General features: G+C 45.4%; 3 protein-coding genes across 7 annotated transcripts; 2 read left to right on the top strand and 1 right to left on the bottom strand.

Moving 5' to 3' along the window:
- Positions 1 to 4979: 4979 nt before the first annotated feature.
- LOC147097960 (glycerol-3-phosphate acyltransferase 1, mitochondrial-like) lies at positions 4980 to 40812 on the top strand. Of its 5 annotated transcripts, none has more exons than XM_085971063.1 (22): positions 4980 to 5210; positions 15833 to 15924; positions 16751 to 16876; positions 17497 to 17570; positions 18729 to 18836; positions 18958 to 19086; positions 19812 to 19911; positions 21211 to 21347; positions 22318 to 22417; positions 25015 to 25224; positions 26596 to 26703; positions 27141 to 27226; positions 28387 to 28505; positions 30297 to 30367; positions 30877 to 31138; positions 31770 to 31918; positions 32714 to 32791; positions 34616 to 34747; positions 35237 to 35357; positions 38058 to 38117; positions 39381 to 39436; positions 40141 to 40812. In XM_085971063.1, the coding sequence occupies exons 2-22, from the start codon at positions 15847 to 15849 to the stop codon at positions 40252 to 40254; spliced, it is 2418 nt and encodes an 805-aa protein (XP_085827189.1). In that variant the 5' UTR covers positions 4980 to 5210; positions 15833 to 15846; the 3' UTR covers positions 40255 to 40812. The 5 variants fall into 5 exon arrangements, 3 of the variants coding, with proteins under 3 accessions (XP_085827189.1, XP_085827191.1, XP_085827192.1); XM_085971065.1 differs by having other exon boundaries at positions 4980 to 5091; XR_015074249.1 differs by lacking the exons at positions 38058 to 38117; positions 39381 to 39436 and having other exon boundaries at positions 35196 to 35357; positions 40141 to 40291.
- A 20640-nt stretch (positions 40813 to 61452) lies between these two features.
- On the bottom strand, positions 61453 to 81790 carry fahd2a (fumarylacetoacetate hydrolase domain containing 2A). The gene is made up of 9 exons (XM_085971067.1): positions 81750 to 81790; positions 75997 to 76296; positions 73831 to 74047; positions 73247 to 73306; positions 71342 to 71504; positions 66989 to 67097; positions 64947 to 65034; positions 63496 to 63591; positions 61453 to 61553 (listed from the first exon to the last, which is right to left on the bottom strand). Exons 2-8 carry the CDS (start codon positions 76287 to 76289, stop codon positions 63529 to 63531), a joined length of 993 nt encoding a protein of 330 aa, XP_085827193.1. The 5' UTR covers positions 76290 to 76296; positions 81750 to 81790; the 3' UTR covers positions 61453 to 61553; positions 63496 to 63528.
- A 276-nt stretch (positions 81791 to 82066) lies between these two features.
- Positions 82067 to 119699, top strand: LOC147097962 (putative aminopeptidase W07G4.4). Its single transcript, XM_085971069.1, has 17 exons — positions 82067 to 82132; positions 99035 to 99076; positions 100266 to 100362; positions 102995 to 103060; positions 105741 to 105823; positions 106299 to 106407; positions 106907 to 107031; positions 107517 to 107616; positions 108400 to 108475; positions 110423 to 110508; positions 111849 to 111953; positions 112791 to 112866; positions 113345 to 113463; positions 116004 to 116096; positions 117066 to 117123; positions 118312 to 118493; positions 119078 to 119699. Exons 1-17 carry the CDS (start codon positions 82107 to 82109, stop codon positions 119210 to 119212), a joined length of 1578 nt encoding a protein of 525 aa, XP_085827195.1. The 5' UTR covers positions 82067 to 82106; the 3' UTR covers positions 119213 to 119699.
- The last annotated feature ends 24480 nt before the right edge of the window (positions 119700 to 144179 follow it).

Below are 144179 nucleotides of genomic sequence, written 5' to 3' on the forward strand. Positions count from 1 at the left end.
CTTCTGCTAGGGTGGCGGCCAAACGGAGTGGTGTCATGAGCCATGGGCAGAGAGGATAGCCCTTGTCCCCAAGAAGCCAGCCTCGTGGGCGAGCCGGCCCCTCAAAAAGGTCACAAACTGAGGTCTGCCGCAGGATGAAGGCATCGTGGCTGCTCCCTGGGAATTGGGCGTTGACTGCCATGATCATTTGGCGGTGGTCACAGACCAGCTGCACATTGAGGGAGTGGAACCCCTTGCGGTTGCGGAAGTCCTCAGGATTGAGTAATGGCGCCCGCAAAGCCACGTGTGTGCAATCAATCGCCCCCTGCACCATGGGGAAGTCCGCAATAGCAGCGAAGCCCTGCGCGCGCTCCGCCTGCTTCTCCAGGCTCAGAGGGAAGGTGATGAATTGACGCCTTCGTCTATAAAGGGCAGCTGTAACTTGCCGGATGCAACAATGGACTGCAAACTGAGAGATATTCGCAATGTCCCCAGTGGCTGACTGAAAGGATCCGGTGGCATAGAAATTGAGGGCAACAGAGAGGTCCTGCACCGTAGACGCGGCTGCAGATCCTGAGCAAGCAGGTGGCACAGCTCAGTTACAACCTCCTTCCCGAATCGGAGCCTTCGCACACACTGCTCCTCCGACATTGCAAGGTATGAGACCTGCTGCCTGAATACCCTCGCAGTGTACCCTCGGATTGGCTGACCTCCATTGCCCCTCCTCCTTTTGGCCAATCTCGGCCCTCTCTCCCGCCATCTCTCTGCCCCTTCACAGTGTCCGGCCATGAGGACGTTGCCATCCAAAGCAGCTCCCATTCCGATGCCAGTCGGTCAAAACGCTGTTAGGTGTAGCGCTCCAACTGCCCCGGACAGGTTTGAAGGTCCCAAGTATTCTAAGGCTAAATTCCAAAAAATCTGCTCCACAGTAGCTCACCAACTCTCTCCAGCAACGATCACAATGAACAGGCCAAGTGGCTGCAGCTTTTATACTAGAGCTGTCCCCTTTAAATAGCGCCCCCCGACTACGAGAAGGGCCTGGTAACGTTCCATCGAACTGTCACTAACAGCGCTAGGCGCAAAGGTTCTGGGCGCCACCGAATATCCGGTCCGGGGCGCCAAAAAGGCGTTGCACACTGAAATGACATCATGATCTGCCTGCGCCCGCGGGTGCACGCAAAGAGTTAGCGTCGACGCTAAAAGGATAATATGGGAGGTGGCGCTATATTCACTGCGCCCGCCCGAACATTGGGTAACGCCCCAATTCTCGGGCTCTTTAGGCGCTAATCGCTGGCGCTACCAACCGAATTTCTAGGCCTAAGTTTTTAACAACTTTAGATCTTAAGCACACTCCCATCTTCTCGTGGACATTTTGTAACCAATTAGACCTCTTCTAGACCTGGTTTCCATGTTTGTCTCACCCAGCCCCCCCATCCCTTTTGTCATTTAATTATGCCTGCCCTCCACCATATCACAGACCTTTCCCTTTTGTTCTTCTCCTTCCTTGCCTCCCCCCCGCCTGACCCACCACCCGCTCCCCCCCCCCCCCCAACACCTTTTTCCCTGGCGCTGTACTTGCTTATCAGCTGTTCATCTCCAGCATCCTCCAGTTCTGATAAAAGGTCATCGACCGGACACGTTAACTCTGTTTCTCTCTCCACAGATGCTGCCTGACCTGCTTTCATTTCAGATTTCCAGCATCTGCAGTATTTTGCTTTTGCTTCATGGATCCTTCATTGTGATCTCTGAAATTTCATGCTTGTGCCACCAGGTAACTGCCTGCAAAGCAACAATTGAGGGTAACCACACAATAGCCAGTACCCTGAGTGCACCTCATGAACAGATTTTGCACACAGACGTTCTGTAATTTCTTCCGACACCGAGGTTAACCAAATTCGGTCCTCTGAGACCTTTCCAAATCTTTTCCGGTTTTGTTCCCAGGGCAGTTCCACGTGACTCACTCTCTAGATGCTCTGTCTGGTGGACTGGTTGGGTTTTCTGTACCGTTCCATTAATCTTTCATCCTGAGGCTATTCCAGAAAGCACGAATGAAGACAGAGGGGCGATTTTCTCAGTCCTGAGGAGGCAGGTATGGAGGAGGGACTGCCGGGAAAGTGGCAAACCCGCCCCCGTGCCCTCTTGCCAGGAGGCGGGAAGCCGTCCTGCCCCGGGTTCCGTCTCCTTGGCAGCGGGAAGGGATTAAAGCCTATTAACTGCCTGTTAACAGGCAGAAAATAGGATTATCCCCATTTTTCGTCCTGAAGTGCGGGCTTCCTGACCTGGGGGAACCCCGCCAGGGTGTAGGAGGCGAGCAGTGGGTCTGCGGGGTCTGAAAGTGAGATGTAGAAGTGAGTGATGGGTGCAAGTGTGGAATGGTAAGTATGTGAGGTGAGTGTAAAGTGTTAGAAAATGTTAACTTACATTTGTTTCTTCCTACAGTCTTCAGCTGCTGTGGAGCCGGAGTCCCCGACATCTCCTTTGTAGGGATCACAGACTGGCTGCTGCATCCTCCGATCCAACAGCCAGCTGATTTCTGCAAAGTAGAAAGGTTTGATGAGTCCTGAACACAAGGACTCCTCAAACTACACAGATTGTCACTGTTTGACAGCTTCACAGAGCTGTCAAACGACGACATTTCTTTTTTTCAAAAATTCTTGACAGATGACACGTCATACGTTGACGTCCTCTGCCACTGGCTTCGCCCTAATTGGCCTGCTGAACCCGCTGGGCGGGCTTAACAAGGTCAATTGGGAAAGTCCCGCTGGTTGGCCAGAAGCTGATGGAGGCGGGACTGAGACCCGACAAGTGGGAGTCCCGCCTCCAAAAGTTTCCCATTCAGAAAATCACCCCCAGCAAGTCTGGTCAATTTTGCCATGTTTTTGGCTGAGGAAACTCTGGTTTTTAGATGAATTTCAATTCTGCACAACCAACCTGGCACCACCACATCACAGGAGGGAGAATCCCTGGATGGCCAGCTCTGGCATCCCACAGCAGAGAGCTTCCAGTTGGTGACCTAGCTGTTGATTCAGCCATATTTCTAAATGAGCAACACCTGTAGGCATACAACATGACCAGACCACTTCCGTTGGGTACTGTGGTTACGATACTGGACTAATAATCCAAAGAAACCCGAGTTCAAATCCCATCATGGCAGTTTGAATTAAGTTTTAAAAATCTGGAACTAAAAAGTTGGCATCAGTAAAAGTGACCATGAAGCTGTTCTATATGTGACTCCAGTCTTACACCAATGTGGCTGACTCTTAATTGCCCTCTGAAGCGGCCTAGCAAGCTACACAGCTATATCAGAATGCTACAGAGTTCAAGAAGGCCCACCTTCCACGGCAACCAGAGGTGGGTAATATCCCAAGGACGCCCACATCCGGAGAATGAAATAGAAAATTATAGGTACAGTGACCTAGTGATTATGGTACTGGATTAGCAACCCTGTGGGGGTTGTGCATTCAAACCCCACCATAGCAAATTGTGAAATTGAATTCAATTAATCGAGTAGGCTGTGGGCTAGCAATAGGAAAAAGTGACCATGAAAGCTGCCAGATTGTTGTCCAAATCCAACTAATTCACTGTCCTACAGGGAAGAGAACCTCCCACCTCTACCCAGTCTGGCCTACATCTGGCTCCAGTCCCATGGTTGACTCCTAATGCCCCGATGACAACTAAGGATGGGCACTAAATAATACCTTGCCAGTGTCGCCCATATCCCAAGAACAAACAATTTTTTAAAAATTGGAACATTTGTATGGGGCTCTTTGACAGTGGTGTTATACACATTGGCCTGGATCTCATCCAGTGCTTATAGTATTAGCAATACATATTTTTTTAGTCTATGGCGGAATCCGAAACTTTAAAAAAATGTATTTATAAAAATTAGGGATTCCAACGAGCTGTGGTTGAGACTTCAATGGCCGTTAAGATAAGGGAGTAGAGTTTCCGCTTTGGGCGCCCAAAATGCGCTCGAAATTGCACTGGTTAGGTTAGTTTTAAGTTTTCGCTAAAATTCATTTGCATAATCACAAACGTAAAATCTTCCATGAACCAACTCAATCGGGCAGCATAATAGAACACAATCGTTCATTTACCTTTCCATTGAAAAGTATTCCTTGATGTATTTAAGAGTGGTAACCTGGTGCAGTTTAACTAATACAGCTGCAAATGGGTTTATCACCAAAAATAAGCATTTTAAATAAGGGCACCCACTGTTCAGTCCTCCACATGTAAGTAACCTGATTTAAAATACTGAACCTTTAGTAGTTTTATTGGTGTATAATAATCAGTTCCTTAGTAAATTAAATATTTGTTAATGTGAAAAAACTTTTAAAACGTGCCTATGGGCCTAAGAAAATGACGGTGGTGCATTATTTTCCATTGGCCTCTCTGCAGCCACTGGCCCCCGACATGGTCAGCAACACCATTTTCCTTCAGCAGCTCTCCTTCACTGCCCACCTTTGTGGGATTGCCCTTGCTTGTAATGGCGTCATTGTTTCTCATGAATTTGTGTGGCTCGATGGGACGCAAATGAAACATCATTCCAAAAAAAAATTCTGTTGGGGAAATATAAAGCCATGAGCAGCAGGAGTTTGCTCACATTGGATGAGCCGCAACATAATGGTACGTTTGAATAAACCTATAATTTCTGACTTGGCGACAGAAAGCTGAAGACTTCTTTGATTTTTAATCAAATTTACCGGTGACAACCTCTCATCAGATACTGGGTTTGTTGTAAGATGGGTAGGGTGAGAAACTTTAATAGCAAGAAGTATATCACTAATTAAACACACATTAAACACACTCAAGAACTTGCACACTCCCAATGCCAATCCCCAATCTGCCAAACCCAACCAGAAGTATAGGACGAATGTAAAACACACCAAACAGACTAAAGAACATGCACACTGCCAGTGTCAACCACAACCAGAAGTATAGCACGAATGTAAAACACCCATTAAACACATGGAAGAATGTGCACACTCACAGGGCCAACCCCACCCTGCACGGTTCAGGGAGGGTCAATTGCAGCTCAACGCTTTGACCAATGAGGAGGCTGCGCGGGATGGCGCGTGTGTGCAGTGGCCAGTGTCCGGCGGCGCGCGGATGGTGGGTGAGGGAGCTCGAGACCTCCTGGGGCAGCGTGTGGGCCTCATCGGGCGGCTCCTGGAACCTCGATCGCTCGCTCGCGAATCGGTACCGTAGTGGTCAGCGGCTGCACTAGTGGGGTGAGATGAAGGGTCGGCACTGGCCTGGCCTGGGGTGGGGTGAAGAGATGGCACGGGCCTGGCCTGGGGTGGGGTGAAGGGTCGGCACTGACCTGGGGTGGGGTGAGGAGATGGCACGGGCCTGGCCTGGCCTGAGGAGACGGCAAGGGCCTGGCCTGGGGTGGAGTGAAGGGTTGACACTGACCAGGCTTGGGGTGGGGTGAAGGGTCGACACTGACCAGGCCTGGGGTGGGGTGAAGGGTCGACATTGGCCAGGCCTGGGGTGGGGTGAAGGGTCAACACTGGCCAGGCCTGGGGTGGGGTGAAGGGACGGCACTAGCCTGGGGTGGGGTGAGGGGACGGCACTGACCAGGCCTGGGGTGGCGTGAAGGGTCGACACTGGCCAGGCCTGGGGTGGGGTGAGGGGTCGACACTGGCCAGGCCTGGGGTGGGGTGAGGGGACGACACTGGCCAGGCCTGGGGTGGGGTGAGGGGACGGCACTGACCAGGCCTGGGGTGGGGTGAGGGGACGGCACTGACCAGGCCTGGGGTGGGGTGGGGTGAGGGGACGACACTGGCCAGGCCTGGGGTGGGGTGAGGGGACGGCACTGACCAGGCCTGGGGTGGGGTGAGGGGACGGCACTGACCAGGCCTGGGGTGAGGTGACGGCGGTGGGGTGAGGGGATGGCACTAGCCAGGCCTGGGGTGGGGTGAGGGGACGGCGGTGGGGTGAGGGGATGGCACTAGCCAGGCCAGGCCAGGCCTGGGGTGGGGTGAGGGGACGGCACTGACCAGGCCTGGGGTGGGGTGAGGGGACGGCACTGACCAGGCCTGGGGTGGGGTGAGGGGATGGCACTAGCCAGGCCAGGCCTGGGTGGGGTGAGGGGATACTGATTCTCGTGTTTACGCTGCAGTTGCTGAAGATTAGTTATAAACCCTAATTTTTTAAGTAGGTTTACCGACTTCTCCAGTATTATCCTGGATTCACCAGGAATTAAAGATTTAAATCCAGGATGCTGCTGCAAGCAACCCAGGAGAAAAATCGCAGTATGGGCATTAGAAAAATTGTTTTATTTTCATTTTCTTTGAATGCTTTTGATAATTAGTTACAAAAATATTGGAGATGGAAAAAATATTGTTTGTCTGGGCGAATGGTCAGATGATGAAGCTGCCATGAATACATCCAAGAAGAGTTGGTAATCCTAACAACCTGCATCTATGTAGTGCCTTTAAAATGGAAAAACGTCCAAAAGGGCATCATAGAGCCGCCCTAAAATAAGTGAAAAAATTCACTCTTTTTATTTTAAAAACTAGGGTTTTGGTTTGGGATTCATATTTCAGACATTTCTACAGTCCACTCACAACCTGGGTGGCTGGCAGTTCAAGTGACTGCCCAAGGCTCTTGCCCAGCAGTAAGTAAAGAAACCCAGTCAGATGTTGGTTGACGTTTTCCTGATTCACCACTTTGCCTTGTGGAAATTGGGCATTTAAGCTCTGCTAATGGATGTGCTGCTGTCCTCTTGTAAGCGTAAAAATATGAGCACTGCTTTTCAGAAACGGAATTGTTTTTATCAAAAGCATGAATTGACCATAAAAGCTCAGCACTGCAGAAAATCTTGTACTAGCCACAGAGGGCCTGGATTGTGATATCAAGCATAATTAATGTTTCTATAGTTCCACAAAGTACATAAAATTGCTGTAAAATGTATCTGACCTGAAAAGATGTGGAAAAGATGACAATCTATTGCACAAAATGGTCACAAAATCAAAGAAACCACAATTCACAAAGTGCAGTTGACTTGTGTGCTTGATTGCCAAATCTTTCAAGTTTGTTCATGAGAGAAATCCCTTGTTTTAAGAGTCCAAACTGGTTGGTAAGTATGGCATTAAAAAAAAACTATATTACAGCATAAGTAATGTACAAGCACTTGAAGCTTAATCCACCCGTTGATAGCAATTTAGAAGGTTCTGTAATCTTGTGCTGTAGTGAAAGATTGCTCTGGTATGTCCTATCCACAAAAAATTAGTTAAACCTAACCTGGCCAATTACTGCCCCATCAGCCTCCCGATCATGAGTGAAGTAATGGATGCAGTCATTAATAATGTCATTAAGCAACACTACTCAGCAGTAACCTGCTTACTGATGATCAGGTCGTCTTCAGACTTCATCACAGCCTTGACCCAGACGGATTCAAGAACTGAATGCCAGAGATGGGATGAGAGTAGCTGCCAATGGCATCAAGGCTGCATTCAACTGAGAATGACACCAAAGAGCCCGAGCAAAACTGAAGTCACTGGGGTCAAAGGAAAATTCCTCCAGTGGCTGGAGCCACCCTGACGCAAAGGAAAATTGTTGGAATCCAGTCATCACAGGTTCAGGATATCACTGCAGGATATCCTTAGGGAAGCGCCCGTGGCCCAGTCATCTTCAGCTGCTTCATGACCATTCCTCTATCATAAGTCAGGAATGGGGCTGTTTGCTGACGATTACCCTGCTAAGTTCCATTCACCGCTCCTCTGATTATGAAGTAGCCCATGCCAGCCAACAGGAGGACCTGGATAACATCCTGGCTTGGGCTGACAATTGGCAGGTAACATATATGCCACACAAGTGCTAGGTAATGACCATCTTGAACAAGAGAAAGTCCAGCCATCTCCCCATGACCTTCAAATGACTCCATAATAACCGAGTCCTTCAACTTCTTGGGAATCATAGAATGTTTACAGCACGGAAGAAGGCTATTCAGCCTGTCGAGCCCGTGCCGGCTATCTGCAAGAGCACTACAGCTAGTTCTACTCCCCTGCCCTTTCCCCGTAGCCCATCAAATTTCTTTCTTTCAGATACTTATCCAACTCTCTTTTGAAAGCCGTGATTGAATCTGCCTCCACCACCCTTTCAGGCAGTGCATTCCAGATCTTAACCACTCGCTGCGTAAAAAAGTTTTTTCTTGCGTCACCTTTGGTTCTTGCCAATCACCTTAAATCTGTGCCCTCTGGTTCTCGACCCTTCTGCCAATGGGAACCTCTATCTGTTTCCCTCTATCTGTCTGGACCCCTCATGATTTTGAACACCTCTATCAAATCTCCTCTGCTCCAAGGAGAACAAACCCAGCTTCTCCAGTTTAACAACGTAACTGAAGTCCCTCATTCCTGGAATCATTCTCGTAAATCTTTTCTGCACCCTCTCTAAGGCCTTCACAGCCTTCCTAAAGTGTGGTGCCCAGAATTGGACACAGTACAATATAAGTTATTAATATTTATCAAGAAAAGCAGTGGTCCTAGAACCGACCCTTGGGGAACACCACTGTGTACCTTCCTGCAGTCCGAAAAATAACCGTTCACCACTACTGTGTTTCCCATCACTTAGCCAATACTGTATCCATGCTGCCACTGTCCCTTTTATTCCATGGGCTTCAACTTTGCTGGCAAGCCTATTACTGTATGTGGCAATTTGTCGAACGCCTTTTGGAAATCCATGTACACTATGCCAACTGTATTACCCTCATCAACCTTCTCTTCATCAAAGAACTCAATCAAGTTAGTTAAACACGATTGCTTTGTGCATTGAGTGCTGCTGGAGTTTTGCTAAGTGGGAGAAAAATCATTTAAGTGTATTTTGTGAATTTTAGTGTGTTAAGAAGTCAATTATTTGAAGTAAGTTTAATTTTTTAAGGGTTTTTTAAACTCTTGGGCAGTTTAAACAGGAAGTAGAATCCAGGTATAAAAGGGGAGGGGCTAGTGCGGTGCACGGAGTGCTTTGTGCATTGAGTGCTGCTGGAGTTTTGCTAAGTGGGAGAGTTCGGATAAGTGGGAGGTGAGGGTGTGTTTTTTGCTCTGTTTTATTCCCCACTCCCAGGCTTAGACAGCACTGCGGAGGCGGAGTAGCGAGACGAGTCAACCAAACAGGCTCCACAGACAGTATTCAAGGAGGAGGTTGGTGATCAGCTGGTTGGTTGGTTTTCTTCCTTCTCTTCTCTTTCATACCTTTAAGTTGGTAAGTCCTATTGAATAGTGGTGTGATATTATCATATATATCCGGGCAGGGTCTTCATAACTAATAATAAGAAATTTAATTAATTATATAGAATGGAGCAGGTGATGTGTTACTGTTGCGAGATGTGGGAGCCGGTGAACCCCATTGAGGCTAACGGTGATTACATCTGCGACAAGTGTTTGCTGCTAGAGGAACTCAAGTTCCATGTTACGGAGCTTGAGACCGAGCTTCGGACACTGCGACACATCAGGGAGGGGGAGAAGTTCCCGGACTCTATGTTTCAGGAGATGGTCACACCTATGAAGTTAATTACTGCAGATGTAGTCCGTGGTCAGGGACAGGACGGTGTGACTACGAGTGAGGAAGGTACAGGGATCCAGGATGTAGTGTTGAAGGAGACGCAGCCCTTGTTCTTGTCCAGCAGGATCGAGGTTCTTACTCCCTGTGAGGGCAGGAGCGGGGACTGCAGGGAGGATGAGCAACCTGGCCACAGCACCGTGGTACAGGGGGCCATTCAAGTGGAGGGAGTAAAAAGAAATGTTGTAGTGGTAGGGGATAGTATCATTAGGGGGATAGATAGGGTTCTCTGCAGTCAAGAGCGGGAGTCCCGAAGGCTGTGTTGCCTGCCTGGTGCCAGGGTTAAGGACATCTCTTCTGGGCTGGAAAGAAACTTGCAGTGGGAGGGGGGGATCCAGTTGTCGTGGTCCATGTTGGTACAAACGACGTAGATAGGACAAGGAAGACGGTTCTGTTAAAGGAGTATGAGCAGCTAGGGGTCAAATTAAAAAACAGAACCTCAAGGGTAATAATCTCTGGGTTATTACCTGAGCCACGAGCGAATTTGGCTAGGATAAATAAAATTAAAGAGTTAAATGCGTGGCTCAAAGACTGGTGTGGGAGAAATGGGTTTTGCTTCTTGGGACACTGGCACCAGTACTGGGACAGGAGGGAGCTGTTCTGTTGGGACGGACTCCACTTGGCCAGTGCTGGGACTAGAGTCCTGGCGAATCATATAACTAGGGCTGTAGAGAGGGCTTTAAACTAATTAGTGGGGGGGAGGTTTCTAGAGAGCAAATAATAGAAATGACAACAGAGAAGGTCATAGACTTAGGTAGCAGTGGGGGAATTAAAAAACAGAATGTGTCAGGAAGGGACAGAAGGTATGGAGTAAAAAGTAAAGTACTAAAAAGGGAAAAAACAGGAACTAAGTGTTACAAAACATATTTGAAAGTTCTTTATCTGAATGCACGTAGCATTCGTAACAAAATGAATGAGTTAACGGCACAAATAATGACATATGGGTATGATCTTGTGGCCATTACAGAAACATGGCTGCAGGGTGACCATGACTGGGAATTAAACATACCAGGTTATTTAACAATCAGGAAGGACAGGCAGGAAGGGAGAGGAGGTGGGGTGGCTATGTTAATAAAGGAAGGAATCACTATAATACAGAGAAATGATATTGGGTCAAAGGAGCAGGATAGTGAAACAGTTTGGGTGGAGGTAAGGAATAATAAGGGGAAAAAAACACTAGTGGGTGTAGTCTATAGGCCTCCGAACAGTTGCAACTCTGTTGGACGGAGTATTAATCAGGAAATAGTTGAGGCTTGTAATAAGGGAACAGCTATAATTATGGGGGATTTTAATTATCATATTAACTGGACAAATCAAATTGGGCAGAGCAGCCTTGAGGAAGAGTTCATTGAGTGTATTAGGGATGGGTTTCTTGAGCAGTATGTAACTGAACCGACCAGGGGGCAAGCAACCTTAGATTTGGTCCTGTGTAATGAGACAGGATTAATTAAAAATGTCCTAGTAAAGGATCCCCTTGGAATGAGTGACCATAACATGGTTGAGTTCCATATTCAATTAGAGGGTGAGAAGGTTGGATCTCAAACAAGCGTGCTGAGCTTGAATAAAGGAGACTATGAAGGTATGAGAGCGGAATTAATTAGAGTGGACTGGGAAAATAGATTAAAGGGTAAGATGGTACATGACCAGTGGTGTACATTTAAGGAGTTATTTTACAACTTCCAAAAAAAATATATTCCACTGAGGAAAAAAGGGTGTAAAAGAAAAGATAGCCATCCGTGGCTAAGTAAAGTAATTAAGGATAGTATCCGACTAAAAACAAGGGCATATAAGGTAGCCAAATCTAGTGGGAGGATGGAAGATTGGGAAGTCTTTAAAAGACAGCAAAAAATAACAAAAAGATTGATTAAGAAAGGGAAGATAGATTATGAAAGTAAATTAGCAAAAAATGTAAAAACAGACAGTAAAAGTTTCTATAGTTACATAAAAAGAAAAAGGGTGGCTAAAGTAAATGTTGGTCCCTTAGAGGATGAGACCGGGAAATTAATGGTGGGAAACATGGAGATGGCAAAAACACTGAACAATTATTTTGTATCAGTCTTTACAGTAGAGGACACTAAGAATATCCCAACACTGGACAAACAGGGGGCTCTAGGGGGGGAGGAACTAAATACGATTAAAATCACTAAGGAAGTGGTACTTGGTAAAATAATGGGACTCAAGGCGGATAAATCCCCTGGACCTGATGGCTTGCATCCCAGGGTCTTGAGGGAAGTAGCGGTAGGGATTGTGGATGCATTGGTAATAATTTTCCAAAACTCACTGGACTCAGCAAAGGTCCCAGCAGATTGGAAAACTGCTAATGTAACACCCTTATTTAAAAAGGGTAGTAGGCAGAAGGCTGGAAACTATAGACCTGTTAGCCTAACATCTGTGGTTGGTAAAATGTTAGAGTCCATTATTAAGGAGACAGTAACGGGACATTTGGATAAACATAATTTAATAGGGCAAACTCAGCATGGTTTCATGAAGGGGAAGTCATGTTTAACAAATTTGCTTGAGTTTTTTGAGGAAGTAACATACAGGGTGGATAAAGGGGAACCAGTGGACGTAGTGTATTTAGACTTCCAAAAGGCATTTGACAAGGTGCCACACAAAAGATTATTGCTCAAGATAAAAAATCACGGGATTGGGGGTAATATTCTGGCGTGGGTGGAGGATTGGCTCTCTAACAGAAAGCAGAGAGTTGGGATAAATGGTTCGTTCTCAGATTGGCAACCAGTAACTAGTGGTGTTCCGCAGGGGTCAGTGCTGGGTCCCCAACTCTTTACAATCTATATTAACGATTTGGAGGAGGGGACCGAGTGTAACATATCAAAGTTTGCAGATGATACAAAGATGGGAGGGAAAGTAGTGAGTGAGGAGGACATAAAAAACCTGCAAAGGGACATAGACAGGCTAAGTGGGCAGAGATTTGGCAGATGGAATACAATACTGGAAAGTGTGAGGTTATGCACTTTGGCAGGAAAAATCATAGAGCAAGTTATTATCTTAATGGCAAGAAACTGGAAAGTACTGTAGTACAAAGGGATCTGGGGGTCCTGGTGCACGAAACTCAAAAAGTTAGTATGCAGGTGCAGCAAGTGATTAAGAAGGCCAATGGAATGTTGGCTTTTATTGCTAGGGGGTTGGAATATAAAAACAGGGAGGTATTGCTGCAGTTGTACAAGGTATTGGTGAGGCCGCACCTGGAATACTGCATACAGTTTTGGTGTCCATACTTAAGAAAAGACATACTTGCTCTCGAGTCAGTACAAAGAAGGTTCACTCGGTTAATCCCGGGGATGAGGGGGTGGTCATATGAGGAGAGGTTGAGTAGATTGGGACTCTACTCATTGGAGTTCAGAAGAATGAGAGGCGATCTTATTGAAACATATAAGATTGTGAAGGGGCTTGATCGGGTGGATGCGGTGAGGATGTTCCCAATGATGGGTGAAACTAGAACTAGGGGGCATAATCTTAAAATAAGGGGCTGCTCATTCAAAACTGAGATGAGGAGAAACTTCTTCACTCAGAGGGTGGTAGGTTTGTGGAATTTGCTGCCCCAGAAAGCTGTGGAAGCTACATCATTAAATAAATTTAAAACAGAAATAGATAGTTTCCTAGAAGTAAAGGGAATAAAGGGTTACGGGGAGCGGGCAGGAAATTGGACATGAGTCTGGGTTCGGAATGGTCATGGCCCTGTGGGTAGTGGAGCGGGCCCAGGGGCCGTGTAGCCTTGTTCTGCTCCTACTGTGTTCTAATTCTGTTAGATTTCAGGAGATGGTTTTATTCCTGTTCCTGGTTGGGGTGGAGATCGCCTTTACAGAAGGTAAGTACTGTAGAAAATATAGGGACAGAGTGATCTCCTGGAAGAATTTCGATCGCCTAGATGGGTCGGAGAGGAATTTCCCAGATTTTTTTCTCCCAAATTGGCCATTGGGTCTTTATCTGGTTTTTCGCCTCTCCCGGGAGATCACATGGGTTCGGGTGGATGCAGAGTGATAGAAGATTTGAGGTTAGGATCAGATCAGCCATGATCTTATTGAATGGTGGAGCAGGCTCGAGGGGCCGATTGGCCTACTCCTGCTCCTATTTCTTATGTTCTTATGTTCTTATGATTTGCCTTTAACAAATCCGTGCTGGCTTTCCTTAATTAATCCACACTTGTCCAAGTGACTGTTAATTTTGTCCCTGATTACTGTTTCTTAAAGCTTCCCCACTACCGAGGTCAAACTGACTGGCCTGTGGTTGCTGGGTTTATCTTTACACCCTTTTTTGAACAATGGTGTAACAATTGTAATACTCCTGTCCTCTGGCACCACCCTCATATCTAAGGAGGATTGGAATATTCTGGCCAGTACCTCCGCGATTTCCTCCCTCATTTGCCAGAAGCCGAATTGGGATAGCCGTATCAATGCTGTGGCCACGAGCAGGGCAGCGGCTAGGTACTCTGCAGCTCACCTCTTGATCATCTACAGGCTTATTTCAGGAGTGTGATGAAATACTTACCACTCGCCTGGTTGAGTGCAGCTGCAACAACACACGAAGCTCGACACCATCCGAGCAGTTTGCATAATTGGTGCCTCTGCCATTGGACTCGATATCCACCACTGGTGTACTTTCTCTGCAGCATGTACAATCTACAGGGTGCACTGCTACAACTTACCAAGGTTACTTCAACAGAGTGTCCCCACATTGCAATATCCATGACTGAGAAGGACAAGAGCAGCAATGTTATGGGAACACCACTTCCAAGTCTCTCAGCATCCTGACTTGGATGTATACCCTCATCCTTCATTGCTGAGTCAATATTCTAGAATTCCCTACCTCACCATCACCACAAAGACGTTAGCAATTTAAGGAGAAGGCCCACCACCATCTTAGGGCAACTAGAAATGGGCAATAAATGCAGATTTGCCAGCATCAACCAAATTCTGAGACTTTTTTTAAATGGCATAAATTATTCTGCCATTCACATGTAGGAATTGGGCATTGTCCTCCTTCCATCCTCAGATTACTTGTCTTCATTCTGTTTGCTGAATCCAACTCTTAGACAATTAACCTCTCGGAGAACAGTGTTGAGGCATAAGAGGATGGTAAATCCTTTGAGCAGGAACCAAGGTAGCTATTGATGGGACCAGATTCCAATTTGGAAGGTCTCCAACAATATACCCACCATATGAGACTGGCACTAATCCCTGCGCCCCATTGTCATCCCATAATGTGTTAGAAAAGATGTGTAGTCTGGTACTGCCTAGGAATACAATGACATAGGAATCTTCAGGTCTGGAAAAAAACACTTCACTTCATCTGGCCAACTCTAGTGTCTAGAACATACTCTATTTCATGATATCCCTTTGTTAATATGCAATTGAATGGTAATAGTTGTGGAGGAGGATGATTGGTTTCTCAAGCTGTTGTGAAACCTGGAACCTGCTCCACACAGTGGAATGCTGCCAGTTTGAGCCTCCACAAACCCTTGGAAATACTGTAGTTGTCCTGAGGATTCAGTTCTTTTATGGCTGAGGTGCCCCCCCCCCCCCACTCCCCTGTAGACTACGACTTTGTGAAGAACCCTGGAAAGCGTGGAGCCTTTCAAAGCTGCTGTGCAAATCTGTAAATGGAACACAAGCATTTTTAGAATGCAGGTTTGCTTTGAAATCGCTCTTTCATTGAGGCACATGTCCTTCCATGAGCAGCCAGAGTTACTGTAGCATTGTAACTTGTACAGAATTTTTTTTTTTTTTCGCCATCTGTCTCCTTTCTCCTGAAGGCGTTGAATCTTTGCTTGGGTATGTTTGCACAGGTACAGCTTGCTCTTCAGCATCTTGCCATCATTTTGATCTGTTTTTATACAGAATGTGGTCAATTTAATTCAAGGAGACATCACAGCCAAGCCTGATCCTATCCTTGCCCTTTTTCCACATGTGACCTTCCAGCAGGGATTGCTGGATAGTTATGAGGAGAAACAATACCACTTGACATTTCTCTTTGCTGAGCCAATTATTGCCGAGTCCTGTGCTTTCCATTGTTACCCTCTTGGTTGCAGTTGTTAGTTTCTGTTTAGTTGTGTATGGTACTCTTATCCTCTGTTCACATACAGGGACCATACAATAACGTGGGAGAAGACTATCTGTATCAACACCCAGACTTCGAGCCAGTCCCCCCTTGCGTCATCTGGTTTGTAAATTTTCAGCCAAGGGAAACAAAGACTGATGTGGGCATTAACTTACTCATTTGCAAGGAGTATCTATTACTGTAGTAATTGCTATTCTATCAATTTTCCCCTCAGTCTGGACCGATACCATGGCTTTAGAGCACGATAGGGGTGATGAACTTGTTCAGGTCTCGGCTCCGAAAGAATCAACTGAATTCATCAATAAAGTAAGTTCTTTTTCTTGCTTTTATTGTACTACATCAGTTAAAAGAAAGAATTGCCTTTATCCAGCACCTTATTGTAAATGCCTCAACATGTTCCACATGCAATTGATTGCTGTAAAGTGCAGTGGCTGCTGTTATGTAAGCAATCCTGACAGCTAGGTTCCTCTGTTGCCATTTAGAGCTCCTTTAGACACATCGTTTGCTTTATTTGTCCTATTACCACCCCCTTTTGCCTTGCATCATCAACCCTTTTGTCATTTTATCATTCCTGCCTTCCACCCTATCACAGATCTTCTGTTTTGTTCTTTCTTTCCTCCACCCCCCCGCCTCCGTACTTGTTTAAAACTGGTGCATCGCTAACCTTTTCCAGTTCTGACGAAAGGTCATTGACCTGAAACGTTAACCCTGTTTCTCTATCCATAGATGCTGCCTTATCTCCAGTATGTTCTCTCTTTATTGTTGAAAATGCTAATGACAGAAAATGCTCTACCAGAGTAAATCTTGGTCTCAGCAGTTTGAGAGAAGGCACTCTCGTCAGCATTCTTCTGTAACATTCTTTTATTACCTGCTCAACAGTCGATGCAACTGCAGAGTTCTTTATTAGCTAATAATTAAAAATGTATCTTTATATTTTATAACGGTACTTTTTGCCATCATTTCTGAAAGATATGTCTATGCTGCGATACCGTCTCAAACTAGAACAGCTGTGGGGAGTACGTTCCAGTCCTTATCCTTTTTAAGTAGGCACATATTCTAATATTGCTATGTTGTGAATGAGCGCTGACTGTTGTTCCTCAAGGAATAAAACTTGTATTTGTTTTTCTCTTAGGTGGATCACAGTGGCCTGTTACCAACTCTGGCTTTAAGCCCACCATCTGGAGGGGTCAGTCTCCTCTTGGGGAATACTCGACCGTTCGTGGGACGCTGCTGTTACATCTGTGCACCCCAAAGCTGGGTAAGAGGAATGCACGCACTTGGAGGGGAATGGAGCCCTGGATGCTTTGGAGCTGATGAACTTTCAGAAGACTGTGCAGCACTGAGACAATTGTAGCAGGCTGGGGGGGCGGGAGGGGAGGGAGACTCATTTTAACTTAGTGCATCAGAGCCCTGATGAAAGGTCATCGACCTGAAACGTTAACACTGTTGCTCTCTCCACAGATGACCTCCTGAGTATTTCCAGCATTTTCTGTTTTTATTTCAAATTACCAGCATCTGCAGTATTTTGCTTTTGTATTAAAGTTAATGAAGTAACCTTCAGAAAAAAAACAAGTATTTTTGGTGTTAATTGCAAAGTTATTTTCTAAGATATTATAAATTATACAATGTTTGGCATGGTATTCAACATTCTGCATTTTTAAATGGAACTACTCACCCTGGGACAGCACTGTTGCACATTGGATTTTACCTCTGTACAATCTTTTTACATTTAATTTTTATTTTATTCCCTCCAACTTCATGCATCAACATTTCTCCCGTGGTTGTCATGCATATGTCAGCCTCTTAAGCACTTGCAGCTTCTTTACCTTGCTATCATGGATGCAGCTTCCCACAATAAAACTTATCTCTGTGTTTCAGGGCTTGCTTTTCCATAATTACTTAACCTTGCTGGGATTTCGAAATGCTATCCTTGTTACTGAGACACAGACAAGGTACGTTGATAAGATGAGGTTGCAAACAAATTGCTGTTCTTTGGATCAAAAGGATAAAAGATGAAGAGTTTTTTTTACTGTTTTAGGTCTTTTCTCATAATCACCCCCAGAGCTACCAACAATTTCCATGGGAGTTACAGTGCACTAGCTGCATAAATGCTTCCCAAAGTTTGTCTGAGTGCCAGGGTTAGGTTGAGCAAGCTGCAGCTGCCTATATGTCGGGGTGCTCTAGTAGTTCCCACCTGTACACACTGCTATCGGCTGTATGAGACCTTTGGGAACATGGCTCCTGGCTAGCTTCAGAAAATGTGCTAGTCTCAACAGCCTGCACAAATCTGAAAATCCCACAGCGCCGTTCTAGATTAGACCATAGATGCTAGGAATATGACAAATGTTGACATTGTTGTCCTAGTGCGTTACATTGGTCCTGTGTGGTGCACAGTGTCCTCTCGGTTGTGGGATGAAGATGACAAGCTAACTGCTTCATTGAGAGCCTGTACGTGTGCCATTGTACAGTAACTAGGCCGTGATGCAGATTCTGGCAGTTAAAGCTGGGGTTTTGGCGCGTGAGAAACACGTGCGCTAACATTCAACACATGGACTGCAGCAGTTGACGAATGCGGCTCACCACCACCTTCTGGAGGGCAATGAGGGATGGGCAGTAAATGCTGGCCATGCCAGCGACGCCCACACTCCATGAACGAATAAAAAAAATTGTAAACCAGAAGCAGATGTGTAACTTAGAGCTTATTGCTGCCAACATGCTACAGGCTGCTTGAACCATCAAACAGTAAAACGAGGAATTATACTGACTAATATTATTCTCTGTAAAATGCAGGACCTTGCACAATGAATGATGCATTTCTTGCTATATTATGATGATTAAGTGAGCAAAATGAATTGGGACGAAGTTGAGCTCAAGATGTTTGTAATCTAATACCGTCCGTGTCAATAATGAGTGCTTTTCATGTTGCTATTACGTGATGTTATTTTTCTGCCTGTGTTTAACATCAAGCTCCACAGCATACATATAAGTTGCTCATCCACCCTCCCTCTATTCCACACAGTTTTGAGGTTAATGAGCAGTTAGCATATTTAACACTGAGCCGTGTGTGGGTGATGTATGTGAAATCGTCCTTTCCCATCCTGCTTTTACAGGTACAGAGGTTGGCTGGCTCGGCGCCTCTGCTATTTCCTGTTTGTTGATGAGCGCACAGTTTACCCAGATACCCCCTTTCTGGAGCACAAAGTAATCAACAGCGCCAGGTAAGAGATCTAATGGTACAGATGCTAATTCCACGGGACTATTCTCCCACGGCCTGTCTTTCCCTTCCTTTCATCCTTTGAATGAGGTTACTAGTGGTAAAATAACTGATTCTGCTTGTAGAGTGCAGGATGCCGTTAAGGAGAACTTATCCAACACCTCTATATCTGACCAGAAGTCACCTCATAACTTGAGGAACGCGCTGGGAATCTTGCACCAGATCCAAGCTACAATCTCGCCCCTCTTCCTCAGGTATGGGATGGTTTCATGACTGTGTATTTTGCAGAGAGGTAACGAGCTGGTCATTGGAGTTGATGAAACACTGTGCCAACAATGGTGCACTGCTGCTGCAAAACTCGCGCTGGAAGAAATGTTCCTGGCCATACTTGCACAGTTTCCACTAGAAAAAAACCCTGAGCCTTCAAGAAAAGGAAGGTGACCGCTGTTGGTGCCTAGCTTACTAATGGCACCTGGGTGGGTCGACCTGCCACTAGAGTTAGGATTTGTTCCATTTGGTTCTAGATACCCCTGCAAGGCAATTCCCTTTAATGAGTAGGAGAGTCCCAACTGGGGACTCTAGGAAGTATGGAAGCTTCTCTGTGCAGACTTTAGCAGGTTAAACTCCAGCAGAGTGCACTTGAGGGGTCCTCAAGCCTTGGCTGTGCCAATCTGTGCAATGTCTCTTGAATTTGGGCAAGTGGGGTGTGTGTCCTTATGGAGTGAGTGTGTTTACATTCTGTGTTGGGCAGACAAATTGTCTCTGGATTTCTCAGTAGCTTGGTTTGGTGATGGCACTGCTTGTGTGTCGGACACCTGGGTACGAGTCTGCTTTTGGTTCACTACTTGAGGAACCAGAAATAAAATGAAAGGACCATCACATTGTATTAGTGGTAAAAATACCAGATGGCAATCTGGTTGAAGTCAGGGCCATGTGATATGAAACACACTTAGTTTAGTGTCTGTTTTACCCCTCTTAGGTTGACTAGTTGGGTCCTGCTGAAAGTATTTAACTGGGTTTTCGTGAATCTACAAGTGCACCGAGGGCAACTTGAGATGCTGCGGAAAGCGAGGGCAGAGGTGAGGCACTGATCCTTTACCCATTAGGAGAACTGTAGTAGAACAGGTTTATAATCTAAAATGTTGCCGTTTCTGAATGTTTTGAAAGCTGTGTACGACTGGGCTGCATTCATCATACATATAAAAGGAGCACCATCGCCCCTTGGTGGCAGAGTCTAGGTACTGCAGCAGTTCTCAGCATTGGCTTTTGCTCAGTTTTAATGGCCCTGAAATTGCGGTCGGTGGCGTAGCTATGGAGTACAGTGCCGACCTCCGTACGAAATCCGCACTTGCCTCGTGTGAAGCCCCAAGCGGAAACTTGCTTTGAAACGCTGCGGAGTTGTGCGCGGCGTAGTGGCCCATGGATCCCGGGGCGCATCGTTGTGCGTAAGCGTACCTGGGATCACATGGGGCGGTGCTCCTTTCACTAGCCAATCGGGAAACATTTCAACTCAACATTAAAGAACTTGTAAATTAAACGGTGTGATACTAATTATATTTATTTAACAATGACAGTACTTGGCTTTAAAAAGCACAGGGAATACATTGGAGTAAGTACAGTTATTTACTGGAAGTCTCTGCAAGATTTAAAAAAAAATTAAAACGACCTCATTGCTCAAACCGAGCCTTTACAGCTGCATGGTAGGTTCTTTTACATGTTCGTTTTTAATTATTATACACTTTTCTCACCCCACCCCCTTTGCGCTGTGCAAACAGGCTCCTGTGCCTGTTTGCACCAGCTGTAAAAATTTCCAGTGTAATTGATGCGCAGCCCAACTTTTCACCAGCTATGAAGACTTGAAAGTCGCAGCAGATCACCTGTCTATTCAGAACTTGACAGATCACAAGTTTGGGATTTAGCGCATGCAAATCCCGAACTTGTGGTCAGTTTCAAAGGTGGTATGACGACGTATTTTAAGAGTATGCAGTCATACCTACTGCAAATTCAGGGCCATTGTCTGGTAGATGTGTGTAAGTAATTGACCAATGGTTGCATGACCCTGCAGTCAACTGCTGCAGGTGCACACAGCATTGCACTGTTATATGTTTGCAGCCATTTAACTGGAACACCCTGGAGGAAATAACATTGTTGGATTTGTTAGTTTGGTTCTTTTAAGCAAAATTGATTGAAATGTATTGGGAATCAGTTGCTGGCTGTAGAATGTAAGTTATAAAACAATGTTCCAATTAGCCATGTCGATCGGTTGTACTGACTTTACAGTGTATGCTATCACAGTGCGTGGTGATAGTGCAGTGAATATTTATGTACAGAACCATATCTGCAATAAAGGTGAGGGAATATTTTTGTATTTTTGACAGTATGATGGCCCATTCATCTTTCTCCCTGTTCGTAAGTCTCGCCTGGACTACCTGCTGGTTACCTTTGTCCTTTTCTGCCACAGTATCAGAGTCCCGTACATTACCTGTGGGGAAGACTTCCAACTCCCGTTGCTCAGGTAACGTCATTAAGTCCTGGAGCCGCTCTGAGTAAATGAGATGTGTGGAACAGAAAAGTATTTCACTCTTAGAATAAAGAATTTGTCCTTTCTCTCTCTATTGTTGCGGCTGGTACGGAGGTGGTGTTGTCATTGTGCAGCTCCTTGTAATCCTCTTAAGAACATTCAACAGTGATTGTGAGCAGAGGATTTGTTTGTGTGGGTATGTATGTGACCGTCCTAGTACTGTAAGTAACAGAATATGTTGCTCGTGCTGGACCCTTATTCTTTCTTGAATTAATTTGCAGTGGTTAGGATGAAGGAATTCCTACTGTTCAAATGCATCATGACTTTGACAGCTCTGCCACATATTTGTCACTGATTTGAAAGCAGTAGATAACCTCTGCTCTTGTGTGACAAGGGTACTGCTACCTTTCCAGCTCCTAAGTTCCATCCACTCAGCTGGTACTGACGGTTCGGTGGGTGCTGGGATGTCAGAGGTTTGGTAATGTCAAAATAATCATCCCACTCAGTCAACTGGCCAGCAAGGCTGATGCTAGAATGGTTTACTTCCCAACCCCACCCCTCTTATCGTAACGCTCCAGCCATAGTTCAAGTTATAATACATTTATTACATTATAATACAATAAAAGATTTTTCAAAATAGGTACAGAAACTAGCTCACTGCTTCTCCCAACTAGCTGTGTCCTCCTCCGCAATCCCAGACCCCGTCTCTCTATAAAAGGTGAGCTTGCTGCAAGGCAGCAGTGCAGGAACATATTTGAAACACAGCTGGCGAACTTGAATGCCAGGACCCAAGGATCAGAGGTCACAGAGTTGTGATGTGATTGTCAGAAGGTCACGGCTGGATTTGTGCGCAGGTTATGCTTAGCAGCGGCTCTGCTAGAAAGTCTTCAAAATGTCTTTGATGCCACAGTGTGAACTTGACCGTTTGTCTGACGTTCTGTGCCGGTTTCTTTCAACTGGTCAGGGCTCTGCTTCGGAAATTGGGAGGTATCTTCACTCCGCAGATAGTACATGGAACCAGGACCAGCCCCGGGGAACACTTGTACAAGGCTGTCTTAAATTCGGTTAGTTTGAAAAGCGATTTTATTTTTGTATTGATGCACTCATAAAAATCTGAATTTGCAGCATCTGCTCTCGGAGCCAACTTGAGCTCAAACAACACAAGTTTGTCTGATGGATTTGAGCTACATTTTCATTGTCACTTCCAACAGGCACAAAACTAGTCACTGTGGAATTCAAGTGATTGGAACAGAACCCTCCTTGGGGATTGACCAGGCCTCCCCAATATGTAATGTAACTCCATCTCTCCAATCCCTATTGAACATACTCCACATTATACCTACCACAAGTAGAAATTGTTTGCAAAGGTCCTTCACGGTATTTACAATGGCCTTGCTGTGGAGAGAATGTTTAACAAATACTGTGGTGTCCAAGAATGTTAAAATATCAAAATATTTGCCAAGAATTTATATAAAATTTACATTTGGCTCCTCTGATGGTTTTCACTAAGAGTTGGGGTTTGAAGCAGAACAGAAAATGGGGTGGGGCTAAAGTTTGTTTTAGGAAAAAAGGAATTTGGACTTAAGCAGATGAAACCTCATAAATCCGGTTAAAATAAATTCTTCAGCTGGCCTCTGAGTTTAATGTGCAAACATATTTCATTTAAGCACCCAGCCTCACATGGCTAACAATGTAAGCACACCCGGTTGCTGTGAACACTGTGCTATTGAAGTCTAGAAGCTAGACAAGCATTGACTTCCTTCCTCTGAAGTTGAACACATATAGCACAGTTGAGTGCATTGACCCATTCCTGAAATGTTTCAAAACCAGACAGCACCATGTCTCGTAACTGAGGAACACTGAATGAAATCCACCCTTGGAATACAAGCAGAAATAGCTGGGAATCCACAGTAGGCCTGTCAACATCTGAAGAGAAAGGAGATGGGTCTCGACTGAAATGTTAACCTATCACCCATTAATTGCTACGGGTTGACACACATTTTGATCATTTCGAAATTTTTCTTCGGCTGACATATAAAAAAAATAGAAGTGGCCAAAAAAAAATTTGCCCAAAAATAGGATGTTCCTGAGTTAGGGACTGGTGTAGTGAATGGTCAGCAGGGGGCAGAGCCAGGTGCTGCATCGATAAGTTCTGGGGCTGGGTTGTTATATCTCTGTCTCCTGTTACTGCTCCTAATGGATCTTTCACTGTAGCATCGTTAAGACTATGGCCTAGAAATTCAGTCTCGCAGGGGCGCCGGAAGTACTGCCCCGGAAGGAGTCGCGAGCGCCCGCTGGAAATTCAGTTTGAGCGCCCCAAACGGAAGCGCGGCGCTACTCGAGGTGCCCCGCATCCGTCTTGGGGCGCGGCAACTGAAAATCGCAGCGCCACACGCTGCGGCAAGGCGCGCTGCGGTACTGCAGGCCTTCCTCCCCTTCTTAAAGGGGAGGGGCCTGCTGCAGTGCGATCGGCGATCGCGAGTGCTGGCAAAAGAGCCTGGCACCGAGGAAAAGTGCCGGGCTCTTGGGAGGCTGCCGGCACAACGCCGGGGGGGGGGGGGGGGTGGCTCAGGAGGCCAGGGACGGCTGTGCGAAGAGGTGCTGGCAGGTGGCCAGCAAAAAAAATGGCCGCTCAGCGCCTCTACCGCCGCAGGTAGGCCCCCCTGAACCGGTCGCAAATTGCGACCGGCGTTACAGCGGGGGGCGATACCAAATTTGGCGATCGGGGCGGTAGCGGAGCGCTGCGCACACCGATGACGTCATCGGTGGCGGCGCAGCGCTACTGGCTAACGCCGCCATTAGCACCCCGCTAAATTTCGCGGGAGGCATGGCCAGTGGCGCTAAACCCACTAAGTGCCCTCTTTGGGCGCTAACTGGTGGCGCAGCACACCGAATTTCTAGGCCTATAGCTCTTCAGCCTGCCTATATTGCAGATCTTTGGAATGTGGGGAAATTAGCGTTACAAGTCGAGGGTAAAGCCCTCAGTGGCTGGAGTCACACATGACTCAAGATGGTGGTGGTTGGAGGCCAATAATCGCAGCCCCAAGCCATTGTTGTAGGAGTTGCTCAGGGCTGTGTCCTTGGCTCAGTCATGTTTAGCTACTTAATGACCACCCCCACCCCCCCCCCCCCCCCCCCCTCCCCATCATAAGGTCTGGGTGGGGATGTTTACTGACTATTTTAGTGTACAGCTCCATTCACAATTCCTCCAATGATTAAACAACCCATACTAGCTGTCACGTTTTGGGATCTTTAAATCATTTTTTGTTTTCTTAAGTGTGGATTTGGGAATGAGTTATGTTTAAGGGGTGTGCTTTAAAACAAAGTGTTTTGTTTCCCTCTGTTTAAATCTCAACCTGCCATGTATTGTTCTGTGACCGAGAGGGTGATTTGGCAGTCTGCTACCAGGGATCGATCTGTCTGTCTGCATCTAGTCACTGCCACCGCTCCTTCATTGTCATTAAATGTTTGCCCTCCACCTTGTGCTTGAGGAGATCGCACACTTGCATATGGAGAACTGCAAACTCAAAGCCCCATCACAATGCTGCTCTGGTACAGTATGGTCATTGCAGGATACTGTGCCAATAGGCTCCCTGTTAACACGTTTGGCTGCAGGTCTGAAGGAGTTGCTCTGTCTCACTGTCTGTTTCTGATGTTGCAGTATATCGAGGAACTGCTGCACGAGCAGCAGAGTCTGACGGTTTACCTGGAAGATCCTGTTCCACGTTCCGGACGGCCATGTCTCACAGGTTTAGTGTGGTTGGCCTGGGTGTTTGATGCCTTTCATAATCATGCTATACCAGATGCTGTACTGATACCTGTGGGTGTCTCTTATGATCGTATTGTTGAGGGAAGCTGCTTGGAACAGATGGTAAGGGAGTTTCTGCGTGTGCTAGTAGAACAGATGCAAATTACTAAGCCCAGTGGTTGAGTTTTATAGTACAAAACTTGCGTGTGGTTTTTATTCCTGGCTTGGTTTCACCTGAATGTGAGTTGTTAGTACTTTCTCCTTTGCTGAAACCCCATAATTTTAGAAGGAATGGGCTTCTCCGGTTGCCTGAATAGTAAAGAAAGAAAGGTTTTGTATTTAGAATTGCACTTGAAAAGAGATTCCCCAAAACATTCCACAATCAGTGGGTTACTTTTCAAGTACAGTCACTTTCATCGGCAAGCCTGGCAGCCACTTTGCACACAGCAAGGTTCCACAAACAGCAGCAGTGTTGGTCGAGAGAGGAATATTGATCAGGAAACCGGGTGAACTTCCTGCTCTTCAAATAGTGATTTGGGATCTTTTATATCCGCTCTATAAACCCCAACCGACAAATATTTTGTTGACATTTGCAGTCCAGACTGACATGAAAAATGGCCACCTGGGTGAGGTACCTAAAGGTGGCTGGTGCTGTGTGGAACTTTTCCCCAGCAAAAGGTCAATGGCCTTGAATTTCCTCGCTGTCTGCAGTACTTATGCCATCGCTATGCTAAAAAAAAAGATTGAGGAAACTCGCAATTAGCGCATTACGCCACTTATGCACCATTAATGCGCTAGACATGAGATTGCTCAATCTTTTTGTCAGCTTGACAATTCACCTGCCCAACCCTGTGGGGCTCCTTTGCATAGGAGCACTTCGCGACACTATTCCAGGGAATTTCCTTCTTTTAAGCCAGTATTGCACACTTGGAAAGTTAGACCCGTATAAAACAGGTTCAGCTGCTTCCCCCGCCCAGTCAGCTGATTCAGGCAGAATCATGGGCACAGCTGGCCTGTGACTAAAGGTGCGAGATGCCCTGAGCGGATCAAATGAAAAGGGGTCAAAAAATCTCTAAGAGCCTTCCTTTGCTGTCCCCAAGTGAAGTCAGATGTCTTTACAGAAACTGCATTGCTCCAGCACTGAAGTTTTCTGAGGCCTAAGCTGCTCCGCTTTTCGAACTTACACCACTTCATAAGCAAATTAACTACCCAGGCAGCTTGGGTGCTGCTCTCTCTCTCTCACTCGGTGAACGGCGTAACTTTCTGCCTTGCCGGATCTCGAGGAAATTCAGGGCCAGCATCTTCACAAGAAGATGGGAGAAAATTGCAAGGAGAAAACCTCCTAAATGTAGGTTTGTGCCAATGAGGGCCTGTGCTGTCACATGGCCAGAATCTCGCCTCAATCTGACACAGTGACCTTCTGTGGTCCTATGTTCATTACAGGAGTTTCCTAAGTAGAGGTTTCATATGTTGCAAATGTCTTGTATTGTGCAGGGCACTGGAAGGACTACGGTTTTTGCAGCAATTTGTTGGGTGCTCAGATTTCTACAAAAGAAGTACGGCTGCATCCGGGTGGATTTTGGACAACCGTTTTCATTGAAGGTATAGGCTGGATTTGTTAATGTTGGAGCACGTGTTAGTATGCTGTTAACAAGAGGTGTAATCGCCCAGTAACAAGTGGGCAGTGAATTCTACTCTTCATTTGTTTAATCCATTTACATGTGCATCAAATGAAATATAGTTTAGAGCTAAATTCAGTCTAAAGCACATTAGAACTCCGAGCATTTTGTATAGTAATCAAGAGGGAGCTGGGTTAAACTACACACTAGTAGATGTTTTGCTGCAGAAAGTACTTGCAGCTTTTTGGCTGTCCAACATACTGTGCCACAGATAGGCAGAGGCAGGTTTTGGTCTGTGTGATTCTTTGTGAGTGATTTGCAATTTCTGCTATACCATTCAGCTGTTTGGAGTGTGGGGAGGGGGCCTGGTATGTGTCTGTTTGCGGAGTCTGGTTTATATGGTTTTATTCTCTGCTCCAGGATTACGTAGAGAATGAAGGAATCCATATGCGCACTTCTGCAATTCCACTGCAGAAGATCTTGTTGCCGTATGTATTAGGATACAGGTGAGAAATAGAGCGGGTTATTAGTTACTACAGTAAGTGACTCCCAATCCACCCAAGGGTGTCTGTTACATTGTAGGCTCCTCCAACAGGATGGAATAAATGAAAACTCAATTTTATTTTTATAACAATGTTTTTAGTAGAATTAGCTGCCTGTGTCTCAGTGGGTAAATGCACTGCCAGGTGTGGTACTGAGCTACACCAGCCAGCAGCTGCTAAGTTCAGTCCCTGGTCTGCCCTGTGGCAGGTGCAGAGAAATATGAAGCGCAACGTTTCGGGCAAAAGAACAGTTGAGAGGAATTTAATCAGAAAGGCTCAAAAATTGGGGGCTTTTTTTCACTGAAAGAAAGATGGTTGAGAGGGGCCCTAGTGGAGCTTTTTTCAAAGTTATGAAAGTTTTGAGAGAGTGAAAAATTGTTTCTGTTGGTTGGCAGATGAGTAACATAGGGGTGTCGTCTCGGGATTATCATTACAAGAATGAAGAGAGAAGTTAGAAGAAATGTTTTTCAGCGTTATTAGAACATGGAATGCCTAACCACAATTGGCTATTGAGGCAGAGACTACATCATAATTTGAAAAGAAAGAATATAAAATGATCCAAGGAGAGGGCAGGGAAATGAAATTTAGATAGATAGCTCTAGACACAGGTACAATAAGCTTAAATGGCTTCTTTGTTTGCTGTAAATTTTATGATTCAAGACCAGATTTTAATTAAAGTCCATAAAAGATAGAGCAGTAAAAAGAGGGGACATCATTCGACTTGAGAAAATGAGAGCATCTTGATCCAATGTGATTCCCTTAAAATGACTTGACTACACTTGCACCCTCAATCCGATTACTCTTCTGGAACAACTCCAGCACTCTGAAGTGATGCATGATAATATGGACGGGAGCCTGGGCATTAAGTCTAGCACGGATCAATAGGGAAATGCTGTTACCATTGTAGTCCAGTTGTGGTTTGTCCTTTTGACACTTCGAGGGTAAACTATAAGATAACTGCATGTCCGACTGTTTTACTGTATAGGGATAGATTCCCTGCTCATTGATTATGAGGGGAGAAAATCAAACCTTAAGACCTAGCTGTTTAGGACAACTTAAAAGGATGGAGTTAGTTGTCTTTAACTTGTCCTCAGTATCTTGATAAAAAATTCATTGTGTTTCAGCTCCGACTCTGTGTACTGCGAGAAATCTCAGGACTGGCTTCTGAACGACGAAGGTTTGACTCAGCTCAGCCGACATCATCGAGCACTGGTGGCTGATCTGGGGAGACACATGCTTTACAGTAAGATCGAGTGACATTGGTGAACACCTAGACCTGCTGTTGAGGACACTGTCTTTTCCACATGTGTCTTCATCAATACAGCTATTTCACTCAAAATTGTTTAATGTCTTCTTGCAGCTCCACTTGCAGTTTGTGCCAGGCTCGGTTAATTTTACCGTCTGACCTCAGTGTCAACGGCCCAGAAAAAACATGCTGTCCTGGCTGTGAGAAATACTGAAGAGATGTAACCAGTGCTCTGGGATGAGACTGCAGTCAGGCGCAGGACGTGACATCCTTCCTCCTTATCCACACAGCTGGTCGAGGTCTCGTGTGTTGTAAGAGTGTGAGCTGGAGTCACTTGGGAAAACCAGTGTGAAAACAATAGCATCCATTGTGTAAATGCTGAACTCCCAGAGTAAATCCTGGAGTTAGGATATTGGAGTCAGTCCAAGTACCAGTGTGGAATAGATCCAGAAAGTGATCTCTGATCCTGCACAAGGTGTTGCTGTCAGTTTAGGGCGCTGTTTGATCCAGTCACTACATTCTATTGGTCCTGCTGAGCACCATTGAACTGCAATGGCATTGGCTCTGGCTGTGCTTGTCTCTCTCACACTAGAGTCCTGATTATTTACTGTTCGAATGCTTTTTTTCTGTGTAATCTCATCCCATTCTACGTCACTCTGAAAGTCTTAAGCTGGTTTGGGGCAGCCTAAGATTCTTCCCCCCCCCCCCCCCCCCCCTTTCTGGCTCTTTGCAGCTTTAAAGTTGCGGACTTATTTATTGATCATTTCTGGGATCTGATCAGTTTGAAATATTGGATCATTTGAATAAGTACACCTGGTCTGAAGAGTACAGTCCTCGGAGGACAGCCAGTAATTTGTGTGTAAAACCTGCTTTGGTGATTCCTTACTCATGGAGTGGTCAAAATCATCCTGTTCAGGACAAAATTAATGTTAGTTATGTCCTTGTGCACTGAAACTGATATGCTGCAAGAACCTTGAGTTCTCGAGAAGGAAATGTTTTGAGTGCTCATTATTGCCGAAGCTTGAACGGATGAAGCCAGCGACTAGTGGCAGCAGTCTACAGCTTAAACATTTATTGGCTTTGTAAATTGTGAATACAAAAACAAGGAAATCATGCTAAACCTTTTACAAATTTCTAGTTAGGCCTCAGCTGGAGTATTGTGTACAATTCTGGGCACCACGCTTTAGGAAGGATGTTAAAGCCTTGGGAGAGGGTACAGAGGAGGTTTACCAGGATAATAGCAGGGATAAGGGAGTTCAATTATGTGGAGGGATTGGAGAAGCTGGGATTGTTCTCCTTAGAGCAAAGAATGTTAAGGGGAAACCTAATCGAGGTATTCAAAATTGAGGAGTTTTGTTGGAGCAAGTCAGGAGAAACTGTTTCTTCTGGCAAGTGGGTCAGTAACCAGAGGTCATAGATTTAAAATAATTGTCAAAAGAACTAGAAGGGAAATGAAAAATTTCTTCACACACAGGGTTGTTAATATCTGGAACGCATTATCTGAAAGGGTGGTGGAATCAGATTCCATGGGAACTTTCAAAAGGCAACTGGACATGTACTTGAAGAGAACTAATTTTCAGGGTTATGGGAAAAATGCTGGGGTGTGGGACGAATTTAGACAGTTCTTTCAAAGAGCTGGCACAGGTATGACCAGCCGAATGGCATCCTTCTGTGCTGTTTGATACTATGAGTAAGCCTCAGCCCAATTATGAACAGAACAGTTAGTTTTCATTGGTTTCTAAGGACTTTGATTTGCTGTAACTAATGTCCAATCTTTCTGTCTGACAGCTGCTACTTGCTGCTCGGCTGTCATGTCGACCACCATCATGGCCTGCCTCCTCCTCCACAAGCACCGACAGGTAGGTTGTCTCTCTGACCTGGTAACTTCCATCGTATCGCAACAAGCACATTGGGGGCAGTTTTAACCCTACTCGCTCAGCAGAAACCTGGCGGTGGGCAGCGAAAGTCGTCCTGGCTCTTAACCTGTCCGAAAGCCGCCACGATTGCAACATCTGCAATTTTAACCTGCTCTCCTGAGCAGGCAGCAAGGACACGCGCCCGGAGCCAACAGGGGGGTTCTTTACATAGGCATGTTGTGGCCCAATGACATCATTGAGACCCGACTGTAATTTTAACTCGGACCTGAGTGGGGAATCCACCTAGAGTTAATATTGGAGCCATTGATAACTGGAAAAAAAGCACCTCCTGACTAAATCCTTGCAGGTTACTGGGAGATAAGTAGCTCCGATGCTCCTACTTACTGTTATTGAAGTGAGCAATTAACAGAAAGGATGCTTTTATCTTTTTAAGTATATTCTACGTATTGTATAAAGTGGTTACATTTTTTTAACCAAGTGTCTTTCTGCAGGGCATCTTCCTTACCACATTGGCAAAGGATTTCTGCTGGTTAATGAATGAGATTCTTGCCAGGCATTTCGATGTGGGATTTTCGGGGAAGCTACAGGATATCGTGCTGCATGCGCTTTTTTTGCTGAGAGACTGTGTGATGCTGAGCAGCTTTCCACTGGACAATCTCATCGTGATACCAAAGGCGACCAGGAAAGCTGTGGAGGAGCTTAGTTTTTACAGTAATGCTATTCTCCCAGTCTTTATCTGTGAGGCTGTAGCTGGTAAGTGACTCGCGTCACCTGTTTTGTAAAAACAGAAAATGCTGGAAATGCACAGCAGGTCATTCAGCATCTGAAAGAGGATAGAGTAACATTTTGTGTGGGAGTCTTCATTCTAGAGTCCTGACAAAGGGTTGGACCCAGAACATTAACATTTCTCTCTCTCTCTCTCTCTCTCTCTCTCTCTCTCTCTCTAGTGCTAACTAACCTGCTGTGCTATTCCTGTTTTTATTTTGGATTTGCAGTAGTTTGTCTTCTGAAGTCACCTGTTTGAGTCTGTGCTGCTCGTGAATTGACCAGGGAAGTGCTGATGGGTTTTTAGTTTTAAAGTTCAGTCACAACTTTGTCAACTTCAGCTGGGTTTGTTACACCGGTTGTTCATTGGGGTGCTGTGGGTGTGAGGAGTTTTCCCCTTGGAAGGCAGCAAAACTTGACACTATTCATGCATCATTGCATACCCTGTTGCCTGATTACAGAGGAGGATTGATGGCAGTCAAGGACTATTTGAGTGGCAGTGTCAAAGAAGGCCTGAGTTTGCAGTAATGAATGTACCATACCAGTCGCAGGGCAGGAGTGAATGTGTGGTTCATTACTGTGGAGTGTTTCAATGTTAAAATGTTCATTTTTCTTTCAGCCTGTGCTCTAATTCCCCTTTTAAGGGAAGTGGCTAAACGCATGACAGACTGGGACTCCAATGTAGAGGTTGCAATCAGCCAGGAGGAGCTTATCTGTAAAACTGTTCAGCTGTGTCACTTACTGCCCAACGAGATCCTACTTTTACCAGTAAGAGCAGAATCTATTTATGTTCAAAAATGCAAACCGAGCATGTCGTTTGGAAACGAAGAGTTTTGAAGTGAAGGGAATTGACAAAGCTGATCCAGATGTCAATACAAAGAAAAAAGTTAAAATTAGCCAGTGTGGATTTCTAAAGGGCCAATTGTGCTTGACAAACCTCTCAAAATTCTTTTGAGGAGGTAACAAACATGGTAGATGGGGGAAATGCAGTGGATTTAGTGAACATGGACTTTAGGAAGGGCTTTGACCAAATACAACACGGGAGATTACTAGGGAGGATTAAGGACTATGGAATTAGGTGGAAGATAGCAAACTGGATTAAAAATTGGTTAGAAGGGAGAAAAAAGGAGTTAAGACAGTGTTTCGAGTGGTTAGAAGTGGGTAGTGGGTGGCTGTGCCTTCAGCTGTCTAGGCCCTAAATTCTGTAAATTCCCCCCCACCACCAAAACCTCTCCACATCCCTTTTCTCTTTAACGACCCTCCCTATACCCCACTTCTTTGACCGACATTTTAGTCACCCCTCCTAATATCTCTTTCTTTGGCTTGGTATCCATTTCTTGTCATTATGCTTCTATGAAGTGCCTTGGGACCTTTTTCAACATCAATGGGCTATATAAATTCAACTTGTTGTAGGTGGAGCTGTTCTATTGAAAAAATAGTGGGCTTATTGTGCGTAATGATCTTTTCCTGTTTCTAAAAATTCCTGTTTTAAAATATAATTTATTTTCAATTGTTGCCCATTTTATGCCATATTAGTCTGTATTTTGCTTGAATCTCTTGCAGCCCTGCCGATCTGTGTACCAGTTTTCACAGGAAGCAGTGGACAAGCTCACATACTGTGAGATTCTCATCGTGGAGGAGGTGAGAGCATATTTCTGGTGCTTGTGCGGGTGGGAGGATGGATAATGGGAGCAAATGTTTTGTTTGGGGTGATTATAGGAAGTTTGGATCCTTTAATGGTATACAGCAATATAAAGAGGGCTTCCCTGAGGTTATTCAGATAACAAACTTCCGCCCAGGGCACCAATCGGATATTTGTCTGCATAAAATGAGTTGCTGCACTTCAAAAGAACTGGATGTGAATCGCTTGGGACGTTTGAGTGAAATGATAGTCTGTCTTCCATTTTGTAATTCCGTTCTTGTGGATACCTGAGAGAAAGGGATTTCTGAAACTGAAGGGACTTTGTGTGTGGACTCTTGTCCACTGGGAGATGGCTTGACCTTAGGGCTGTAATGCATCCTTAGCGAAGGGGATGTTAATCTTCTCTATCTGGACTGACTTTAAACCCAGATCCTAAATAATATTTAATTTATACGAACGTGTTTAGACGCAGGTAGTTGGTATACAGAGGATCAGGTGATTGAGATGATATTACAGCAGTGGATTCTACAGATGTTTAGAATAATTTGGTGATGGTTGTCTGTCACTGGTAAAGGAAACAATAGTCCAAAACTAGGGACCATAAATATAAGGTAGTCAATAATAAATCCAATAAGGAATTCAGGAGAAACTTCTTTACTCAAAGTGGTTAGAATATGAAACTTGCTACTACAAGGAGTAGTTGAGGTAAATAGCATAGATGCATTTAAGGGAAAGCTAGATTAAACACATGAGGGAGAAAGGAACAGAAGGTTATACTGATAGGATGAGATGAAGTAGGGCGGGAAGAGGCTCATGTGGAGCATAAACAGTGGCATGGACCAGTTGGGCCGAATGGCCTGTTTCTGTGCTGTAAATTCTATGTAATATTAAATAGGCTCATCTGATGGCTTGGTGAGCGAGCATACCGCCCAGTGTGAAATGAGCCATACAGACCAGAAGGTCTGGTGTGTGCTGAGTAGCTGAGCTCAGCTAGAGTGGTGTGGTGCTACACTGACCTCGGCATCCTTGAGGTAAAAATGGCAAAGATCAGGCAGGATTGAGGCTGCTGGAAGCGTATGTGTCAACAGAGGGAAAAGGATGAGGTTTGACTGTGATCGCCCCCCTACTAAGAACATAAGAAATAGGAGCAGGAGTAGGCCAATCGGCCCCTCGAGCCTGCTCCGCCATTCAATAAGATCATGGCTGATCTGATCCTAACCGCCAATCCACTATCACAGAACCATCTCCTGAATCTAACAGAATTAGTCACACGAAATAGGAGCAGGATCAGGCTACACGGCCCCTGGGCCCGCTCCGCTACCCACAGGACCATGACCGATCCGAACCTAGACTCATGTCCAAATTCCTGCCCGCTCCCCGTAACCCTTAATTCCCTTTACTTCTAGGAAACTCTATTTCTGTTTTAAATTTATGTAATGATGTAGCTTCTACAGCTTTTTGGGGCAGCATATTCCATGGACCTACCACCCTCTGAGTGAAGTAGTTCCTCCTCATCTCAGTTTTGAAAGAGCAGCCCCTTATTCTAAGACTATGCCCCCTAGTTCTAGTTTCACCCATCATCGGGAACATCTTCCCCGCATCTGAGGCTCATTATCTGGGCTCACACTTGAATGACCACCTAGGCAAGATGCTGGTAGGCATTCTGCACCCCTGGAACTTTATTCAAACTGACTGTAACAGCTCAGACACTGGAGAGGTTTTGGCTGGTGCACGGTTTAGCCAGCAGTCAGCTGTAGCCTTTCCCTCCGTAATCTCTCTGCATAGAAGTGATTTGAAATTCCTGCTTTGTCTCCTCTTGGTAGAATGAGAACAAACAGCCAGTGTGCGACACATGGCAGAAGCGGTTCGCTGAGGAGCTGACGTGGAAGGTGATGGATGATTTTGATGACTCTGGCAGTGATGGTGATGGAGAGGTCTGGAAGTGTTATTTCAAGGTATACTGACTCTCATTTTGGAATGTGGCTTCTACAGTATAATGTTTTGATATTTTTAGCGCTGAAAAGTTTCACCACAGTGCAGAGTATTGTAATGATGTAGCAAAGAATTCCATTGGGGACTCGCTAGACTAGCAGGACAACACAGAATTACTCGGGTAAATAAGGACTGTTGGAGAAAGGGAAGAGTACCAGTTACGGACCGCTTCAATTAGCCAAAATTGCAGAATGATGTGAATCGTTTGAGATAAGATTGATAGAATTTAGAGCAAGGCTGCTACTTGATGTACAGTGTTACTGAATAAAAGTGCAACAGGAAAAACATGTAAACCTCCATCCAAGTAGATGTTTGTCTTTTGGTCTATTGTACACAATGGGACATTAATAAATCCATGCGTTGTATAGAAATTGCATTTTTAGCCTTTTGTTACAATTCTGTTTATCCCAGTTTGGCAGCAGGTGCCTGACGTGTCGTCATCTCATTTCCAGCTTGGCCGAACCAGCGAGAGCCACACGTTTTTCCTCTTTCTCTGTAGTTTGCTGCAGCCTGTGCTGAAGGCCTATGGGACAGCAGCAGGTCTGCTCCACAAATTTGACTTTCCAACAGAAGGTACAGTTAGTGTGATGGTTGAACTACAGTGATCAATTAATGTACAAAATAAAGGTGGTCAGAGCTTTGGGTGGAATGCTGTACCTTTTGTTCATGGTATTGCCCATTTTATTCTCCGCCATGTACTAGGCTGTGCAGTCCAAGTTTAATAATGAACTCCAGATTGTGGTAAATTGCATACTGGAGTATACGTGGGATGCCCATTGCATTCTTCTGCCACTTCAGAAAGTGGAAAATACCACATTGCCAGACTAATGTGCATATGGATCTAATTTTCCTATAAGGAGCAAAAAGACACAGCAAGATAGTAATAATTACAGGAGCCTAACTTTACACGGTATATCAAATGCTTCTGCAATATTGTGTTCCATTTTGGATGCTGCACCATAGAAAGGATATACTAAAATTGGAGAAGGTCCAGCAACAATTCACCAGGATGATAGTGCGGTGAAAGGAACGAGGTTTGACAGACTGGGTAAACTTGAGCTGTATTACCTAGAGATAAGTCGAGGAGTGGCCTGATTGGGATATTTTAAATAATGAAGCGAATTGACAAGGTAAAAAGATTTGCAATTATTTAGCGTCTTACCACATCTCTGAGGAACATCTCCAAGCACTTCACACAAACTACCTTTGAAATGCAGTCACTGTTATATCGGCAAACAACCAGATCCCCTACGCAGCAATGAAATGGTCATGTTGGTAGAACAATATTGGCCAAGACACTGGGAGAACTCCCTGCTGGTCTTCGAATACTTTCACAAGATCTTAAACATCCACCTGAACAGACAGCTTCTTGGTTTAATTTCTCGTTTGAAGGACAGCACTTGAAGTGTATGTTGTTCAGGTTGTGTCAAAGTCCTGAAGTGATATCCAAACCCATTTGACTCACCTCAGAGGTGAGAGGCTATCAACTGAGCCAGAGTAGATAAGGAACAGCTATTCCCTTTAGTAGGGGGATCTAGAATGAAGGGGCATTAGCTAAACCAAGCTGCATAAATCCAGAAAAATTCTACACACAAAAGGTTGTGGGAATGTGGAATGCATGGCCCCAGAATCAATTGAAAATGGGGCGCAGTACTTATTTGGAAGTATGGTTATTAAGGGATATGGAGAAAGAGCTGGGAATTGAAAGTAAGATAAACAGCTATCCATGGCTAACAAAATGGCAGAGTAGATTAGATAGCCAAATGGCCAACTCCAATTCAGTTAAAACTAGAAATAAGAATTTGAGATCCTGAACAAAAACAGAGAAGGCTGCAAGCATACAGCACTTCAGGCAGCATCTATGGAGAGAACAGAGGAGTTAATGTTTCGGGTGTGGAGCTTTTGTTAAAGCTGAGATCCTCAGTTTTTTTCCCAGTAGCTTCTGAATAACAGTCTCTGAAGGAGGTTACACAGGAAGTGAATCCGCATGGAGTCCAAATTAGCTTCCTTATTTGTAAAGGCATGATGAAGTAGGGAACTAAAGACCCAAGAATATAGGTAAAATTTCAAAGCCATCTATTCCTTTAGTGAAAAGCAGACCCTTTGAAGATTGTCCTTAGAAAATGCACTTCACAGAAAACCATATATTCATGTTCAAGGAAATGAGCATCATCTAAGAATAGCTTCCGAGTATGATGGCTCTTAGCACTCAATAGAAAATGAAACCACTTTGAAACTGACATCACCAGAAGGAATTCACGTAGATTAGCGATGCTGGGGTGGCCCCTGGACATAATGTACAGTATTTTGTGTAACCCAATTCACGTTGCAACAGTAAAGAAAATTTATTTAAAAGGGATTCTGCTGATTCAATGTGGCCCTAAGTCCGATTACATGCAGCCAATTACAGTGTTCCAAGGAAGTGTTTTTACTCTCTAATAGATAATCTGTGAGACAAAAACTCAGTCTTGACGAAGGGTTTTTACCCGAAACGTTGACTCTCTCTCTCCACGGATGTTGCCTGGCCTGCTGAGTTTATCCAGCATTTTCTGCAGTATTTTGCTATCGTAGAAGTGTTTCTTAATTTCACTCCTGAAAGGTCTGGCTCTAATTTTTAGACTATGCTCCCTAGTCCTAGACTCTCCAACCAGCGGAAATAGTTTCTCTCTATCTACCCTATCTGTTCCCTTTAATATCTTGAAAACTTCGATCAAATCGCCCCATAACCGTCTAAATTACAGGGAATACAACCCTAGTTTGTGTAATCTCTCCTTGTAATTTAACCCCTGGGCGCATCATTCTGGTAAACCTACGCTGCACTCCCTCCAAAGCCAATATATCCTTCCTAAGGTGTGGCGCCCAGAACTGCTCACAGTGCTCCAGGTGTGGTCTAACCAGGGCTTTGTATAACTGCAGCATAACTTCTACCCCCTTGTATTCTAGTCCTCTAGTTATAAAGGCCAGCATTCCATTAGCCTTTTTGATTATTTTCTGTACCTGTTAATGACATTTTAATGAATGTGAGGGTCTGAAGCCCATAGCGGCTCAGTGAGTGAACCCAGTCTCTCCGATAGCCCATTTGTTAGACACAACTGTTTCAGGTCTTCCGTAGCATTTCACTTAGTAGTTTCAGAAATAGCATTCTGTGCAGCTCTTAATTCTTAAATTTCTCTAACTCTGAACTGAAATATATGGAGAATGATTTGGCCCTTCTGCCAGGATTGGATGAGAACAGGTTCAAAGCTGATGCATCTTCTGTGCTTTTGCTTTCAGAGCCAGAGTGTGTGTTGAAGATGTTTAAATTTATGCAGGCACAGGTTAAGGAACAGCACGGTGAGTCAATCGATGCAACAAAATGATTTCAATCAGTAAACAGCTCAAATACCACAGTATAATACACGTGAAGGAGTGAATACTAGGAAAGACTTCTTAGCAGACTGTGGATGAGAAGAAATGGAACCGCTCACTCAACTTTGGGTGGAGCTGGAGCTTCCTAATCGTGTGTCTTGGCTATAGTTTCATCTTGTGGAGGCTGGTGGGGTGAAAGGTGAGGACAAGGGGAACCCTATCTTGGTCCCGGGAGGGAGGGAACGGGGTGAGAGCAGAAGTGCGGGAAATAGAACGGACATGGTCCGGTAGATGCAACACCTGCCCTTTTACCTTCCCACTGTCCAGGGCCCCAAACACCCCTTCCAGGTGAAACAGCGATTTACTTGTACTCCTTACAATTTAGTATACTGTATTCGCTGCTCACGATGCGGTCGTCTCTACATTGGGGAGACCAAACGCAGATTGGGTGACTGCTTTGCAGAACACCTCCGTTCAGTCCGTAAGGGTGACCCTGAGCTTCCGGTCGCCTGTCGCTTCAATTCACCACTCCACTCCCACTCTGACCTCTCTGTCCTCGGCCTCTTACACTGTTCCAATGAAGCTCAACGTAAGCTCAAGGAACAGCACCTCATCTTTCGATTAGACACTTTACAGCCTTCTGGACTCAACATTGAGTTCAACAATTTCAGACCATAACCTCTGCCTCTATCTTTTTTTCTCTCTCTCATGGCAGCTGTCGATCATTCTGCCATTTACACTTCATCTAGAACCATCTTTTGTTTCTTAACTTGTCCCATTACCATCTCCTTTTGCGTTGCACCATCATCCCTTTTGTCTCTTAATCTCTCCTGCCTTCCATCCTATCACAGACCTTCCCTTTTGTTCTTTCCTTCCCTCCCCCCTCTCCCTGCCCCTGCACTTGCTTAAAAACCTGTTCCATCTCCAACTTTTTCCAGTTCTGACGCAGGATCATCGACCTGAAACGTTAACTCTGTTTCTCTCTCGACAGATGCTGCCTGACCTGAGTATTTCCAGTATTTTCTGTTTTTTATTACCCACTTAACAACACTGCTCTGAACTGAGATTCAGGATTCCGAATGTGTGTTTAGGAATGTTGTTGCCCCTGGGGTTTAGTACCACTTTTAATTTAGATTTTTCAAACCATATATCATTAACACTGTGGCATATATTTTGTGACTACAAGTTTTGATTTGAATGCATGGGTCAAAAAGGCTTGAGCTTACGTATCTTCTCAACATTTTACAGAAAGTGCCACGCTCTGCCTTGCTAACAGTGCTATACAGACCTTCAGGGAGTTGGGGGTGAGTGTTAAGTTCTTACTATAAGGGACTTTGCTACAGCTTTCTCGATACCAGGTTTATTCACAAATAGCTGAGCCATAGTTTGATCCCCTGTCTCTGCTGAGATAGATTATGTCTGGGCATTGCAATTGGCTCAGTGCCTCTGGGTTAGATAGGGAAATTTCTGCCAGGGGTTCCTGCTCTTGATCATTATACAGTGACTCCTTTTGGTAGTGCATGTGTTTGTTCATCAGTTGAGAATGGGATTGGCGAGCTGTTGTGCTCCATGGGGCTGAACTACCTGTCAATATCAGTGTCTGGGCTCATGTGCAATTAATATAAACATGGGTGAGGTACTGGAGGGTGCCTTGCACGTGAACCATGCTCAGCAGGAGTCAGTGGGGGGTTGAAAACATTGTTATACTCACTGATTTCCCAGGATTGGCACAAATGGGCTGAGATCAGTGCCAGGTGACTTGGAAAGACAGAGGTTTTACCATTTCATTTTTCTTGGACGCAGCATCAGTCATACATAGTTGGACGGAAATTGTTCCAAATTCACTCATTCAAGTGCAAGTATAAAGTTTTACACTGTAGTTGCCTCTCTTGGTGGATTTTCTTACTTTTTTTCAGAATATACTAAGCCTTGATGTGTTATGGAGCAGTGATGTATGTGAGTAAATACAGAGGGAGCAGTAACCCAAACTGTTTCCTTTCTCTTGTAGGTTTTCAAAGAGGAGCCCGGAGAGACAGGGCCCTTGCTGGAACTCAGTGAAACTTTTCGGCAACCTGATAATGGACTGAAGCTCCAGCGGTACATTCAACAATTCTCCTGTTAAAAGCACAAAGTATAAACACTTCTACTTTTTCATTTGATTCAGTGTGACACCAAGTTTATTTCTGGATTTGTGGCATTGAACTACCACCTCTTCAGTTAGCCCTCAGAGAGAGGAGATCTTTAACTTCCATCAGAGTGGACTTTTCCATGCTTTCTAGTCTGGGCTGAATTTGAACCTGGACTGCTCTCCCCTTCCCATTTCATTGATGGACCCATAATTGTAGATGAAGGAGAAGTTAAGACAAATGTGGTTTTTCACCCTGCATCATGGATGGCATCAAAACAAATTACAAGCTGTGAGAGGAACTCTTGCCTCAACTTATCTTTAGGAAGTTCTTGAAGTTTATGTATAACTTGGGCACAAACGGACAGCATTTTGTTTCAGTTTAACTGAAAAAAACAGAACTCATTTTGTTCTGAATTCACTGATTATTTTTGATTTTGTATTGGTTGGGTGTATTTTGTTGCCTTGTACTACTTCAGTGCTTGAATAAAATGAGGTGAGCTATAAGTTGGTAAGACCAGCCCTCAGTGGCTGACCTTAATAGAAATATTGAAATTGAAAGCTCAGCTATGGTGCTTTTCAGTTTGTGCTGAATTTTCAGCTCTTGAGAGTTGTCATTGCTGAATCAAGGTCACAGTGTGCAGCTTGTTAAAGGATAGATGAGGTCAGTGATTTTAGTGTTTCTGCAAACTTTAAAACTGGTTTTATATTCTCTCCCGAAGATAGCAACTTGCGTTGGAGTACATTTTCACAGACGCAGTTCTTGGGTTGCTTGCCCAAGTTGAGCCGCCTTCATATGTGAGCTGAAATGGTGAATGTCAGCAGTCTGTTAGAATGCAGGGGAGGGGACTGCAGGAGGCATTCTAGCCAAGCCCCTCCTGTTCTGACAAAGCCCAAATATCAGCACTTTGCAGCACGTCTCACTTGAACACAAACCCTGGCTTATTTTCTCACACCCATTCCTAGCACTGATGCCGAGATGCTGGAATGAAGTTGGGACCTTCCCAGTCTGTATGGCTCAGTACCACATTTGGTATATTTATCCACCAAGTCATTTTACTTTTAAAAAATTCCAAAATTCTGTTTGCAGGTTAAATACAATAGAATAATAATTAATAAAATAATTAATTAACTAATCAAATAAATAAAGAAGGATAGATAGACATTGCAGGGCAGGTGATGTGCCGTAACTGCAGCATGTGGGAGTTTGTGGAGACCAGCAAGATCCCGAGCAACCACATCTGCGGTAAGTGTCTGCAGCTTGAGGAATTTCGAGCTGGACTACTAGGTGCAGACGTTGCGGGGCATCAGGGAGGGGGAGAATTACTTGAACACTTTGTTCCAGAAGGTAGTCACACCCCTTAGGGTAAGTAGTACTTTGGAGTTCGTCAATGGTCAGGGACAGGAGGGTGTGACTGAGTCAGGAAGGTATGGGGACCCAGGATGTAGTGATGAAGGAGCCTTGGCCCTTGTCTTTGACCAACAGGTATGAGGTACTTGCTACCTGTGTGGATGAGAACAAGGACTGCAGGGTGGATGAGCAAACTGACCATGGCACCATGGTGCAGGAGGCCATTCAAGTCGGGGGGGGGGGGGGGATTGAAAAGGAATGTAGTTGTAGGGGACAGTATAATCAGGGGAATAGATACTGTTCTCTGCAGCCGCGACCGGGAGTTCCAAAGGTTGTGTTGCCTGTCCGGTGCCAGGGTTAAGGATATCTCATCACGGCTGGAGAAGAACTTGGAGCGGGAGGGGGAGGATGCAGTGATCGTGGTCCACGTAGGACACAGGTAGAACTGACACAAATTTTCAGAACCTCTCTGGCCACAGGGGAGGTGCCAGAGGACTGGCGAACAGCTAACGTAGTACCATTGTTCAAGAAGGGTAGTAGGGATAAACCAGGGAATTACAGGCCAGTGAGCCTAACATCAGTGGTAGGAAAATTACTGGAAAAAATCCTGAGGGACAGAATTAGTCTCCACTTGGAGAGGCAGGGATTAATCAGGGATAGTCAGCATGGCTTTGTCAGGGGGAGATCATCAAATCAAAATCAACTTTTATTGTCATTGTTAGTGCACAAGTGCAGTACAACGAAATGTAGGCTTGCGGCTCCCGAGAGTGTACATTTGGATTAAGACATTTAAACATTCAACATACATTTGGCTTGTAGTATATTAACATATAAACATAACCATAATAAAGTGCAATAGCAGATGTGCAGGCTTTATAGTTTGTGGAGTTCAGTAGGATGACAGCCCTGGGAAAGAAGCTGTTCCTAAATCTGGCCGTATGGGTGCGAATGCATCTGTAGCGTCTCCCAGATGGCAGGAGGGCGAACAGACTGTGGCTGGGGTGGGTAGGGTCTTTGATGATGGACCGTGACCTCCGTAGACAGCGTTTCTGGTATATGTGCTCTATGGTCGGTAGCCGGGTGCCGGTAATGCGTTGGGCAGTTTTGACTACCCGCTGCAGGGCTTTCCGGTCATAGTAGCTACAACTGCCATACCATACTGTGATACAGTTTGTCAGGATGCTCTCTATAGTGCAGCGGTAAAAGTTAGAGAGAATCAGGGGTGACAGGTTACATCCCTTCAGCCTCCTTAGGAAATATAGGCGCTGCTGGGCCGCCTTCACCAGAGAGGAGGTATTGAGGGACCAGGAGAGGTCTTCCGTGATGTGGACTCCGAGGAACTTAAAGCTGTCCACCCTTTCCACCACAGCCCCATGGACGTGGATGGGGGGTGTGACTTCCGCCTTTGGACTTCCTGAAGTCCACAATGATTTCTTTGGTTTTCTTGATGTTACGGGCCAGGTTGTTATCGGCGCATCACTTCACGAGATGCTGATCATGTCTGATCAATTTGATTGAATTTTTCGAGGGGGTGACTAGGTGTGTGGATGAGGGTAGTGCAGTTGATGTAGTCTACATGGACTTCAGTAAGGCTTTTGACAAAGTCCCACATGGGAGACTGGTCAAGAAGGTAAGAGCCCATGGGATCCAGGGCAATTTGGCACATTGGATCCAAAATTGGCTTAGTGGCAGGAGGCAGAAGGTGATGGTCGAAGGTTGTTTTTGCGACTGGAAGCCTGTGTCCAATGGTGTACCGCAGGGATCGGTGCTGGGTCCTTTGCTGTTTGTAGAGTACATTAATGATTTAGATATGAATGTAGGAGGTATGATCATTACGTTTGCAGATGACACGAAAATTGGTGGGGTGGTAAATAGCAAGGAGGGAAGCCTCCGGCTACAGGATGATATAGACGGGTTGGTCAGATGGGCAGAACAGTGGTAAAAGGAATTTAACCCTGAAAAGTGTGAGCTGATGCATTTTGGGAGGACTAACAAGGCAAGGAAATACACAATGAATGGTAGGACCCTAGGGAGGATCAGAGGAACCTTGGTGTGCATGTAGATAGATCCCTGAAGGCAGCAGGACTGGTAGATAAGGTGGTTAAAAAGGCATATGGGATACTTGCCTTTATTAGCCGAGGCATAGAAAATAAGAGCAGGGAGGTTATGATGGAGCTGTACAAAACGCTAGTGTGGCTCAAAGAGTAGTATGGGAGGAAGGGGTTTCAATTCATGGGACACTGGCATCAGCACTGGGAAAAGAGGGAGCTGTTCCGTTGGGACGGGCTTCACTTAACTGGGACCAGTGTCCTGGCGAATCGAATAACTAAGGCGGCACATAGGGCTTTAAACTAATGAAGGGGGTGTGGGACGATTTAGGAAAGGGTAAATTCAAAAGCAGTAAGAGAAATGTCAAGGCTGTAGAGCAGAGTAGTGATCTGGGTAAAGATAAGCAGAGTGGATCAGGAAGGGACAGAGAGATTAATAAAGCACCAGTGACTAAAGTGACATCAGGGAAAAATAGAAAAAAGCTAAAGGTACTATATCTGAATGCACTAAGCATTCGCAACAAAATAGATGAATTACAGTAATAGCATAGATAGAAATAAATGGGTTATTTTAATAGCCATCACAGAGACGTGGTTGCAGGGTGACCAAGGTTGAGAACTAAATATTCCAGGATATTTGACTTTTAGAAGAGACAGGCAGAATGGAAAAGGAGGGGGGTAGCCCTGATAATAAAGGAGGGGATAAAGACAGTAGAGAGAAAGGATCTTGGCTCGGAAAAACAAAATGTAGAATCAGTTTGGGTGGAGCTAAGAAACAAGGGGCAGAAAACACGAGTGGGAGTGGTTTATAGGCCCCCCAACAGTAGTTGTAGCGTCAGAGAGTATAAATCGGGAAATTAGAGATGTATGTAACGGGTAATACAGTAATCATGGGGGACTTTTAACTTTCATATAGACTGGGCAAACTACATTTGCAGTAATAGTGCAGATGAAGAGTTCATGCAATGCATTCAAGATAGTTTTCTAGATCAGTATGTCGAGGAACCTAGGAATTGGCTATTTTAGATCTAGTATTGTGCAATGAGACGGGGTTAATTAATAACCTTGTCGTAAAAGAGCCTCTGGGGAGCAGTGATCATAGTATGATAGAATTTTATGTTGCGTTTGAGTGATTTAGTTAAGTCTGAAACTAGAGTCCTAACTCTGAACAAAGCAAACTACGTAGGTATGAGAGGCGAGTTGGCTAAGGTAAGTTGGGAAACTAGGTTAAAAGATATGACAGTAGAAAAGCAATGGCAAACATTTAAAGAAATAATTCATAATTTACAGCGAAGATACATTTCCTTAAGGAATAAAAACACCACGGGAAAAATGGTCCACCTGTGGCTAACGAGAGAAATTAAAGATAGTATTATATTAAAGGAAGAGGCCTATAATGTTGCCAAAAGTAAGCCTGAGGATTGGGAGGATTTTAGAATTCAGCAAAGGAGGACCAAGAAATTGATAAAGGGAAAATAGAATATATCAGTAAACTAGCGAGAGACAAAAACAGACTATAAAAACTTCTATAAGTATGTAAAAAGGAAAAGATTAGCGAAAGTAAACGTGGGTCCCTCAGGCTGAGACAGGAGAAATTAAACAAATACTTTGGCCTCGATTTTAACTCGGCTGCGGGCTCTTGGCGTGTTCCCTGAATTTTGTGTTTCCCACACAAATCTAAATGGATGTGGGAGATTGATGCAATTTTAACTCAATTGGCCAATTGATTTCCAACTTGTGGGAAGCCTTTGCAAATGGGTTTCTCATGACTGAAAGTCCCCTCCAATGACGTCATCATTGCTGCTGCATTTAAGGTCCACAGCAAGCCTTGCTTCTTCTGCAGACTGCCAAGCTTTCTCCATTTGATGGCACAGGAACCTGCAGGAACAATGGCCAGCGGGAGGCCAAGAGCAGCTCCTAAGTTTGACAAGGCAGCACTACAGGCATTGGTGGATGGGGCTAGGGCCCACAGGGAGGTCCTGTTCCCTTCATCAGGGAGGAAGAGGCCTCCCAGTCAGACCAAGGCTGTGTGGATACATGTGGCTGGGGAGGTCAACTCCTTGGGGGGGTCACACGGCGCACCTGGATGCAGTGCAGGAAAAGATTCCATGACCTTCAACGCACTGGAAAAGTAAGTATGAAGTTCCCATCACCCTCAATCTGACCCCCATTGCCTTTCCTCACCAGCACTCAGCTTTAGCAATCTCTTCCTCCATATCCCACTTGACACTCACATCCATGCACCCTTACCCATTCCCCCTCTTTCTCTCTGTTCACATTCACATAACTATTCCACCATGCAGCCCTCACACTCCCCATCACTCTGATGCTTTGAACACAACCGACAACACACAGGGAGGGCCCTTGGTCTTGCAACCTCACTCCATCTTTGTCCCCTTCTAAGTAGCTATGCTATGCAATCTCTACACTCATAGAAACATAGAAACATAGAGATAGGAACAGGAGTAGGCCATTCGGCCCTTCGAGCCTGCTCCGCCATTCAATGAGATCATGGCTGATCTTCATCTGAGATCTTAGCTGATCTTACCAGTTCAGTACCCCGTCCCCGCCTTTTCTCCGTAACCCTTAATCCCCTTAGCCTTCAGAAATATATCCAATTCTCTCTTGAAAATATTTATTGAATTAGCCTTCACAGCCCTCTGTGGCAGGGAATTCCACAGGCTCACCACTCTTTGAGTGAAGAAATTCTTCCTCATCTCTGTTTTAAATGATTTGCCTGCTATTTTTAGACTGTGGCCCCTGGTTCTGTGCTCCCCTGCCATTGGAAACATTCTCTCTGAATTCAGCCTGTCCAGGCCTGCCATAATTTTATATGTTTCGATGAGATCCCCTCTCAATCTTCTAAACTCCAGTGAGTACAAGCCCAAACTATTCAATCTCTCCTCGTAGGTCATTCCCGCCATTCCAGGTATCAGCCTGGTGAATCGCCGCTGCACTCTTTCCATGGCAAGAACATCCTTCCGCAGATGGGGCGACCAAAACTGTACACAATACTCCAGATGCGGTCTCACCAGCACCTTGTACAGCTGTAGTAAGGTATCCCTATTCCTATACTCGAACCCCCTTGATATGAAGGCCAACATACCATTTGCCTTCTTAATCGCCTGTTGCACCTGCATGCTCTCCTTCAGTGACTGGTGCACAAGAACACCCAGGTCCCTCTGCACTTCCCCATCTCCCAATCTATTGCCATTTAGATAATAATCTACCTTCCTGTTTTTACCCCCAAAGTGGATAACCTCGCATTTATCCACATTATAGTGCATCTGCCACGTATCCGCCCATTCCCCCAACCTGTCCAAATCGCACTGTAGCCTCCTGACATCCTCATCAGAGCCCACCCCTCCTCCTAGTTTAGTGTCGTCAGCGAATTTGGAAATATTGCATCCAATTCCCTGATCCAGATCATTTATATATATTGTGAACAGCTGGGGTCCCAGGACAGATCCTTGCGGCACCCCGCTGGTCACTGCCTGCCACTCCGAAAACGAGCCGTTTATTCCAACTCTCTGTTTTCTATCCGCCAGCCAGTTCTCTATCCACGTTAATACTTTGCCCCCAATCCCATGAGCCTTAATTTTGCATGATAATCTTTTGTGTGGAACCTTATCGAAGGCTTTCTGGAAGTCAAGGTACACCACATCCACTGGCTCTCCCCCATCTATTTTACCAGTTACTTCCTCAAAAAATTCCAGCAGATTAGTCAAACACGATTTACCCTTTGTAAATCCATGTTGACTCTGTCCGATCCTTTCCCCATTTGTCAAGTGCTCCGCTATTTTATCCTTAATAATGGACTCTAGCATTTTGCCCACAACCGATGTAAGGCTTACTGGTCTATAATTCCCTGCTTTCTCTCTACCCCCCTTTTTAAATATTGGGGTAACATTAGCTACCCTCCAATCCACGGGTACTGTTCCCGAGTCAATGGAGTTCCGGAAGATGATCCTTAGAGCATCTGCTATCTCCAGGGCCACCTCCTTAAGTACCCTAGGATGTAGTTTATCAGGCCCCGGGGATTTGTCGGCCTTCAGTCCCCTCAACTTACCCAACACCATATCCCTAGAGATACTAATTTCTGTCAGCTCCTCCCTCTCATTAGTCCCTATGTTTGCCGATATTCCTGGGAGGTTATTTGTGTCCTCCTTTGTGAATACAGAACCAAAGTATGAGTTTAATTGGTCTGCCATTTCCTTATTCTCCATTATATATTCTCCCGAATCGGACTGCAAGGGACCGACTTGGGATTTTACCAGTCTTTTCCTCCTGATATACCGATAAAAGCTTTTGCAGTCTGTCTTTATGTTTGCTGCAAGTTTACTTTCGTATTCTATTTTCCCCTTCCTGATTAATCCCTTTGTCCTCTTTTGCTGTATCCTGTACTGCCCCCAATCTTCCGGTCTGGTGCTTTTTTTTGCCAGTTGATATGCCCTTTTTTTTGATTTTATGCTGTCCCTAATTTCCCTCGTTATCCACGGTTGAGTCACCTTTTTAGGTTTATTTTTATGCCAAACCGGTATAAACATGTTCTGGAATTCTTCCATTCTATCTTTGAATGCTTGCCATTGTCTATCCACTGTCAATCCCCCCAGAAACACCACCCAATCAATCTTACCCAATTCCCGTCTCATACCCTCGTAATTCCCTTTATTTAAGTTCTGGACCTTAGTCTCTGATTCAATTTCCTCACTCTCCATCTCGACTGAGAGCTCGATCATATTATGATCGCTCTGACCCAAGGGGCCTCGTACAAGAAGATTGCTGATAAGTCCCTTCTCATTGCACAAAACCCAGTCTAAAATGGCCTGATCTCGAGTCGGCTCCTCGACATATTGGTCCAGATAACCGTCCCGAAAACATTCCAGGAATTCCTCCTCCTCAGAATTTTTACTAATTTGGGTAGTCCAATCAATATGTAAATTAAAGTCACCCATGATGACAGCTGTGCTCTTATCGCACGCTTCTCTAATTTCCCTTTTTATGCCTTCCCTCACCTCCATATTACTATTTGGAGGCCTATATATCACACCCACTAACGTTTTCCTCCCCTTGCTATTTCTCATTTCTACCCATACAGATTCCGTTTCATCCGAGTTAATATCCTTCCTTTCCATTGCATTAATCCCCTCCTTTACCAGCAATGCTACCCCACCTCCCCTACCTTTTTGCCGATCCTTCCTAAATATTGTATATCCCTGGATGTTAAGTTCCCAGCCTTGCCCACCCTGCAGCCACGTTTCTGTAATCCCAATCAAATCATACTTGTTTACCTCTATTTCCACAACTAATTCATCCACCTTGTTCCTAATGCTTCTAGCATTAAGATACAAAGCCTTCAGGCTTGCTTTTTTCACACTCTCATTATGAATTAGTTTGGCCCTTTGTGTTTCCTTTGCTCCACTCACTCCTTCATTCTCACTCAACCTCCACTTGTCTCCCTCATTGCAGGAGAAGAGAGCTCACAATAAAAGGGAAAGAGCCAGGACAGGAGGAGGCCCACCATCATTAGCCCAGCTCACCCCCTGGGAGGAAACTGTCCTGGAAATTGTCAGGGTTGAAAAAGATGCGCACATTGGGGACGGACAAACGGATGCATCACAGCAAGCTGGTGACAGAATAGTTTTCTATCTCATTGACATTGCATGAGTCGCTGATAATGATTCTGAAGCTATAACAGATGGACTGATGATCATCTGCAATATGCAATGTGCATGTAACCTTGACCTCACATCTCTAACTCTCCTTTACTCCCCCACAGGACCATCGAGAGCCCCCGTCCCCACTGTCCAGGAGGAAGAGCCTGAGCTTCCAGACTCCTCAGAGGAATCTGCAACCTCTGAGGGCGCAGCGTCAGCAGAAATAAGTGCACCCAGCACCAGCGCAGACACTCACACCTCGGTGGGACCTTTGGGACATAGAGTAGTGTTGTCACCTGGTGTATCACAGCTCACAAGTGAGCATCAGCAGATTGTGAAGACGGACAGCAGTGGAGAGTCCTTGTCGGAGGGCGCAGGACTCTGCCAGCTTGGCTCAGCTGCATGTCGACCCTCTGCCTCTGGGTCCATCCATAAGATCAGAGGTGATGGAACTCCATGCACAGATGCAGGAGTCTCTGGCAGGTTTTGTCTCTAGGGTCGCTGCGAGTGTGGAGCGAATGGAGGAGTCCATGGCGAACATGAGCAGAGCCTTTGTGGAGTCAGTGGCGCATGAACACGGAAAGGATGGCTACCTACGTGGAAATGATTGCTGCCTCCGTGGTAAGGCTGGCTACGGTAGAGGAGAGGAGGGCTACGGCCATGGAGGAGGTTAGTCGCCAGGGTATGGAAAACATGGTGAGTATTCAGAATAGAATGACATCTCTTGAGGAGCAATGGGCATCTATTGAACAGAGAAACCAGACCTTCGTGGAAGTCCTTCTGAGTAGGACTGCCATTGCAGATACGGGTCCCCATGGCCCCCTGATGTGCAGCAAGGTGCTCTCCAGCCACTTGCAGGCGCGGAGGGGGAGCTGACCCATGAGAGGGAGGTTGGTGGCAGACCTCAAGGAAGTGGGGGTTCCTCTCCAGGCGCGCACACTTCCATGCCACTGCAGAGCCCTACCGGAGTCCACACCCAAGTGAGATAGACGTCTCGACCCCTGCACAGCCGCAGGAGCAGCAGATTGTTGACGAGCGCTCATAGGCACGCCACCCCAGAGGACGCCCGCCAAAGGAGTTGAGACAAGAGCAGCAGGAAAGTGAGCAAGGGGCCTCCACATCTGCTGAAGCCACAGGGGAACCATGACGTAGGAGCACGTGTAAGAGGAAAATAAAGCACAAGTAGTCACTTGGGTGAAATTTTATGTATTTTTAAAAAAAAAGCCATCAGATGAATTCTGTCAATAAAAAGTCTGATGGTTACTGCTGTATTTGTGGCGAGTGTCATTTCGCAAATGGGACTTTCACATTGAGGGCTTAGGATTACTTGCAATTGTCAGTATGCTGGACAAATAGCTAGGAATCTGCAGTGTCTTGGCCATTGTCGATGCTCAGGTAAGAAGCCATCCTCCATCCTCTCTGGAGTTTAGAAGAATGAGAGGTGATCTCATTGAAACATACAAAATTCTTACAGGGCTTGACAGGGTAGATGCAGGGAGGATGTTTCCCCCGGCTGGGGAGTCTAGAACTAGGGGTCACAGTCTCAGAATAAGGGGTCGGCTATTTAGGACTGAGATGAGGAGAAATTTCTTCACTCAGAGGGTGGTGAATCTTTGGAATTCTCTACCCCAGAGGGCTGTGGAGGCTCAGTCGTTGAGTATATTCAAGACAGAGATCGATAGATTTTTGGATATTAAGGGAATCAAGGGATATGGGGATCGTGCAGGAAAGTGGAGTTGAGGTAGATGATCAGCCATGATCTTATTGAATAGCGGAGCAGGCTCGAAGGGCCGAATGGCCTACTCCTGCTCCTATTTCTTATGTTCTTAGAATTCAAATGTACAAAAGCAAAATACTGACGAAAGGTCATTGACCTGAAACGTTAACTGTTTTTATCCATTAATGCTGCCTGACCTGCAGAGTATTTCCAGAATTTTCTGTTTTTGTTTCAGAATTCACGTGTAGCTAGTTGCAACGCTTCAGATTTACATATATTTATAAGGGTAGTTCTCCCATAGCTTACATGGTTGAGGTCTAAAGCATAACTGATGCTTAGCTGCTAACCTAGTTTGTCTCTTTAAGGTCGCTTTTAAAGGACTGCCAGTGGGGACATGGTATAAATCCAGGTCATTGTTGCTTCTAAATCACTGAGATGAATCACAGCAGTTGTACCTGCTTGTAAATTTCAGGCGCCAGTGACTGACTTTCTTTGCCTCTGTAACTGTGTCATGGATACCCATTAGCTGCAAGGTATGTGTGAATATAATATACAGTCGACTGCTCTTCACTGAATGATCTGAAATGGAGAACTTAAGATTGAATAATGTCATGCCACTCCTGTGTGTTTACAATATGACTGAATCGATCCTGAAAATAATAACCTCTCATTTTTCATTCCATTATGGTTCAATTTTCATTCCATTATGCCTGAACCTTTAACGGTTTTAGACTGGGATAATATGAACTGCCCTTTCTGTGTGTATGCTGTTCCCTTGCAGAAGCATCACTTGGGTGAGGTAGTGGAGCACGAGTGGGAATGGTTCAGTTGGTAAATGCAACACTTGGTGTGCTATTGAGGCACACGGACTGGAAATGAGTTGCCACCTTCAAGAGAATATGGGTGCGGTGAGAAAATGATTTCCTACCGTTGGTGTTGGGTGCCACACGGCATCTTCAACTCGGCAAAATATGTATATAGCAAAAGTTTATTAGTGAATTGATAATGTTGCAGTGTTATTTTATGGCCACAGGTGCAGCAAACCTCCTTCTGTGGGCACCATGTGCTCACATCTTTTGCAGTTCACAAGAGGAAAATTATTCAACCAATCTTAGTTCATCCCTACAGAATGACCCTAAAATCCTTCCATTGCAGCATCCAATCATTTCTTAAATAATTCCAGGGTTTCACCTCCACTATTGTAGCTGGATGTTGTTCCTGGTGTTGTATGACGAGCTTCCTGATATCCGTCCTAAATTTGTCTTCTACCAGTTTCAAGATTTGGCGCCCCTCGCAATTTGATTTTTTAGATTTACCTTTTTAGATACCAATCATTCAATCTTGTATACCTCAAAAAGATCACCCCTCAAGATACCTTATTTAAAGTTGTAAAGCCTAGAGATCTCCTGTCTTTTCTCGTAACTCAGACCTTTCACACTATCAGTCCTGTGGCTCTCTGCATTGCCTCCAGTCTTTGAATGTGTCTCCGTGATCAGAACTGGATACAGTACTCAAGCTGCGGTCTGATCAGAGCACTATACACCTTGAGCACTATGCTACTGTTTTGGTTATGCTATGCAATTATTTTCTATTGACTTTGTTAATTGCTGCTCTACATTGGTTGGATATGCTGTCTGCTAGGACTCGTAGGTCTCTTTCAACTCCACCCTTGACTATTTCAACTCCATTCAGTGTGTGTGTTGCCCTTTTTTCTTTCTTATGTGTAGCACTTTATTCTTGCCTGCATTAAATTTCATCTCCATTTGTTTTAGTCAGTTATATATTTTGTCCAACTAATTCCGTGATTAAGTTGTATCCTCTGATTCCACTGCCTCTCCTAGTTTGGTATCATCTACAAATGTGGCCAGTTTGCTTTGGATTTCTGAATCCAAGTCATCGGTGTAAATAAGAAGCCTAAATGCTCGCAACATCACTTTCAGGGGCACGTCACCCATTACTTTCTCCCCACCTTGCTGTAACTCCTCTAACAAGTACCTGTTTTGTATCCTTAAGCTAATTTCTTATTCATACCCAAGATTCATCCTGAAGTCCCAGAGTTTTGAGCTTAACTAATAGCCCTTTGATGCGCTATCAATTACTCATAAAAGACTGAGAGTTAGAAGAGTAACTAAAGGCTTTTATTAACAACAGAATGGAGGTCTGCCTCGAGTGGTCGACCGGTCCAGGATACCAAGGGCTGGGGAGCAGTCACCTTTATACTAGGACCTGTGGGAGGAGTCAGCCGAGGCATGTCCAGGCATGTACACAGTGGAATACAAACAGGACAAACAGGAATACAAACAGTGGTTTACCACATTCACCCCTTGTTTAAAATTGAGTCCGGCGGGGTGAAGTGTATTAAAAGTTAGTGTATTGGAGTCTCTCCGGAGGTCTTGTCTGCTGCTGTGATCGGCGTGGCGACGGCAGGGGTAGTGAAGCTTCCGGCGTCGAGTCCAGCGTAGGCTGTGGCACAGGCGTGTCGTCCTCGTAGATGTCGAGCGGGTCGCGGGGCCCAGGCCTGCCGTCTGCTGGGGCTGGATATCGGATCGTGGGGGGGGGTGGTAGTGGGTAGTGGGTTACTGTGGTCCCCGAGGGTGCAAGGTCTCTTATGGAGACTGTGTCCTCCCTCCCGCCCGTCCGGGTATGCGATGTAAGCATACTGGGGGTTGGCGTGGAGGAGGTCGACCCTCTCGACCAGGGGGTCCGTTTTATGGGTCCTCACGTGTCTTCTCAGTAGGACCGGCCCTGGGGACGTCAGCCATGGCGGTAGCGATGTCCCTGATGTGGACTTCCTTGGGAAGACGAACATTTTCTCATGAGGGGTGGCGTTAGTGGCAGTGCAGAGCAGTGACCGAATAGAGTGGAGCGCATCGGGGAGCACATCCTGCCAGCGGGAGGTTGGAAGGCCCCTAGACTTTAAGGCTAGCAGGACGGCCTTCCAAACTGTCGCATTTTCTCTTTCCACCTGTCCGTTCCCCCGGGGGTTGTAACTGGTGGTCCTGCTTGTGGCAATACCCCTAGTTAGCAGGTACTGACGGAGTTCGTCGCTCATAAACGATGAGCCCCGGTCGCTATGGATATAGCTGGGGAAGCCGAACAGGGTGAAGAGGTTGTTCAGACATTTAATGACCGTGGCACTGGTCATGTCCGGGCAGGGGAAGGCGAACGGGAAACGGGAGTACTCATCAATAATATTGAGGAAGTACACATTGCGGTCGGAGGAGGGGAGAGGCCCTTTAAAATCAACGCGAAGGGGCGAGTGGCTTTTATCAGGTGGGCCCTGTCTGGTCTATAAAAGTGCGGTTTGCACTCAGCGCAGACTTGGCAGTTCCTGGTCATGGTCCTGACCTCCTCAATAGAGTAAGGCAGGTTGCGGGCCTTGATGAGGTGGAAGAACCTGGTGACCCCCGGGTGGCAGAGGTCATTGTGGAGGACCCGTAGTCTATCAATCTGCGCGCTGGCGCAGGTGCCACGCGATAGCGCATCCGGGGGTTCATTTAGCTTCCCGGGCCGGTACAAGATCTCGTAGTTGTAGGTGGAAAGTTCGATTCTCCACCTCAAGATCTTGTCATTTTTGATTTTGCCCCTCTGCTTGTTGTTAAACATAAAAGCAACTGAACGCTGGTCAGTGAGCAGGGTAAATCGTTTTCCGGCCAGGTAGTGCCTCCAATGACGCACAGCCTCCACAATCGCCTGGGCCTCCTTCTCAACAGCGGAGTGTCTGGTCTCCGGGCCCTGGAGGGTTCGTGAAAAGAAGGCCACGGGTCACCCCGCCTGATTGAGGGTAGCGGCCAGGGCAAAGTCGGACGCGTCGCTTTCCACCTGGAAGGGGATGGATTCGTCCACTGCGTGCATGGTGGCTTTGGCAATGTCCTCCTTGATACGGTGGAAGGCTAAGCGGGCCTCTGCCGTCAAGGGAAAAGAGGTGGACTTGATCAGCGGACGGGCCTTGTCCGCATAGTAGGGGACCCACTGGGCGTAATAGGAGAAAAACCCTAGGCACCTCTTCAGGGCCTTGAGGCAGTGGGGCAGTGGAAGTTCCATAAGGGGACGCATCCGGTCGGGGTCGGGGCCGATGACTCCGTGTTCCACAACACAGCCAAGGATGGCGAGGCGGTTTGTGCGGAATATGCACTTCTCCTTGTTATATGTCAGGTTTAGGAGTTGGGCGGTGCGGAGGAATTTTTCGAGGTTTGCGTCATGGTCCTGCAAGTCACGGCCGCAGATGGTCACATTGTCCAGATATGGGAAAGTGGCCTGCAACGCATTTTGATCTACCATCCGGTCCATCTCCCTTTGGAAGATGGAGACCCCGTTGGTGACGCCAAAGGGAACCCTAAGGAAGTGATAGAGGCGGCCGTTTGCCTCAAAGGCAGTGTACTGGCGGTCCTCAGGGCGGATGGGGAGCTGGTGGTACGCTGATTTCAGGTCAATGGTCGAGAAGACGCGGTACTGCGCGATCTGGTTGACCATATCAGCTATACGGGGGAGTGGGTAGGCGTCCAGCAGGGTGTAGCGATTTATTGTCTGGCTGTAGTCGATGACCAGGCGCTGCTTCTCGCCGGTCTTAACGACGACAACCTGGGCTCGCCAGGGGCTGGTGCTGCCCTCAATAATCCCTTCTTTCAGGAGCCGCTCCACTTCGGTTTTAATGAAAACCCTGTCCCCGGCACTGTATCGCCTGCTCTTTGTGGCGATGGGCTTACAGTCGGGGGTGAGGTTAGCAAACAGTGGTGGGGAGGTTGCACCTGGTGCGCGGCGGGCAATTTGGAAGCTGCTGGCTGCGGACTGTGAGTGGGGGTAGGGGTCCACCGTACGCCATCGTAACACTTTTAAGGTGGCACTGAAAATCTAACCCCAGCAGGACGGCAGCGCAGAGGTCAGGCAGGACCAGAAGTTTAAAATGATCGTACACGGTCCCGTCTACTACGAGTGTCACCACGCAGTAGCCGCCGATGTCCGCCGACTGGGACTCGGAGGCCATAGAAATCCGCTGTTGCGCAGGCAGGACTGGGAGAGAGCAACGCCGCACCGTGTCGGGGTGGATGAAGCTCTCCGTGCTCCCAGAGTCAAAAAGGCAGATTGTATCGTGACCATTTACCTTAATGTCCATTGTGGAACTGGCCAGTTGGTGCGGTCTCGCTTGGTCCAGTGTAACGGATGCCAGCGTAGGGGTCGGTGTGTCGCTGCGGGTATCAGATGAGGCGGTGTCGGGGGCCTGCTGCGTCCCGGCTGTCGTCCAAGATGGCGGCGTCCATGATCCCCATGTGGCTGGAGGCGTCCAAAATGGCTGCTGTACCGGTGATTCGCACACGGCCGGGGAGGTCCAAAATGGCGGCCCGCATGGCCCACACGCGGCGCTGCTGGGGTTCGGGGTGGCTTTGGCCCTGCAGACGCTAGCGTAGTGTCCCTTCTTCCCGCAGCCCGAGCAGATTGCGTTTTTCGCCGGGCAGCGCGCTCTGGGGTGTTTTGCCTGGCCACAGAAGTAGCATTTCTGGCCTTGGGGCACTGCTGTCTGGCCTTGGGACACTGCTGCGGTAGTTGGGCCGTTGTTGGGGTGTGGCTGGGGTGGCACGGCGCTATGAGGCGGTCCTACCGTGTCCCAGGCTGTCATTCCCCGCGGCGTCCACGGTGCAGAGGAGTAGGCATCCATGCCCTGGTAGGCTGCATCCAACGATAGTGCGAGTTCAGAGGCCTTGTTGAGGTCGAGGTTACTCTGCTCCAACAGTCGCTGTCGTGTGTAATTGGATCTGTGGCCCGCTACAAAAGCGTCCCGGATAAGTTCCTCTGTGTACACGGCGGCCTTTACATCCTTACAACCACAGGCCCGGCCAAGCACAGACAGTGCCTGAAGGTATTCCACGGTCGATTCCCCAGGTTGTTTACGACTCCCCAGGAGGTGCCTGGCGTACACTTCGTTCACTGGGCGCGTGTACTGGTCCTTGAGGAGCTTGATAGCATCCGCGTACGAGGTCGCGTCTTGGATGACCGAGTACACTCGGTGGTTCACTTTGGAGGTCAGGACATCCAGTTTGTCCTCGTCCGATTTGATTGCTTCGGAGGCGGTCAGGAATTTTTCGAAACACTTAAGCCAGTGAGTAAACTTGGTGGATGAGTCCGCCTCCCGATGATCTAAGTCCAGGCATGCTGGTGTGAGGATCTTCTCCATTATAAAAATGTTGTTAATAAAATTGATGCGCTATCAATTACTCATAAAAGACTGAGAGTTAGAAGAGTAACTAAAGGCTTTTATTAACAACAGAATGGAGGTCTGCCTCGAGTGGTCGACCGGTCCAGGATACCAAGGGCTGGGGAGCAGTCACCTTTATACTAGGACCTGTGGGAGGAGTCAGCCGAGGCATGTCCAGGCATGTACACAGTGGAAGACAAACAGGAATACAAACAGTGGTTTACCACACCCTTTGTGTGGAACTTTTGACAGATACTTTCTGGAAGTCTTGGTACAGCATGTTGTAAGGCTTTCAAGAGTCCACTTGGGATTTCACTTCCTCAAAAGAAGTCAAGGAGTTAGTGAAATTTACTAAATATTTTTGCACAGCATGAAGAAAAGCTGGTTCCAGAGGCAACTCCGGTTTGTTCATATTGTAGCTGGCGTCTCAACATAAGGTGGCTGATAAAAGGATGAACCTTTACATTAGCCACAGAGATGAGATTTAATAAAACCCCAGTAAAAGTTCAACAACTACAAGAAGTGCTTTAATATTTCTCAAACGTCCTGCCCAGTTTTTAACCCTGGCACAAGAAATGCAAAGATGTGATTGCTCTAATCTATTTCCAGCAAAAGAGAGTGATTTGTTTCTTAACAAAATAGTGTTTGAAAGTCACCCAGCTAAAAAAGGCAGGTGGTATGGTTAATGTTTTACTCCAGAACAAGCATTTCCTCCCATCAGTACCATAGATCATCCTGGCATCTTGCAATGCTTCTCCCTTAAACGGTCAAATGGGAACAGTTTGTTAATTTCATAGCGTAACCGTGACTGAAACCCATTGGATAGTGATATCCTAGCTCTCCTGTTGTACTTTAAGGCATTTTTTTTTACCATGCTCTGTCTCCAGCTCACTGATTACTGCCACAACCTCTCAACTGCCTTCGGCAGGAAATCCTCACGGTGTGGACCAGATTCTCATTGGATGCTTGGAACGACTCATTCACCAGTTAATATACCCTTGGGTTCCTGTGATCATAAATTCTTTCAAAGTCCTACCCTGCCTGCAGTAGTTTTAGCGCATGGTCCCGCCGAAGCTCAAGGTTTGGTGGTTGACTGACCACCTCTGGTACATGGACAGAGCAGCTTTAAAATCACATTTTTTGTTCCTGCCTAAACTCTGTGTTAGCTTATCTCAGTAACCACTTTGTATTTCTTCCACTGAATTACTGTAGTTCCACATCCTACATCAATACCAGCAAGGACTTTAATTTCTTATGGGAACAAAGCCTTAGCTAAACCACCACAATCAGCAACCTAGACTATAAAATGCATCCCCTCAAGTGGTCAGAAATCACCAGGACATTTGGAATCTATCCAAGCTTATCCTATGTTTACCTTTTGGGCTATTGTGCCGAGGGTTCCTCCTGATGCGGCCTGCAAGCAGCTACCCGGAGCACTGTACAAACTTTCTCTGAGGATTACTGGCCTGGCAGATCACTGTCCTTACATCAAAGGAAAAGCAGATGTCGTCCCATACCACCTGTTTCAAGGTCTTGTTTGTTTCTGGTAAAGCAGTTCCTGTTATTTTATTACCAGCTGTTTGTTGATCCTGATTTATGGGATTCTAGTATAGATCCAATAGCGGTTAAGTAGTTAATAATCAACTTGACAGACTTGCCTCTAAGACAACTTTCTAGATTCCTTAAAATGGATGTTAATTATTTACCAGTGCATCTTCCATCACATTGACAAGAAGTTGGAGGCAGTTCCAGAGAAAGGAATGAGTAAAGGGGAGACAAAAGGTAGGAACCTAACTTTAGAGCCTAAAAATGGGAATGAAAATTAAATTTACAATCATAACTTCTTTTAAAAAGGGGAACTGGAGCTTTTTAAGTTCCAATCTAGTTGTAGAAGTGTGCAGCTGCTGGTGTTAGAGCTTTATATTGGGAAAACCCGATTGAAGCCCCACCTAGAAACATGACACAATAGTAAAAAGGTCCAAATAAAGAGTGTGTGACATAGAACAAATTTAAGAATTTGTTTGTAATGTTCAAGGTTCGGCACCTACGTGTAACATATAACTAGGATAAAGGACGGTGAGTTTTTTGGGGGGCTGGGGGGTGTTGGCTGACTGTTCAGAGAATATGTCCTTAGTAAGGGCAGCACGGTGGCATAGTGGTTAGCACTGTTGCCTCACAGCGCCAGGGACCCGGGTTCGAATCCGGCCTCGGGCGCCTGTCTGTGTGGAGTTTGCACATTCTCCCCGTGTTTGCGTGGGTTTCCTCCGGGTGCTCCGGTTTCCTCCCACAGTCCAAAGATGTGCGGGTTAGGTTGATTGGCTATCATAAATTGACCCTTAGTGTAAGGGGGATTAAATACGTGGGGTTACGGGGATAGGGTAGGATATGTGTTGGTGTAGGGGTTACGGGGATCGGGTGGGATATGTGTCGGTGCAGGCTCGATGGGCCGAAATGGCCTCTATCTGCACTGTGGCGTCTCTGTGACTCTGTAAGTGGGAGTAGGGAGTTGAAAGAGATCGATAAATTTTTGGGAACTAAGGGATATGGGGCTAGTGCTGGAAAGTGGAGTTGAGGTAGAAGATCAGCCATGATTTTATTGAATGGCGGAGCAGGCTTGAAGGGCCAAATGGCCTACTCCAGCTCCTAGTTCTTATGTGGCTCTTTCCATTTGTTGTTGGTTGTGTAAAGCTTTTTGACAAAGGAGCAGGAGGCCATTCAGCCCCTCGAGCCTGTTCTACCCTTCAATGAGATCATGGCTGATCTGTATTCTAATTCCATTTACCCGCTTTGGCTTCATATCCCTTAATACCTAGATTTTTGTTAGCCAAGGGTTTGTAGAGTTCTAAAAGATAAAAGCCTCCCAAAAAAACAATCTGTTAACTGCATAGCCACCAGACACCACAGCTAAGAGAGTCTACATAGGAAAGGTCCTGGGTTCAAGTTCCAGGGTAGGGAAGGTTAGATTAATTAACTAACTAATTTAATGCGGTTAGTGAGCTCAAGACTTGTTTCTATCTAATGCAAACTTGAAGACAGCTGTAAGGAATGCCACCAGATACTGTGGGTTTTACTACTTTCTATAATAAAAAATATAGCAAATATTTGAACCCACAATAGCACCATTTCAAAGCCCTCATCCTACCAGTAGGCCATTTAAGTTTGGAACTTAGTTATCCTGCAGCTACTACAATGTGGTCAGCTCAATGATAAATGGATCGGAGAAATATCCAAAACAAAAAGCAAATAACTTGTGTAAAGTCCTCGTCTAACTCTGGTTCAAATCCTAGGACAGTTTTAATTTAATAATTAATTTGCATATTTTAATTACAGTAGATGATTATTTAACTAATGGTAACCGTTGTTCTCGGATGTATCTGTTTGATTTGATGATGGTGAATGTACTTTTCAGTTCTGAAACCCAGATTCTGGAACAGACCCAGTCAGCAGACACCATCTTGGTTGAGCAAATCCAGTTTGTTAGCTCTTAAGTTGCACTCGGTTCAGTGTTATCTCATTCAGTGACAGCAAGGAGCAATACTCAGTGATAGCTCTTCACCCTGACTGACTCCAGTAAGCATCATTTTGTATGTACCTATACCTTTGAGTGATGGAGACTGAACAGCTCTCCATTAACTGGGCAAATACATCAAGGAGCTAATGCATCAGCTGAAGAATGCAGTTGGGAACTGCAGTCCAAGCACTTCCAAGTCTAATAATTAATGTTTGAAATAAAGAATTTGTATTTCTATAGCACCTTACATGACCTCAATGTCCCAATGCACTTCACATCCAACAAAGTGTTTTTGAAATGTAGTGACTGTTGTAGTGAAATATGGCAGCCAATTTGCACAGCAAGGTTGCACAAACAGCAGTGCGTAAATGAACAGATAATCTGTTTTAGTGATGTTGGTTGAGGGATAAATGTTGGCTGGGAGAACTCGCCTGCTCCTCTTTGAATAGTGCTGTGGGATCTTTTACGTTCACCTGAGAGGGCAGACGGGGCTTCAGTTTTACTCTCATTCAAAAGATGTTAAACCGTGGCCCCATCTGTTCTCTCAAGTGGATTACACATAAGATTGAGTACGTTAAACTGGGATGCTCTATCACATGATTTAGAAGTTCCATTGCATCTGCTTCAATCTATTTTTTCCAAAATGTCTAGATGAATAATGTTCCATTTTTCATTAAAGTGCATATTTTGGCATGCGGATACAATCAATCAGTCAGTTGCTTCTCCACACACGAGCTCCATCTCCAGTAGTCCACCTCTACTTCCCCTCATGTTCTGGCCACTCTCCACAGAAACATGCTCCATCTTGCCAGATAAATCAGCCTGCAAAACAAATGTGTTTCTCCAGTTTAAATTTGTGTTGCAGTTTTTAGTGCAACATGGCTTCTGGTTGTATGCTTTGAACAGTTTGTATCTGAGCAGAGATCTTCACCTCCATATTTACTGTGGATTTTTGTCCCATCCTTTAAGGCTCCCATGTCATTTAAAATGTTATTAAATTATGTAAACTTGAACTAATTAAGTTATTTAAAATAATTATTTAAATCATGGTAACCATTATTTTTAGATGTATCTATTTGATGTGATGGGGCTGAATATTTTAGTTCTGAAACCCAGAGCATTGTAGAGCCCCATTCTAACTAACAGAAAGCAGAGAGTCGGGATAAATGGGTCATTTTCCGGTTGGCAAACAGTAACTAGTGGGGTGCCACAGGGATCGGTGTTGGGGCCTCAACTATTTACAATCTACATTAATGACTTGGAATGAAGGGACCGAGTGTAATGTAGCCAAGTTTGCAGATGATACAAAGATGGGTGGGAAAGCAAGTTGTGCAGAGGACTAGAAGAAGCTGCAAAGGGATATAGACAGGCTAAGTGAGTAGGCAAACATTTGGCAGATGGAGTATAATGTGGGAAAGTGCGAGGTTATACACTTTAGCAGGAAAAATAAAAAAGCGAATTATTATTTAAATGGAGAGAGATTACAAAATGCTACAGTTCAGGAACCTGGGGGTCCTTGTGCATGAAACACAAAAAGTTAGCATGCAGGTACAGCAAGTAATCAGGCAAATGGAATGTTGGCCTTCATTTCAAAGGGGTTAGAGTATAAAAGAGTATTGGTGAGACCACACCTTGAGTACTGCGTACAGTTTTGGTCTCCTTATTTAAGGAAGGATATACTTGCATTGGAGGCAGTTCAGAGACGATTCACTAGGTTAATTCCAGAGATGAGGGGGTTGACTTAAGAGGAAATGTTGAGCAGGCTGGGCCTATACTCATTGGAATTTAGAAGAATGAGAGGTGATCTTATTGAAACATATAAGATACTGAGGGGGCTCGACAAGGTAGATGCAGAGAGGATGTTTCCCCTTGTGGGGAAATCTAGAACGCGGGGGCACAGTTTTAGAATAAAGGGTCGCCCTTTTAGAACTGAGATGAGGAGGAATTTCTTCTCTGAGGGTCGTAAATCTGTGGAATTCTCTGCTCCAGAGAGCCGTGGAGGCGGGGTCATTAAATACATTTAAGGTGGAGATAGACAGATTTTTGCAAGATAAGGGAGTGAAGGGTTATGGGGAGCAGACTGGGAAGTGGCTTTGAGCCCAAGGTCAGCCATGATCTTATTGAATGGCAGAGCAGGCTCGAGGGGCCAAGTGGCCTATTCCTGCTCCTATTGCTCATGTTTAACAGCCACCATCTTGACTAATCTAATCCAGTTTGTCAGTTGCTTCTTGAATTAAAGCAGATGCATTGAAACATCTATATAATGCGACAGAGCATCCCAGTTTAGCACTCTGAACCATGGTGTGTGCAGTCAAATATTGATTGTTGAGCTTGGAGCACTGCTGCACTTTGCAGTGTTTAGGCCTAATTTCCTAATATTTCTCTTGACTTTTTCTTGAAACAAGGAACGGCAACCAACATCAATGCAGGATTGTTGTGGCAATTCCTCCCGTGTGCTAGCAAAATGGGCAATAAAACCAGGCCCAATGTGCAGCAATTTTGGTTAACAATCTAAGTAAACATGGAATGAGAAAAGGCCATTCCCCTCTCAATCAGTGCACAATCTGGAATCTACCCCAACCATTAATCTGAGAGAAAGTTCTTAATTCCCAATCGTCAAAGGTAATCAGGCAATACTCCAGAATCATCTTCCATCCATATATCTCCATTACTTAACCCTGGTCTACTGTCATCCAGACATTCCCCCACCCCCTCCAGCACTCTTGGATATTATTCAAATATTTCTCAGTAAAAATAATGATACCTTATGTGAACGCAATCCAAAAACAGTGAGAACTTAAATGATAATGTTCCTTAAGGTTCCGATTTCATCTATTTCACATTCCACAGTGTCTCCACGCTGCAAGAAATTCAAACAAAATGAACACATTTTATCTGTAGAAGGTAGTGACATGTTACAGAGATGGGTGAATATTACAAAAATAAACAAACTGAGTTAGATTATGAGCAGGGTTTGTAAAGATAAAAATATGGCTCTGCTGGTGTTGGCTGCATTCCAAGAACAAATTTTTAAAAAAATCTAGGCCAGGATGGCTAAACGGGCATTATAATTGGCTTTAGCACTCCTTGACAAGAGAGGTAGAGGTAAAGATTAGCCAGGGTTCCTGGTGCTAATCACAATGCAGAGACTCCTGCTGGAAAGTACATACATGGACATCAGGTGAAGACAGGATTGTACTCTGATGTGTTTGTCAACTAACGGTCACTGTCAAAGCTCACACATCATAGAAATTTACAGCACAGAAGGAGGCCATTCGCCCCATCTTGTCTGCCGGCCGACAAAGAGCTATCCACCCCAATCCCACTTTCCAGCACTTGGTCCATAGCCTTGTAGGTTATGCCACTTCAAGTGCATACACAAGTACTTTTTAAATGTGATGAGGGTCTCTGCCTCTACCACCCTTTCAGGCAGCCCTTCCTATCCACTCTTATCCAGGCCCCTCATAACTTTGTACACCTCAATTAGGTGCCTCCTCGGTTCCAAAGAAAACAACCCCAGCCTAGCCAATCTTTCCTCATAGCTAAAATTCCCCAGCCCAGGCAACATCCTCGTAAATCTCCTTTGCACCCTCTCTAGTGCAATCACATCCTTCCTGTAATGTGGTGACCAGAACTGCACGCAGTATTCTAGCTGCGGCCTAACTAGTGTTTTATACAGTTCAAGCATAACCTCCCTGCTCTTGCCTTTATTAGCCGAGGCATAGAATACAAGTATCCCGTATGCCACCTTATCTACCTGTCCTGCTACCTTCAGGGATCTGTGGACATCCCTCTGATCTTCTGCACTTCTCCGTGTCCTATCATTTATATGTATTCCCTTGCCTTGTTAGCCCTCCCCAAATGGATTACTTCACACTTCTCCAGATTTAATTCAATTTGCCACTGTTCTGCCCACCTGACCAGTCCATTGATATCTTCCTGCAGTCTACAGCTTTCTTCTTCATTATCAATGATTAATGGTCATTTGGATGAGACAGCAGAGTGCTGTTGCTGCCTGTGGAACATTACCCACTTATTACTGCATACGGAGCATGACGGTTTTATTGGTGTTGAAATGGAGAGAAGCTTAAATTTGCATTTATATTGTGCTTCACTGCGTCTCTCAGAAATGCCTCAAAGCACTTCACTCACGCTGAATAACTTAAAAGTAAAGTCACAGTCGTTATTTAGGTGATGGCAAGAATCACCACTTACTTTGAAGAACACAGGTGGTTTCCTGAATACTCCAACTCCAGATGGTGTTCCAGTTAAGAAAATATCTCCCGGATACAGGGTCATAAACCTGAAAAAAATTAATTGGCAACAAGACAGAGTGCAAATGGTGTTCTGGTAACAGAAAGGAAATATAGTGCAAATGGCTTTTTAGCACTCACTGCTAAAAGCGATCAGGTGGACATACTGATCAAATCCCAATCGCCAAAACCCACTCATTTAACATTCTTTTTCCCATCTGTTTTACTGATCAGTTTGTGCTGGGAAGGAGAAATTCCCAAAAGTTGGATTGAAATGTTCGGGATTACCTACTCTCAGCGCTGCTCAAATCAAGCATAACAAAGAAAGAAGTAAGAAAGAATCTTTCACATCCTCAGGTTGTCCCAAGTTGCTTCCCAGCCAATTAATTACTTTTAGAAGTGTAGTCACTGTTGCTCTGTCAGTGAACACAGCAGCCAATTTATACATAGCAAGGTCTCACAGACCTGAGATAAATGACCAGTTAATCTGTGTTTTGGCAGTGTTCGCTGAGGGATAAATGTTGCTAGGGATCTTTTACCCACTACCTGAATAGACCTTAGTTGAACATCTCATCTGAAAGACAGCATCTCTAACAATGCAGTACTCCCTCAGGACTACACTGAAGTATAACCAAATTTTACTGTAATCCGTGAGTCTGAGATAGATATCTAGAACTAACTGTAGTGTTGATTATGGTTTTAGCCTAAATAGTGTCCTGTGGACTAAATTGGAAATGAGAGGGTGGACACAGGTTGCTGTAATAACATTACTATTCCACAAAGTGGCACTGTAGTCTGTGTCCACCTGAACATGGTTTAACTTCAAGATGAATGAAAATTCTGACACAATCTTGCTTTTTCTTTTGTTGGACTGGGGTAAATGTCAGTTTATTAAACTTTTTTATATTTTAGGTTTTTTTTAATATTCTTTAGTCTTTGGATAAAGTGTGAATGGACTCTTTGTTTGGTTCACACAGTGGTCACCAATATTGCCATTGCAGGAAATTCCAGGCAATTATCTTATGCTAGTTACAGGTTTGGCTGTACGTCTTGATCTGGTCTCGCTGGTTACAGATTCTCGCACAAAAATTGTTTTTAGTGAACTTTAAACTGCTGCTTGGAGGAATGGGAATGCTTTCCCCTTGTTCTGGCTGGTTGCTTCTGATCTACCCTCTCCGTCCCAATCTAGTCACAAAACTTCTTACTAGTCCTGATCCCATTATAGCGACTGCTGACTCCAGGTTTCTCCCAGTCTACCTCCCTGAAAAGTTTATGGTTTTCCTTTACTTTCTCATAGGACAGGGATGAAGTGAACGATTGCTACTGAAGGGTAGATGATTCCACTTTCTGAAACTTGTCTATACATCACCACAAGGGGTAGCCAAGTTTCACAAAGCAGGCAGTGCTGGGTCACCATGCCCTCCAAGTATTTCTCTTGCTGTGAGAAGGAGGGCAAGTGAACCATGATCTTTTCAGGCGGCAGATTGAGAGGAAGAAAGTACAGCACCAAATATGTATCCTGTTTAAAGGTTGACTCCATTTTTGTGTTTTATTGGCATTATTGAATTTCCCTGGTATTGCACTGAAATAATCCTGTGCAGCTCTGTATAACACTGGAGAAGAACTTTGAGCTGTACAATACTGTTATCTACTCCTTTAGCTCCACACTGGATTACTGCTTGCTCCCTACTCCTGCCATTCCCCTCCCAGTGTCTCCTTTATTATCCCCCTATCCTCTGGAACTGTTTCCCAAAATCTGCTCAGCATGCCCCCTCCCCCTTCAAGAGCCTCCTAAAAACTCTTCTCTCCAACTGCGACTTTGGTCTTTCCCCTAAATTATTTTTCCTGTTGGATGTTTAACTTGTTCTACCTTGTAAAGTGCTCTGAAATGTTTGCAGTAGAAATGTAAGTTGTCTTAATCCTGTGACATTGACGGCCAAATATCAAATCAATTCCAATACCTTTTATAATAATAAGTTGGGACATTATAAAAATAACACTCACCGTGACACCCAAGTGACAAGTGCCTCTGTTTTAAAGACCAGCTGATTGGTGTTGCTGTCTTGCATCACTTCTTCATTAACCCGGCAGCGAATCCCCAGTTTGTGGGGGTCTGTAACACAGAATGTTTGGCTGAATTACAAGAGTAAGGTGGACATGAAAGAACACATCTTTCTTCCAACTACCTGAGAATGAGGACATTTTGGAAAGAACAATGCACAGAACTACTTGTAACAGCACAAGAATATCTACAATTAGCCAGCCTCCTTCACAGACCAGGTACAACTTGCCCGGTCATGACCTCTACCTAGCCATTCATTAAAAATAATCCAGCTGCCTGGAATTTTAAGTCTGAATTTTCTCATTCAGGTTTGGCTACAGCTTGCATTCAGTGGGTTGACTTAACCCAGGCACGATTACCTCAGCAGAACTCAGAACCTACTCTCCTTTTGTGAACTTATTTTCTAATTCCTGTTAGAATTTTATAAGTTTCGATGAGATCCCCTCTCATTCTTCTAAACTCCAGCGAGTATAAGCCCAATCGACCCAATCTCTCCTCATACGTCATTCCTACCATCCCAGGTATCAGCCTGGTGAATCTTCGTTGTACTCCCTCCATGGCAAGAACATCCTTCCTCAGATAAGGTGACCAAAACTGCACACAATACTCAAGATGTGGTCTCACCAAGGCCCTGTACAACTGCAGCAAGACATCCAGGTCTTGTTGCACTTCCCCTTCTCCCAATCTATTGCCATTCAGATAATAATCTGCCTTCCTGTTTTTGACACCAAAGTGGATAACCTCGCATTTATCCATGTTATATTGCATCTGCCATGCTTCTGCCCAATCACCCAACCTGTCCAAATCATACTGGAGTTTCTCGGCATCCTCCTCACAGCACACACGCCCACCCAGCTTGTGTCGTCTGCAAACTTGGAGATATTACATCTAGTTCCCTCGTCTAGATCATTAATATATATTGTGAATAGCTGGGGGTGTGCTGGTTCAAGAAGACCATGTTTATTAATGGAAATGATTGAAGTTGAAAATACGGATACCCGTTTTTGTTCAATTCTTTTGACTACTATGAACTAAAGAACTACAGCACTTTATATTTGTTGGTTGTCTGGTTGCATTGTGATTAATATTCTAATTACGTATCTGGACGTTGCAGCACGTCAGCGCCATAGGAAAACCACTGCTCCTGCTGCCTGTGCAGCCATTGCTATAGTGACATGAGGGATGGGCTAATACGTTGAAAACCTTAAAATTAATACAAATTCCACTAATAGATGTGCCTCTTTCAGCTCACCTTGGGCTTTTGGATTGTTTGTCGATGCATAACCGTGTAACTGAGTGACGTTTCTGAAGTGTTAATGCATTATTATGCAGTTCTTTTATATCCCAGTCATTTCTGACAAATAATTTTTTTAAAATAGAGTTTGTTCATGACTAACTAAAAGCTTTTAATTAATTCTACCATAATTAAACTTACAGAATGGGCATGTAAGTGACAAATGAATTTCAATATAGGTAAGTGAGGTGGTGTATTTTGGTAGGAGGAATAAGGAGGCTACCTACTCCTTGGAAAATAAGAGTCTAAATGGGGTAGAGGCGCAAAGGGATCTCGGGGTATAGATTCGCAAATCATTAAAAGTAGCATCGCGGGTTAAAAAAGCCATAAAAGTGCAAATAAAGCACTGGGGTTCATTTCTAGAGGAATAGAATTCAAGAGCAGAGACAGTGGGCTCGAATTTCCAAGCCCCGTGGAGGCGAGTTTGGAGGCAGGAGTGATGGGAAAATTGCAGAATCGGGGGGCAGGAACCCATCCCGCCCCCAACCCGTTGTGCAGGTGAGTGATGGATGCATGTGTGCAGAGGTAAGTGTGTAAAGTGTTTTAATAAGTTTTACTTACCTTTACTTTCTCCTGCAGGCTTCCTTCCTTCAGGTCTCGGGAGTCCCTCAGTTCACCGGCACAGAAAGCAGAATGGCCACTGAACTGTCAAAAGCTGCAGCATTCTGCTTTCTGGTCTGGAGAGATCTCTAACTGAGTCTGAGTAGAAGGACTCAAGTTAGAAGACAGATTGTCAGTGTTTGACAGCTTCACAGAGCTGTCAAACGTTGATTTTTCATCTGTCAAAAGCTCTTGACAGATGAAATGTCAATCGCTGACATCACCAGTAACCAGGTGTCCCTTAATTGGCCTGCTGAGCTGCTGGGTGGGCTTAACAAGGTCAATCAAGGGAAAATAGCGTGGGCTGGCCACAAGTCGATGGAGGCGGGACTGCAACCCAAAAAGTGGGAGTCCCGCCTCCATCACGTCCCCATTGACAAAATCCAGCCCATTATGTTAAACTTGTATAGAACCTTGTCTGATTGTCTCATGATTTGAGACGGTGGGGTGGCAATATGGCATTACTATATACATGCTTTTATGTGGTTGCTGTTGTTGTTGTAAAAGTAGTTGTAACATTTGCCCACGGACGAAAAGGTCACGTTCAAAGGAGTTCGTGGCCCGCTCAGTACAAAAAAAATTAGAGGGAACATTGCTCATGACTAAGGTCAAGGGGACAAGTAGTAGAATGGATAGCAAACTGGCTACAAAGCAGAAAACAGAGAGTAGGGGTTAAAGGTAGTTACTCAGGCTGACGGAAGGTGGGAAGTGGTGTTCCACAGGGCTCAGTACTGGGACCACTGTTCATAATTGACATAAATAATTTGGACTCTGGAATCAAAAGTACAATATCAAAATTTGCAGATGGCACCAACTTGGGTCAATATGGTTAATACTGAGGAGGACTGCTGCAAAATACAAGAAGGCGTTAACAAACTTGCAGAATGGGTGGTAAATGACAAATGAATTTCAACATAGATGAGTGAGGTGGTGCATATTTGTAGGAGGAATGAAAAGACCACCTACTCTTGGAAAATAAGAGTCTAAATGGGGTAGAAGCGCAAAGGGATCTCGGGTCCAGGTAGAAAAATCACTAAGTACAGTGCAGGTTAACAAAGCCAAAAGTGCAAACAAAGCACTACGGTTTGTTTCTAAAGAAATAGAATTTAGACGCAGAGAAGTTATGTTAAACTTATACAGAGCCTTAGACCACACTTGGAGTACTGTGCACAGTTCTGGTCTCCGTATTACAAAAAGGATATAGAAGCACTGGAGAAAGTGCAAAAAATATTTACAAGGATGATACCAATATCAGGAAAGACTGAACATGCTGGGGTTCTTTTCTCTAGAAAAGAGAGGACTGAGAGGAGGCCTGATAGAGGTCTTTAAAATTATGAAGGGGTTTGACAGGATAGATGAAGAGAAGATGATTCCACTTGTGAGGTAGTCCAAAACTAGCCGCCATAAATACAAGATATTCACTAATAAATCTAAGAAGGAATTCAGGAGAAACTTCTTTACGCAGTGTGTGTTGAGAATGTGGAACGCGCTACCACGTGGAGTGGTTGAGACGAATAGCAGAGATGCATTTAAGGGAAGCTAGCTAAGTATGAGGGAAAAAGGAATAGAAGGATATGTCGATAGGGTGAGATGAAGTAAATAGAGTGGGAGGAGGCTCGTGTGGAGCATCAACATCGGCACAGACTGAATGGCCTATTTCTGTTCTGTAAATTTTATGCAATTCTATCAGTTCATCTGCTTTTGGTGGTGTGGAAGGAATGTTGGCCAAGGCACTGGAAAATTCACAGAATAGTATAGCAGAGAAGGAGGCCATTGGGCCAATCGAGTCTGCGCCGGCTCTTTCGAGGAGCAATCCAGTTAGTCCCACTGCCCCGCTCTTCTTCAAATAGTGCCATTGGAAATGCAAGACTTCTTCATACAAGGCAGTAATTAACATTGAGCTTTCTTGAAAACCATGAGAACAAAGCTCAAACAATTTACAAATGTTATGAATATTTGCAGAACCCAGAGACTGAATCACTGCCGTCAGGTTTCCAGCAGGTGTCTTTATTCTTCATCCCTATTATCTAATAGCATGAATTTGAATTATTATACAGAGAGTGTGCCAATTGCAGTAAAGATAATGAGACATTAATCAAAGGGTAATAATGAAAAGGTGACAGAAACAGGTTTGGTATACAGTGACTAGTAGATAAGAGGTTACAGGAAAATGTAACTGACACGTCTAAAAAGAGACCAGAATTGGAGGAATGCAGAGATCTCAGAGGGTTGTGGGGCTGGAGCAGGTTACAGAGATAGGGAGGGGCGAGGCCATGGAGGGATTTGAAAACAAGGATGAGAATTTTAAAATGGAGGTGTTTGGGGACTGGGAGCCAGTGTAGGTCAGCGAGAACAGGCATGGTAGCACTATCTGGTCCCAGATGCAGTGTCCTATCAGTACCTGAGAGAGCATCTCTGGTGACTATGGCTGGTCCCAGTGGACAGAATGTGTCAAACGTTTTACCCAGCAGCCACTGCTTGCCATTTCGCTTCATCTGCCAGTCCCGTGCACTGACATCATTTGCGACCGTAAACCCAGCCACAAAGTCCATTGCTTCTTCTTTCTGTGAAGAGGGTATGACATTTATTGCCAGCTCTTTCATTCAATTCACAGTACTCATTGTCTGAATCTCCTCAGTCACCAACTGGCCACCCAGGACCCTACAGTGGAGTCTCGAAATATTGAACTCTGAGGGGACTGATAATAAACGTTGAGGTATTGAGATTTCTGCTCCCGGCCTGCCCCTACTTTTGTGCACCCTTCAGCTCCACACTCCCACTCAATTAAGGCTGCCTACATTTATTACATAAACTTCTGATGCGATCCTAAATCTGATCCGAATTAGTCTGGTTCGCTGTTAGTTATACAGCAACTGGCTCCCCACAGTACTCTTCAGAACTGGTCTGCTATTCTCCTGCTATCCCCTATCTGACACCCAGTGAGCATGCAGAACAGTCTGCCCAAATTTGGATTGGAAACAGTCAGTGGTGTTCCTTTAGTACTCAATTCATGTTTGAATCTGGCAGGATTTAGGATTTTATATCTACTAATGGGGGATACGGAGCTGAGAACAGATATTATGCTGCAGGATTCGCAAATTCAAACAGATTAATTCTGCAGGATAGGAGTACAGTGTTGTCTGTTCTGGGTGCTGACCAGGAATTGGAGAGAGAAAAGTAGGAGACCAGCAGACCAGTGCTGGAGACTTCAAAACTCTTCAACTCCTTCATACAATCTTCAGGTTTTTAAAACCCATTCTTGGTGTCACCTAATTGTGACTCTGATTTAACTCGTAATCTCTCCTGCTCTTTCCACCCTTGCTGATGCCCTGCACTGAAGCCTTGTCCATTGACCTTGGTTGCTCAAATAATAAAAATGGTTCAGTAACACACCAGGAATTGCATTGACCCACCAAGCCATCCAAGAGACTCTATTGTCTCCCATTATCTTAGGCCCTGTGCACCACACACCACTCCCCAGCTGGGTAGCACCTCAGCCCTGGTCTACTGCCTCATTCAGCAGGAGTTCCTGGCCACTGTACATGATGTGTAGCAGTCCTGATAGCGTGCTTGCCTCGTAGTCAGAAGCTCATGGATCCAAGCCCCACTGAGCACATAACCTAGGCTGACATGCCAATGCAGTATTGAGGAAGTGCTGACTACCTTTAAATGAGATGTTAATCCGAGGCCCCTTCTGTCTGTTATGGGGACATGAAAGATCTCATGGCACCTTACAAAGAACAACAGGAAGCTCCCAGTGTCCTGACTAACACTCCTTTCTCATCTAAAAACAGATTAATTGGTCATTCATCTACTTTACTATTTCTGGGATCTTGCTGTGTGAAAATTGGCTGTCACATCTGCCTACATAACAGTATTGTCATTTAAAAATAATTCACTGGACTTTGGGACATCTTGAGACACAGTAAGGCATATAGTTGCAAGTCTTTTTCCCCACACAGATGTACAAAGCATCTGTCAAGCTGCTGCATTTCAATTATAAAGTCCTGCTTCTCCTATGGGCTGTATCCTTACCAGTCCTGCACTGGGCCTTTACCTCTATCTGCCAACACTGCAAACAGCTCACACATTAAATGGAGGGTAGCAGGAATATGGCATTAGATCCAATTGTGACATTTTCCAGATCCCAATGGCCTCTCCTTACACTAAATGTGGTATCGGAGAAGGTGAGAGTCTGTGGTAGAGATTAGTTGGGCTAGTAGTTGTCACAGGCACTCTCTAAGCTCTGGCTTCCTGCTGGTTTATACCGTGGGCATATAATGAACACATATTAACATGGACAGACCTTAATGTGCTTCCCCTTCTTCCCAATGACAAACGCCAGCTCCACCTCCCAGTCCACTTCCTGCAAGAGGGACCAAAACACAAATGAGAACCATTGTTGATGAATACTGTAATATTAGATACAGGCAAAGAACTACTGGCATTTAACCGATATCTGCAGTCAGCTCCGCTCAAATAAAGAGAAACTGAAAATGCCGAACCATTTTCCGTCTACATGCACTATACCCACAAGTATAAAAACAGAACATGCTGCAGATGCATAGCAGCTTGGTCAGCAACTGAAAGAGGAAGACAGCTTAACATTTCAGGTGGGTGCTTCACCAGAACGCCGTCAAGGGTCCGGCATAGATGTAAGGCTATCCTTGTCATAGGTACACACCTCAGACTAGAAGTAAGTACTCCTGTACAAGGTGCAATCTAAGTGGACCAAGTTTAAGGTAAGAACACTTTCCACTCACCGTAAACTATTGATGGGTGATACTTTAACCCCTTCCGTCACCTACCCAATAGGGCCTTGACCCCTTCCTCCCTCTAGTCATGTCAGATCCACCCTCTCCCCCAACTGTAGAAGAGAAACATACTTACATTGCTCTCCGCAGGGTGGATGATGTCACTGTAGGGCCCCACTATGGAACTACCAAACTTGCTAAATATAATTGGCTCCTTTGGGATTGCCACATTCTGCTCCAGGCAGTGATCCATATAGTTCATCCCAACACACACCACTTTGTCTGGGTTAGTTACAGGTGGCAGAAGCGTTATCTCTGAGTGACACAGGGCATGCTTTCCACAATCCAGGGCTCTGTATACACAATAAAAACAAATTCTGGAGGGTCACTGTCAAATTATAGGAGTAACACAGTTATTCAGGCTGAACAACAGCAGACTCAATATTCCCTGTAAATATGTCAACATCTCTTAACACCATACCAATACTTACACAAACAAAACAATTCAAGAAACTATTGTCCTGGCCAATATTTATCCCTCAAACAACATCACAAAAACAGATTATTTGGTCATTATCACATTGCTGTTCGTGGGAGCTCGCGCAAATTGGCAGCTGCGTTTACTATATTACAACAGTGACAACAGCAACTTGTATTTATATAGCACCTTTAATGCAGTAAAACGTCCCAAGGCGCTTCACAGGAGCGATTATCAAACAAAATTTGACACCGAGCCACATAATGAGAAATTAGGGCAGATGACCAAAAGCTTGGTCAAAAAGGTAGGTTTTAAGGAGCGTCTTAAAGAAAGAAAGAGAGGTGGAGCGGCACAGAGGTTTAGGGAGGGAATTCCAGAGCTTAGGACCTTGGCAGCAGAAGGCACGGCCACCAATGGGTTAGCGATTAAAATCAGGGATGCACAAGAGTGCAGAATTAGAGGAGCGCAGAGATCTCGGAGGGGGGGGTTGTGGGGCTGGAGGAGATTAGAGATAGGAAGGGGTGAAATTCCCCTTGTTTGTGCCTCCAGTGGGAGGAGCTTATGGGGCAAAAATGGCTTATCACCCCCTCGGGGCGATAACCGCGCCTCCCGCGAAATTCCGCGGGAGGTTAGCGGTGGCTCTACCGGGTATCGCCCCGATCTTCTGCGCCCGGGGATCATGAGGTCATCTCCGGGTGCAGCGCGAACAGTGAGGCCGGCCACTCGTGGGCCAGACGACATGGAAAAGTCGCCGATTAAAAAAAAAAAAAAAAAAATTCTGAGCACCAGACACAGGCTGAGTGCAGTGATTGGTCAGCGCGGTACTCCCGCACTCCAGCAAATGCCAACAAAAATGTAGAGCTCGCAGCGGGGAGCCCTTCCCTTTAATTGAGGGACGAGCCCCTGCAATGCGGCAGCGCCACGCGTGGTGGTGCTGAGCACATCGCCCCGGATCGGGACATTCCCCGCGTGGCGGTGCCGAGCACATCGCCCCGGATCGGGACATTCCCCGCGTGGCGGTGCCGAGCCCATCGCCCCGGATCGGGACATTCCCCGCGTGGCGGGGCCGAGCCCATCGCCCCGGATCGGGACATTCCCCGCGTGGCGGGGCCGAGCCCATCGCCCCGGATCGGGACATTCCCCGCGTGGCGGGGCCGAGCCCATCGCCCCGGATCGGGACATTCCCCGCGTGGCGGGGCCGAGCCCATCGCCCCGGATCGGGACATTCCCCGCGTGGCGGGGCCGAGCCCATCGCCCCGGATCGGGACATTCCCCGCGTGGCGGGGCCGAGCCCATCGCCCCGGATCGGGACATTCCCCGCGTGGCGGTGCCGAGCCCATCGCCCCGGATCGGGACATTCCCCGCGTGGCGGGGCCGAGCCCATCGCCCCGGATCGGGACATTCCCCGCGTGGCGGGGCCGAGCCCATCGCCCCGGATCGGGACATTCCCCGCGTGGCGGTGCCGAGCACATCGCCCCGGATCGGGACATTCCCCGCGTGGCGGTGCCGAGCACATCGCCCCGGATCGGGACAAGATCGCGCCCAAAGTGCTTTTATGACATCAACAAACACAAGATACTAAGTTCCCGCTGACATCACTTCCCAGCATGTACTTACTGTCTGATGTTATGATACAGAGATTGCTTGTGATGGTTGTTTAGCCAATCACACTTCACATCTTTTAGCAAAAAAAATGAAAGAGACTAAAACAGCAAGAGGAGCATTGACTTTTCTGGCTCCCATGCTTTTCTAACTATTACTGATTTTGATATATAGAGAAACAATTTTAACAATTAAAAATTAATGAACAAAATGATCAAATACCTTCTTGCAGTTTCCATGGCAGTCTCTCCCTTTTCCAGAAACTCCTTCATGGTTCTGGGGAGGGAGCTATCAAATAAATTCAGATCAATAACATTCCCTCCATCCTTCTCCTGTACTCCCACTCTCATTCCATTCTGATCGCCGGCAGTCAGGAACTGGACGAGCCTCATCCTCCAACCCTTGGAGATAGACAGTCGTCTCACTTGGAAACAGCAGCTGAGCTTCGAACAAATGCTCCCAGGTCTGGCTCCGACCAAACATAGAATTGCAGTTCCATTAGCGAGAGCCTGCATTATAATACTGATGAATATGGTAATTTAATCAACTTTGTAAGAACTTCATGACAGAAAAATAGCTCTTTATTAAAGTTTCACAATCATTTTCAAGACACTGATTAAGTTGGAGGTGTGAGAGGAATTCTAGATACAGGAAACTTTGGTTTATCCGGAGGTTAACTGTCCGGAATGCTCGATCCACCGGCAAAATTCAGGAGTCGGTTCAGTAAGTTTTTTTTCTTTTCGTTGCTTTTTTTTCACTAGTCAGACTCTGCACGGTCTAGCTAAAGCTGTTGCTTAGCTACAGAGACGCTTGCAAGCTACGGCCGACTGTTTAGAAGCAACAGGGTTTGTTGCTAGATACGGAGCTCAAAAGCTTCCGTATATGTTTTAACATTAGCGCTGGTTTGTCCGGCAGTTTTGATGGGATGGCAACAGCTCGGTCCTGTCGGTGCCGGATATCACAAAGTTTCCTGTATCCCATAATAGGAAAGATATTGCAGCTATGGATAGGATATAGTAAAAGTTTGCTTCCAAATCACAGGTTTTTTTTAATGGAGTTTATTTTCACCGGAATAGAGAAGGTTAAAGGAGGAATCTAATAGGGGTTTTCACGCTGAGCCAGACTGGTCGCAATCTTGTCTTCTCATTTCACCCCAAGTTAAGTTTCCAACACCATACGCTGTCCATCACAAAGACCACCTACTTCCTACCTCTAACATCGCCTGCTTTCACCCCTATCTCAGCCCATCTGCCGCTAAAACCCTCATCCATGCCGTTGTGACTTCTAGACTTGACTATTCCAGTGCCCTCTTGGCTGGACTCCCAACCTCCACACTCTGTAAACCTCAGCTCATCCAAACCTCTGCTACCCGTATCCAATGCGCAACACAGTCCCACTTGCCCATCACACCCGTCCTCACTGAGCTACACTGGTTCCTCGTCCCCAACACTTCACATTTAAAATTCTCATCCTTGTGTTTAAATGCCCTTCCCTATCCCTGTGACCTTCTCCAGCATTAGAACTGCACCCAGACTTTCCATTCCTCTGAGTCCAGCTTTTGCGTATCCCTCTACCCTTTGCCCCACTACTGGCAGCCGTATGTTCAGCCGCCTAAGCCCTACGCTCTGGAGTTCCCTTCTTAAACCCCTTCACCTCTCCTCATCCCTTTCATCCTTTAAGACCATCCTTAAAACAAACTTCTTTGACCGAGCTTTTGGTCATTCCTCCTCGTATCCCCATCTGTGTCTCAGTGTCCATTTTTTTCCTTACATCTCCATGAGGCACCTTGGATTTTTCTACCTTGAAGGTACTTATATAAATACATGTTGTTGTTGTTGTTGCTAATAGAAAAAAGTTGTTTCCATTGGTTAGCAAATCAGTAACAAAGGGGGTGTAGGCTCAGGACTATCGCCAGAAGAAGAAAGTGGGTGTAGGCTCAGGACTATCACCAGAAGAACAAAGGGGGTGTAGGCTCAGGACTATCGCCAGAAGAACAAAGGGGGTGTAGGCTCAGGACTATCGCCAGAAGAACAAAGGGGGTGTAGGCTCAGGACTATCACCAGAAGAACAAGGGGAAGTTTGGAGAAATGTCTTCACACAAAGAGTTGTCAGAAGGTAGATTCCTGTACCACTGAAGCAGAGACTATAACAGCATTTGAAAGGGATTAGATAAGTGTTTGAAAGGGAAGAATATGGAGAAATGGCAGGGGAATGGAATTAAAGTAGACATTTCCAGCTGAAGAGGGCACAGGCGCATTGGGATGAATGAACTCCTTCTGTGCTGTACATTCTTTCATCCACTAACATAGGGTGGAATGTTTTTCCTTGATATTTTTAACAAAATTGGAATGGAGCGACAGGGCTGTAAATACTGGAAATGTTAGACGTGACATTTATGATCAGTAAGAATGAAACAAGGTGGCTAAAATAAAAATGAATGGAGCGGTGTTTATTTTTAAAAGCAATGCCCAGGCCAACACGTCACATTTTAAAAACCTAATAAGCCATTGCCATTCCTGATAAGTGACAAGTCACAGGTTGGTATTATCTGTAACAATTAAAAAAATCTTCATTTAGATAGCACTCTTCATGTCAGAAAGATGTTCTGCAGCACTTTACAGATTGATGGACAATGACCAGGAGAGAAAATCTTCGGGGGAATGGAATGAAGGAGTGGGGTTGAAAAGTGTTCAGTAGGCTTTTAAAAGCAGAAGGAGCTCCAGAAGGCAAATGTATGGTGGCTGAAAGAATGGACAGCAAAGGTGGACCAGAGGACAGGGAGTGAGGAGCAGACCAGTGTCAGAGGAAAGAAGTGTGCATGTAGAGGCATAGGGCTGAAGAAGATCATTGAGTCTGAGTGGGGTGAGGCTTTGGGGGCCTTTTTTAATAAAAAAAAAAGCCCATTAAAAATAATATGCTTAACAAAGCAACATAAAAAACTAGAAATTATTAAACAATTAAATTGTATTATTATTGGTGACTAAAAGTCACTCTATACCCTGCGGTGCCCACCAGTCGCGGGAAGGCCTCAAACGTACCGGTGGATACCGCATGCTCCCTCTCCGTGGCCACATGGGCTCAGTTAATGCCACAAAAGAGAGGCAGATTATTTTAAGGTGAGAATCAGAATCCTCAAATTTGAATTATATGGTGACAGGGAGCACTTAGAGGCTGGTGAGGACCAGGGTAACGGCAATATGAGGTTTTCAACAGATAAGGATTTGGGCAATGTCATTCTGCAGTTTGTGGAAGGTGGAGGCTGATTAAAGAAAGAAAGACTTGCATTTATATAGCGCCTTTCACGACCACCGGACGTCTCAAAGTGCTTTACAGCCAATGAAGATTAAGAGAGCATCAGCAAAGTTGGAGCCTTGCGGTGATCAAAGTATGGATTAGAGTCTCAACAGCAGTGGGGGAGAGGCAGGGCTTGAGGCTCGCACTGTTGTGAATGTAGTCTCGGCGATGGGAGTGGGTGTAGGAAAGGAAACCCAGCTCAGAATCAAGCAACACACCAAGGTTTTGCACCAACTGACTTGGTCTGAGATGGTAGTCAAGCAGGTTGATTGGGGTCAAGGCCAGAAACACACAAGATCTGTTGGGAGCCAAAACTTGATGCCTTTATATTAAACTAGACCGGAGGCAATTTTGACTCTCCCAAGATTTAAGGTACATACATAGGATTACATCGGATAGACAGCACAGCAACAGGCCATTCGGCCCAACCAGTCCATGCCGACGTTTATGCTCCACTCGAGTCTCCTCCCGTCTTTCCTCATCTAAATCTATCAGCATAACCCTCTATTCCCTTCCCCCTCATATGCTTGTCCAGCCTCCCCTTAAATGCATCTATACTGTTCGCTTCAACCACTCCCTGTGGTAGCGAGTTCCACATTCTCACCACACTTTGGGTAAAGACGTTTCTTCTGAATTCCCTATTTTATTTCTTGGTGACTATCTTATATTGATGGCCTATAGTTATGCTCTTCCCCACAAGTGGAAACACTCTGTATCCACTCTATCAAAACCTTTCATAATTTTAAAGATCTCTATTAGGTCACCCCTCAGCCTTCTTTTCTCAAGAGAAAAGAGACCCAGCCTGTTCATCCTTTCCTGATATGTAAACCCTCGCATTTCTGGTATCATCCTTGTAAATCTTCTCTGCACCCTCTCTAGTGCCTCTATATCCTTTTTATAATATGGTGACCAGAACTGTACACAGTACTCTAAGTGTGGTCTAACCAACATTCGATACAGGTTTAGCATAACCTCCCTACTTTTCAATTCTATCCCTCTAGAAATAAACCCGAGTGCTAGGTTTGATTTTTTTTATGGCCTTGCTAACCTGTGTCGCTACTTTTAGTGATTTGTGTATTTGTACTCCGAGATCCCTTTGTTCCTCTACCCCACCTATACTCGCACCCTCCAAGTAATGTGACCTCCCTATCCTTCCTACCAAAATGTAATAACCTCACATTTATCTGTGTTGAACTTCATTTTCCAATTATATGCCCATTCTGCAAGTTTATTAACGTCCTCCTGTAATTTGTTGCAGTCCTCCTCAGTATTGAAAATTTGGTGTCCTCCGCAAATTTAGAAATTGGGTTTTTGATTCCAAAGTCAAAATCATTAATGTAAATTGTGAACAACAGTGGTCCCAGCACTGATCCTTGTGGAACCCCACTACCCACCTTCGGCCACTGTGAATAGCTACCCTTTACCCCATCTCTCTGCTGTCTGTCTTGAAGCCAGCTAGCTATCCATTCTGCTACTTGTCCCCTGACTCCGCATTCTCTGACCTTATTCATCAGTCTATTATGGGGTAACTTATCGAAGGCCTTTTGAAAATCTAGATAAATTACATCTACTGCATTACCATCTCTCTGTTACCTCTTCAAAAAATTCAATGAGGTTAGTCAAGCAAGACTTTCCCTTTTGAAATCCATGCTGACTATTCCTTATTATATTTTTGGTTTCTCCTTTAGTAGGGATTCCATTATTTTTCCTACCAACGATGTTAAGCTGACTCGTCTATAATTCACTGGACATGTTCTATCCTCTTCTTGAATACAGGTATTATGTTAGCTATCCGCCAGTCTTCTGACACTACACCTTTTTCTAACGAATTATTAAATATGTTTAGTAATGCCTCTGCTATCTCTTCCCTAGATTCTTTTAAAATGCGTGGATGCAATCCATCTGGACATGGGGTTTTATCCTCTTTTGAGTTTGATTAGTTTATTTAATATATCCCCTCTTTTTATTGAAAATACACTTATCTCATTACTAATTGCATCGTCCATGTTATGTCCACCTGTTCTATCGAATGTAAAAGAATGACCACCGGACATCCCACAGCGCTTTACAGCCAATGAAGTACTTCTTGAAGTAGTCACTGTTGTAATGTGCGAAATGTGGCAGCCAATTTGCGCACAGCAAGCTCCCACAAACAGCAATGTGATAATGACCAGATAATCTGTTTTTTAATGGTGTTGATTGAGGGATAAATATTGGCCAACTCCCCTGCTCTTCTTCGAAAATAGTGCCGCGGGATCTTTTACGTCCACCTGAGAGGCCAGACGGGGCCTCGGTTTAACGTCTCATCCGAAAGACGGCACCTCCGACAGTGCAGCACTCCCTCAGCACTGCACTGGAGGGTCAGCCTGGATTTTTGTAGTCGAAGTTCAACAGCACACCTTCCGTTGGCACACAGGTCGTAAGGTTGACAGTCAACTATTTAGCCTGGGGCGGGGGGTTATATTTCCTGCTTTATGCAACTTCTGAGGTTTGTTTTTTGAGATTTGCTCTCCAAAGGCCTCGGCACTTGTCCAATGACGTCAGAAAATGAACCACCTTTGTATTCTCTTCAGTAAAGCTAATTAAACCGTGACTGCAAACGCTGGTTGACAAGAACTAGCTTGGAACCTTCACCTGCTGTCATTTCAACCCCAACACCCAGCAGTTTAAAGAGAGTTTACCTCAGTGAGCTAACGTCCAGGTTGTCAGCGCGAAGCCTGTGATTGACAGCAAGGGCAGGGGGGGGTTGAAGGCAGGCCAATCATAAGGGAGTCTGGGCGGGACTAGCGCGGCGGCAGCCAATCGTAAGGGAGTAGGGGGCGGACCTGGCGAAGAGATGGCAAATCAGATGCAGGATTAGCGCGGCTGTAGCCAATGATAGTGGAGTAAGGGGGGGCGGGCCGAGCGAAGAAGCTGACAAATCAGAGTGGAGGGGAGGCGGGTCTGGCGCGGCTCTAGCCAATCAAGGTGGAGAACGAGCGGGTCCCCCTCGGCATTTGCAGCCGGTGAGATTTAACCGTCCTTTGGAGCGCGAGACGATGGCGGGCGGAAGCGGTGGCCTGAGGTAAGCTGCACTGAGGGGGGCGTCATGCTGTTTTTTTTTTTGGTCAGGGCGTTTGGATGGCTGTTCTTTCCACTATTTGGTTATGGTTTCTGCCCTTGTGAAGTATGAGTCTGGGAGGGTCCACTCGGAATGGTAGAAATTTACGGCACAGAAGGAGACCATTCAGCCCATCGTGTCTGTGCCGGCCGAGAAAGAGCTGTCCGGCCTAATCTCATTGTTCAGCTCTTGGTCCGCAACCTTGCAGGTTACTGCACATCAAGTGCACACCCAAGTACTTTTTAAAATGCCATGAGGGTTTCTGCCTGTACCACCCTTTCAGGCAGTGAGTTCCACACCCCACCACCCTCTGAAAGAAAGACTTGCATTTTTCTAAAGCGCCTTTCACGACCACTGGATATCTTCCCAGCTCCTCTTCAAAATAGTGCCACGGAATCTCTTGCGTCCACCTGAGTGGGCAGACGGGGCCTCGGTTTACGTCTCATCCGAAAGACGGCACCTCCAACAGTGTAGCACTCCCTCAGTGTCAGCCTGGATTTTTGTGCTCAAGTCTCTGGAGTGGGACTTGAACACACAACCTTTTGACTTGGGTGAGAGTGCCACCCACTGAGCCACGGCTGACGCTTCCTGCATAAGATTCCAAATGCCCATCAGGGTTATTTTGTGCAGTCTCCTGAAGGGAAAATTGAAACAACCTTTCTTGTGTGGAATTGGAAGAAACAACAATCCAAACTTCATAAAGTTAATTTGTCTGTTTTCTCCACAGATGCTGTGTTTCCAACATTTTTTTTCTTTTCGTTTCACTTTTTTGCACTTTTGCTTTTCTTAATCAAAAGTACCCTGTTGACCTCACATTATTTTGGAATTTTCAATAGCTTCCATCTATAAACTGCCAGTTGAAGGATAAATTGTTTCATGGTGTCTTTGCAATGCTCTAGTCTTAAGCGGGAGGGGGGGTGCTGGTGTTGACGAGAGTGCGGAAGTGATTCTTTCAAGTCTGACTTTATTTTGCAAGCTCAGTATTGGAGAATTGAGATGGAAAATTTTCCAGAATTGAAACTAGCCTTCGTAGGCAACTACTGTTGTGGTTTAGTTTTTGTGGCCCTGTCCTCTTGAACTCATTCTGCAATGAAATGCAAGATTGCTCCATGTAGCACAATTTTTGTACTTTGATATTTCAGAAGTTTATTGGGGAGAGGGGGTGTAATGCCTATTTACATCTCTTGGAAGTTATCATTACTAGTGATTCCATTAATGATTTGGACTTGGGAACAAGTAACTCTTAAAATCAAAAGATGATGCCAAACTGGGGGTGAGGTATAGCTAACACTGAGGAGGAATGCAACATACTACAAGAAGCTGTTAGCAAACTTGTAGACTGGGCAGTTAAATGGCAAATGAGGTTATGTCATCTAATGGATAAGGTGAATACTGATAGTATTGATCTTTTAATATGTTTGTATAGCTTGTAACTTTGGGTAACTGGCCCTTTCCTGTGCATATTAATGATCTAGACAAGGGAACTAGATGTAATATCTCCAAATTTGCAGAAGACACAAAGCTGGGTGGGTGTGTGTGCTGTGAGGAGGATGCCGAGAAACTCCAGTATGATTTGGACAGGTTGGGTGATTGGGCAGAAGCATGGCAGATGCAATATAACGTGGATAAATGTGAGGTTATCCACTTTGGTGTCAAAAACAGGAAGGCAGATTATTATCTGAATGGCAATAGATTGGGAGAAGGGGAAGTGCAACGAGACCTGGGCGTCCTTGTGCACCAATCGCTGAAGGTAAGCATGCAGGTGCAGCAGGCGGTTAAGAAGGCAAATGGTATGTTGGCCTTCATAGCGAGAGGGTTTGAGTACAGGAACAAGGATGTCTTGCTACAGTTGTACAGGGCCTTGGTGAGACCACATCTTGAGTATTGTGTGCAGTTTTGGTCGCCTTATCTGAGGAAGGATATTCTTGCCATGGAAGGAGTTCAGCGAAGATTCACCAGGCTGATACCTGGGATGGCAGAAATGACGTACGAGGAGAGATTGGGTCGATTGGGCTTGCACTCGCTGGAGTTTAGAAGAATGAGAGGGGATCTCATTGAAACTCATAAAATTCTGGCAGGACTGGACAGACTAGATGCAGGGAGGATGTTCCCGATGGTCGGGGAATCCAGAACCAGGGGTCACAGTCTAAGGATAAGGGCTAGGCCATTTAGGACAGAAATGAGGAATTTCTTCACCCAGAGAGTGGTGAACCTGTGGAATTCTCTACCACAGAAGGCAGTAGGGGCCAATTCATTAAATATATTCAAGAAGGAGTTGGATATATTTCTTAAGGCTAAAGGGATCAAGGGGTATGGGGAGAAAGCAGGGACCGGGTACTGAACTTGGATGATCAGCCATGATCGCATTGAATGGCGGAGCAGGCCGAGGGCCCGAATGGCCTACTCCTGCTCCTATCTTCTATGTTTCTATGTTCCTTACCCCCATAGTGTCCCCTTGTTGGTCTTGCATGTGGACTATGAGTGGTGAAGTACTGTAGCTGCAGGATAAGCTGATTGACATTCTATACTGAGAACTGCCAGTCCCTGCAAAATAGCAATTAACAAAGTAAGCATAATGCTGGGTTATACTGCTGAATCCTTTGCCATTCCTTCCCAGGGTGTGTGTTTGGCAAAACATACCCATGTCATTCTTGAGATGACTTATGTCTGCAATATTGCCTTCACCTGTTCAATACCAGAGCTCCTTTTTTATGCTAAGTATAGTTGGAAACTATATTGCTTCTTGATTTAGTGTTGTAAAAATACTCTTTCCAGTCAGTAGACTGATTGGTTGATATTTTGGACTGGGGGTCGGGAGGAAGAGAAAGGGAGACAGTCTTCAAACCAAAATTTCCTTCCCTGAGTGCAGTTTCATTACAATATGATGTACTGTAGATGCTATATATGTAGGTTTATAGAAGACTTAACTGAACAGAATTTATTCTTGTCCTAACTGGCATCTACTCATTACTTCATTGTTGGCATTTCTCTCTCCGGTCATTATCTCAACAATAACTTGCATTTATATAGTACCTTTTTAACGTAGTAAAAATCCCAAGGTGCTTCACGGGAGTATGATCAGATAAAATTTGACACGAGCCACATTAACACAGGTGACCAAAAGCTTGGTCAAAAGAGGTAGGTTTCAAGGAGCTTCTTAAAAGGAGGAAAGAGAGAGAGGTGGAGAGCTTTAGTGAGGGAAGACCAGAACTTGGGGCCGAGGCAGCTGAAGGTACGGTTGTCAATGATGAAGCGATGGAAACTGGGTATGCACGATAGGTCAGAGTTGGAGGAACACAGCGATCACAAAGGATTGTAGGCTGGCGGAGTTTAGAGATAGGGAGGGGTGAGGCTAAGGATGGGAATTTAAAAGAGGTGTTGCTGGACCAGGAGTCGAGTTTGGTCTGTGAGCACACGGATGATGGGGGAATGGGACATGGTGCACAATGTTCCCATAATGTAGATATGAGAATGTTGCATATGGCATGCATTTGCCCTCCATGTTAATGCTGCATCCTTTTATAATAGCAAACCTGTGGTAAACCACTGTTTGTATTCCACTGTGTACATGCCTGTACATGTCTCGGCTGACTCCTCCCACGAGCCCAGGTATAAAGGTGACTGCTCCACAGTCCCTCTATTCTGGACCGGTCGACCACTCGAGGCACACCTTCATTCTCTTGTTAATAAAAGCCTGTTAGTTACTCGCTTAATCTCAGTCTTTTGAGTTATTGATAGCGCATCAATTTTATTAACAAGATTTTTATAATTGGAGAAAATCCTCTCACCAGCATGCCTGGACTTAGATCATTGGGAGGCGGACTCATCCACCAAGTTTACTCACTGGCTTAGGTGTTTTGAAAAATTCCTGATCGCCTCCGCTGAAACAGTCAAATCGGACGAGGACAAACTGGATGTCCTGACCTCCAAAGTGAACCACCGAGTGTACTCGGTCATCCAGGACGCGACCTCGTACGTGGATGCTATCAAGCTCCTCAAGGACCAGTACACGCGCCCAGTGAACGAGGTGTACGCTAGGCACCTCCTGGGGAGTCGTAAACAACAACCTGGGGAATCGACCGAGGAATACCTTCAGGCACTGTCTGTGCTTGGCCGGGCCTGTGGTTGTAAGGATGTAAAGGCCGCCGTGTACACAGGAACTTACCCGGGACGCTTTTGTAGCGGGCCACAGGTCCAATTACACCCGACAGCGACTGTTGGAGCAGAGTGACCTCGATCTCAACAAGGCCTCCAGCCACATGGGAATCATGGACGCCGCCATCTTGGACGACAGCCGGGACGCAGCAGGCCCCCAACACCGCCTCATCTGATACCCGCAGCGACACACCGACCCCTACGCTGGCCTCCATTACGCTGAACCAAGCGAGACCGCACCAGCTGGCCCGGTCCACAATGGACATTAAGGTAAATGGTCACGAAACAATCTGCCTTTTTGACTCTGGGAGCACGGAGAGCTTCATCCACCCCGACACGGTGCGGCGTTGCTCTCTCCCAGTCCTGCCTGCGCACCAGCGGATTTCTATGGCCTCTGAGTCCCAGTCGGCGGACATTGGCGGCTACTGCGTGGTGACACTCGTAGTAGACGGGACTGTGTATGATAATTTTAAATTGCTGGTCTTGCCCCACCTCTGCGCTGCCGTTCTACTGGGGTTAGATTTTCAGTGCCACCTTAAAAGTGTTACGATGGCGTACGGTGGACCCCTCCCCCCACTCACAGTCCGCAGCCAGCAGCTTCCAAATTGCCCGCCGCGCACCAGGTGCAACCTCTCCACACTCAGAGTCACCCCCCCCCCCCCCCCCCCCCACTGTTTGCTAACCTCACCCCCGACTGTAAGCCCATCGCCACAAAGAGCAGGCGATACAGTGCCGGGGACAGGGTTTTCATTAAAACCGAAGTGGAGCGGCTCCTGAAGGAAGGGATTATTGAGGGCAGCACCAGCCCCTGGCGAGCCCAGGTTGTGGTCGTTAAGACCGGCGAGAAGCAGCGCCTGGTCATCGACTACAGCCAGACAATAAATCGCTACACCCTGCTGGACGCTTACCCACTCCCCCGTATAGCTGATATGGTCAACCAGATCGCGCAGTACCGCGTCTTCTCGACCATTGACCTGAAATCAGCGTACCACCAGCTCCCTATCCGCCCTGAGGACCGCCAGTATACTGCCTTTGAGGCAAACGGCCGCCTCTATCACTTCCTTAGGGTTCCCTTTGGCGTCACCAACGGGGTCTCCGTCTTCCAAAGGGAGATGGACCGGATGGTCGATCAAAATGTGTTGCAGGCCACTTTCCCATATCTGGACAATGTGACCATCTGCGGCCATGACTTGCAGGACCATGACGCAAACCTCGAAAAATTCCTCTGCACCGCCAAACTCCTCAACCTGACGTATAACAAGAAGTGCATATTCCGCACAACCCGCCTCGCCATCCTTGGCTGTGTTGTGGAACACGGAGTCATTGGCCCCGACCCTGACCGGATGCGTCCCCTTATGGAACTCCCACTGCCTCAAGGCCCTGAAGAGGTGCCTAGGGTTTTTCTCTTTTACGCCCAGTGGGTCCCCTACTATGCGGACAAGGCCCGTCCGCTGATCAAGTCCACCTCGTTTCCCGTGACGGCAGAGGCCCGCTTAGCCTTCCACCGTATCAAGGAAGACATTGCCAAAGCCACCATGCACGCAGTGGACGAATCCATCCCCTTCCAGGTGGAAAGCGACGCGTCCGACTTTGCCCTGGCCACTACCCTCAATCAGGCGGGGAGACCCGTGGCCTTCTTTTCACGAACCCTCCAGGGCCCGGAGACCAGACACTCTGCCGGAGGCCCAGGCTATTGTGGAGGCTATGCGTCATTGGAGGCACTACCTGGCCGGAAAACGATTTACCCTGCTCACTGACCAGCATTCAGTTGCTTTTATGTTTAACAACAAGCAGAGGGGCAAAATCAAAAACGACAAGATCTTGAGGTGGAGAATCGAACTTTCCACCTACAATTACGAGATCTTGTACCGGCCCGGGAAGCTCAATGAACCCCCGGATGCTCTATCGCGTGGCACCTGCGCCAGCACGCAGATCGATAGACTGCGGGTCCTCCACAAAGACCTCTGCCACCCGGGGGTCACCAGGTTCTTCCACTTCATCAAGGCCCGCAACCTGCCTTACTCCATTGAGGAGGTCAGGACCATGACCAGGAACTGCCAAGTCTGCGCTGAGTGCAAACCGCACTTTTATAGACCAGACAGGGCTCACCTGATAAAAGCCACTCGCCCCTTCGAGCGCCTGAGCGTTGATTTTAAAGGGCCGCTCCCCTCCTCCGACCGCAATGTGTACTTCCTCAACATTATTGATGAGTACTCCCGTTTCCCGTTCGCCATCCCCTGCCCGGACATGACCAGTGCCACGGTCATTAAATGTCTGAACGACCTCTTCACCCTGTTCGGTTTCCCCAGCTATATCCATAGCGACCGGGGCTCATCGTTTATGAGCGATGAACTCCGTCAGTACCTGCTTGCTAGGGGTATTGCCACAAGCAGGACCACCAGTTACAACCCCCGGGGGAACGGACAGGTGGAAAGAGAGAATGCGACAGTTTGGAAGGCCGCCCTGCTAGCCTTAAAGTCTAGGGGCCTTCCGACCTCCCGCTGGCAGGATGTGCTCCCCGATGCGCTCCACTCTATTCGGTCACTGCTCTGCACTGCCACTAACTCCACCCCTCATGAGAAAATGTTTGTCTTTCCAAGGAAGTCCACATCGGGGACATCGCTACCCGCCATGGCTGACGTCCCCAGGGCCGGTCCTACTGAGAAGACACGTGAGGACCCATAAAACGGACCCCCTGGTCGAGAGGGTCGACCTCCTCCATGCCAACCCCCAGTATGCTTACATTGCGTGCCCGGACGGGCGGGAGGACGCAGTCTCCATACGAGACCTCGCACCCTCGGGGGCCGCAGTAACCCACTACCACCCCCCTCTCTTTCTCCCCCCCCCCCCCCCCCCCCCCAAAGGACCCGATATCCAGCCCCAGCAGACGGCGGGCCTGGGCCCTGCGACCCGCTCGACACCTACGAGGTCTACACACCAGTGCCCCAGCCTACGCGGGACTCGACGCCGGAAGCTTCACTACCCCTGCCGTCGCCACGTCGATCACAGCGGCAGACAAGACCTCCGGAGAGACTCCAATACACTAACTTTTAATACACTTCACCCCGCCGGACTCATTTTAAACAAGGGGTGAATGTGGTAAACCACTGTTTGTATTCCACTGTGTACATGCCTACATGTCTCGGCTGACTCCTCCCACGAGCCCAGGTATAAAGGTGACTGCTCCACAGTCCCTCTGTATTCTGGACCGGTCGACCACTCGAGGCACACCTTCATTCTCTTGTTAATAAAAGCCTGTTAGTTACTCGCTTAATCTCAGTCTTTTGAGTTATTGATAGCGCATTAAAACCTACATGTTGGCATGTCACAAAGGGAAAAAAAACCCTTGTTAATGTTTTATCTCGACGTTTTTCTCATTTTAACTGTTGCTCCATTTCCACCCTGACCCCTGTCTCCAGCCTTCTACACTGTTCCAATCAAGCTCAATGTAAAATCTTCAGTCTCTTGGGCACTCTGAAGTCCGTTGGTCTGAACGTGAAGATCTGAAGTTAAATACAGGAAACTTTCTGGTATCCGGCACGGACGGGTCCGACGTGGTGCCGGTTCAGCAACAATTCCGGATAACCGAACGCTATAGTAAAAGATACGGACCATAGAGCTCCGTATAAAGCAACAAACCCTGCTTCAGAACAACGTCCACAAGTTGCAAGCGTCTCTAGCTTAGCAACAGCTGCAGCCAAACCCTTGTCTTCCTCCATTTGTTGCTGTGCAAGTAATAAAAGTTACCTGAAACCAGCTCCTGAATTTTGCCGGTTAACCGACATTTCCAGTTATTTAGGGGCCGGTTAATCGAAAGTTTCCTGTATATCTACCATTTTCATGTGTTAAAGGGGTAGTGGGAAGTGTGGACCTGTTGAAGTTCTGGGAGAGTCAGTTTGACATTAGGGTTGGAAATCCTTCATCAGAACACAGTTCTCGTCGGGGGGGAGGGGGCTGCACACTTAATGTTAGCCTGTTTTATTCCTTCCCTGTGGAACCAGTGCATTCACTGTTTTCCCAACCCAACATTCCAGTTCTCAACAACAACAATAACTTGTATTTATATAGCGCCTTTAATGTAGTAAAATGTCCACGGCGCTGCACAGGAGTATTTTCAGACAAAAAAAATTTGATACCGATCCACAGAAGGATTCAGAGAGGTAGGGTTTGAGGAGTCTTAAAGGAGGAAAGAGAGGTAGCGAGGTAGACCGGTTTAGGCAGGGAATTCCAGAGCTAAGGGCCTAGGCAACAGAAGGCATGGCCACCAAAGGTTGAGCGATTTTTTTATATTCGGGGGGGGTCCTCGAGGGCAGAATTAGATATCTCAGGCGGGTGTGGGTGGGGTTGTGGGACTGAAGGAGATTACAGAGATCGGAAGGGGCGAGGCCATGGAGGGATTTGAAAACAAGGATGAGAATTTTGAAATCGAGGCGCTGCTTAACCCGGAGTCAGTGTAAGTCAGCGAGCACAGGGGTGATGGGCGAACGGGACTTGGTGCGAGTTAGGACACGGGCAGCCGAGTTTTGGATGACCTCCCGTAGGGTGGAATGTGGGAGGCCAGTCAGGAGTGTTGGAATAGTCAAGTCTAGAGGTAACAAAGGCATGGATGAGGGTTTCAGCACCGGATGAGCTGAGGCAAGGGCGGAGACAGGCGATGTTACAAAGGTGGAAGTAGGCGGTCTTTGTTATGCTGCGGATATGTGGTCGGAAGCTCGTTTCGGGGTCAAATGTGACACCAAGGTTGCGAACAGTGTGGTTCAGCTTCAGACAGATGTTAGGGAGAGGGTTGGAGTCAGTGGCTAGGGAACGGAGTTTGTGGCAGGGACCAAAAACAATGGCTTCAGTATTCCCAATATTTAATTAGAGAAAATTTTTTCTCATCCAGGACTGTGTGTCGGACAAGCAGTCTGACAATTTGGACACCCTGGAGGGGTCGAGAGAAGTAGTAGTGAGGTAGAGCTGGGTGTCGTCAGCGTACATGTGGAAAGTGACGCTGTGTTTTCGGATGATGTTGCCATGGGGCAACATGTAGATGAGAAATAGGAGGGGGCCAAGGATAGATCCTTGGGGGACAGCAGAGGTAACAATGCAAGAGCGGGAAGAGAAGCCGTTGCAGGTGATTCTCTGGCTACGATTAGATAGATAAGAATGGAACTAGGCGAGTGCAGTCCCACCCAGCTGGATGACGGTGGAGAGGCGTTGGAGAAGGATGGAGTGGTCAACCGTGTCAAAGGCTGCAGACAAGTCAAGAAGGATGAGGCGGGATAGTTTACCTTTGTCACAGTCACAAAGAATGCCATTTGTGACTTTGATGAGAGCCATTTCGGTACTGTGGCAAGGGCGGAAACCTGATTGGAGGGATTCAAACATGGAATTGCAGGAAAGATGGGCATGGATTTGGGAGGCAACAACACGTTCAAGGACTTTGTAGAGGAAAGGAAGATTGGAGATGGGGCGGTAGTTTGCAAGGACGGAGGGATCAAGGTTTGGTTTTTTGAGGAGAGGGGTGATGACGGCAGATTTGAGGGGGACAGTACCTTAGGCGAGAGAACCGTTAACAATATCAGCTAGCATAGGAGCCAGAAAAGGAAGTTGGGTGGTCAGCAGTTTGGTGGAAATAGGGCCAAGGGAGCAGGAGGTGGGTCTCATAGACAAGATGAGTGCAGAGAGGTCATGAGGGGAGATCGGAGAAAGATGTGAGTTCAGGGCTAGGGCAGGGGGGAAACCTTAGAGGAAGTTTGGCCCAGTGGGCTAGGGGAAGGAGGGAAGTGGCAGAGACCGCTGAACGGATGGTCTCAATCTTGGAGACAAAGAAGTCCATGAGCTCCTCACACTTGTTATCAGAGGTACAGGTGGAGGAGACAAGGGAGAGGGGTTTAAGAAGATGGTTAACAGTAGAGAATAGGAACCGGGGTTTATCTTTGCATTCCAGAATGATTCTGGAATAGTAAGCAATTTTGGCAGATGAGAGCAGGGCCCGATAGTGCTTTGTGGTCCAGCCAAATCTGGCGGTGAATGGCTAAACCAGTTGTCCACCATATCCGTTCGGGTCTGCGTCCCTTGGACTTAAGGGAGCGAAGATGAGAGCCGTGCCAGGGTAAGAGAGGGTAATTGTTTTAGTAGGGACTAGGGCATCAAAGATAATGGTGAGGGTGTGGTTGAGCAGATTGGTAGCTGCAGAAATGTTGTGAATGGAGGGCCAGAGTCTGGACAGTTGGGATTTCATAAGTCCAGTTGTGAGAGTTTTTTTCCAGGGGCGGACACAGAAGGAAGTAGGGTTTAGGAGGGTGGTTGGAGAGTGATACGAGGAAATGGTCAGAGATGTCTTTATCTGCAATTGACACGATGGGAGTAGTGAGGCCACGAGAGATGGCTCGGTCGAGGGGGTGGCCTTGAATATGGGTTGGGGAGTTTACGTGGAGAGATTAAGGGAGGATAGGAGGCTTGTGTACTCTGAGGAGAGAGAGCACGATGAATTGAGACGGAGGTTGAAATCACCGAGGATGAGAAGTCGTTCAGTGCAGAGGCTGAGGGAGGAGAACAGTGAAGATATCTCAGTAATAACATTTTTATGGTACTTGGGTGGGCGGTAGAGAACAAGACTTTTAAATGAGGTGAGAAGGGTGGAATAAGGTGAGATGCTTAAAGGAGGAGAAAGTGCCGGAGGAATAGGGGTACAGACCAAGGTGTGATTTGGTGATGAGAGCCACACTGCCACCATGGCGGTCTGAGCGGGGCAAGTGGTGGAAGGTATAGCCAGGCGGGGAGGCTTCATTTAAGGGTAAGGTGTCATCACCCCTCAACCAAGTTTCCGTCAGGGCTATGATATCGATGCAGTCATCCATAATAAGCTCATAGATGGCAAGGGCCTTGTTCGCAAGTGAACGGACATTCTGGAGGGCGATGTGGAGAGGATCGGTGATGGCTGCCCCACTGCCAGCATCCACAGGGTCAGCGCTGGGGGGGGGGGGGGCGGGGGAGAGGAGGAGATGAGTTGGATGGGGAGGAGATTGGCAGGATTTGCCCCCAGTGGGTCTGCTGGGTGGGAAGGTCGGCGAGAGAGTAGGATAGGACAGTTGGGGTTGCTGCTCGTAAGGCGGCAGCGACGAGTGCCTCGATGGGCCTTTCGTCGGATGCTGAGAGAAGCACAGAGGGAAGCTGTGGGCTTATCGAAGAGGGAGTGAAGCCTGGGACGGTGGCAGGAAAGTAGGAAGGTCGGAGAGTAATGAAGGATTGAGGTAGGGATTTGGGAGGGCAGTGTATCCGAGAGAGGAGAGATGAAAAGGAGGCATGACGACAGGAGAGTGCAGTCAGGGAGGAATAGAGAGAAAAGGAAAATAGGGGGACAAAGTGGAATGGCCCGGGTCCAGAGCGGCAGCCAAAGTGCGCACGCGAAAGGATTGCAATAGATGACCATGGATACAGTTGAAGAGAAGAGCAGCTCAGAAAGGAGCTGCCAGCCCAGCAGCCATCTTGTACCTTGGACTACAACCTGTTATGACATGAAATAAGAATATGCATGCCATATCCCTTTATTTCCCCCTTTCCTTCAACTACTTATCTAACCTACTCTTAAAAGTTGACATGGTCTTTGTTTCAATTACTAACTCCAGTAATACATTCCACAGCCTTATAACCCTCTTATTTTTTTAAAATCTGCTTTCTGTCCTAAATCTCTTCCATTTAATCTTCTGTCATCATAAAAAGCAATGGCCTAGCACAGACCTTCAAAGCAGTGTGATTGCGTGTCGTGCAGTCAATATTGTGGCAATTCTCGGCTGCAAACAATTCAGTTGTTAGTTCAGGTTGAGTCTCCCGAATCCGGCAACCTTGGGACCGAGGCTGAGCCGGTTTTCGGGTTTTCCCGGACTTCGGAACGTGTTTCTGATGTCCCAAATCCGGAAACGCCCGAGCCCAGGTTGCGATATTTCCGGACATCAGAAACACGTGCCGAGTCCGGAAATGCTTGGGCCCAGGTTGCGCTATTTCCGGTATTTGTTAAGCCTCCCTCAGGGTGTCCGAATTCCAGAACATTTTACTGATTCCGGACCCCTGCCACCAATCGTTCCGGAACTCCGGATTTGGGACACTCAACCTGTAATACAAAAGCAAAATACTGCGGATGCTGGAAATCTGAAATTAAAAACAGAAAATGCTGGAAAACTCAGCAGGTCAGGCAGCATCTGTGGAGAGAGAAACAGTTAACGTTTCAAGTCGATGACACTTCGTCAGTTGTTAGTAAGGTGAACAGACAATACAAATGGCTGCAGTTCAAGACTGCTCAAGTCCAGAAAGCAAACAATATTTACATCTGGAAACGGTCTCTTTCTATCTACTGTCATATCCCTTCATAATTTTACACTTCGATCACTCTGTAATCTCTTCTGTTATAACAAACACAGGCAGGACTCTGATGGTATCCCAAACGTTCGGAAAAGCTGAAGCAAGTTCAGCTGACTTTAAGAATACAGTACTTCAAGGACTAATGGTACCTTGCTGAGACTCTAATGGCCCACATTACTCTTCACAATAGTTAACTGGAAGCTGCTTCTGACGAAGCCTAGCACAGAGGTGGGTGGGTAACGAGATTTTATATTGAAGGTTGAATTTCAAAAACAAAATCATGTTTGGGATGTGGCCATTGCTGACGAGGCCGGTGGTTATTGCCCTGAGACGGTGTTGATGGGCTGCCTGCTTGAACTGCTGCTGTCCGTTGGTTTGATGCAGGTGAGGTGCTTGCTAGGCCACTTCAGAGGGCGGTTAAGAGTCAACCACGTTGGTCAGGGACTTGTCACATATAGGCTAGACCGGGTGAAAACGGCAGGTTTCCTTCCCAAGGACATTAGTGAACCAGTTGGGTTTTTAAAACAAAATGGCAGTTTCGTGGTTGCTTTTATTAATGCCAGCATTTTATTTCCAGATTTTTTTATTTACTATAAATTGAATTGAAATGATCAAACTGCCATGTTGTGATTTGAACTAACATACTTTGGATCATTAGTCCAAAAGCATAACCACTACACTAACAGTTTCTTTGGCTTTCTTGTCCTAAATTGATGGCAATTCCACAGATCCTATCTGAGTACCTCTGCTTTAATTGCAGCTTTCTGCCACCTACTCACAACTCTGTGCTGAAGAAAAAAAGAGGCCCCATGAAATCATCTGCATCTTGCCTTTAAATGGCATCAGCTTGCTATACCAACCCATGCCTTTCATTTCATCTTAGCATAATTAACACCAGTAAAAGTAACTTCTAGCCCCCCCCCCCAATTATTAATGGTGTCTTGCTAAGAAATCTAGTGCTAGTTAAGGATGCACTGCAGTGACAGCGTGACTACATTTCACACTGAATGCAGATTGTGAAAGTAGCTTAGTTGGGGATCAATTCTGTTACTAATCTATTTCACAACTGACTTTTTTTTAAATTAAACTTGTGATAATGCAATTTATTGCCATTGTAAATCTCGCATGCTTTCTGGACTTCAATCTTGAACTGCAGCCATTTGCGTTGTCTGTCTACCTTACTGGTAATCGACTTAATTCTAGTCTAGATTGAGCGCCACATAAACTGCACTATACACATGATGTGATTGCATTGGAGAGGGTGCAGAGGAGATTCACCAGGATGTTACCTGGGCTGGAGTGCTTCAGCTATGAAGAGAGACTGGGCATTTTGGCAGGCTGGGACCTGATTTGAGGTGTACAAAATTATGAGGGGCATAGAGAGGATAGCTAGAAAGGAACTTTTCCCCTTAGTAGAGGGGTCAATAACCAGGGGGCATAGTTTCAAGATAAGGGGCGGGAGGTTTAGAGGGGATTTGAGGAAAACCTTTTTCACCCAGAGGGCGGCTGGAATCTGGAACTCACTGCCTGAAAGGGTGGTAGAGGCAGGAACCCTCAACATTCAAGAAGCATTTAGATGAGCACTTGAAACGCCATAGCATACAAGGCTACGGACCAAGTGCTGGAAAATGGGATTAGAATAGACAGGGCTTGATGGCCGGTGCGGACACGATGGGCCGAAGGGCCTCTTTCTGTGCTGTATAACTCTATGACATGGTCACACTGCTTTGAAGTCCTCTGCAAGGCCATTGCCATTTTTTATAGATAAAGGGATGCAATCTCCAAAAGTTAATAATTAAATTATGTTCACATGCTGTAGATTAGAGGCAATCATCCTAAAACTGCTATTTAGGTTTGGGCCAAGGACTATGGTGCAATCTCTACTGTGGAGAGATTACATCTGCAGTGTTGTCAATAGGCTTGATGTTTTAATAACGCCTCTTGTCTGCTTGGCTGAGTTGGTATTCTTGCCTGAGTCAGAAGGGTAAGAGTTCAGGCCTTTTTGTGTGCAAATTGGCTGCTGCATTTATCCATTTTAAGTGACTGCACTTCAAAAAGCAATGTACTTGTGAAGTGTTTTGACATCCCGAGGCCCGATGAGGCACTATATAAATGCCATCTCTTGTGTCCATACACTTCAACTTTCATTTTGTTAATTCAATCTCAAATTGCTCCCGTAAAGAATGACAAATTTGTAACCGCCAGCATTTCACCCCAGTATTGAACAGCTCAAAATGCTCTCTGCAGACACGGTCAAGTTGGAAGGGGAAACCAATCTATAATTCTAGTCCAGAGTACCTGAGTTTAAGTGAAAATGCTGCCCCCGCCATCACACTTAACTGAAATCCTAGTGACAGCACTGCTTCTATGTTGGTCTGCTATGCTTATCCATTGCTCAATAATATCGCAGGTAACCACTTCCCTGAATTCAGGATGTTGAGACTTTGGGAATTTTGTTGTTGGTCAACTGACATTGCATAATCTCAGAAGCTAATTCTGATCATAGAATCAGAAATTTACAGCACGGAAGGAGGCCATTTCGGCCCATCGTGTCTGTGCCGGCCGACAAAGAGCTATCGGCCTAATCCCACTTTCCAGCTCTTGCTCTGTAGCCCTGTAGGTTACGGCACTTCAAGTGTACATCCGAGCACTTTTTAAATGTGGTGAGGGTTTCTGCCTCTACCACCCTTTCAGGCAGTGAGTTCCAGACCCCCACCACCCTCTGGGTGAAGAAATTTCCTCTCAAATCTCCTCTAAACCTCCTACCAATTACTTTAAATCTCTGCCCCCTGGTTGTTGACCCCACTGCTAAGGGAAATAGGTCCTTCCTATCTACTCTATCTCGGCCCCTCATAATTTTATACACCTCAATAAGGTCTCCCCTCAGCCTCCCCTGTTCCAAAGAATACAAACCCAGCCTATCCGATCTTTCCTCATAGCTAAAATTCACCAGTCCTCGTAAATCTCCTCTGTACCCTCTCTAGTGCAATCACATCTTTCTTGTAATGTGGTGACCAGAACTACACGCAGTACTCTTGCTGTGTCCTAACTAGTGTTTGATACAGTTTAAGCATAACCTCCCTGCTCTTATTTTTATTAGCAGAGGCATAGAATACAAGTATTCTGTATGCCATCTACCTGGCCTGCTACCTTCAGGGATCTGTGGACATGCACTCCACATCCCTTTGTTCCTCGACACTTCTCAGTGTCCTACCATTTAATGTGTATTCCCTTGCCTTGTTAGCCCTCCCCAAATGCATTACCTCGCACTTCTCCGGATTGAATGCCATTTGCCACTGTTCTGCCCACCTGACCAGTTCATTGATATCTTCCTGCAGTCTACAGCTTTCTTCTTCATTTTCAACCACAACGCCGATTTTTAGTATCATCTGCAAACTTCATAACCATACCCCCTACATTCAAGTCTAGATCATCGATATATACCACAAAAAGCAAGGGATCCAGTACTGAGCCCTCCGGAACCCCACTGGAAACAGCCTTCTAGTCACAAAAACACCCATCAACCATTACCCTCTGCTTCCTGCCTGTGAGCCAATTTTGGATCTAACCTGCCACTTTGCCCTGGATCCCATGGGCTTTTACTTTTGTGACCAGTCTGCCATGTGGGACCTTATCAAAAGCCTTGCTACAATCCATGTACACTAATCAAATGCATTATCCTCATCGACCCTCCTTGTTACCTCCTCAAAAAATTAAATTAAGTTTGTCAGACACGACCTTCCCTTAACAAATCTGTGCGGACTGTCCTTGATTAATCCGTGTCTTTCTAAATGAAGATTTATGCTGTCCCTCAGAATTGTTTCCAATAATTTTTCCACCACCGAGGTTAGGCTGACAGGCCTGTAATTACTCATTCTATCCCTTTCTCCCTTTTTAAACAAAAGTACAACATTAACAGTCCTCCAGCACCTCCCCTGTAGCCAGAGAGGATTGGAAAATAATGGTCAGAGCCTCTGCTATTTCCTCCTTTACAGTCTGGGATACATTTTATCCACTTTCGAAGCTGCTAAGCCCCTTTAATATTCCCCTCTCACTATGTTTATTTCATCTAATATTTCACATTCCTCCTCCCTGATTGCAATGTCTGCATCGCCCCACTCTTTTGTGAAAACAGATGCAAAGTATTCATTAAGAACCATGCCCACGTCTTCCACCTCCACACACACATTACCTTTATGGTCTCTAATAGACCCTACTCGTTCTTTTATCCTCTTGCGCTTTAATGTATTTATAAAACATCTTTGGGTTGTCCTTGATTTTACTTGCCAACATTTTTTCATGCTCTTTTTGCTTTCCTAATTTCTTTTTTAATTTATTTATGTTAAAAAAAATACTTGTATCTTACAGAGTTCCAGAAATTGTCTTCACAACTCAATTGCAAGGCAAACTGTGAGTATAATATTGTTGATATTGCCTCTTGTCCTAATTGTACCAAGCACCTTTTTAAGAACATATTCAAACTGCCTGTCTGTTGTGGCAAAAGAACCAAATTTAAGTTAATGACATTCACCACCCTTCCCTCAGACATACTTTTTCATTTTTCAATGAAGTCTGTTTAATTGCTTCAACTTCATCTGTAAGCAGGTTAAGTCTAGATGTAACTGGGTTGTGTTTTCTTTTAAAAAAGGTTGCAATGCATTTGTTAACCTTTCAGAGCTTACTGGATTTGGGAATAACACCAGAGGATTGGAAGGCAGCTTGTGTTGAATCATGATAGGACAATCTGTTTTGGTGTTGATTGAGGATGAATGTTGGCCATAACTCCCTGCAGTGCCATTGGATCGTTAATCTCTCCTCCCTGGATAGATGGGACCTTGGTTTAATGTCTCGTGAAAGATGGATTAAGCTTGGAGGTGATGGGTGGCTTCTCGGCAGCAGTGGGGGTGGAGTTTGAGGTGGTGTAATTGTTGCAGAGAAAATAGGCAGGGCTTGGTGGCTAAGATGTGACTTGCAAAGCTCAGCTTGGTCAAACGAGTTGCACTTTATTGGGCTCAGCCTGAATGAGTTGCTAGGGAGAGGTGGATTAGTGTGGGGGAGCTATGGTGTGACATTTTGTTGAGGAGCATGAAGACTGGTATTGCCAATGTTGGGTTGAAACAACTTCTTGCTTACCCAGGACTTGATGTCAGTTAATAAGCCAGGCAGTGGAGAGATGTTCCATGAGCCCAAGGTGGTGGCAGAAGTAGATAAGTTGGCCCCAAGACTACCAATCATTTTTCAAAGGTACATAGTATGCAGAAAGAGAGTGCATTAAAATGTGCCTGGGTCTTGCCTCTAGAAAAATGTTTATTTATTGGTTCCTGGAACAAATACTGTTTTCCTTTTTTATAAATTCTAGATTTGGTGTGCCCAACTTCGGTATGCTTTGCGCTTGCTCTCTTTCACATGGGACATTGTCTGCCTTTCAGACTTGTGGATGTTCATTCATTTGACTGACTTCCATTAAGCTGATATTTGTCCCAACCTCGCACTATTATCCAACTCATTAAATGTTGAACAAATTCTAGAGTTGAAATCTCTGCTATATCTGCTAAGTGCAAGTAACTGTAATATTAAATTGACCTTTTTCTGTGTACAGGCCAACATTTGATGGTGTTGTCTTGGTAACAAATACTATTGACAAGCTTTCTGGAGATCTACAATGTTTGAAGATTCCACTCAGCAACTACAAATCTGTAAGTGCATGAATATTTTTATGCTCAGAAAATGATTTCAGACATGTATCATCTGTACTTCAGCATTCATAACAATGTTCCATTGGGCTGAGGTGGGAGTGTGACTGTCTCTGATTACTGATAAAACTACTCTACACTCCTTTGACTGCCAGCATTAAAACGTCTAACAGTGCCACATCTGAACGGCAATAGATTGGGAGAAAGGGAAGTGCAAAGAGACCTGGGTGTCCTTGTGCACCAGTCGCTGAAGGTAAGCATGCAGGTGCAGCAGGCAGTTAAGAAGGCAAATGGTATGTTGGCCTTCATAGCGAGAGGATTTGCGTACAGGAGCAAGGATGTCTTGCTGCAGTTGCACAGGGCCTTGGTGAGACCACATCTTGAGTGTTGTGTGCAGTTCTGGTCGCCTTATCTGAGGAAGGATGTTCTTGCCATGGAGGAAGTGCAGCGAAGATTCACCAGACTGATGCCTGGGCTGGCAGGAATTGCGTATGAGGAGAGATTGGGTCAATTGGGCTTATATTCGCTGGAGTTTAGAAGAATGAGAGGGGATCTCATTGAAACTTAAAATTCTAACAGGACTAGATGCAGGAAGAATGTTCCCAATGGCGGGGGAGTCCAGAACCAGGGGTCACAGTCTAAGGATAAGGAGTAAGCCATTTAGGACAGAGATGAGGAGGAATTTCTTCACCCAGAGAATGGTGAACCTGTGGAATTCTCTACCACAAAAGGCAGTTGAGCCCAATTCATTAAATATATTCAAGAAGGAGTTAGATATATTTCTTAAGGCTAAAGGGATCAAGGGATATGGGGAGAAAGCAGGGACAGGGTACTGAATTTGGATGATCAGCCATGATCTCATTAAATGGCGGAACAGGCTCGAGGGGCCGAATGGCCTACTCCTGCTCCTATCTTCTATGTTTCACACTATCTGCATTGGACTTTGCATTTAGGAGAGGGGCAAAACCCTGCTTTCTTGTGTGCTGTGAAGATTGCCTTGATGATTAAAATATGCTTGTGAAGTTATTGCAGCAATATGGGGAGGAGGAGAAAAGCAACCATGACTTGCATTTATATATCGCCTTTCACGTCATAAAACATGCGACGGTGCTTCACAGGGGCGTTATCAAACAAAATTTGACACCGAGCTACATGAGATATTCGGACAGATGACCAAAAGCTTGGTCAAAGAGTTAGGTTTTAAGGAGTGTCTTAAAGGAGGAGAGAGATGGAGACTTTTAGGAAGGGAATCCCAGAGTTGAGGCCTAGGCAGCTGAAAGCACGGCCGCCAATGGTGGAGTGATTTTTAAAATAGGTGATGCGCAAAAGGCTAAAATTGGAGGAGTGCAGAGATCTCGGAAGGTTGTAGGGCTGACAGAAGTTACAGAGAGGGGCGAGACCATGGAGGGATTTGAAAACAAAGATGAGAATTTTAAAATCAGACGTTCCAGACTGGGAGCCAATGTAGGTCAGTAAGCACAGGGGTGATGGGTGAACAGAAACTTGGTGCGAGTTAGGATACAGGTAGCAGAGTTTTGGATGAACTCCAGTTTAGAGGGTGGCATATGGGAGGCCAGCTAGGAGAACGTTGGAATAGTCAACTCTAGAAGTAACAAAGGCGTGGATGAGGGATTCAGCTGATGAGCTGAGGTAGGGGTGGAGTCGGGCGATTGTTGCGGAGGTGGAAATAGGCAGCCTTCGTGATAGCGAAGATTTGTGGTCGGAAGCTTATATCTGGATCAAATACGACACAAGGTTGTGAACAGTCTGGTACAGCTTCAGACAGTTGCCAGGGAGAGGGATGGAGTCGATGGCTAGAGAATGGAGTTTGAGGTGGGGACTGAATACAATGGCTTCAGTCTTCCCAATATTGATTTGGAGGGAATTTCTGTTCATCCAGTACTGGATATCGGAAAGCAGTGTGACAAATTAGAGACCGTGGAGGGCAACGTTCCCTATAAGCTGTGGCTGCGCAGCCTGGGACTGGCTTTTCGAATATGAAATTTCACACATGCGCAAAACTTTGAATGGACCCCGCACCCAAATTTAAACTTGGGGCAATATTGGCGGAGGGGTTGAGCGAGCTGGTGGTGGTGAGGTAGAGCTGGGCGTCGTCGGCGTACTAATGGACTCCGATGTTTATCTGCTCAATCACATCCTCACCTCCATCTTTGATGCCTTAATCCCCATTAAAACCATTACTCTCTCTCAGCCTGGTCGTTCCCCCTGGTACGGCCCTCATCTCCGCTCCCGTTTTCATTCTTTTAAACTCCAGAGAACATAGGCCCATTCTGCTCGATCTCTCCTCATAGGACAACCTCTCATCTCTGGAATTAATCTAGCGAACCTTCGTTGCAGCCCCTCTAAGACAAGTCTATCCTTCCTTGGGTAAGGAGACCAAAACTGTACACAGTACTCCAGGTATGGTCTCCCCAAAGCCCTATACGTTTGCAGCAAAACTTCCTTATTCTTGTACTCCAACCCCCTTGTAATAAAGGCTAACATACCATTTGCCTTCCTAATTGCTTGCCTAATGTCCCCACCGGCGGTTGCTTCTGCAACTTTTCTTTTTTGAAGGGTTTGTTTAATGCAAGTGATCTGTTTTAAGTGAGTGTATGAAATTGCTGTCTTCCAGATCGATGCTTCAGTCGGACAGGAAGTGGTCTTGGTCCATGCTCCTGATCTTCCAGGAGCGAGAGTGGTGAGTGAGCTTTTAGGGTGGTAACAGTTCTTTCCGTCTGGCACAAAAATTGCACAGCATGTTCGGGGTCCCAGCTGCCAGTGTTGTTTGCTGGTTCTGGATTCTGTTTTATTGTAATATAAACAGGCGACCACAATACAGACCGGAAAATTTGTGGACGGATAAGAGAAACAATCCTCTTTTCCCAATGTCACGAAACTGTAGACTTGTGACCACGTGTTCCTATTACCTCTCAAACATGTAGATAAATCTTGTCCACTATTGCTGTTGAGGTTTACAGATGAAGCTTGCTTGTTTTATCTTGGGGCCTTTTCCTCTTGATGAAGCATCTATCAATACGGGACAAAGTAAAATAGTACAACTGAATGTGCAAGATAATTATGGATGAAGAAAACCATTTGGACCATCTTTCATCCAGAAAGACCCTATTTTAAAAAATCTCTTTGCACAGTTTGTATTTAAAGATCTTTCAGTATCTGAAGACTTGTTAAATGGAGTTTTCATTGGTGATGTGGGACTGTACAAAAGTGTCTCCACACTAGATAATTACTGGACAAGTTAGAATGGAACATCAATATTTAGTTATTGGTAATGTAGAGCTTTATTAAGATCACTATATGCTGGGAGCCAGGATGAGTACAGTAAATTCAATTATCTTAATTATCAATTCAATTTTATTTGTCATATATGCAGCAGACGTGTGTACTGCACAATGAAATGTTGATTTTTACGAGTCCTCCCAACATTATAGACTAGAAAGTAACAGTGTGAAGGGCAGAGAGGGGGAGGAATTCCTGAAATGATTACAAGAGAACTTTATTGATCAGTGTGCTTCCAGCTCAACAAGGAAGGAAGCCGTCCTTGATATAGCTGTGGGGAATGAAGTGGAGCATGTTTCAGTGTGGGAGCATTTGGGGAACAGTGATCATAATCACATTAAGTTTAGAATACTTATGGAAAAGGACAAAGAACAATCCTGTGTAAAAAATAATTCACTGAAGGAGAGCTAAGATCAGTGAGATGCATAGGGATCTGTCCCGGGTGAATTGGAATTAAAAACTGGTAGGCAAAACCGTAATTGAACAATGGGAGGCCTTCAAAGAGGAGATGGTTTGGGTACAGAGTAGACACATTCCCATGAGGGGGAAAGGAAGGACATCCAAAGCTAAAGCTCCCTGGATGACTGAAGATACAGAGATTTAAAATGAAACTGAAAAGGAGGCTTATGACAAATACAAGGTTCATCATACATTAGAGAACCAAGCTGAATACAGAAAGTACAGAGGAGATCTAAAAAAGGAAATAAGAGGGATGAAGTGTATGTGAATATATTAACGGCTAACATAAAAGGGAACCCAAAAGTCTCTTACAAACATATAAATAGTAAAAGGAAGGATGGGGCCGATTAGGGACCAAAAAGGAGATGATCTTTTGGAGGCAGAGAGCATGGCTGCAGTACTAAATGAGGACTTTGCATTTGTCTTCACTAGAGAAGAGGATGCTGCCAATGTTGCAGTAAAGGAGGAGGTAGTTGCGATATTGGATAGGATAAAAATTGATAGAGAAGGTACCTGAAAGGTCGGCAGTACTCAAAGGAGGAAAGTCACCCGGTCCAGATGGGATGCATCCTAGGTTAGGGAAGTAAGTGTGGAAATTGCAGAGGCTCTGGCCACAATCTTCCAATCCTCCTTTAGATATGGGGGTGGTGCCAGAGGACTGAAGGATTGCAAATGTTACGCCCCTGTTCAGAAAAGGAGAGGGATAAACCCACCAATTACAGGCCAGTCATCCTAATGTCTGTGTTGGGGAAACTTTTAGAGACAATAATCTGGGACAAAATTAATTGCCACTTGGAAAAGTATGGGCTAATAAATGAAGTCCGCACAGATTTGTTAAAGGCAAATCGTGTTTGACCAGAAGTAATGGAGAAGGTGGGTGAGGGTAGTGCAGTTGATGTTGTGTATATGTACCTTTGATGCAGTACCACATAATAGACTTGTTAGCAAAATTAAAGCCCATGGGATTAAAGGGAATGTGGTGGCATGGTTACGAAATTGGCTAAGGGACAGAGAGTAGTGAACGATTATTTTTCCCAGACTGGAGGGAGGTATGCACTGGTGTTCCCCAGGGGTCAGTATTCGAACCACTGCTCTTTATTTGATGTATGTTAATGACCTGGTCTTGGGTATACAGGACATAATTTTAAAGTTTACAGATGACACGAAACTGAGTAAACAATGAGGAGGATAGTAACAGAAGTTTTACGCTGAGAAGTGTGAATTGATGCATTTTGATAGGAAGAATGAGGAGAGGCAATATAAACTAAATGGTACAATTTTAAAGGGATGTACGTACACAAATCTTTGAAGGTGGCAGGGCAAGTTGAGAAGGCTGTAGAAGCAGAGTACAAAAGCAAGGAAGTTATGCTAAACCTTTAAAACACTGGTTAGGCCTCAGCTGGAGTATTGTGTTCAATTCTGGGCACCACACTCCAGGAAGGATGTCAAGGCCTTGGAGAGGGTGTAAAAGAGATTTACTAGAATGGTACCAGGGATGAGGGACCAATTATGTGGAGAGATTAGAGAAGCTGGGGTTCTCCTTGAGAGCAAAGAGGTTAAGAGGAGATTTCCTCCAACTGTCTTGAGATAATTGTGAATTACACAAACTTCTTTTTACACAGATCTTTGCACCAACTGGGCCCCTCAACCGAGATTATGATGATGTGCGGAGATTCAGTGATGCAGCTGTCAGTGGCATCAAGCGGTATGTGATCCAGTGCCATGAACACAGTCAATCTTGGTCTACATGTTACTGTATTTTTCCCATTTCCTGTAAGAAATTGGTCTTTTATTTGGTGTGATAGTTCTGAAATCGTGGCACTCTGGTGACTTCTCTTGAAACCGTTTACAAAAAGCAGTATAAGAATTGTCAGCAGTTTTATGGAACCTGCATTGGCTTGTGTTCTTTCATAGAGGAAACTGGACTGTGAAAAAGATGTTGGTATTGGTGAGGCTGCATTTCAACTTTTTTCTATCCACACTCTAATCAGACTAAGTGAAAGGCTTTGATGGTCATAGTGCAGAGGGAGATTTGCCCTGCATCTAGCCCATACCAAACTTGCACTTCCCAAAAATGGGAACGTTTCCATTCTGTTGATGATCTGTACCTCGATAAATCATCAGGTTAGGAACAATTCTGACATGTTGCAGTAAAGCTCTTGCACATTTCTGTTCCCCAGTGCTCTGAAGGCTGGCATGGTGAAGCCCATCTTGGTTTGTCCTCCTGAAGAGTTGTTCAAAGAAGCTTCCTTGGCGACTGTGCTCGGAGCATTGCATGCTTTGTATGTGGTGAGTAAGGTGCTGCATTAAATGATCTAAGCCATTTGCAGTTAAATTTGAAATGGGCAGCTTCAGTTTGAGGTGGTTCTTCTGGCAGGAAGAGATTCCCTCTTGCTGACTGCCTACCATCAAACAACGTGCGGCAGTAAGGACAAGGCACTGCGCTCAAATTGTCCAGTGGCCAATTCAGCTATGTGATTTCTACATAAGGAGGAAGCACTAGGTTTACACGCACTTTCTGTGGGTTAGCTTTGTGTGCTATTTGCTGAGGCCTGAGTAGGTAGGCCACAATTCATACACAGAGGAAAAATAATGTGGTGGGGGAGGATTAGTTTAATAGAATTAGTAGAATGTCTCTCCCTATTGTAAGGCATTTTAAAATCTCTCTGAAGTGTACTGGCTGAGTTGACAAAATGCTGTCTTATCAGTTATAACCCTAATTAAAATTACTTGGCGAAAGTCTTGCTGACTGGCTAAGTAAACCTATTCTAATGTTAATGTTTTGCAGCCATTGGAGATTCGTGAAGCATACCCAGAAAAGGCCACTAAAGTAGATTGCCTGGGTGTGTGGGCCTCAAGTGAGGCAGAAGGGAAGAAACTCGTACTGTTGTCCTCAGCACTGGAGAGAGGCAGGTAAGGACCAGTGAAGGGTCATACAGGCTTAAAAAGTCACCTGAAATATACAACAGTGGGACAGCTCAAAACTTAACGCATGTATTAGCAAACTGAGGTCTCCTAAATTGTAACGGACCCAAATAGCGTGACTACATACATGTTTCCTTCACATCTTCATTAATTTGAAGAGTGTATAATTTAGAAGAATTACATTTTTTTTCTGTCTTCCATCTTCAGCAACACTTGCCCTCATCCTGTTCTGGGTATTATTGCACCTCTCAGTAACGCTGTCTCTGCAATTCAAGTAGGTTGAATTGATCCTCAGTAGTTTTTTTATTCTGTCCAAAGTGTTGCCAGAACAAATTAAAATTGGGAGCAGTGAGGTTATGGAACTGGCAGTCCCGAGATTCGCTTAATTCCTGTCAAGTGTTTAGTTAATCACTTGACTGCTACCTAATGATTTATGTTTATTTGGGCTTATATCATCACTTTTGTCTTTCCAGAACCGTATGCAGAGATATTGGTGGATCTGACCCAGAGCGAATGGCTGCTCCAAATGTGGCTGACTATGTTCAGAGTATTTTTAACAATTCTGTTGTTTCTGTAAGTGTTCACTGAAGCAGTGCATATATTTGTTCTGTGGAACTGTTCAAAACACCACCCTTTTTTTCTTCTTCCATGTACAGTATACATTTCTTTTGAAATTGGCACGAAATGCATTCAGAATCATTGATACCGCACAGAAGGGGTCCATTGTGCCTGTGCCGGCTCTTTGAAAGAGCGATCCAATTAGTTCCACTCCCCTGCTCTTTCCCCATAGCCCATCAAATTTTTCATTTCAAGTATTTATCCTTTTGAAATTTACAGTTGAATCTGCTTCCACCACATTTTCAGGCAGTGTATTCCAGATCGTAACTCGCTGCCTAAATTTTTTTGTTCCTCATGTCGACACTGGTTCTTTTGCCAATTACTTGGGTGATGGATTGAAGGATGGGACTTGGGGGTTTTGATATTACTTAGTTTTTTTTTAAGAGCAGAAATGGATAAACTTGCTTGCCTTGGCTAATGATAAGTAGCTTATGTGATTTTAAACTTAGCTCGGTTACAGGCTCAAACTGTCCTTGAGCTGCTTTCATATTTGTCTGAATTCTGATTTTGGTAGCTGACTCCTGGCAGTTGAATGTTTTTCATGCATAAGTGACAAATCCAGGTAAAACAGGATTAATAAATTGATCTTAACTGCATTAATGCTGGGAGCCAGCTTACAGAAGGCAAAAGAAAGAATATAAAAGAATGTATGTACATGCACATTTTTGGTCTTTTGGAATTTTTTTAATCCATTAATGTCAAAAGCCAGTTCAAATTGTTGGTCTTTCCTGTTGCCAGGTTTCAGTGACCAGTGATTTGATAACGCTCGAGGAGAGGTACCCATGCTTGGCAGCAGTCAATCGCTGTGCCAAAGGTAAGTTGGTGCATACACTCAACTCCGTGTTTTACTTTCTGAATAAAAGTGAGCTATGATGTTCTGCACTTGTTCCACATGCTAGAATCCACTTGAACCAGAAGTGCGTTCCTTAATGAGCTCCATCTCTAAATGCTTATCCACTTTCACACTGAACTTCTGTGGCTTCCAGAATATTCAGAACTCCCTACCACCCCACAAAATTCTGGAGTCTTTTGTTCCCTAGAAATTCCAAATCAAATTGCCATTTTCTTTTTAATCTGTTGCACCGATTTTTAACACAAAGCTAGAATTGTATAGACGATTAAAATAAGCTGTATGCCGTTCCTTTGATTGTATTGTTGCAGTGAGTGGGTGAATGCTGACACAATTCTTGCTTGATCCCAATCTCTAATCTATTTCTATATACTGTGTTTATGAAACCGGTAATTAGCCCTGCCATTATTTCCAGTTTGAAGTGGACTTGGTGTATGACTCATCTGAATGGCTCGGATTCATCAGTAGATAACCACATTAAGCAAACCTTGTTGACCCCTGCTTTTGATTATTTGCTTTCCCATGTATTTAAAAGAAGATGCTCACTAATTAAATTTAAGTGTTCGTGGGTTTTAAATTCACTTAAGTATTCAAATGTATAAGCTAGACTAAATTTAGGATCTCTCATTGTAATTATCCTTGCAAAGTTATTTTTTCTACGCAGTAACTTTATTCAACTTGACTTGTATACTTGTAAGACTGTTATAACCTAGGAATGGGTGGTGATGCTATTTCACATATTATCATCTTGCAAAGAATGGGGTCCCATCCAAATGGGAAACTAACTCGATCCATGTGACTCACCGTAATGAGCTATGCCTCACTTGCACCAGTAGCTTTGACCAATGCATACAAAACTTGCTGTAATTAACCCTCACTCTTTCACTTTGCCCAGAAAGTCGAGGTTTTGATCGAGCTGCAGAGTCCTTTTAGTCCCAGGGTATAAATGTAGTATCCATACTCGAGTATATGATGAATGAAGAAATGTGCTATATTTCTACCCTCCTGTATCTATCTGAGCTGAAGCATTTGTACAAATCCAAACTATAGCCATGGATAACAAAAATTGAGGAAGCTGGAAATGCTCGGCAGGTTGGGCAGCATCTGTGGAAAAACTGAAGCTAGTCTGTCGGTGTTTCAGGTCTAAGGACTGATCTGATCTGAGGAATGGTCTTTAGACCTGAAATGTTGACTGACTTCTGTTTTTCCAGATATTCCCTGACCTGCTGAGTATTTCTGTTTTCGTTTTCAGATTTCTAGCATCGGCAGTATTTTTTTTTTGTTTATCGCCCTGGATACTTTGTTAACTTGATGAAAGAGTAACTAGTCATGATGGGATGGTCAACTGTTTGAGAGGCTTGAGTAATACGGTTTTGCAGCTGCTTGCTCTTCCCAAAAGAAAACTTGCAGCATCTGCCTTGACCCAAATGGAATGCTGTCTAAAGTAAAGGCAGCTGGCTTCAGTCAATATTGCAACTCAACAATAGCTACCTCAGTCCAACATTTTACTTGTTCAAGCCCCCCTCCCCACTTTCTTTCATTGTTCTGTATTGCAAACTCTTGTTCATCTGTAGCATTAATCACCTAATTGTAGTACCCCCCCAACTGTGAGATAACTTGCCACTGGGCAGGAGCCACACCTAAGACCTTCCTAGTGTGTAGAGCATATTTACTGTCCTTCTGCAATATTTTTCATTACTTAACTACTGGTGCAAGTTCTAGAGCAATAAAAATTTAATTCTAGTACTCTAGTCATTGAAATTAGATGAAGCTGTCTGTCCAAAACTACTTTCCAATTCTACCCCTTCCCACCCTGAGTTAGATGGTGAAATGTAGACCATATGACAGACTAAATGCTGATATTTTAAAATATATATATTCTTCCCCTCCCTCCCCATTAACTCCTTACAGATGTAGAACGTCATCAGGCACGGGTTATTGAGCTGCAATATACGGGAGAGGGTGCCAATGACAAAACACTCCTGCTTGTTGGCAAGGTAAGAGTATGTCGTGATAAAGCTGTGGAATGCCTCGTGCTTCATGTGTTGCTGTTTTCAATTGTACGTGCCACGACCTTGGGCCTGAATTTGCGGTCGGAGGCTTCCCGCGGGCGGATGCCTCTGAACGGCAAAAAAAATCTACGCACCCACCTGCTGGTCCTGGATCCACTGAGACTCGCGCTCCTGGGCCTCTATGCGTAGGCCTGCATAAAGGCCCATGGATCCCAGGAGCGCAGGCGGTTCACAAGCGCCCCTGGGATCACGTGGGCTAGCCCAACCAATCACAGGGGAATCCCATTATGCTTATGGGGATTTCATTTACATACGGAATCCCCATAGGCTTAATAGGAATCACCCAAAAAATACATTTTAACAACCTTGAAATAAAATTAAAAATCATTACATGTTTACATTTAAAACAAATTAAATTTTTTGAAAAATAAATTTAAACATTTTTTTAAGGGGCCAAAAATAACACACTTATTTTACTTAATTTTTATTTTAATATTTATTTTCACCCATATGCTGGTAAAAGAAGGCCTTACGCCTGCTTTTACCAGGTGTAATGTATGGACATTCGTTGGGCAAATAGCCAAATTCTCCGCCAGTGGATGGCTATTTCACAGGGATGCGGAGGAAAGTTCTGGGTTTTCGCGCATGCGCAGCCTATGCATAAGCCTGGAACTTGAGGCACCTATGGTGCGTACGTGGTCATAAGCCACGGAAAATCCAGGCCAATGGTTTTGGTCATTGCAACTGATCTTAAGCATTCACTCTGCATTTTGGAGCGGTTACATGCACATAGAACTTTTATTTAATTAACCTGGAAATGAAATTGCAAGGCTTACATGTCATAGACCAATGCTCAACATGTAGTGCAGCAATCCATCAAAGGACATTTCTAAGAGGGGATTGGACAGAAGAAGTATACTAGATAGTTAATGGAATGGGAAAAACATTGGAAGGTATGGATAAAGTAAATCTAAAAAATTTACTTTTAAAGTAGGGCAAGAGGAGATGGGTTCATACTAGTAAAAAGCGCATTTAGGACTGTTGGATTTTTTTTTCTTCCAGTGATTAATATCTCGCATGGACTTTCAGATTGTGTAGAGCAGGTGAAAACCTTAATCATTTTATGAATCACTAGAATTTTGCCGTGTTCTGGATGGATTAAGTAAGATGGGCTGAATGGCCATCCTCGTGATCAGGCAACTTTATTAAAAAGAAATTCTTTCAGAATAGTTCACTTGTGACTTGTAGCATTTGCTTTGGCCAATATTGGTCTTGTGTAGGTAGCAGTCAGATAATTGTTAAAAATAACTTTTTTTTGTCGTCAGGGGATAACTTATGATACTGGTGGTGCAGACATTAAAGCTGGCGGTATAATGGCAGGAATGCACCGAGACAAATGTGGAGCTGCTGCTGTTGCAGGGTTTTTCCAGGTATGACGCATCTGCACCAATTAACATTTCCCCCCCCCCCCCCCCCCCCCAATTCAGTGCAAGTTTTCTATTTCTATAAGTCTATAACACAGCTCAGCCTTGCTTCTTTAATGTTTCGTCCCCGGCTGGTGCGAGCACTGTGGTGCAGCAGGGTGCTGGCTGTATCTCCCTTCCAGAGAGAAGCTAGCCAATTCAGTTCCTGCAGAAAGGGCATTGTCGGCCATTTACAAATAGTGATGACTACCATTGTAAAGGCCACTGCCCAGACAAGTCCACCCTGGAGGAACTGTGGAGCGCTGAAGTCAAAAAGCTGAAGCTGCTAATTTCTGAAAATGATCCTTAAAGTTTTTTTGCTTGTGCTACTGTGTTCAGCTACTTTCTACAGCACCTGAATCTAATGCATGATTCAGTTGTTACAAGCATGCTAATGTAATTATTTGTGGGTTTTCGTGTCTTAATCCTGGCTTTTTACATTCAATATTTCCCACCTCAAATGGTGTAGTCTAGACTTGAATTCAGTTGACCAATCATAACTGCATCTTGTTTCAAATTTTGTGCCTAATTTTTAAGCTGGTGCTGGTTAATGTGGAGCATTTCAATTGCAGGGGTGATGTACCCTTTTTGCTACTGCACGTGCATGCTGACTGACAGTCATTCATGTTGCTAGGTCTCTGGAATTTACCCTCTGTTTAATTGAACAAGCCCTCTTTTGACCATGCTTTAGGCTGCATCTCAGTTATATTGATGTCAATTCTTCCAGAAGCAACTTTGGATGTTTTATTATATTAAGATGTTGCATAAATGCAGTTTTACTGATTGAATAATCTTCTGATGCAGGTGCTCTCCATCCTGAAACCCAAAGGAATCAAAGTAATTGGTGCAATGGCAATGGTCAGGAACAGTGTTGGTTCAGGTAATGTAAATCTGAAAAACATGGTGTGCACAAGCCTACCTGCCAGTTCTAGAACAGTTGTGCCATCCTTGTTGCTCCATGTACTAAGATTGCACAGCATATTGGGTTCAGGTGTGGGAGTATCCTTCATTCCTTGCCACTCAAATGAGTTGTGTTGTTTATACTACTGGATCATCATTGAAGTACGAAGAGCACAGTTCTTGTAGTGGAATCAGTTCTGCAACTTTGCAAAGATGGTGGTGCTCTGATTGCCCTGTATACATTGGGTGAAATTCAGATAGAGTAGCAGCTGAACCACAGCCAGAACAAAATGGTAGCCATTTTCTATTTAGCATCTGCCTCTAGAGCCCACTGAACCATTTTGAGACTGGTTTCTGAGCCTTCAGAGGTAGCTGTCACTGTTCCATCTCTCTGTAATATGAACAGTATGCAATTGTATTTTGCAGTCTGAACCTTGTGTGTGTTTTTTTTTGTCTAGATTGCTATGTGGCAGATGAGCTTATCACATCTCGTGCTAAGAGAAGGATTCGGGTTGGAAACACAGATGCAGAGGGGCGGATGGCAATGGTGGACTTGCTGTGTTACATGAAGGAAAAGGTGCGTATCATCCTAATATGGATAGTTGGTAAGAGAATCTTGGTTTGTTCCTTTTAAGTTCCAAAGCAAGTAAGGAGAACTTTCACATGGTTACTACAGAATACCTTTGCCATGCTTTGTACCTTGGTTGAGGCAGATGTGGTGGGGGGAGATTCTTCTCTCCAGAAGTCTTGGTTTTCTGGAAGAATGTGCTCCAGTTTATGAAGGGTGGGGGGAGAACCAGCTTGTTTATAGTGGGAGCATCATCTGTTAAAGCTTGGAGTTTCTCAAGCATTTACACAAGTAAAAATGTTTCGATGAGTTGGCTACCTCCCTGAAGTTAAACTTGAATCACTTCAGTTTTTGGGTTGTTGTAGCCCAGTTTGACAATTAATGCTGAATCACAATTTGTTTATTTGAAGAATATACGTAGCATATCCACCATAATTTGGTCACCTCATGACCAAAAGTACCAGGCCACTAGATCATGGTATACAGGTTAAAACTGATGTTTTATCTGTATATAAACAGTTGCACCTATAAGATGAATGCAAAATACATGCTTAATTATGTACAAACTTGTCTTCAACAACTCCCTGGTTCTTGCAGCATCTCAGCAAGCTTACTGTTGGGTTTCTTAACTTGGAAGTTCCATCCATCACTGTTCCTGTTGTGAACACGAAGAATAGAAAGCTGGGGGCTGGCAACATGGCTCAATAATTATACACTGCATCCCTTCAATGTCGACAGTCTCCTTGCAAATTGTTAAAAACATGGTCCAAACACACTAACATTACATGAAACCACTGTTTAATGACACAGGAATTCTGTCACTACCTGGTTTGAATACCTAACAAATGTTGGCAATTATCGAATTATACAGCACAGGAGGCCATTCAACCCACCGTGCCCGTGTCAGCTCTTTGAAAGAGTTAACCAATTAGTTTTGCTCCCCCTGCTCTTTCCCCATAGCCCAGCAAAGTTCTCCCTTTCAAGTATTTATCCAGTTCCCTTTGGAAAGTTGTTAGAGCCTTCCACCACCCTTTCAGGCAGTGCATTCCAGTTTAAAAAAAAAAAAAAAAAATTTTTTTTCCTCATGTCTGTTTCTTTTGCCGTGACCTTAAATCTGTCCTCTGGTTGCTGCCCCCTCTGCCACTTGAGACAGTTTCTCCTTATTTACTCTATCAAAACCCTTCAATATTTTGAACACCTATCCAATTTTCTCTTAACCGTCTCTGCTCAAAGGAGAACAACCATAGTTTTTCTAGTCTCTTTACGTAACTGAAGCCTTCCCTGGTACCAATGTGGTAAATCTCCTCTGCAACCTCTGTATGGCCTTGATATCCTTCCTAAAGTCTGGTGCCTAGAATTGGCCACAATACTCCAGTTTGGGGCATAACCAGTGTTTTATAATAACTTCCTTGCTTTTGTACTCTATAAAGTCAAGGATTCCATTTGCCTTCTCAATGTCCTTCCATCTTCGAAGTCTTATGTACCTGCACCTCCTTTTAAAATTGTCTCTCCTCATTCTTCCTACCAAACTGAATCATTTTACATGTGATAGGAACAGGAGGAGGCCATTCAGCCCCACGAGCCTGCTCTGCAATTCAGTTAGATCATGGCTGATCTGTACCTCGACTCCATTTTTCTGCCTTTGCTCCATATCCCTTACTACCCTTGCCTAACAAAAATCTATCCATCTCAATCTTGAACACTCCAACTGTCTCTGCATCGACAGCCTTTTGGGAAGCGAATTCCAGATTTCTACTAACCTTTGTGTGGAAAAAGTGCTTCCTGAATTTCCTCCTAGCTCTAATTTTAAGATTTTATGTTCCCCCGTTCTTTATTTCATCCACCAGAGGAAATAGAGTCTCTGTATCTACCCTATCGAGTCCTTTTAACATTTTAAACACCTATCAGATCACCCCTCAATCTTCTATACTCAAGGGAATATAAGCCAAGTTTATGCAACCTGTCTATAACTTCACCCTCTAGACCCTGTTATCATGCACTTTTAAATGGCAATCGCCAAAATTACTTCACACCATATATCTGCAGAGGATCTCGTGGGTGTGGGGGGTGGACTTTTGTTCAGCACTGAAATATCCAGCTGCCAAGAATTGTGGATCTTGGGTAGACAGCCACATGAAGTTGGGCCTAATTGCATTTCAGACTGCCATGTGTATTGGCCTTCCACAGACTAACTCTTTGGCACCAGACAAAGGCTACAGATCTCGTTTTGGCTAAAGCTATGGATTTACTCTTCATGAGCAATCTTCTAAAACCAACAACGATAGCAACAATATTAGTTGTCAATTTAACTTGCGCCTGGTGTAGCACAGTAATTTGTAGCTGTTAAGAAGGTATGGGTGGATATCTATCCATCTCCAGATCCTGCTCTAAGAGGCTAATGAATTAGTCTGTACATTTTTATTAATTTGAGCTGTTAATGAAATTAGGATAACATTGTACCTGATGGTACAGTACCAGCTTATAGGCACATGTCTGAGCATTGACTGGTAATGTTTCAAATGTAATGAGTTATTAATTCCATTCTACAGGCTATCCAAGAGTATGTTCCTAACCGCTTTGAATTGTTCACTATTGCCACACTGACTGGCCATGCTATTCGAGCTGCTGGTGTCAACTACTCGGTAAGTTCAATCTAGTGTATGATGGGCAAACACCTTGTAAATGGCCTGGTACTGTAACAAATAAGCTCAGCTAGCTTTCAGCCCTTTTTCTGTTACAGGAAGAGATGCTTCATGCCAGGATGGTGTCCTGTCTTCATTCAATGTACAATGTGGCAATAAGCTGTGTTGCTCTGCAGTTTGGATGCATTTCAAAGCTCAAATGAATTCCTTACAGTAAAAGTATTGCTGCTGCCAACTATTTTGCCTTGAATTGTGTGGAGTTTAACAGTATTTTTTTTTTTCTTGGTTTGGTGGGTGCAGAAAAAAGGAATACTGACAAATGTGCCACTTCTGATATTTAAACATATAATCTAAGCTGATACTTCAGTACTGAAGGAGTGCTGCACTGTCAGATCAGTTGTTTTTTTTCGATGAGATGTTAAATTGAGGCCCTGTCTGCCTGGTAGAAGTAAAGGCTCCCATGGCACTATTCTTTGAAGAGTAGGAGAGTCAGCCCAGTGTCCTGGCCAACAATTATCACTTGCCAATGCCACAAAAAAATTCTGATCATTAATCTCATTTTTGTTTGGAATCCTGCTGTGTACAAATTGGCTGAGTTTCCCGAGATTACAACAGTAATTACATTTCAAAAGTGCTTAATTGGCTATGAAGCGTTTTGGAATGTCATGAATGGAGCTATATAAATACTAGCTTTCCCTCACTTTTTTGCAAATTGCTTCAAAAACTGAACCTGAACAGTCACTGCAGTAATGATTTTTTTTCCTTTGCACCTTAAATTAGCTTGAAATGGAGGTTCTCCTATGCAGTCTTGCGGTTTGAAAAGGAAATGTCCACACTGCTCTCCAGCGAAACTGAAAGATGTCTGCTGTTCAGTTGCTTCAAGCACAGGGACCCACATTACTGTCATGAACTGTAATTTTAAATTACTGTTTCTCTTGCATACATTCAACTATTTTTTTTTTGGTACAGATCATTATGGATAATGGTCCTGCCTGCTGGGCTAAGACGGCTCAAGAGCTTCAAGCAGGTAAGAGCAATTTGTCCCTCCAGGTGTTGGTACACTGGGTGATCTGAATTCAATTGCCAGCATGTTAGGCCTTTGACTGTCTGTCTGAAAGACTTGCCGGCTATATCATTCCTGATTTGTGGGATGGTTTGAAGCAGCTTTGTTTGCTCTGGCTATGTACATAAATTCTTCATAGGTAATCTGATTATATAAAAAGGCACCTGTTCATGTGACATACTTGTATAGCATTTGCTTTTGTATTTTTGTATTTTTATCCAAGTCTTTGGTAGGTTATAGGTCTGATCAATGGGGAGCTCCTCTTCACATTGTATAACGTTTGTAAATGACTGTGACTTGCATTTATATTCCTCCTTCAGTATAATCCCCAAGCACCACTGGTGACCCAAGTCCATACAGGGTGAGGAAGGTGACTGAAGGCATGATCAAAGTTAGATTTTGGAAGAGGGGTCACAAAGTTAGCGTAGTTCAGGGTGACCAAAAGTGGACGGGGGTAGGGTTGCAAAGGAGCTCAGTCAAAGCACAGGATGCATGTTGGCACTTAGGACTGGAAAATGTTGCAAAGGTAGAGAAGGATGAGGCCAGAATGGGCCTTGGAAGTATAAACCAGAACATTGGTTTCACTGCAATGGGTCTGAGGTCCGGGAGATGGGGGAAGCGGGAGTTAGTATCGAATAATGTTTGTAGTAAGAAGTGGAATTCTGACGACCGGCAAGGAGAGCAATGAGTACTCCAGGCTAGAGTTTCCTGGTGTGAAGTGGGGGCAGAGTTATGCAATATGGCAGAAGGCTGACTTGCTGATGGCTTTGTAGACAACTGATCCCGTTCAGGAAAAGGTTGTTCAAATTCTGGGTTCTGTCTTCAATATTTTAATATGTACATTGCCAACACATCCTGAACTGCAATATATCAATGAAAAGCTACAAATTTTAAGAGTGAGGCCACAACCTTGTGGTTTTTTTCCCTCTTTCTCTCCCTCGCTCCAGGGCTGTGCTTGGTTTACATCTGTTTTTAAGGTCAGGCAGGTTATTATAGCAGCAGCTTCTTCCCAGGAGGGTTTAGTCAGTGTTATTGAAGCAACAGGTTTGTCACAATACAGAATTGGTATATATTTTTTTTTAAATGATCCAAATGTGATTACTGAACAAAATATAAACTACTGTGCATTTAATGCTGTATTTCTCCTGTTAGCTGGTGATGAAGTGGCTGATCCTTTTGAAATCTCCACCATTCGGCGTGAGGATTATGATTTTCACAAAGGGAAGTCTGAGTATGAAGAGATTCTGCAGTGCAACAACCAGCCATCCAGTGCCACACCCCGTGGACATCAGTCACCTGCAGCTTTCCTCATCATGGGTTCTGGCCTAGATAAGGTAGCATTACCTGATGACTCTAATTGTGTTAGATAGCTTTCAAAATGCATGTTGTAGAGGAGTGACCAGTTAAATTACACTTTATATTTAAATTGAATTTGTTTCTTCCCGCCCACCCCCCGGGTCACTTTACTATGAATTCCACAGTCAGCCGTTGGGGGGAATCTTTAAGTTGGTCACGTGTTACCATGCCTTTGTGCAGTTTAATCAGCAATAACTCCCAGCCAAAACTTCTTACTCTTAATCCAACACTCTACTACTACCTGACTTACTAAAGATGTATAAAGTATGCAGAATTGCTGTGAGAAAATCAGATTAGATGAAGCTTGCAGCATCATAGAATCACCGCTGAAGCCTTGATGACCTTGTTACCATAGGAGGCTGTGTCAGTGTTTAGTTGTGTGGGGGTGGGAGAGAGAGCTAGAACAACAGAGCGCAACCTAATTACTGAGCAGACTTGACAAAATTAGTTCTTGCAATGGCTCGATCCATAAATATGATACAGTTTTGTGGTGTGGAGATCCTTTCCTGTCGTGCCTACTCGGAAACCATTTGCACTAAATCAGTTTTTCTTTTTTTTTCAGCACGGACTAGATTCCGAAAAACCTCTCTGCTACTCTCATATTGACATAGCCGGATCCTCTGGCCCATTTCCTGGGATACCGACTGGATCACCAGTGGTTGCCCTGGCAGCCAAATACGTCCTAAATCGTATTTGAACTGCTGATTTAAAGAATATAATCTGATCCAGCACTTTTGAAAAAGGTTTCTGTAATCAACATTCGTAGACCACGCAGACAAAGCAACGTCACAGGAGGTCTAATGCAGTGGGCTATCTATCTGTCTGCACCTTGCCTCTGAAGGAAAAATGAAGTTAGATTTAGATTTGGTGTAGATCAGTCAGTGCAGCTTTCCTAGAACTGGCTACAGGCGGGTTAATCAGTACTCCAAACTTTCTCAGGTAGGCTAATGAATGTAGTTACTGTCTTTCAATACAAAATCCTTGCAGTATTTAATTTTTGTTTTGCTTGTACAACCAAAATATGTACACCAGAATTCTAAATTTCTATTTGAATTTAACAGGAGAATTATGTGGGTTTTTTTTTTAAAAGGGGGTCAAGCCATCAGGTGCAGGAAATGGGAGAGAATACACTTTCAACAGACTGGAATTGTGACTTTCAAAAGTAAATAAATGCTGCAGAGGTGCCTCTGTGTGTTTGGGAGGATCTTATTTCAAAGACTGTTGTCAATAAGTATAGTTTAAACCACTGTTCACTTGGCACCCACGGTTGACCTTTGATTGTCATGAATGCAATTGGAGCCACCTTTTGCAAAGTGTAATCATTAACCTTACGGCTATCATTTTAATGTATATTTTAGACAAAGCTAGATGCCAGCAAGTGCTATTTTCCAAACTGCTCATTGGGTGTTTGTGCAGTGATGACAAATCCACTATCGTGGGACTGACAGATGAGGTTGAGGGCTAAGTGCAGTGATGTTCTACCATTCACCTGAGGCCCTAATAGCATTATTTTCCACAGTGTAGCATTTGGGTTGTTGAGTATCACTTTTTTTGTTTGGTCCATTATTAATTGAATGCAACTGTTGAAGTGGTGGCGGGCTACAGTGAAATTTTAGATTGTCATTGTACAACAACAACTTGCATTTATATAGCACCTTTTAACGTAGCAAAACATCTCGTGGTGTCTTGCAATTGTAGTGTAATTATTAAATGCTCCTCTTTCAGCAAGTTCTTCAAACAAAATCCTTCTGTGAAAAAATAAACCCGAACCCCTTGGTGCACCTTTTTGAGCTGATGTGTCATCCATTGAGTGCACACTGCTTTCAACGCTTGGTGTAGTGACGATTCCTATTGCCTCTGCCAGAAAGCGGAGTGTTCAGCACAGTATCTGCTGACAACTGCCCTGTACTAAGGTGTGCTGCCTGCGCAGATCTTCACATTTACTCTAAATTAACACAATTGGAGATTTGTTTCAGTCTCCCCATGAATCGGCATGACCAGCCCCTTTTGGATAGCAAAGTTACACAGGGATCGCAAGCTTCAGCTGTTCCTGCTTTATAGGGATTTTTATGATCAACAGATCAGTTTGTGATCTTGCCTCTCAAATCTGATACCAATATATTTGTACCATCTACTGACATGGGTGTAGAGCCAGTCTCCTGTTTAGAGGGGCTGAAACCACTGATATTTCAAACCCAATCCAGTGTAAGAGATTGAGTTAAGATTCTTAATGGGTATTAATTTTAATGGAGCAGGTACAATGCAGGCTGCAGGAAACGAGTACGGCAGCAATGAGGGTGCACACTAGAGGATCCCTCTTCTCCCTGGCCGCTTTCTCTCTCCACCCACCCCCCCCCCCCCCCCCCAACCCAAAAAAAAATTACAGCCCATGTAGATCATGTGTGAGGAGTGCAGTAGGAGAAGAGTATGCTTCACCAAACAAGGGAACTGTGCCATGTTTTACACTGAGCTGCAGCTAGGGGCATTAACCTGGATAACTTCTGTCCATTAAAGCTGCCACAGACTCCTTTTCAAGCAGCCATGGCTGATCTGTGTATTTTCATGCGTGCTATCCAGGCATACATAATACATAATTTTTTAAAAGCACTTGCTGAGTTCACCAGTGTGTATGATGCAATAGATGGCATGCAATATCACAAGCTCCTTCAGTAAACCCTCTAGTTTCTGAATAGAAAGGGTATTACTTGCTGATTGCATCTGGTAACATGCAACCCAGCCGAAGAATTCTCAGACAATGCCACATCTGCTGGGAGTTACCATGATGTTTTTGTTCTCGGCTCTTCCAGGACAGCTGGTGGGTAATTGTACCCCTTTCCTACTGTGGATAATAACCGCCCCCCCCCCCCCCCCCCGAGAGCTGCACGAATAGCAGCAGAGGAGCGCCATGATGGAGCATCTACCTCCACTAGAATTTCCATAGACTCTAGACTTTGGTCTTAAATGGGTGCTTTCACTACTTGGCTATATCAGAAAGGGCTCTGTATGTATCCTGAATAGCTGGAGCTTGCTATGCCCTGCATACCTTACTGTGCAGAAAGGGCTGGTCATGGCATTTTATGGGGAAGTGACCCTATGGCCACCAGAAACACATTGAGTGAAGCAGCAAGAGGACTGTTTTTCGGAGGACTTCTTGGTAATGGCTGCAAGAAATGTTGAGAACACTTCACTGAATTGAGTTACATCAGTTTCTGTCTCCTTGTGTAACTTCTGCCTTTACTCTTTATCTCTTATTACTACAAGTACTTGAGATAAGCTATCCTCCTCCTTCACTCTGTGCTTTTGTGTGTAAGCCTGCCTGCCTTTCTGTGTGTGTCTGTCCGTCCGTCCGTTCGTTTCGCTACTGATACCTGCCTTCAGGCCTATCGTTCTGAGAACCCTGGCAGATCTACATCGGGCAGGGTCTGGATCAGTGCAGGTGCCATGTTGTCCCATCTCCTGCAAGGGCAGCTATGACGCCCATGCTGTATAGAGCTTGCACATGTGCACGGCCAGTAACAGTCAGCTGGGGCCTAAAGCCTGGCGTGGCCTTCACTTTAGTACAGATCTCGTACTGACATCCTTATTTAAAAACATCTTCATTAAAAACATCTGCATTGTCTCTGGCTTTAAATAACATTCAACCTTTCCAATAGTTTTACTGTGGAGTCCTGCATTTATTCCTGTACACTTGCATATTCCAAGCACAATGCAGACTTCTGGGATGGTGCTGAGGAGCAGCAGAGAGTACAACCTTCCTCAGAAGCATCTCTTGCAACACCATCTCGATTCAATAACCATCAAAGAGGACGCTGGCTGTGCTATTGTTTGCAAACTCTAGCCTAACCTAAGGGACCCTTTCCCTTCATCTTAGCTTGCCACCACTTAATCTTATGCCCCTTCAATGCTGGCAACTGTTGTTGACCCTCTAAAGATGGAGGCTTACGGTTTCCCACACCAGATAATCAAGCTCACAACAATTTAGTTCAATAAAATAATTAAACAGCACTACGAAATACAGAGAGGTAATAGCTACCTCAGTCGCCGGGAACTCGGTTTCAGTGCTCTCTTCCTGCGTCTGCTCTGTTCCAATCGAATAGAACAGACTTGCTCACAGTCAGTGGTTGTGATACTTATTTTTATACCTATTACATGGGTACAGTTTGCCGTCTGTAGGATTTGGATCACAGGTCAGATACAGATTACCCAAAGGGTCTTAGGAGTTGTAAGGCTTTTTATTAAGGAGTGGCAGTTTAAGTTAAGTACAACACGCAATCAAGTTAGATGTGGTAGACACATGACCATGACAAGCAGCTAGTATCGGGACTGACGGCTGGGGTGCACAAACAGCTCTTCCCTTCCATTCACCGTCTGTGCTAAAAGCTCTTTAGATATCTCTTTTACTCACTCTTTAGGGGTGGGCCAAGGGTAAATTATCAAAGATACAGTCAACAACCTTTCTAGCACACAAACAGCAGACAGCTAGTCTGGAAACAAGGTCACCGCCACGCTGCAGAATGTTGTAACATCCGCAGGGAACCAAGAACATCAGCAAATTCTAAGCGTCTATCCAGTTATTCTAACGCCAGTCCGAAGAGACTTTTTTGTCTCGTTATTTCTTCCAATTCACGATTTCTTACACGTCTCGCTTCACATACAAAGATTATCTGCTTTTACATCTTTTTACTCAACTGAAAGAGATAGGTCAGAAAATTATGTTTCTGATCAAACGCTTGCCTAGGAATTGTAGCTTTAACAAAGATACTACTTCACCCTGATAACAGTAATAGTTGTTACTGGTAAAGTTGATACAGTATTGAAGAGGAGGCTTGTGTGGAGCATAAACGCTGACATAGACCAGTTTTTTTAACAATCTAACTGGTCTGTCATTTTCCAGTATAGTGAAATGTTACCTTGGCAAGACTGGCAGAATTTATAATGCTGCATAGCAGTACAAGTTCAATACATACTTTTATGGTCATATTGCTCTTGCTAGCCATAGGCTTATGTTACAGCTGCCTTTCAATGCTTTACAGATTTCTAAATTTTTGTTCCTCCTGTTTCCCACCACCCTCCCACCCATATGTGACATTCTCCTTTATTTGCCCTCATCCCATTAAAATTGATTTAGACATTGTTTTCTTCTCTCGCTGGTGGTGTTATCTCTAGATCCACTTGTGTTTGCATATGGCATAGGTGAATAATTATGCAAATAACTTAGTACTCACTTTTCCATTATATTTACACGAGATTTAGGGTGGATCTTGAATCGATACAAACCAAATTAGAGCTGACTTGCATCTGATGAAAATTGGCCCCCATATTTCTCACATTCTCAATATTAAACCTGGCTTAGTGTCTGTTAAATTATTTGTACACTAGGTTGTCTATCAAGCAAGGCTGCAACCTCGACCTTGACGTGCCCTGAAGAGCTGTATGAATCTGCTGAAATCTATCTCGCTGCCTGGGTCTAGCGCTGTCCACGAAACACTCGCGTAGAGTCGTGCTGGACCTTCCCCACTGAGAAACTCTGCATCTCATCAGTTTTTAAAGACATCAGGCCTGTCAAACTGCATCCTGCAGATGATCTAGCACATAACCTAAGCCATACGCTAACTGACACAAATCCAATTGCATGTTCAACCATACCCTTTAACCTCAATTGATTGTTTTCAGGACATAAGCAAGCAGTCTGTGATGAGAAAAAAGATTTGCATTTATATAGTACTTTTCACAACCTCAGGAGGTCCCAAGTGCTTTACAGCCAATTTTGTAGTGTTGCCACTATTGTAATGTAGAAGTGGTTTCAACTTACTTTACAATCCAAATCTATTTCTATGTGTAAAATTCAGCATCTGTGAATAGTTCCCCCCCTCAATAAAATAGGCCATGGTAACCTAATGGTTTGAGTACTGCATTTGCAACTTCAAATCAAATCGCAAGTTGCGAAATTAAATGTAATAAATTTGGTAATTTGTCAGCAAACCAGAAAAAATGACACAAAGCTACCTAATTTTTGCAAAATTCCAACTGATTAATGTCCTGCTGGGAAGGGAACCTGCCATTCCTACCCAGTCTGTTCTAAATGTGATTCCATTGCCATACTGTGGTTGACTATTAATGCCCATGGCAACTAGGGATGGACTGTCACACCATCATCACCCAGGCCACATCCCAAGAACAAAAAGAAGAATGGTGATGCAAATTTACTATAGAACCAAGATAGACCCATCTGTTCCAACTGTCTCCGCTGGTTCCCCTCAACCCCACGCCCATCAAATCAAACCTCCCCTTGCTACTCCCTCCAAGTTGCACACCATCCTGACTTGGAAATATATTGCCATTCCTTTATTGTCGCTGGGTCAAAATCCTGGAACTTAACAGTACTGTGGGAGTACCTTCACCACAGGGATTGCAGCGGTTCAAGAAGGCAATTAGGGATGGATAATAAATGCTGGCCTAGCCAGCGATGTCCACATCCCGTGAATGGATAAATTGGAAAAAGAACCTTGCCCTGAACCCCCATTTTGCTTTAATCTCCCTCCATGCCATTCCAACTTCATCTTGTCCAGGACAGCTACTTTCCTTGACCCTATAAGCTGCTTACCACCTAACTTCTCTTCCTACTCCCATGCTAGTTGACATTGTAAATGGTTCCCTTTTCTTGTTCCCCACCTTTTAAAACTGCTAATGTCAGCTCCTCCTCAATTAAAAATAACCCTTTACATCTTTGTCATTGCAAACTTTTGCCCTTTCTCCAACCTCCCAAAGTCATGGACCATGCCCATCTCTCCTGCAGCTCTCAAATTGATTCCAATCAGGTTTCTGCCCCTCCCACAGCACTTAAACTGCTCTAACTAAAGTCATGAACAACATGACTATGATGCATTATCCCTTCTCATCCTCTTCCACTTGTCTTCAACAACATCTCTTCCCCATTGTCCGGGATGGTGGGATTATCCTCGCTGGTCCCCCTTACCTATTCGACCGTAGCCATAGTCTAGCAATGGCTTCTCTTCCTACTTCCACACCATATTGTGATTCTCCCAAGGATCATTCCTTGGGCCCCTCCTTTTTCTCATCTATATGCTGATCCTAGGTGACAACATCTGCACGCATAGGTCAGCTTTCAACATATGTTGACAGCACCAAGCTCTAACTCTCTACCATCACTTTTAACCCCTCCCTATCTCTTGCTGTTAGACAGCTGGTCTAACATCTAGTATTGGATGATTTGTAATTTCTTCCAGCTAAACATTGGGAAAACCAAAGCCATCGCCTTTGGCCCCAGCCACAAACTCCATACCCTTGCCACCATCTATATCCCCCTCCAAGACACCATCTCGAGCTGAAGCAGACTGTTTGCAACCCCTCGATCACAAAGACCGCCTACTTCCATCTTTGTAAATTCACCCACTTCTGCTTCTACCTAAGACCACCTGTAGCTGCAAGTCTTAACCAGGCCGATATCACCTCCAGACTCAGCTAATCCAGTGCAGTCCTGGCCAGCCTCCCAATCTCCATTCTCTAAACTATAAGCTCATCCAAAGTTCTGCTGATGGTATCCATTACCACATCAATACCTGCTCACCCATCGCCACTATCATTGCTGACTTACATTGCTTCTGGTCCCCCAATGCCACAGATTTAAAATTCTCCCCCATTTCTTTAAAACCTTCATGGTCTTGCCCTCCATATCTCTGTAACCTCCTCAAGCCTGACAACCCCAGCCCTGACCTGGAGGGAGGCATACAGTGGAGTTCCCCAAGGTTCAGTACTAGGACCACTGCTGTTTTTGATAAACATTAATGACTTTGACTTGGGGGTACAGGACTCAATTTCGAAATTTGCCGATGACCCGAAACTTGGTAGTGTAGGAAACAAGTGAGGATGATCGTAATAGACTTCAAGAGGACATAGACAGGCTGGTGGAATTCAATGGAGAAAAGTGTGAGGTGATACATTCTGGTAGGAAGAATGACAAGAGACAATACGTGCTAGATGGTACAATTTTAAAGGGGATGCAAAAAGAAAGAGATCTGGGAAGGTGGCAGGACACGTTAACAAAGCGGTTAATAAAGCATAAGGGATCCTGGGCTTTGTAAATAGAGGCATAGAGTACAAAAGCCAGGAAGTTATGCTAAACCTATATAAAACACTAGTTCGGCCTCAGCTGGAGTATTGTGTCCAATTCTGGGCACCACACTTTAGGAAGGACATGAAGGTTTGGGAGAGGGTACAGTAGAGATTTATTAGAATGGTTTCAGGGATGAGGGGTTACAGTTTCGTGGGTAAACTGGAGAAGCTGGGGTTGTTCTCCTTCGAGCAGAGAAGGCTAAGAGGAGGTTTGATAGAGGTGTTCAAAATCATTGAAGGGTTTAGATAGAGTAAATAAAGAAAAACAGTTTCCAATGGCTGACGGGTCGATAACCAGAGGGGACAGATTTAAGATGATTGGCAAAAGAACCAGTGGCGACATGAGGGGAAACTTTTTTACGCAACAAGTGGTTAGGATTTGGATTGCACTGCCTGATGAGATGCTCCTTAAAACCTACCTCTTTGACCAAGCTTTTGGTCACCTGCCCTAATTTCTTATGTGGCTCGGTGTCAATTTTTTGTCTTATTACACTCCTTGGGACGTTTTACTACGTTAAAGGTGCTCTATAAATACAAGTTGGTGGTGGATACAGATCCAATAATAGCCTTCAAAAGAGAATTGGATAAATACTTGGAGAAAAAATTGCAGGGATATGGGGAAAGAGCGGGGGAGTGGGACGAACTGGATTGCTCTTCGAAAGAGCTGGCGCAGACTCGATGGGGCGAATGGCCTCCTCCTGTGCTGTACTATTCTATGACCTCTCTATTCTGGCCCCTGCTGCATTCCTCCTCACTTTGCCCCACCATTGGCGGCCGTACCTTCAGCTGCCGAGGCCCCACGCTCTGGAATTCTTTCCCTTCACCTCTCCACTTCCTTCTCTTCCTTCAAAATCTTTCTTAAAACTCACCTCATTGACCAAACTAATGCATCCTTCCTGATAACTCCTTTGGCTTGTCATGGATGTTTTTCCCCTTATGCTCCTATGAAGCACATTGTGATGTTCTTCTACATTTAAGGGACTATGTAAATGCAATTTGTTGTTGGTGACAGTTTTAAATTGATGACCTCTTATCACTGACTCCCCAGCAAAAGAAATAGTCTTTCCCTATTCATCCTGTTAAAATCTTGTACAATTTAAAAAATCTCTATCAAATCTCATTCTCTGCTTTGGTGGAAGTATTCCCAGTATCTCAACTCTCTCCTCAACAATAGTTTCCTGTTCCTGATATCGTCTTGAAACTTTCCATTGAAGACCTTTGTCCCAGCACTCACTACATTACAGTACCTAATTCATTGAGATTTCAGGCAGCTTCACTGCTACAAATCCTGCTGCAGTTCATATAAAGATGGTGAAAATGCTTGATCTGTAGACCTGACTGTGGAACTATAGTTTAATCAAACTCAAATACTGAATACAAAAAGAAAATACTGCAGATGCTGGAAATCTGAAATAAAAACAGAAAATGCTAGAGAAACTCAGCAGGTTAGGCAGCATCTGTGAAGAGACAAAAGGTCATCGACCTGAAACGTTAACTCTGTTTCTCTCAAATACTGAATGATGGGGATGCAGAAAAAAAATCTTGTGATCTTGGCTGGCTACAGAAAAGTCAAATATTTGCATTGCCTCGCCCTTCCCTATCTCTGTAATCTCCTCCAACTCCACACATCTGCGCTCTTCCAATTCTGGCCTCTTGAGCATGCCCAATTTTAATCGCTCCACCAATGGCGGCTGTGCCTTCACCTACCAAGGCCCTCCGCTCTGGAATTCCCTCCCTAAGCTTCTCTACACCTCTTTCATTCTTTAGGACACTCCTTAAAACCTACCTCGGTGTCAAATTTTGTTTGATAATGCTCCGGTGAAGCTCCTTGGGATGTTTTACTATGTTAAAAGTGCTATATAAATACAAGTTGTTGTTGTTGCATCAGATCTTCCTCACTACCACAAACCCACAGTAAGCTTCTGCAACTCAAGCTAGCTGCCACCCAAGTTGATTGTAAACCAGTTTAGTCATAACTCTACACATGTAAATCTGAAAAGGTTAAATATTATTTCTCAAAATTCATTGCTGCCTGTCCAGCAGGGTGCAGTGGAGAGCATAGGGAGAGCTGTCACTTATTTTTAGTGCAAGGTATTAATGTAGATTGAACCATGAGTTGTCCTTAGTCCTCACCGACACATCTTCCAAGTGTTTATTAATTAAAAATACTTTCTTCCCTTTGTCATTATTCACATTCATATATATTCCTTATTATCATTATGCTTAATCCTCATTCATGTATATTCCATATTTTTAAGACACCAATTTTCTTCTCATTAATTTAACTATTATCAATGCAGGCTAAGAAATTCTCATTCCACTGTTAAATGGATAGTTAAGAATGGTTTGTGGTCCATAAATTGATTAATGCCTGTGTATTGCCGAAACCTAGCATCTGATTAATGGCTTGTGTACATTTATACTTAACCATATCAGCTGTCCTTGGGAGGGTGAGGCTTTAGTTTAAGATTTAATTTAGATGAAACTATATTGCATTGGTCAGTGACTTCCCTTTGATTAACCCCTCCTCCACCACCCCCCCACCACCATTTTGGAGATTTACATATTAACAAAGGCATAGATTATTTCTGATATGATTGGATGTTTCTGTTTTAAGAGAAATGGCAAAAGATCAGAACTTGTCATCTCAACCCTGGCCAGCTCTTCCTGTGTATGCTCAGATCATGTCTGTGAAAGTACAAAATGGCAAATAGCACGAGCTTAAGCTGATGAGGCTCTGTGACAGTGACTATAATGAAGAGTTATTTTGCACGATATCATTATATCACCAGTGATTCATTTTGAAAAACCAAAGCTTAGACTGTTAGATGTTGATCTGTTAATATGATACTCCCTTGTCCACTATTTTAATGGCCATCTTAACCTGTTTGAACACGTTAAGCATTCATCCACAAATATTAACAGAAATATCTGAGCTGAAATGTTTACGGTCTATAACAAGAGTCAAGAAAATTCTTTCACTAACAACCACAATGTACAAGATTCACCACTATAATTTGATTCTAGGTTAGTGGATTATATATTCTCTTGTATAAATAGCATTCACATCAGAAAATATTTACATATATATTACAAGTCTGCTCCAAGATGTTAGAAAATGCGGCACATAAAGTATGAAAGATCAACATTTTCAGGGGGAGCATTGCTGACACACCCTCAGAAAATAAATCCCAAACTTGATGTGTTGTGTGGCTAGTTCTAAAATTGCCACTGTCTCCCACTATTAATAAACCTGATAACCTGGTTAGTCTGAGAGCCAATGTCTAACATACTGAACGCCACAAACATGAATGACCATTCCTCCTCTCTCCCACCTACAGACATAGGCCGAGAAATTCGTCTTGACGGTGGCGCAAAGCGGGCGGTATCGGATCAGCCGCCCGTTATACACAGCACCTCCGACGCGACGTACAGCGGGCAGCCAATTCGATACCGCCCGCTTTGCGCAACCACCCGAGATGAATTTCTAGGCCACAAACTCCCTATCCGTTTATAAAATCTATACAAGTTAGTGAGCGTCCGGGCACGATACTGGAGAGCACTGTTAAGCTTATACATTCGTTTGATCAAAATTGTACTAATACTGTGTTGGCTGAAAGTGCTGAACATGTCCTTGATGGGGACTTGGCAAAAATTGCTGTTTCACTTACCAGATACTTCATGCTCTGATGTCGATAAACTCAAAATGCTGATCCCTTTTCTTTAATGACTTGTGGTGGAAATGGTTCTTCTTCAGTACTTCCAGAGTTAATGGTTTTCTATAAACTTCAAAGTGCTCCCTTTGTTTTCACTCAATCTCTGCAACTGACAGTCTCCTTTAGACTTTAGATACAATCTCATCTTTAAAAGTGAAAAATGCAAATGTGCGTTTGTGAGAGTATTGCTAGAAGGTTAATTTGTTTATGGGCCTTGAAGAGGATTGATGTTCTTTTTACGTCAGAGGTGAGCGGATTTGAAGTCTTGAGGTCTTTTTTGCTAGCTTTCAGCTGACTGAAAAACATGTTTTTAACCTATTATTTCATACTTAGTTTGGTCTGCTCTGAGTACAGTGTTTTGAAGCAAGTGCTTCATTAAGATTTCATTGCACACAGTGACATTTGACCATCTGGAGGTGTGTGTCTGACTGGTGTTTCTGTGGCTCACGTATGTCTGGCCCCACTAACTATACCATGGGGGTATTCACTGATGGGCCATTCTGAGCGAGTGTATCTATCCACCCAGTCAGAAAGGCGTGATGTTGAGCCTTTCTCTTCCGAATCTTTCCAGCACTCTCCTTTGTTTTCCATTATTAAGTGGTTAATTAAGGCATGTTGCAGAGCTATTTTTAAGGGTATTTCTTAGCAATATTTCACCCCTGCCCCCCAATCCTCCTTGAACCATGCAGCATTTTATGTTATGAGGATGAGTGGGCAACATGTTCTTGGCCCTTTTGTCAATGCTACTCAGAACTGGCCTCCAGGAGGCAGGTGAGAGCAATGTGAGACATTGGTCAGAATGCATACTTCCCTCTCTGTCGAGCAAGCATTACTTTTGATGTTGTAGGCCCTTGTTCTTTTTATGCAAAGAATCAACTGTTTACCAGTCTAAACTCCTTAATAAATAAAGCCTTAGGTGAACTATTATTATGCTATGCACATTATTATTATGCTATGCACATAGGTCATAGATGTTAATTCTTTGTATCATTCTCTAGCTGGTTGAGAACCACCAGATAAAGTGAAGGCTCTTTCTACTTGAGCTATCATCACTTTATGTGACAATATGCAAATAGTTTCACTGGATTTTAACTGCAAGGTGGCGACATGGAATAATCTGCATGTATTTACTGTCTTAATCCGACAGCTCAAGGTGACCAGTGATTTAATGCTTCTGTGTTTTGGGCTGGCCTCATCAAATCAAGGATCTTCCCACCTCTGTTTTTCATTGTCCTTTGGTATGTGACGACTGAGTGAAGGAAAAAGAATATTAATCACCGACCGTAGGCATGGCTGGACTTGCTCTTTGTCGGTCTTCCACACACCCCTCTCAATGTACTCACTGATGGGATTGCTTATGTTTGTATGTGTGTGAAAGTGTCTTATTTCAACATCTACTTGCTACTGTCTCTCTATGGGATTAAAGTTGCAGCATCAGACGTGTGCTCACGTGGTTTTTGCGCCGTTCCAAACTCAAAGGGGAAATGTCCAACAATTTTTTTCCCTTAGCTGGATGACCATCTATTCATGTGTATCTGCAGGTTGAATGAACAAGAAAGAATTCATAGAATGATACAGCATGGAAACAGGCCATTTGGCCCATCCATCTGTGCCAGTGTTTTTCTCCACATGAGCCACCTCGTCTAATTTCCCCTCTTTCACACTCCCCATACCTTTTAATATTCTTACTTTACAAACATCTATTTAATTCACTTTTAAAAGAAGTTATGAACTTTGCTTAAACAATGATTTTTTTTGGCAAAAAATTCCATACTCTCTTCACCTTCGGTGTAATTTTTTTCCTAATCTCCCTTTAATTCTTTTTCTGATTATGATTTTACGACTCTGACCAGCAGAAACTATTTACCTTATTATAAGCCTTCATAATGTGTCAGCCATGGCTCAGTGGGTAGTAGCACACTCGCCTCTGAGTCAGAAGGTTTTTGGTTCAAGTCCTGCTCTAGAGACTTGAGCACAAAAATCTAGGCTGACTCTCTCGTGCAGTACTGAAGGAGTCTTTCGGATGAGACGTTAAACCGAGGCCCCGTCTGCTCCCTCAGGTGGATGTAAAAGATCCCATGGCACTATTCCAAAGAAGAGCAGGGGAGTTATTCCCAGTGTCCTGGGCAATATTTATCCCTCACGCAACATCACTAAAAATCAGATTATCTCATCATTATCAGCTTGCTGTGCACAAATTGGCTGCCGTGTTTCCTACATTACAACAGTGACTACACTTCAAAAGTCTTTCTTTTCTTTTTATAATCTGGTCTATTTCAGGTTATCCATAACCTTGGCTCCAGTGAAAAAAATCCCAATTTGTCAAGATTGTCTTCATAACTGTAGCTTCTTATCCCTGATAACATCTTGGTGAACAGAAGGTGCACATTTTTTATTACTTTTACATCCTTCCTCTTATGGAATGCCTAAAACTGTACGCAGTGCTCCAACTGTGGCTGCACTTGTGCAATATTACCTCTTTTGACTTTTGTATTCCATATCACTAGATACAAAACCAAAACCTTTAATAATTTGTATATTTGCATAGCGTGGTCCCTCTGCCCCGCTACTCCATTTTAAATCTTACCATTTAAAATGTATTTCCTTTACCTATTTTTACTTCCAAAATGTATTTCTTCCCATTTCTTTACAATGAACTGTATCTGCCTCCCATGGCCTCTTGAGGTCTTTCACAATTTGCCACACCCACCCCACCCCACCCAAGAAATTGGTGGCTTCAGCACATTTCTATAATGGGCCATAATTTGCTGCAGGAGTGAATCTAATGGCATCAAAGCATTGCTTTGATCTGACCACTTAAAATAACCATTCCACTGTATGACCCTCTCCTTCCAAAATTGGCCTCAACATTGTAAGCAAGCTTCCTACCTCAGTTTCCTGTCTGATCTGTCATAATAAATTTTATACATGCAAGCGGAATGAATAAGGAAGAATGTTCGATTACTTATCTTGGTAGTCTGCCTCGTTCTTAGAATGTAGTTAGATCCCCACATTCAAAGCTCGCTCCTTTCTGCTTTTAATTCTCAATCAAACCTGGAGCATTTCAAATAATTCATGGTTTTAATGTGTATTTTCTGCATCTACATAAACTCTAATTTTGCTACTGCTTTACTACAGAATGGAGACTGAATTGAAGAATAAAGCTTCGTATACAGGAAGTGTTGCATACTGACATTTGTAGCTCAGTAGATAACCATTTATTTTATCTTTCTAAGCTTTCGACGTAACCCTAGTTGCCCCTTTTTTTTAATCTGCACTCTGACTGGAATCAAATGTTCTGAGGTTTGTCTAGCAGAACTTGTGTGCATAACTGAATACTTCACTCTTAAAAGGACACTCTTCACTGTGCCAGAGTAGTACTTCAATTTTCCACAATCTCGATTTACGTGACCTTCCAAAGCGAAATACCAAATGAGTATCTAATTCAGGGCACTGACACGTGGTAAAGGAAGCTGGCCTCAATTCAGAGAAAACTTTTGTTACTAGTATATTTAAATGGAGCCTGGTGTGATGGAAGCAGAACTCTTGTCTTGCTTTAAACTGTAAAATCTCCATTGTATCTTTTTTGTATGTTAGGTCAATATATTTTGAATTTATAAAAGTTGGGTCAATATATTTTGAATTTATAAAAGTTTTCAGTTATGTGCATTCTTAAAATTTATTTGGCTTTGTGAGGAGAAAAACACCTAGCTCAGCGCTGTCCAATAGAAATTACTAACTAGCACTAATTTTAGTAGAAAACACCTTATTACACTCGCGCAATACACGTAAATGTACTTCACGTGCATATTTACTTAACAAATATCGATCACCATTCAGTAACCAAGGAAGTAAAGCACTCAAGCAGTTCAAGAAGAAGGCCCACCTCCACCTTCTCAAGGTCAACTATGGATGGGTAATAAACGCCGGCCTAGGCGAAGTCCGCACCCCGAGAGAGAATATTTAAAACATCACAATGATCAAAAAACACTCGCACACTCTGCTCTTCGTCTTACCATTTTACAAACAAGTGCCCAAAATGGTTAAAGTATACATGAACTAGCTGGGGAGCCCCGCGTTGCGAGGGCAATTTTGGGGCGTGAGGGCAATTTTGGGGCGCGAGGGCAATTTTGGGGCGCTTGGTCTCCCTGCCCCTGTCATGTCCTCTCCCTGTCCTATCCCTCCCTCCCCTCCCTGTCCTATCCCTCCCTCCCCTCCCCTCCTCTCCCTCCCCTCCCCTGTCTCCCTCCCTCCCCCACTCCCCTCTGTCCCTCTCTCCGGCCCCTCCCCCTGCCTAGCGCCTGAGGTCCGGAGCTGAGGTCCCCCGCGTATGGCGCGGCTGATGGACGGCCGCTGTGGGCGGGCGGGCGGCGCATGCGCGGTCAGTGGGCAATTTTGGGGCGCTTGGTCTCCCTGCCCCTGTGTGTCCCCCCTCTCCCTGTCATGTCCTCTCCCTCTCCCTGTCCTATCCCTCCCCCGCTCCCCCACTCCCCTCTGTCCCTCTCTCCGGCCCCTCCCCCTGCCTAGCGCCTGAGGTCCGGAGCTGAGGTCCCCCGTGACATCACATGCCGAAGGACAGTGTCTATTACTCATTTTTAAAATTTTCTAATCAAAAATGCAATTGGCCCCATGTGGCTAGTGGCTAATATATTGGACAACACTGCCCCGCTGCTGGATTCCCACAATGATGTAATTGGGCCATATCTATTACTCAATTGCATCAGAAATTCCCTCGTCTTTGAAATGTTAAATGCCAAATCTGCAGACACCTATCATGCACTCTAGCGTTGTTCTCTGTGCTCAAGCTAATCAAAAATATTGATCCTTTGAAAAGCAATGACTTTTATTTGTCGTTTCCAATCAAATGGGATTACTTTTGATTGCTGACAATAGTCAAACAGACTGATTCATTATTTCTAATTTGACCCATTCGGGGTCATCTCCGAGGGGAGACGGTTAATGTCTCAAGTAGAACACCTTTCACATGAAAGGCATCTTTTGTCTAAAGACGTTGAATTATTCTTCTTCTACAGTTCAGCATTCAAACTCAGCCCAGCTTTCAACTCACTTTCAATTTCTGTAATTAATACTTAGGCCTGGATTTTCCTTTTAAAATAAGAACACTTATTTTCAGGCGATTTCCTGGCAGTAAGTTGAGGATAATTGGGCAGGGAGGCTTTCTGCCACAGTCCCACCATGAAAAAAGACCACTTTTAATTTCCTCTCAGGAACCCCTCAGGCAACTCAGCTGCCCCCCCCACCCAATAACTCACCCAGCACATATAAGTGACAACGGGGCAGGCATGGTCTTTCATTCAATTTGCTCAGTTTCCACCTCTACACCAACCCCAAGAAACAATGCCACTATATGTGTCACTGGATTGAACAGAAGTTCCACCCAATCACGTTGCCAGCAGTTTGAGGAAAATTCAGTCCCACACTCCATAGGCTAGGCAAGAGTATCGTCTCACTCGTATAAAATTATCTATGAAAGACGTGTCTTCAAAGTCTTGCAACTTATGACAGAATATAAGAAATATACTCTGAAAAAAGTTACTTAAACTTGGGCAAAAGCAAAATACTGCGGATGCTGGAAATCTGAAATAAAAAACATAAAATGCTGGAAATACTCAGCAGGTCAGGCAGCATCTGTGGAGAGAGAAACAGAGGGCTCGATTTTAATAGCCCTGAGGAGGTGGGTGGGCAACGAAAATCGGGGGAAAAATGGCTTCAGACTGCCAACCCGCCCCCACACGATTTTCGTGAGTGTCGGGTCAGCCGCTCCCAAACTGACCTGACTGGAACTGGTGGGACAGGTAGTTAAGGCAGTTAACAGCCTGTTAACTGCCTTGCTAATCCTATTTTTATAGTGGTTTCCCGTTTTTGTGCCTCTGGCTCCTGTTTCCCGTCTTGTCAGAAACAGGCCAGCTGCAAGGGGACAAGTTGCTAGAGGACATGATTTGTAGTCATTGGTGCAGCACTTTAAAAGTGCTCCAGTAACATGGTGTGGTAAACCACGTTCACTATCGTATCACTGTTAGTAGTTAGCACTGTTCACCACTGTTCGTTATAACTGTATCACTGACCACTATTGTATCACGGTACGAGGTCGCCTCTTGCCACACTGCTATACCTGGGATGACCACTGCCGACTCCGCCTTGGCTCCACCCACCAGGCCAGGTATAAAGGTGAGCGACTGGCTGGTATTCCTCCTGCTTGGATCGGATCACCCACGAGAGTGGGCTGTTATTTAGTCAATAAAAACCTTTAGTCACCTTCGTAACTCTTCGCCTTTTATTGGAGGAATTGATAGGTATATCAATTTTATTGACTAAATTTAATGATGTCCGACAACGAGTCACAACCGGCGGAGGAGCCACCAGCGCAGCTCCCAGGAGCACAGCCACACCAGCCAGCTTGGCTGCGAGCCCTCAGACCGCCGTACCTGGACCTGAACCCACGAGCAGCAAACTCAGCCGCAGACTTTAAACACTGGCTGGTCTGCTTCGAATCATACCTGAGAGAATCCAGCGTCCCTCAGGCATCCAAACTAAGTGTCCTGCAGGCACAACTGAGCCCGAGAGTATACACTCTCATCGAGGATATGACTACCTACGAGACCGCCATCAACCTGCTGAAACAGAAGTACCGGACCCCGGTAAACTACATGTACGCTAGGCACCTCCTAAGATCACGGCCGCAACAGCCAGGAGAATCAGTAGCCGAATTCTCACAGGCGCTATATGCACTCGCCAGGAACTGTGACTTTAAATCGGTGTCGGCAGCCGAAAATACTGAAGATAATATCCGCGACGCATTCCTGAAAGGCCTACGGTCCGAGTACTCACGGCAAAGACTGCTGGAAGCTAAAGACCTCAGCATGGAAAAAGCTGAAGCCCTCGCTATCTCCCTGGAAGTGGCCCACCAAGATCAGGAAGCATTCACCAGGTACTGCTCGCGACCCTGGGACTCGGGCCCGACCCCTACCACAGCACCCTTCCCAGCGCCGCCCCCGGGACCTACCTCTGCGTCGGCGTCCCGGACCCGACCGGCCCCGCCACCCCCGGCACCGGCCCCGACATCGGGCATCCGCGATCGGGCCGCCGGCTGTTTTTTTTGTGGCCAGGAGAAGCACCCGAGGTCGCGCTGCCCAGCCAAGAACTCCATATGTAAAACCTGCCTGAAGAAAGGCCACTTCTCCAAGGCCTGCAGGAGCGGATCCTCAGAGGCCAGCAGTGCCGCATGCGAACTATGGGGGCGGCCATCTTCGTTTAGGGCAACTGAGGCCAGCATCCCCACACATGAGTCATGGGGGCGGCCATCTTTGTTTAGGGCAACTGAGGCCAGCATCCCCACACATGAGTCATGGGGGCGGCCATCTTTGATTAAGGCAACCGACCCCAATAGTGCCTCATGGGGCCCTACCTCGTGGGAGACGCCATTTTACTCACCACGCCCGACCGCCTCGCCCGCAGATGACAACGACTCGCTCAGCTACACACTAGCTTCCGTCACCCTGGACCAAGCCCGCCCGCACCATCTGTCCAAGTCAATGATGGACATCAAAGTGAACGGCCACGCCACGACCTGCCTGTTCGACAGCGGAAGCACGGAGAGCTTCATCCACCCAGACACGGTGAGCCACTACTCCCTCTCTGTCCTACCAACGTGCAGCCGAATCTCGATGGCATCGAGGTCCCACGCCACGGACATCAGCGGCTACTGTGTCGTGACCCTGTCGGTTAAGGGCACGGAGTATAAAAACTTTAAACTCCTCGTCCTCCCCCATCTCTGCGCTGCCGTCCTACTAGGGCTGGACTTCCAATCCCACCTCCAAAGCGTAACCCTAGCATACGGTGGACCCCTCCCCCCACTCACAGTCAACAACCAGCAAACGTTAAACCGCCCACCGCGTAACACCTGCAGCCTCTCCACCCTCAAGGTCCCGCCACCCTCTCTGTTTGCTAACCTTACCCCTGACTGCAAACCCGTCGCTACCAAAAGCAGGCGGTATAGCGCCGGGGACAGAGCCTTCATTAGCTCTGAGGTGCGGCGCCTCCTGAAAGAGGGCATTATCGAGGGGAGCAGCAGCCCCTGGCGTGCCCAGGTCGTAGTCGTAAAGACCGGCGATAAAAACCGCCTGGTCATCGACTACAGCCAGACCATAAACAGATATACCCAGCTGGACGCATACCCCCTCCCCCGCATATCTGACATGGTCAATCAGATTGCACAGTATAAAGTATTCTCGACCATCGACCTGAAGTCGGCCTACCACCAACTCCCTATCCACCCTGAGGACCGCCAGTATACCGCCTTCGAGGCGAATGGGCGCCTATACCACTTCCTTAGGGTCCCCTTCGGTGTCACTAATGGGGTCTCGGTCTTCCAAAGGGAGATGGACCAGATGGTTGACCAGAACGAACTGCAGGCTACATTCCCCTACCTAGATAACGTCACTATCTGCGGCCGCGACCAGCAGGAACATGACGCGAATCTGGAGAAATTCCTCCGTACGGCCCAACGGCTGAACCTCACCTACAATAAGGAGAAATGCGTGTTTAACACCACGCGCCTTGCCATCCTCGGCTGCGTAGTGGAGAACGGAATCATCGGCCCCGACCCAGAAAGAATGCGCCCCCTCATGGAGCTACCCCTCCCCCACTGCCCTAAAGCACTTAGGAGAACCCTGGGGCTTTTCGCCTACTATGCCCAATGGGTACCCAATTACGCGGACAAAGCCAGACCCCTCCTGAAAGCCACTTCCTTCCCCCTCACGGAGGAGGCGTGCGCGGCCTTCTCCCTCATTAAGGGAGACATAGCCAAGGCCACGATGCACGCAGTGGACGAGTCCATCCCCTTTCAGGTGGAGAGCGACGCATCCGACTTCGCCTTAGCCGCCACCCTAAACCAGGAGGGGAGGCCAGTGGCCTTCTTCTCAAGGACCCTACAGGGCCCCGAGATCCGACATTCGTCGGTCGAGAAAGAGGCCCAGGCGATCGTGGAGGCAGTACGGCGCTGGAGGCACTACCTGGCAGGCAAACGATTTACCCTCCTCACCGACCAGCGTTCGGTGGCTTTCATGTTTAATAACAAGCTGAAGGGCAAAATCAAGAATGACAAGATTTTGAGATGGAGAATCGAGCTCTCCACCTACGATTATGAGATCTTGTACCGGCCAGGCAAGCTGAACGAATCCCCTGATGCCCTTTCACGAATGACATGCGCCAGCGCGCATATCGATAGGCTTCAGACCCTCCACGACCAGCTCTGCCACCCCGGAGTCACCAGACTCTACCATTTCATTAAGGCCCGCAACCTGACCTACTCCATCGAGGAGGTCAGGACCATGACCAGGAACTGCCAGACCTGTGCGGAGTGCAAACCGCACTTCTATAGGCCGGACCGAGCAAGCCTGATCAAGGCCACCCGCCCCTTCGAGCGCCTGAGCATCGACTTTAAGGGGCCCCTCCCGTCCTCTGACCGTAATGTGTACTTCCTCAACATCGTTGATGAGTACTCCCGTTTCCCCTTTGCCTTCCCCTGCCCCGACATGACCAGTAGCACGGTCATTAAGTGCCTGAATGCCCTCTTCGCCTTGTTCGGGTTCCCGAACTATATACACAGCGACCGGGGCTCCTCCTTCATGAGCGAGGAACTCCGGCAATTCCTCCTAGAGAGAGGTATTGCAGCAAGCAGGACCACCAGCTACAACCCCAGAGGTAACGGTCAGGTGGAAAGAGAGAACGCGACGGTATGGAAGGCCGTCCTCTTAGCCTTAAAGTCTAAGGGCCTCCCAACCTCCCGCTGGCAAGAAGTCCTCCCGACAGCGCTGCACTCCATCCGGTCATTACTTTGCACGGCCACTAACACCACCCCCCATGAACGAATGTTCGTTTTCCCCAGGAAGTCGACTACGGGAACCACTCTACCAACCTGGCTGACCGCCCCGGGGCCGGTCTGGCTGCGGAAACACGTGAGGACCCATAAAACGGACCCCCTGGTCGAGAGGGTGAACCTCCTGCACGCCAACCCCCAGTACGCCTACGTGGCGTACCCAGACGGGCGGGAGGACACTGTCTCCCTACGAGACCTCGCACCCTCAGCCGATCCGGAAACACCGCCACCACCCCCCCCAACCTCAGTCCAGGTAGACGGCATGCCGGAACCCCACGAGCCCTCGCCGACCACGCAAACACCAGCATCAACACCGGATAAGGCACCAGCACCGGATAAGGCAACACCACCGCTGCGGCGATCGGAGAGGCTTACGAAGCCTCCGGACAGACTGACCTACCAGAATTGGTAGTACACTTCACCCCGCCGGACTTAATTCTAAACAAGGGGTGAATGTGGTAAACCACGTTCACTATCGTATCACTGTTAGTAGTTAGCACTGTTCACCACTGTTCGTTATAACTGTATCACTGACCACTATTGTATCACGGTACGAGGTCGCCTCTTGCCACACTGCTATACCTGGGATGACCACTGCCGACTCCGCCTTGGCTCCACCCACCAGGCCAGGTATAAAGGTGAGCGACTGGCTGGTATTCCTCCTGCTTGGATCGGATCACCCACGAGAGTGGGCTGTTATTTAGTCAATAAAAACCTTTAGTCACCTTCGTAACTCTTCGCCTTTTATTGGAGGAATTGATAGGTATATCACATGGCTGACATTAAAATGCAACAACTTTGTTGTTGGAGGTTTGGGGTAAGATTTTGCAACTCTACTGACCTTGTGACTGTTCAAGCAGACAGCCATCTGCAGTGTGACCTGATTGGAATAACCTCAGGCCACTTCGACTGTGCGCTTGCAAGCTTCTTGCCTCAACTGAAATCTATAGCAACGGGATGGGAACCATTTACATCCTCTCATCCTGGTCATCAGATTCGGAGGAAGAGCAGCTGCGGCAGCACCACAACCAGCCACAACAGCAGCACCAGGAGTGCCAACCTGATGATGCACAGGGCGGAGGGCCTCAGCGCAGGGCTGCACCTCGCCGCAGGAGATACCCCCAACACAGGGTTTACAAGCAGAGGATGAACTTCCTCAGCATGACTGAGCAGTAGTGCCAAAGCAGGCTGAGACTTTCGAGAGACGTAGTCACTGACATCTGCGCAATGCTGCACCAACACCTGGAGCCCAGAGGAGCATGTGGACACTCCTTACCAGTTGCTGTCAAAGTCACCACCGCACTCAACTTCTTTGCTTCGGGCTCCTTCCAGGGATCAGCTGCAGACATCAGCGGCACCTCCCAGTCGGCCGCACACACCTGCATCATGCAGGTCACCGATGCTCTCTTTGCAAAGGCGCACAATTACATCCACTTCTCCACGGATGGCCAAAGTGTGCGCGGTTGGCTTTGCCAATATGGCAGGCTTGCCAATGGTGCAGGGCGTCATAGACTGCACACATGTAGCCATTAGGGCCCCCTATCACAACCCAGCTGTATTTGTCAACCACAAGGGATTCCACTCCCTGAACATCCAGCTGGTGTGTAACTACAGGAAGATCATCATGCATGTTTGCGCAAAGTACGCTGGCAGCTGCCATGACTCCTTCATCCTGTGCCTCAGCTTTTCCATCCACCAACCCAACTTTCTGGATGGCTTCTTGGAGACAAGGGCTATCCCCTGAAAAAGTGGCTTATGACACCGATGAGGTGGCCATCAAACGATGCTGAGGAGCGGTATAATGTGAGTCACATATCCACCAGAAGCATCATCGAGCAAACCATCGGCTTGCTCAAAATGCGCTTCCGATGCCTAGACAGATCTGGAGGAGCCTTGAAGTATGCACCAGCCAGGGTATCCAGAATTGTCGTGCACAACATCGCATAGCAGCGCGGCTTAGTGCTGCCGGATGAACAAGTGGCTCAGCACACAGCCTCCTCGGAGGACGATGAGTTGGAGGACGGGGAGCGACGCCTTGCGGGTCCGCATGTGGCCAATCCAGCAGCAGGCGACCACATTGCTGGCCGTCAGACAAGGGATGCACTCATCCATGCTAGATTTGCGTAAGCTTACGCTTCAACCACAGGTGGCTGGCACATGGAGATGAATATAAGTCCGACATTCACATTCTCCCCGTGTTTGCGTGGGTTTTCTCCGGGTGCTCCGGTTTCCTCCCACAGTCCAAAGATGTGTGGGTTAGGTTGATTGGCCATGATTCAAAAAAATTGACCCTTAGTGTTAGGGGGGATTAAATACGTGGGGTTACGGGGATAGGGCTTGGGTGGGATGGCTGTCGGTGTAGGGACCGGGTGCTAGGGTTTGGATGATCAGCCATGATCTCGTTGAATGGCGGAGCAGGCTCGAAGGGCCGAATGGCCTACTCCTGCTCCTATCTTCTATGTTTCTAAAACCCCAGGCATGATCTGTCCAATAAACGGTGGTTTGCGCTTAGTGTCACCACCAACATTCTACATGGAATTCTCCGAGCCCTCACTCTTGAACTTCCATTTCCTAGAACACAGAGGCCACACTTTAGGTGATCTCAGCAGATCATTAAACCTTTTTCGACACTGAATCCATGTGCGTCTGCACACAGACCTCAAACTCACTTGCTCAGCAATTTGCAGCCAAGCTGCCTTGGTTTGGTGAGGAGGCCTCCTCCTTGTGTTTTCAGGGAAGAGGACCTCCTGACATCCTCTAACTCCCTCCACAAGAGCATGGAGGGAGCCCTCATTGAACCTGAGTGCAGCCTTAGTTTTTGAGGCTGCCATTCCTGCAGCAGCCAGCACCTTTAACAGGAAAAACCTAGGGGGAAAAATTTGGTTGCTTTGCACCTCCCGTTAGCACACTCTTAGGGTGCTAACGGGGCGCAAAACAACTAGCGCCTGGGCGCGGCGCCACCAACGCCTCCCGTGAAATTCAGCGGGAGATTAGCTGCAGCAGTAACCGTTAGCGCCCTGCGGCGCTGCGCCACCAGCGATGACGTCATCGCCATGTGCAGCACCCCGACCGCGATCTTCGGTAGCGCCCCCTGACTTACCGCCGGACGCTATGTCCGACGGGGTCAAGGGGCCTACCTGAGGCCGGGGCGCCGCTATTAAAAGGCGAGGTGCCGGACGGCCATTTTTGTTGCTGGCCACCTGCCAGCATCTGCCCCCGCTGCCATCCCTGGCCCCCCCCCCCCGTGGCGTGCCAGCTGCGTTCCATGAGCCTGGCACTTCTCTTGAGTGCCGGGCTCTTTTGCCGGCACTCCGATCCCCGGTGGCCCAGCTGGGCCTTGGGTCGCGCTGCGCAAGGCCCCTCCCCTTAAGAAGGAGAAGAAGGCCTGCAATACCGCGGCGCGATGTGCCGCAGCGCCACGATATTCCCTCACAGCGCCCCAAGAGGGAGGCGGGGTGCTTCCAGTAGCGGCCAGCTTCCCTCTTGGGGGCGCTACCACTCAATTTCGACCACGGGGTGCTAATTTTTTGGGGACGCTAAAAGTAGTGCCCCGGCGAAGTTAGCGCGCCAAAGGAGGCGCGACTCAATTTTCCCCCCTAATGCTTTTGCAAAGGGGACATGGCCCCTTTAAATTTTTACCTGAAACAACGCATCATCAGAGGCGAGAATCTGACGCTCTGCAACAATTGCCTGGAGGGTCCCGCATGTTGGCCGTAACGAGGCCTATCAAGCGAAAATAGTAACTGCTGGGAGGCGGTATCCGGGAGCGAGTCCAAAAGCTGCCGAGCGGCGGGCCCGCCCTCAACCCGCCTCCTCTATAAAGATCGCGGCCAGAGTTACTGTTTCGGGTCGATGACCTTTCATCAGGAATACTCAGCGGGTCAGGCAGCATCTGTGGAGAGAGAGAAACAGAGTTA

The sequence above is a fragment of the Somniosus microcephalus genome, chromosome 30, assembly GCF_052327205.1.
Source record: "Somniosus microcephalus isolate GS21.2 chromosome 30, FLI_Smic_1.0, whole genome shotgun sequence".
Taxonomy (NCBI): Eukaryota; Metazoa; Chordata; class Chondrichthyes; order Squaliformes; family Somniosidae; genus Somniosus; species Somniosus microcephalus.

Excerpts from the sequence above, each read along its gene's own strand:
- LOC147097960 (XM_085971063.1), top strand. The coding sequence starts at position 15,847 with ATGGCTTTAGAGCACGATAGGGGTGATGAACTTGTTCAGGTCTCGGCT. Across the intron at positions 15,925-16,750 it reads CAACTGAATTCATCAATAAA|GTGGATCACAGTGGCCTGTT; the intron begins GTAAGTTCTTTT and ends TTTTTCTCTTAG. Across the intron at positions 22,418-25,014 it reads ACAAGGCTGTCTTAAATTCG|TATATCGAGGAACTGCTGCA; the intron begins GTTAGTTTGAAA and ends CTGATGTTGCAG.
- fahd2a (XM_085971067.1), bottom strand. The coding sequence starts at position 76,289 with ATGCAGGCTCTCGCTAATGGAACTGCAATTCTATGTTTGGTCGGAGCC. Across the intron at positions 74,048-75,996 it reads GCCATGGAAACTGCAAGAAG|AGCCCTGGATTGTGGAAAGC; the intron begins GTATTTGATCAT and ends TTGTGTATACAG. Across the intron at positions 71,505-73,246 it reads AGAAGGGGAAGCACATTAAG|AAAGAAGAAGCAATGGACTT; the intron begins GTCTGTCCATGT and ends CCCTCTTCACAG.
- LOC147097962 (XM_085971069.1), top strand. The coding sequence starts at position 82,107 with ATGGCGGGCGGAAGCGGTGGCCTGAG. Across the intron at positions 82,133-99,034 it reads GGCGGAAGCGGTGGCCTGAG|AGTTCCAGAAATTGTCTTCA; the intron begins GTAAGCTGCACT and ends TGTATCTTACAG. Across the intron at positions 107,032-107,516 it reads TCAGCACTGGAGAGAGGCAG|AACCGTATGCAGAGATATTG; the intron begins GTAAGGACCAGT and ends TTGTCTTTCCAG.